This window comes from Coffea eugenioides, chromosome 6 (genome assembly GCF_003713205.1).
Source record: "Coffea eugenioides isolate CCC68of chromosome 6, Ceug_1.0, whole genome shotgun sequence".
In the NCBI taxonomy this organism is placed as follows: domain Eukaryota; kingdom Viridiplantae; phylum Streptophyta; class Magnoliopsida; order Gentianales; family Rubiaceae; genus Coffea; species Coffea eugenioides.
In genome coordinates this window covers 1306381-1430809 of record NC_040040.1, presented here as the reverse complement: position 1 = coordinate 1430809, position 124429 = coordinate 1306381, and the positions used below count along the sequence as shown (strand labels likewise).

General features: G+C 38.1%; 13 protein-coding genes across 22 annotated transcripts; 10 read left to right on the top strand and 3 right to left on the bottom strand.

The window, feature by feature from the left end:
* The first annotated feature begins 3187 nt into the window (after nucleotides 1–3187).
* LOC113776049 (U-box domain-containing protein 16) lies at nucleotides 3188–6000 on the top strand. Its single transcript, XM_027321118.1, has one exon. It carries the CDS (start codon nucleotides 3516–3518, stop codon nucleotides 5676–5678), a length of 2163 nt encoding a protein of 720 aa, XP_027176919.1. The 5' UTR covers nucleotides 3188–3515; the 3' UTR covers nucleotides 5679–6000.
* Nucleotides 6001–12333: 6333 nt separating this feature from the next.
* Nucleotides 12334–16731, top strand: LOC113776485. The gene is made up of 4 exons (XM_027321666.1): nucleotides 12334–13216; nucleotides 13308–13561; nucleotides 13716–15931; nucleotides 16020–16731. Exons 1-4 carry the CDS (start codon nucleotides 12334–12336, stop codon nucleotides 16729–16731), a joined length of 4065 nt encoding a protein of 1354 aa, XP_027177467.1.
* A 6293-nt stretch (nucleotides 16732–23024) lies between these two features.
* LOC113776309 (transcription repressor OFP3-like) lies at nucleotides 23025–24464 on the top strand. Its single transcript, XM_027321438.1, has one exon. The coding sequence runs from the start codon at nucleotides 23025–23027 to the stop codon at nucleotides 24414–24416; it is 1392 nt and encodes a 463-aa protein (XP_027177239.1). The 3' UTR covers nucleotides 24417–24464.
* An 8789-nt stretch (nucleotides 24465–33253) lies between these two features.
* Nucleotides 33254–46880, bottom strand: LOC113775737. Its single transcript, XM_027320731.1, has 14 exons — nucleotides 46300–46880; nucleotides 43610–43795; nucleotides 43187–43279; nucleotides 42447–42629; nucleotides 42251–42353; nucleotides 41987–42172; nucleotides 41301–41800; nucleotides 36560–36598; nucleotides 35972–36237; nucleotides 35335–35558; nucleotides 35082–35239; nucleotides 34596–34920; nucleotides 34045–34380; nucleotides 33254–33853 (listed from the first exon to the last, which is right to left on the bottom strand). The coding sequence occupies exons 1-14, from the start codon at nucleotides 46582–46584 to the stop codon at nucleotides 33384–33386; spliced, it is 3354 nt and encodes a 1117-aa protein (XP_027176532.1). The 5' UTR covers nucleotides 46585–46880; the 3' UTR covers nucleotides 33254–33383.
* Nucleotides 46881–49203: 2323 nt separating this feature from the next.
* LOC113776115 lies at nucleotides 49204–54875 on the top strand. The gene is made up of 10 exons (XM_027321195.1): nucleotides 49204–49405; nucleotides 49543–49605; nucleotides 49851–49906; nucleotides 50737–50830; nucleotides 50996–51056; nucleotides 52271–52352; nucleotides 53064–53119; nucleotides 54053–54116; nucleotides 54267–54341; nucleotides 54457–54875. Exons 1-9 carry the CDS (start codon nucleotides 49271–49273, stop codon nucleotides 54328–54330), a joined length of 675 nt encoding a protein of 224 aa, XP_027176996.1. The 5' UTR covers nucleotides 49204–49270; the 3' UTR covers nucleotides 54331–54341; nucleotides 54457–54875.
* Nucleotides 54876–57608: 2733 nt separating this feature from the next.
* Nucleotides 57609–67717, top strand: LOC113776483 (protein DETOXIFICATION 53). Its single transcript, XM_027321664.1, has 2 exons — nucleotides 57609–57623; nucleotides 66323–67717. Exons 1-2 carry the CDS (start codon nucleotides 57609–57611, stop codon nucleotides 67715–67717), a joined length of 1410 nt encoding a protein of 469 aa, XP_027177465.1.
* Nucleotides 67718–77514: 9797 nt separating this feature from the next.
* LOC113775940 (serine/threonine-protein kinase STY13) lies at nucleotides 77515–82518 on the top strand. Of its 4 annotated transcripts, none has more exons than XM_027320997.1 (6): nucleotides 77515–78769; nucleotides 79304–79436; nucleotides 79685–79880; nucleotides 80407–80531; nucleotides 80948–81106; nucleotides 82060–82518. In XM_027320997.1, the coding sequence occupies exons 1-6, from the start codon at nucleotides 78552–78554 to the stop codon at nucleotides 82291–82293; spliced, it is 1065 nt and encodes a 354-aa protein (XP_027176798.1). In that variant the 5' UTR covers nucleotides 77515–78551; the 3' UTR covers nucleotides 82294–82518. The 4 variants fall into 4 exon arrangements, with proteins under 4 accessions (XP_027176798.1, XP_027176801.1, XP_027176799.1 ...); XM_027321000.1 differs by having other exon boundaries at nucleotides 77516–78769; nucleotides 80948–81001; XM_027320998.1 differs by having other exon boundaries at nucleotides 77516–78769; nucleotides 80948–81001; nucleotides 82003–82518.
* A 1611-nt stretch (nucleotides 82519–84129) lies between these two features.
* On the top strand, nucleotides 84130–89592 carry LOC113776214 (MACPF domain-containing protein CAD1-like). 2 transcript variants are annotated; one of them, XM_027321322.1, is made up of 8 exons: nucleotides 84130–84394; nucleotides 84720–85099; nucleotides 86202–86440; nucleotides 86540–86735; nucleotides 86899–86982; nucleotides 87642–87825; nucleotides 87947–88110; nucleotides 88557–89592. In XM_027321322.1, the coding sequence occupies exons 2-8, from the start codon at nucleotides 84842–84844 to the stop codon at nucleotides 89184–89186; spliced, it is 1755 nt and encodes a 584-aa protein (XP_027177123.1). In that variant the 5' UTR covers nucleotides 84130–84394; nucleotides 84720–84841; the 3' UTR covers nucleotides 89187–89592. The 2 variants fall into 2 exon arrangements, with proteins under 2 accessions (XP_027177123.1, XP_027177122.1); XM_027321321.1 differs by having other exon boundaries at nucleotides 84642–85099.
* Nucleotides 89593–90243: 651 nt separating this feature from the next.
* LOC113775514 lies at nucleotides 90244–91436 on the top strand. The gene is made up of 2 exons (XM_027320423.1): nucleotides 90244–90662; nucleotides 90860–91436. Exons 1-2 carry the CDS (start codon nucleotides 90312–90314, stop codon nucleotides 91238–91240), a joined length of 732 nt encoding a protein of 243 aa, XP_027176224.1. The 5' UTR covers nucleotides 90244–90311; the 3' UTR covers nucleotides 91241–91436.
* An 11082-nt stretch (nucleotides 91437–102518) lies between these two features.
* Nucleotides 102519–103383, bottom strand: LOC113776480. The gene is made up of 2 exons (XM_027321659.1): nucleotides 102862–103383; nucleotides 102519–102779 (listed from the first exon to the last, which is right to left on the bottom strand). Exons 1-2 carry the CDS (start codon nucleotides 103096–103098, stop codon nucleotides 102519–102521), a joined length of 498 nt encoding a protein of 165 aa, XP_027177460.1. The 5' UTR covers nucleotides 103099–103383.
* Nucleotides 103384–105013: 1630 nt separating this feature from the next.
* On the top strand, nucleotides 105014–109287 carry LOC113776468 (probable serine/threonine-protein kinase PBL11). Its single transcript, XM_027321642.1, has 5 exons — nucleotides 105014–105260; nucleotides 106117–106801; nucleotides 107160–107417; nucleotides 107796–107915; nucleotides 108475–109287. Exons 2-5 carry the CDS (start codon nucleotides 106148–106150, stop codon nucleotides 109102–109104), a joined length of 1662 nt encoding a protein of 553 aa, XP_027177443.1. The 5' UTR covers nucleotides 105014–105260; nucleotides 106117–106147; the 3' UTR covers nucleotides 109105–109287.
* Nucleotides 109288–109703: 416 nt separating this feature from the next.
* On the bottom strand, nucleotides 109704–117748 carry LOC113774725 (B3 domain-containing transcription repressor VAL2-like). 5 transcript variants are annotated; one of them, XM_027319336.1, is made up of 14 exons: nucleotides 117178–117747; nucleotides 116734–117020; nucleotides 115760–115841; nucleotides 115511–115612; nucleotides 114730–114822; nucleotides 114161–114351; nucleotides 113921–114017; nucleotides 113578–113752; nucleotides 113063–113130; nucleotides 112499–112945; nucleotides 112346–112395; nucleotides 111126–111239; nucleotides 110929–110996; nucleotides 109704–110839 (listed from the first exon to the last, which is right to left on the bottom strand). In XM_027319336.1, exons 2-14 carry the CDS (start codon nucleotides 116853–116855, stop codon nucleotides 110049–110051), a joined length of 2400 nt encoding a protein of 799 aa, XP_027175137.1. In that variant the 5' UTR covers nucleotides 116856–117020; nucleotides 117178–117747; the 3' UTR covers nucleotides 109704–110048. The 5 variants fall into 5 exon arrangements, with proteins under 5 accessions (XP_027175137.1, XP_027175132.1, XP_027175134.1 ...); XM_027319331.1 differs by having other exon boundaries at nucleotides 114161–114822; nucleotides 117178–117748; XM_027319333.1 differs by having other exon boundaries at nucleotides 112499–112921; nucleotides 114161–114822; nucleotides 117178–117748.
* A 1346-nt stretch (nucleotides 117749–119094) lies between these two features.
* Nucleotides 119095–124031, top strand: LOC113772788 (elongation factor P). Of its 2 annotated transcripts, none has more exons than XM_027317266.1 (7): nucleotides 119095–119406; nucleotides 119529–119606; nucleotides 120479–120585; nucleotides 121566–121643; nucleotides 121755–121856; nucleotides 121959–122040; nucleotides 123305–124031. In XM_027317266.1, exons 1-7 carry the CDS (start codon nucleotides 119265–119267, stop codon nucleotides 123421–123423), a joined length of 708 nt encoding a protein of 235 aa, XP_027173067.1. In that variant the 5' UTR covers nucleotides 119095–119264; the 3' UTR covers nucleotides 123424–124031. The 2 variants fall into 2 exon arrangements, with proteins under 2 accessions (XP_027173067.1, XP_027173068.1); XM_027317267.1 differs by having other exon boundaries at nucleotides 119096–119397; nucleotides 123305–124030.
* The last annotated feature ends 398 nt before the right edge of the window (nucleotides 124032–124429 follow it).

Below are 124429 nucleotides of genomic sequence, written 5' to 3'. Positions count from 1 at the left end.
ATGGTTTGGTAGTGATACTGGGTTATTTGTTTTTTTAATTATTGTTGATTCATTCTTGATTTTGATGCAAAGAAAAGAGCTACAAAAAAATTAGATGATGTTAAAAATTGTCAATAAAATTATAAACACATCCTTTGCATAAACATGGCAATAAGAGAGTTTTTATTAAAATATTAAGGTTAGTATTCTCATTTTAAATGGGCAAGGGAGGTAGGTGTAATTTTTGAAACTTTAGAGGAGCCAAGTGAAATTATTAGAAACTTTAGGGAAGGCTTATGAAGTTATCCCTTTAAAAAAAAAAAGCAGCACAATTCCAAATGTATGGATAAGTGTGTTTTTTCTCTTCCTAGCACCCAAATTATTAACCACAAATAAAAAGAAAGGTGCAAGAACAAGGCGATAATGAGATGAAGAAGACGACCACAATGACGAGGGATGGTGGTCCAATGGCTCGGATTATCTCATTAGGCCCAATTCAAAGCATTCCGGAGGAGTCCATACAAGATAGGTCACTTTGTTCTTTGGAAGCGAAGTCAGTACAAACGACTCATAGAAAACTGAAAAACAAAATGATGTTGTTATTCACGAGCCCATTAGAAGCCCAATAGAAGCACTGTATCATATTCATGGATAGGGTAACAAAGAAGTTGCTTAGATCTCCCAGAGCCTTCTTCTTCCTTCCGGTCTACTCTTTTTAATTTATTGTGCAAGACCAAAAATGTGTTCAGCCCGCGGTAGGGGGGAGACATTGGTGGCAGATATTTGGGCGATGGACCAGATTTGTAGGAGTTGGTGACCCAGACCATGAATATCACACAGTCGTGCTTTGTTGGGCTCCAACCGGCTCTGTAATATGTATTCGTTGATTATCTCTTTTTTTTTTATTGGTTTAATTGAAGTATAAATATTACCTACACTGATAGTGTATACACTGTCATCACCGTTAGATTCATGACACATATATGTATAAAATTTGAATTTCAACAAATTCAAATATTGTATAATTATCATTAATGCAAAACTGATAGTGCATTTATACTGAAATATTAATCCTTAACTGAAAAGTTGCTAACGTAAATCAAGTTGTTTAAAATCACCCACCGGCATTCAAAATGAGCTCTAAATGCGTACAAAGACCGTAAAACTTATCCGATTAAAACTGACGTGGCACATACATGACGAAACTTTTGGAGTTGAGGACACGTATCATTTCCGTAGTGAGATGATAAATATTTTCCTTTTATTTATTGTTTTCCACTGGGTCTCTCTCAGCATATGCCAGTTGTGAATTATTAAAATTAACTTTCCATTTCATTCTATGTACTAATTAAATTCACATACAACTTTTCTAATTATATTGCGTGCGCGCGCCCACAGATTCGTCTGTCTATCTAGGAAATTTTTTTTTTATAAAAAAAAAAACCAGAAAAAACAAAAAGGAAGAAGCGCTACAGTACTTGGTGGCTGCGTCGGTATTAGGAGTGGAAATTACCTAAAATTAGGCACTTCTCTATAATAATAATAATAATAAATTGGGGGTGTTAGTGACAGGAGGAGAAGAAGAGTGGGGATGGATGGATGGATGGATGGATGGAGGCAGAGAGGGAAGAAAGAAAGAATTACGTGTCATGTAATCCACTCCAGCCCAATTATGGACGTGGTTGGTTACAACAAACTTGAACCAAATCAAAGTCAATTTGGTTTTCGTCGCACACAGTACGTACTATTACTATACTTGTTTTATCAATTAAGTGGAGTATTTTTTTTTTTTTTGAAAAGTATATATATATTATATATAAAAACTTATGATCTTGTATCATTCATCATTATTTTCATTACCTTGTTTGTTATCATGTATCATGTCGGACTATCTAATTGACCGAAATATTTATTTTTTGATTTTGTTCGGAGTGCGGTCCGCAAAACTGAAGGCCTATGTTTGGATTGCTGTTTCCGTTCGAAAAAATTACGTCATTTTCCGTGATCACATTTTCCTATTACCTTTTTTTTCACATACATCAAATCGCTACAGTATTTTTTTCATGAAAAATCATAAAAAATACAATCCAAACACAACCTAATATTGTAAGTACTACGCATTTTTCCAGAGAGAAAATTTGAATGATGATTGGCTCTTTGCGTGTTCTTGTTTCGTCTCTTTACACAAGTCCAAACGCTAACTCTGTATGGAGCTTTGACCAACACACGGCCGGCCTTGCAAAAAAAGAAGCCATATATGTTACTTAACCCAACACAAGCAAAGCAGCACTATAAATTTAAAAAAAAAAGTACTCCTAAAAAAGCCCGAAGGGACGAAAATTAAAAGTTTTCCATTGGTGTGTACGGAATGGACATTCACGCTGTCCTATCTTAAAACCCATAAATAATAAATATATATATATATATGATGATGATGAGTGGATGAGCATATCTCGTGAAAACGATAAAAGAGTAGTACTAGTAGTTTTATTAATTACTAGACAGTAAAAGAAAAAAGAACAAAGCTGAGATGAGATGGCTGCTGAGTTGATCATATATATACTAGTACTAATAAGTTTTGTTTTATTAGAAGAACAAAGCTAAGTTTTTCTTTTTAAAGAAAAAAAAAAACAAATATCGATCATATAATCCCCAGCCCACAACACAATTCAAATCGTCGTATGTCCAGAACCATCATCATGTGACTCTGTCGGCTCACCAGCCGCCGAAAGCTGACTGTTAAAACAGTATCCAATCCTCTTACTTATACGCGGCTGCATACTTTTCTAGTCTCGTTCTCGCCTGCTTTTGAATTTCTCAACAAAAATATAACTACTCAGTTGCCCAATTCATTAAACTCTCTGATAGTTGCCCAACTATATTATTATTATATCTTTTTAACACAACACAACACAATTGACAATACCCCCTTCCAACCAATCACTCACTCACTACCATCTGGTAAAAAACTGTTGAATAAATACTCTTTAGTTGCTACTACTATCTGGTAAAAATTGCAAGAGGACTCCGTGTATTTATATATATCTATTATATCTATATATACTAGGAAAGTTAAATTATTTACTTATGTCAAACAATTCGTTTGGCAAGTCAATTACTTAACCCAAAAAAAAAAAAGAAAAGGAAGGGCAGCAAGTTGAACGCAGTTGGTCCCCATTGGATAGGATAGGAGGCAGACTAGTATACAACTCATTTGATTCCCCTCCGTTTCCGTGGGCTTTCCCTTCCCTTTCCGCAGTCTTCTTCACATACGAATTAGTAGTAGTGAGAAAAAAGAAGGCCAATCAACCAAAAAAAAAAAAATTTCTTTCGTCAATTATTAGCTTCTACCACGATTCTTTTTTTTTGTTTTCAATTAGTCTCCCAAATTACTCGTACTAATCTACTTCCCATCTTCCATTTCATCATCATCTACTTCTTCTGCAATCTTGGCATGCACGAGTCTGCGCCCCATCACCACCGGCATAGTTATTAATCCTGACTGTCTGTCTTTGTCGTTATTCAACAATTTACCGATGGCAGTGTCGCCGGACGTATTCCCGCCAAGAAAACGGCGGCACCCAGCCCCCCCTCCGAGTTTCTGCTCATCAGATAAGAAGCTGCTCCTCCAATCTCTGCTGCTCGTATCCCAGGAAATCTGCTCCTTACGCCCCCTTGGATCCCTGCTAAAGCGAAACACGTCATCCATCATCAGAAAATCCAGGCTGCTCTCCATTGTGTTCGAGGAGCTTCTCCGCCTCACTGTTTTCCCACCCGCTGCACTCGTTTGTTTGGAAGAGTTGTACATACTTCTTACAAGAATCAAAGCCTTGGTGGAGGACTCAACTAGTACCATTAATGATGATGACGATGACGATGACGATGACGATCATCATCATCATGACAATAATATTCCTGCTAGCAGCAGCAAGATGTGGCTCCTCTTACAGCACGAATCCATCTCAAATTCTTTCCACGACCTCAACCTCGATCTCTTCACCATTTTAGACATTTTCCCCGCTCAAGAATTGGATTTATGTCAAGACGTCCGAGAATTATTGGCCCTCCTCACGAAACACTGCTTCGCTGAAAACGAGCGAGCCTACCCTGCAGACTCCCCCGACGCCCTTCTCCGAATTCAACTCCTTGACATGTTAGACAGCATTCACCGAGAAATCATCCCCGACCCTTCCCACCTCGCCCACATCTTCCGCAGCTTGGGTCTAGCCGATTCCACCAGCTGCCGGGACGAAATCGAGAGCCTCCAACGACAACACCACCTGCTCCAGCTACAGGCCGACCGCGCCAAATCCGCAGCCGACATCACCGCATTGATTGGGCTTGTCCGCTATGCCAAATGCGTACTCTACGGAGCTTCCGCCACCCCTGGCCGCAGCCCTAGGGCCACGCCGCCAAGCCACGACGACCTCAACATCCCGCCCGACTTCCGCTGCCCCATTTCTCTAGATTTGATGCGAGACCCTGTGGTGGTGTCCACGGGACAAACTTACGACCGCACCTCCATCGTCGCCTGGATGGAATCCGGTCATAACACGTGTCCCAAGACTGGTCAAAGCCTGGCCCACGCGGACGTGATTCCCAACCGGGCGCTCCAAAACTTGATTGCCGCGTGGTGCCGCGAGCAGAGGATTCCTTTCCTCCCAACCGGTGCCAATCCCAACGAGTCGTCGTCGTCTTCTTCGTGTGGCGGAGCTCCGGCTGCTCTCAACAAGACGGCCCTGGAGGCCACCAAGATGACGGTGACGTTTCTCCTAAGCGAGTTGACGGCGTCGCAGGAGGCTGAGATGGCGAACCGCGTGGTCCACGAGCTCCGCGTCCTTGCCAAGGCCGATTCGGACAGCCGCGCCTGCATCGCTGAGGCCGGAGCCCTGCCATTGCTCCTCAAGTTTTTAGGTTCTGAGCAGCCCAGCCTGCAGGTCAACGCCGTCACGACGATTCTGAATCTCTCCATCCTGGAGGCGAACAAGACGAGGATCATGGAGACCGAGGGAGTGCTGAACGGCGTGATTGAGGTGTTGAGGTCGGGTGCCACGTGGGAAGCGAAAGGGAACGCGGCGGCCACTATTTTTAGTTTGACGGGAGTGCACGCCTACCGAAAGAGGTTGGGAAGGAAGGCGCGGGTGGTGAAGGCATTGGTTGACTTGGCGCGGGATGGGCCCGGGGGATGCAAGAGGGACGCCATGGTCGCAATCTTGAATTTAGCCTGGGACCGGGAGGCTGTTGGGAAGTTGATTGAGGCCCGGGTGGTGGACATGGTGAGGGAAGTCATGGGTGAGCTACCGGAAGAGGCAGTGACCGTCCTGGAAGCGGTGGTGAGGAGGGGGGGGTTGACGGCAGTTGCGGCAGCTTATCATGTGGTGGAACAATTGGCGGGAGTGCTGAGGGAGGGGAGCGATACTGCCAGAGAGAGCGCGGCGGCAACACTGGCGAACATGTGCAGGAAAGGAGGATCGGAGATGGTGGGGGCACTAGCAGCAGTAGCGGGAGTGGAGAGGGTAATCTGGGAAGTAATGGGGATGGGAACGGGAAGAGGTAGGAGGAAGGCTGCAACTTTGCTGAGGATTCTTAGGAGATGGGCAGCCGGATTGGATGAAGCTGACGAAACATCGTCGACTAGTTACTCAGCTGTGAATATCTCCCCTTCTTCTTCAACCAGAGGGATAGTGTTGCCGGGCTAACACGCCCACCGTTGAATCACTAAACCAATAGTCCTGTCCCAGTGTCCTGTTCTTATCCACCCATCCCAATGTAAAATTGTCTTTTTCTTGATTTCATACATACATTCTTTTGTTCAAAGACAAATTCAATCCATATTTGTCACTACTTTTTTCGTTTGAGAAAGGCAGCCAATCATCACAGGGGACTTTCGGGAGCAATTAATCCTCGTTGTTGGGTTCATTATTTCGTCCTGTGTTATTGTATCATTAACCAACATGATTGTACTCTATAAATATGGTCTTTCAAAATCGAAGACCAACTAGTTGGTTTTATGTTTTTCAATTCTGATTCCAGAAAGTCATCTGCTTATATATATATGGGTAAAAATTCGGGATAGTTCTCAAACTTTCAATTTTGTGCATTTTTAGTCCTTCAACTAATAAGTGCGTAAATATAGTTCTCCAATTAATAAAAATGTGCAGTTGTAGTTCTTCCGTCCCATTTGACCGTTAAGACGGACGAAAATACATCACGAACTGCTCACATGACATTTACTGAGGTAATCTCGTCAGCAAAATAGAGGGACTTTCCTCAAATCTCCTCCTTCTTTTTCTTCACTCCAATCGGGAAAGAAGCTTTGAGGACTGGTAGCAACAGATTGAGAGGCCCTCAATTGAGCTGAAAATGATAAGATTCAACACTCCAACTCTCCCCATGTGCCCTTGCAGTATGTCCACGAAGATGGTGACTTCGAGTCGGGTTTGTTTGGATTGGGCTTTATTTTCTCAAATTTATTTGCTTACATCATCATTACAATTTCCAATACACCTTTTTACCTTCCCAATTACCTTTTTATCTCACATACATCACATCACAAAAAGTGCTACAGTAAAAATATCTCTAATAATTCACAATCCAAATAGAATCATTGTTTGACTGTGAATGCAAAAATAGATGTTCAGATAGCGATATGACGCGGTTTGCTATTATTTGAAATATTATTTGGAATAATTATCATAGCACTTTTTGTGATTTGATATATGTGAGATAAAAGGTAGTTGGGAATATAAAAAAGTGGATTGAAAAATGTGTTTATGATGCAAGCGAAATATTATTTGAGATAAATTTGCAATCCAAACACACTAGAAGGCTAAAGTGATTTGTTTATTTTGCAATGGCATGCGAACTGAAATCGGGTTAGCTTATATGAACTTTGGATATTATATCTTGATTTTGCAGGCGATATGCTGAAGCTTTTGGATGTTTCCTCTGAGGACTATGTCTTGCTGATTACGTGTACAGCCACCTCTTGGATAACATCGTTTAAAGGTCTCCATTCTGCTTTTATTTTCGTTTTTGTTAAAAGAGAAACTTGTGGATTAGATTTTCGTTTTTGTTTGCTCATAGTAAAATTAGAAGCCTGCTAATATAATATTGCCTTAGATATACAACCTAAAATTTTAATCATAATTCGTATAATGTTCTCCTAAGGTTTGTACAGTTTGGCAACGCACGAACTTGATTGCATGGCTAAAAATTATTTTTCAGATTATAGAGTTCACCTCAGTCTTGGTGACTGTTAGTAGTGAAGCTGCAAAAAAGGAATTTGTTCGACTTGGTGTTGTGAAGAGAATTGTAGAATTATTTCTTGTGTAAGTATGCTATGTCTTTCTACCTTATCTAAGTAAGTCTGCTTTGTACCAACAGATCTTGGTTTGTTGGAGAATAAAATGAGCTACTGAGACTTGGGATAACCTTCAACTTTGTTGAAAAATTTTGCAGAACTTTGTACGGTTTAAGTGCACGTATCATATACTAACTGGGGGTTGAAGTAGATGCCCATCCTCCTAATTTTCCACTCCATCGTTCCTCTGGGCAGACATCAGCACCTCACCGATCTTCTTCCCTGCTGCAATCTCTTGACCGAAGGAGTATTCTAGGGTTTTGTAGAGGCTGGTGAAGAAGAAATTCAAAGTGCATCCGACATTTGAAGTTTTTGAGGGGCTTTCTTGCTCTTTGTACCGTACTGACGAGATTACCCTCAATAAATATCATGTGAGTTGTCCATGATGTGTTTTCTGTCCATTTTAACAGTCAAATTGGACAGAAGGACTACGACTACACATTTTTATTAATTAGAGCACTATATTTACGCACTTATTAGTTGGAGGATTAAAAACACGCAAAGTTGAAAGTTTGAGGACCACTGCGATTTTTTGCCATATATATATATGTATATATTTTACTACAGCCTGTTAAGGTCTCTTCAATTTTGCTTCATAGAGGGAACGCGGTGTTATTCATTTGTCTGCTACGATCGTAGGAGTAACCTTTTTCTGAATAAGCTCTTAATCCTAATCATGATGATCGAATGCAAGGCTTTTTGTCTGTGGAAACTGGAAAGATACATGCAAGTGCTCAAATCGAGGGAGGTCTCATCCCCTTCCATCATGAGAAAACCCTGCGGGGCCTCTAGGCAGGGTGTTTTGTCTCTTGAACCAAATTTGGAGCTCATATCAAATTCTGTTCACCATTTCTTCAAAACGCGTATATAAAGCTGGATAACCAACCAACAGAGCTTTAAAGCATACATGAGTGTAGGTTAAATGATCAAATCTCGTGACTTGCATTTTAAAAAAATTTAGGTTTTTCCAAAAAGTTTGTCAGCGGGTGCTTATGCACAAATATGGGTCGGTGGCGATTTAGTTTTCTCTAAATTTTCCTTGAACCTTTTTAGGTTAGGTCAGTGGTGGTTTAGTCCCCTCCGAGTTCTTCTTGGACCTTTTTTGGTCCTCCTCCCCTATATATAGGAGTAGGTCTAGAATAGATTCTATCGTGTAGGTCTAGAATAGATTCTATCGTGTTTAGAAAAAAAAAAGTATATAAAGCTGGATAAACTTTTTATGTAATTTAATGATCAATTTTTAATCGTATAGGTATTTATTATTTATAAACAATTTTTTTAAAAAAAATTCTCACAAGCATGAAAGTATTATTTTGCATAACCAAACAAAAAACATTGAAATATATTAGATGTTCCCTTGTAATGATATGTACTTGGGCCAGAAGACCCTTAAAATTACCAGACCGCATCACAAACAAAACAATTATATTTCCACACTGTTGGTACTACCACAAGTACATTCCAACTTGTTGATTGGAAGATATCATCCTGCTAGAGGCGCAAACGATTCTAATTAAATTAAAGTATCAAATATTATAGTGCTTAAACATTTTTGTTAACAAAGTTTAAAATTGTGTTTAGATTTGATTTGTTTATTTATCGAGCTGAGCTCTGACAAACTTTACTTTTATGGAGCCGAACTCAAGTAGTTTGAAATTTTTACATATAAATTTCAAATTTGATACTAATTGAACCAAGCTTAAACTGAGTTTAAAATTTTATTAAACATAAATTATTTTTCGTAAGGACGAGCGCGCTCTTACGAAGCAAAATATTAATTTAGAGTACGTAATAGTTTGATTTATTTATCCCGTACAAAGAGTGGGCATGTTGGTTGAGCCCAGGATGAAAAGCCCAAAGTCCACACGACCACAAGACATGGAAATAACCATCATTCTTTGGATTTTTACAGTTGTATTTCATTATCAGTCCAGAAACATGTGGCTCAATTCTTTCGCCTGCTCTTATGAAGGAAGGAGTTATCTACCTATATAGTAAAAGCGCGAATGGGGTTGTCAAGTGTGGTGGTTTTGTGCTGACGTGGCTCGCTTTTATTGGCTGAAATTTGGTCGTCAATCGCGTGGGGCTTGTGTGCTCTTGCTGGGAAGTGTAATTCTTCTTCTCTTGCTTTTGTTTGTCCGAGAGAAGAAGAAGAAGGACCTTCGGTTTTTTGGCTGAGATTTGGTCGTCAATCGCGTGGGCTTGTGTGCTCTTGCTGGGAAGTGTAATTCTTGTTGTCTTGCTTTTGTCCGAGAGAGAAGCAGAAGGACCTTCGGTTTTGACAATATATATAAACGTTGCCAGCTGAGTGAGATTGGCGCCTGCTGATGGTTTGATTGATGATGATAGCTGTTTGGTGATGGGCTCAATGTGGTTGGTGTGCTTTGACGATACTGCCCTTCTTTTAAAATCAGATTCACCGTTACATCTGACTGAGTTTCTTCCTTCTTCCTTCTCTCTGCGCTTTGGTCAGAGAAAACTTCAGCTCTGCTCTATAGAGCTGCCGAAAAAACACTTTTCCCTCTTTTCTTTCTTCTTTGATGATTGACAAGACTAGGAGCTCTTTGTTTGTCCGATGTATGCAGGGGTTTCTAACCTCCTAATTTGGCCTTTTCCAGCGCTCGTCATCATGCACCGCGGTAATTGTGCCTCATTTCCATTGCTCTTTTTTCCTTGCCCTTCAGCTGCTTTCTTCTTCATTCTGAGCTATTGTCTTCTTTCTTTCCCCCGCTTTTCCAAGCCTTTCTGAGAGCTGCTGTCTTGCTGCCTTCTTGCATAAGGTTTATTTTTGTTGTTATTATTTAATTTTAGCTCCTTCTGAAACCCTTGTCTGCATTGTTGTGGTTATTTGTTTTTTTTAGCGGCTAAATTTTATGCTCTCTTGAGTTGTTACTGTTTAGTTGCCTCTTTGATTTGCTTTTCATCTCATTTTACTTCTTCCCTTTTCACTCATTCGCCCTAATTTAATTTGGTTTTTTCTGCCAGAACCTTTTCCCCTGCTTTTCCCGTGTTCCCCCTGTGAACAATTCTTGCATTGCTGTGCTTTCTTCACGTTTTGTCCTGCTACTCTTACTGCGTGCAAGTTATCCTTCCCCGCCTTCTACCTATTTTGAACCTCTTAGTAAGCATTTCTTATATTATACGCCATATATTTTCAGACAGCATTCTGAAGCGTACCCCTCCCTCTCTTACAGGAGGGATCTATTTTGTGAGAAATGCTTGTAAGGATTACTGTTTCAGAAATACTTATTAAGAGGTTATCTTCCCCCCCCTTCAGAAATGCTTGCAAAAATAAACCTGCCATCCATCTTATTAAGAGGTTTCAGAATTGCCTGCAAGAAATGCTTGTTCTACCGCATTTTACTCTTTGGAATTGTATCTTCTTACCCTTTTTTCCTCTTGTTGGTTTATTGGATGCTGAAGCAGGTTCTGGCCTCTTCTTTGTTGCTCTGCTGTTGGCTGATAGAGGCTTAAGGTTAAGGTGACATTACTTATCCTCCCTTTCGTATGTGCTTTTACCTTGCTCCTGTCCAATAATTATTTGTTACGTGGTTTTATTGGTTCACTTTTAAATGTTACCAGCTTGGCTCGAACTTTTATCTGCTTTTCCTTATGTGCTCTGTTCCATGCTCCTGTCCGAGGCCTGTGCTTTAACTTTGCTTCACTCTTATCCTTTTAAATAATAATAATACTTACTGAATTCCATGGTTCTGTGTAAGGACTGCACTTATCTTTCTTTTTTTATGTCTGCTGAGTTTCATTCTCCTGTGTGAGAGCTGCACTTTAGCTTTTCTTCCTCTGTTTTTATGCGTCGATCTTGGTTGAGCTTTGCCCTGCTTCTTACTTATTTAGTTACCGCTGTGGTCATGTATTAGACGTGTACGTTTGGCTTTCTTTTCGCCTACTCAAGTGTGTACCAATCAGATGGATAGGAATGCTATCCGCCGCAAAAAATATGCAGAAATACCGCCTCTGAAGAAAGCGGAGCTTCTGCGCTCTCGAAGGCAAGCTCGGGCCTCCAAGAAAGCTGGAAAAACTCCAGCTCCTCGTGTTCGCAAGGTCCCATTAGGATATGTGCAAACTGGTGTGTCATTCCCAAATGCTCATCATATGCCATGTCATAGTGAGGATCCTACGGCTGCTCATTCTCAGCCATTGGGAAATACACATGTTGTGTTTCCAGCTGATGATGACTTTGCGATTAGAGAGGGATTAGATTTCATGTCGTGTCAGCCATCTGGTTCATTTACTGGTCATCCTATCCCCGCCTTTGGAACAAAACTCAGTGATGAACCAGGTAGAGGAAAACATAAGCTCGTATTCTCCCTTCCGCCTGAAAATGAACAATCTGTTAACCTTTCACATCCTGAAATTATGCTAGGCTTATTTCCTTTGGATTCATCTCTTAAGAACTCTGAACGATCGATTCCAAAAGAAAATGCTTCTGCGCATCATTCTTTCCCTGCTGAAATCCCAGATTCTCCTTTAGAACAGCCTTGCGAAGGTACTGTCTTGCCTTACCATATACGCTGTGTTTGCAAACCTCCTGGTCTGTTTCGGCCAGGCTATAAATACTCAATAAACAACTTTATATCCTGGCCTTCCGGGAGCCTTCTTCCTTTGTTAGCCGGTGTTCCTTTAAGGGAATTGGAACTCTTTTGCCTACCTTATTCGGTTGTGCAATTCGCAGACAACTTTCCTGCTCACACAGAGGAGGTGTCCAGGTGTGAGCCGACATCTGGTCACTTGAAGAAAAAAACCAGAGAAGTAGCTCATTCTTCTGATCCATCTATTGTTCGCTCCCGTTACAAAAAACGCAGCACCCCTGAATCTGTAAACAACCGCAGCTCAGGTTTGGATTTGCTCCTGATTCTCTTTAACCGTTTGTTGCCTTCCATCCTGATTTATCCAGCTCACCAGTCATAATTAATAAACTCGTTTGTACGCGCAATAAAACTGCAGCGAAAAAACGAACTCGTGCACGTTCAACCATGTCTCGTCTTGGCAATATTCCCGATGCATCTCTGGTTCTACCTCGTGTTCCTGATTGTCAGCATTGTGGAGCGAAAAGGTTCCATTTGGAACCTCCTTCCTTTTGCTGTTCAGGAGGAGAGATTTCTATCGTTGCTCCTCCAATGCCTTACGATTTGAAACGTTTATTCATTGGCAACGATGAAGAGAGTGCTCACTTTAGGACCATTGTTCGCACTTATAACAACAACCTTGGCTTTACATCTTTTGCTGCAAAGTATGACTCTGAATTAACAAAGAACACAAAAGGTGTCTATACCTTCCGTGTTCAAGGTCAGGTTTACCACTTTCTTGATGGTCTTGTTCACTTAGGTGATCGACCATCTGGAATCCAATTATATTTTTTTCACACTGCTGAGGAATTAACAAAGAGGCTTGGTAACTCAGATAAACTACGCGAAAGCACTTTAAAACTGCTTATGCGCATCCTTTCTGACAATCCTTATGCTCGGTTCTTTAAAGGCCTTAGGGATGTTCCACACCTTGACAGCCTGAACATTATCCTTAATTGTTATCCTTCACTTGACCAGCGAGTATATAACCTTCCCTCAGCCTCGCAAGTAGCAGCTATATGGACTGAAAGTGAAGATCAGTCGTCCGATAGGCGCGCTCATATTCAGGTTTATTCTCGCTCGGCTGGTAGCCATAGGATTCAACATTACTATGGCTGTTACGACCCTTTACAGTACCCTCTCCTTTTCCCTCGTGGTGAGTGTGGCTGGCACCATGGAATTAAAAGGCTTTGCAAGAGGCAAAGAGGAGGGGACGCTTGTGAGAATGATATTAACATTGATCCAACTTCAGTTAGCTCCTCATCGGAGTTAATCGATTTAGAACAAAGAGGCGAGCACATTTCTCTCTTCTTATAAACTGCTGAACCTACCCATTGCGTTCCATTATTTAACCATGTACAACATCTTTTCCTTCTTTATAGCTGCTGACCGAGGAAAAACAGAGGAAGGTACTGTATCTGCTAGGGAGTACTACTGTTATAGGTTCCAAATAAGGGACATGATGAGTCAATGCTGTTACACACTCTTAGGCTTACAGCAGTTTTCAGTTGATGCTTATGTCAAGATTGAAACATGTAGGCTTGACTTTCATAGGCATCGACAAAACAATATACGTTCCGAAATTCTGCAAGGAGTTCTGGACAGTGTTTCTGTTGGCCAGACTGCTGCTTCTAAGGTTGGTCGTAAGGTCATTCTTCCAGCTTTCCTTTATAGGTGGTCCGAGGGATATGAGGCGTCGTTACCTAGATGCGATGGCCCTCGTGCAAAAATATGGAAAACCAGACATTTTTCTTACAATGACGTGTAATCCAGCATGGAAAGAAATTCAGGAAAATTTGAAATACCATGAAAAACCTCAGGATCGGCCAGACCTTCTCGCTAGAGTTTTTAGAGCCAAGTTTGAAATGCTTAAAGCAGAAATTCTCAATAAGCAGATCTTCGGCGAGGTTTCAGCGTGTGTTTACGTGATTGAGTTTCAGAAACGCGGCTTTCCTCATGCCCATTTATTATTGATCTTAAAACCTGGTCATAAGCTGCTTAATCCAGAGTCGTACGACAAAGTAGTTTGTGCTGAGTTGCCCGACAAAGATAGATATCCTCACTTGTATTCTCTTGTTGTGAAACATATGATCCATGGTCCTTGCGGAGCCATGGATACATCTTGTCCTTGTATGAGAGATGGAACCTGCAAAAATCGCTATCCAAAGAGCTTTTGTTCTCAGACGACTCATGGTGAGGATACCTATCCGTGTTATAGGAGAAGGGATGATGGCAAAAGAGTGAAGGTTCGTAGATTTACTCTTGATAATAGGTGGGTTGTGCCTTACAACCCTTACCTGCTTGCTTTATTTGATTGCCACATCAATGTCGAAATTTGTTCTACTCTTAAGCTCGTGAAGTACTTGTATAAGTATGTTTTCAAAGGACACGATCAAGTGAGCTTTAAGATTATTTCCTGTGCATCAGCGGATGATATTGATGAAATAAAAGACTTCCAGAAAGGTAGATGGGTTTCACCCCCAGAAGCTTTTTGGCGCATTTATGAATTTAAGTTGAGCGAAATGACCCCGGCAGTTTACACCCTTCAGATTCACCTTCCAGATCAGCAATTCATTTCCTTTGACAAGAACTCTGACTTGCTGCAATTACTGAGTAAAATTGACTTTTCAAAGACAATGTTAACTCAGTTTTTTCGCATGAACAGAACCAATCCTAAAGCACAGAATCTGAAATGCTTGTACAGAAATTTTCCTGAGCATTTTGTTTGGTCTGGTAAATATAAAGAGTGGACTGAAAGAAAGCGTCGAAAGGTGATCGGTCGCATGGTCACTGTTAGTCCAAAGGAAGGAGAAAGATATTATTTGAGGTTGCTTTTGACACACATTGCTGGCCCGACCTCTTTTGAAGACCTTTTGACTGTTAATGCACAGAGATTAGGTTCTTTTAGAGAAGCTGCTTTAGCTCTTGGCCTTCTACAATCCGATGCTTATATAGAGGAGACACTTCAGGAAGCGATAGCATTTCAAATGCCGTCTTCATTGAGGCTGTTGTTTGCCACTCTCCTTGTGTACTGTTCTCCAACAAATCCTAAATCGCTTTGGGAAAAATTTGAACATGAGCTTTCTGCTGACTATCATCACCAGCAGCCACTCCATGGCTTTTCTTCAGCTGAAATTAGGCGGAAAGTTTTGCAAGCTATTAACAGTTCACTTGAACAAATGGGGAAAAGCATTACTGATTTCCACTTCGTCTCTGACGATTTTACATGCAATTATGCTGAACGGTTAACAAAGGAGATTGAAAGTGAGAAAAGCTTAGCAGTGACACCTGAGGATCTGCTTTTGCCTCAGATGCTAAATTCTGAGCAAAAACATGCCTATGATCTAATCCTAGCAGCATGTTTTTCCTTAGACGGCCAGGCTTTTTTCGTTGATGGCCCCGGCGGCACCGGTAAAACGTTCCTGTATCGGTCGCTTCTCGCGACCTTACGGTCGCAGAACCATATTGCAATTGCAGTGGCAACATCTGGAATTGCAGCATCGATCCTTCCTGGTGGAAGGACAGCTCACTCGAGATTCAAGATACCACTTGATTTCTCAAAAAGTAAGAGTTGCCAGCTTAGTAAACAAAGTTCTACTGCAAAACTCATTTCAGAATCTAAGCTTATTTTGTGGGATGAGGCTTCAATGGCTAAGCGGGACACTATTGAAGCCTTCGACGAATTGCTGAAGGATTTAATGGACTCAGATTTACCTTTTGGAGGAAAGGTAATAGTTTTTGGAGGAGATTTTCGACAGACCCTGCCTGTGATTGAACAAGCAACTAAACAAGTTCTCATCCAGTCGACCTTTCCCATGTCTCCTCTGTGGCCTAAACTGCATAAAATCCGACTCGCACAAAATATGCGAGCTATGTTTGATCCTGAATTTTCGCGATTCCTTCTAAGAGTAGGAGAGGGAAGAGAGCCTGTTGATGATGAGGGTGAAATAACTTTATCATCAGATATAGTTATTCCTTATTACGATAAAGAGAAGTCCTTAAACAGGTTAGCTAAGTACATACAATCAAATTTAGTTTTTGTTTAGCAGCTATTCCTCCTGCTTCCCATTATCAATGCAGCTTCTTTTACACAGGTTACTAGAAAGTGTCTTTCCAGATTTGAACACCTATTCACAAGATCCTTATAACCTAATAAATAGGTGCATCCTTGCGCCTAAAAATAGCTCAGTCGATGAGCTCAATGAAATAATGATTAGGAGATTTCCTGGAAGCCTTCAAACTTATATTAGCTCCGACAAGACTGTTGATCAGCGGCACCAAGGTGATTACGAAGACTTCCTCAATTCTCAAAATCCTAAAGGTCTTCCTCCTCATAAGTTGCTGTTGAAGGAAAACTGTCCGCTGATGCTTCTAAGAAATCTAAATCCAGCTGAAGGCCTTTGCAATGGCACAAGGTTAATATGTAGGGAACTTGGCCAGCACACAATTTCTGCTGAAATTGTTTTTGGCCATCATCGAGGAAAAAGAGTTTTCATTCCAAGGATACCTCTTCAAACGCCTGACAATGACAAGAATGGGATTCCATTCATAAGAACACAATTTCCTGTCCGCCTTTGCTTCGCTTTAACTATCAATAAATCGCAGGGCCAAACTCTTGACTACGTCGGCATCTATCTACGGGAACCAGTTTTTTCTCATGGCCAGCTGTATGTTGCTCTGTCCAGAGCTAAGACCGCTGCCAAAGTTAAAGTTCTTCTTGTTCCTGGAACATTTGATGACACAAAAGTAGATTGCAAAACACGAAATGTTGTCTTTGATGAAATTTTTAGATTAGCTCAAGCCTAAACCATTTTCTGCTTGGCTTATCCTAAAGTAAGCTCGCCATACATATTTTTCAGTGTTGGATTACTGTGTTTTTTTTATCTTTTAGTTCCTGTTCATATATCCATCAACCTGTGTTTTTGTAGGATGGCTAACTTGCTGCCGATGCGAGATATCATACCTCACATGAAAAATTGGAGCTGCATCATCACTGTTCAAGAAAAGCAACAGATCACAAGCTCAATGGGAACGCCAACAAGAAAGCAGAAATTTGTTTTCTACGATTCAGAGGTTAGTTGAAGCCACTCCTCAAGTTTAGATTCTAGCATTTAAGTACACTATTGTTTTGATTTCTATATGCTGCATTAACTTCACCTCTTTACATAGGGATCAAGAGTCGAAGGAATCATCTTCAATGATGACATTCCTAGAATGAGCAGCATTTTGCAGGTCTATAAAAAATATAAAATATCCAATGCTGAGGTCAGAACCATACCACCAAAGTTCCAGACATCTGAGCTCACCGTTCAATGGGTTATCAGCACCAAGACTGTCATTGACGAAATTGCTGATGATGATGAAGTCATGCTTGTAAAATTCTGGTATTCAAAGTTTACTGACTTAGTTCAATACATGGATGACAGAACTAAATCAGTGGGTAAGTCTTTCAATGATTTACTCTTAATATGTTTACATTCTGGCCAAAGTTTTTCATAATCCCATTTTCTGTATTGTTCATAGACGTGCTGGGAGTTGTGATTAGTGCGCTTGAGAAAAAAACTGTTACCAAAAACTCAAAGCAATCAGATGTTCAGAAATTTGTTCTTCTTAATGAACAGTAAGAGCTTCAATTCTCAGTTTATGCAAAACTTCACACTACCTTTATTTCTTTTTCTCTGCAACCATTTTTTTCGGTTTGTAACTGTTACCTCTTATCACGAGCACAGATCACAGACGGTGCTCCTCTCTCTATGGGATAGTTTTCTGGCTAATGAAGGACAGGAAATACTATCTAAACTTCACAGCTATCCTGTCATCATTGCTCGCAGAGTTAGAGTGAACAACTATAATGGTCTGTTCCAGTTTTAGCTTTTAACGTTTTTACTGTTTAGCTTTTTCTACCTGCCTGCAACACCTGTAAAGAAATGTGTACTTTACTTTCACCATACAGGAGTCGCACTTGGTACTTGGTTTGATTCAGCGATTCTTGTTGATCCACCTATACAAGAGGCAAGAGAACTCAAGAACTGGTGCGATATATTTCAAATCATCGACCTCTATACAGTTTAGCTTAAATTCTGTCCCCACTTTCAGGCTTAATACTTTTTATGTCTCCTTTCACCCAGGGCATTGAGGAACACTAAGTTGCTTAAAGAAGCTGCCGAAAAAAAGGACTATATTAAATACAATCCACAGCTGTCATTAAAATCAGATCAGAAAACTACCTGGATTTGTAACATAACTTCGTCACAAAAGGTTTGGGACTCAAACATGTTGCCCTGTTTTCATTCTCTTTTCATGTGCAATCATCTTTTTTTACTCATGCTTGCTCGTCTTTAAGACTATATGGGTGAAGGCACAGTTCTCTTTTGAGCATATCTTCCAGAAATATTGGTACATGAGCTGTAAGAACTGTTGCCGAGCTACAGCGGCAGCCTATCAAGTTGAGTTTACCTGTAACTCGTGCAAAGAGAAACATCCTGCAGTACCTAGGTGCTAAAAAATATACCTGTAATATATTGGTTTGTATTTGCTTCTATCTAATGCTGTTTCACATAAAAAATATGAATTCCTGCATATTGCGTCCCTATTTTTAGATGCCACTTTGATGTTGATTTGATCGATAGCACCGGCGTGATACCAGCTTCAATATTTGGCGAATTAGCAGAGAACTTACTGACGTTTAGTGCGCTGGAAGCAATGCAACACTTTAATGAGGTTCTTGCTCCCTAAATCTTGATGATAGAGGTATTCTATACTTTTTATTCTTACTTTTCGTTCCCTTAACAGAATGTTGCACTTCCCCTCGAGTTTGTCCACAAGGAGCTCAGTTCAAAGACGTTTCTGCTTCACATCAAACCTGTGCAAACGCAGCTGGCAGACGCAAGGCAGCGCTACACAATTATATACTACTCTGAAGTCAATGATGATGCCGATTCTGCGCAGTTAACAAGTGAAACGAAAGATGCACCTCCTTTTCCTAGCAAAGAATCTGACACTATACAGCTCGGGACTCCAGGTAACTCACAAGCACTACACAATTTAGCTTCCTGCATTTATATTTTACTTCAACTGAATCATGTGACATATCAAACAAATATGGTCGCAGGAGAGAGTAGCGCTCGTTCAAAAGTTTGTGTTCGCCTATCTGAAAGGTTTGATGAACCACAGAGCACTCAAGCTGAAGAAGATGAAAATGCAGAATGCAGCTCTAGCAAAAAGCAAAGAATCAATTGACTTGTTACTGTTGCCCCTTTTGTCGACCAAATCTCTGCTTTCTATGTCTGCCATGCTATCCTATATTTTTGCAGGATTGCTTTTGTGTTCCTCAAAGAGTCATTGATGTATTAGTCGAAGCTGTCTTTTGTTGACGAATGCCCCTTAAACTGCTTTTGATGTTAAACCTTTTACGTTAGCTGATAATCTGCAATCAGCCCCAGCTATGTATTATGAATTGATGTTTTACAGCTGTTATGTACTGGTCACAGGGTCCTTTGAATTCACTTTCTACTCTATTTAGCTTATTAACTGACCTTGTGGTGAATGTACTATCTGTTATTCGCCAGCTTTTACTGAATGCTTTTATCAAAGCTATTCAAATTTTCTCCTTCACATAAATCTCTTATTAAATATCGCACCCACTATTGTCAGCTCCACTCACTCTGCTCAGCAGCTCAGACTTAGTATATCTATTAGCCTTAAATTGTGTAGTTGTGCAGCCTTCAGTTCTTTTGCAGAAACTCTACTTTTTTCGTCACCATAACTGTGTTATACAATAGATATTACCCTGCTCTGCATTCACTTCTTAGCTGTGACCTTACCAGTCACTTCTTTTAATATTACCCTGTTCTACTTCTTTGATGTGACGAAACATTGAACCACTCAGCTCTGAGATGAACTACAGCAAGCCTGACCATAAACAAATTTACTAAAAAACTCTGTTACCCATTCATTGTTTATATATAGCTACTTCTTGAATGGCTCATACATCCCAAGCAAACCACTTCAAGTTAACCTTTCTACTTGCTTCCCTCAGATTATCCCTAAGGTTCACTTGTTCCCTTTGCCTTCATATGCCTGCATCTTTGCCACTTTTTTTTTAATTAGCTTCCCCGGTCACATCAATGGCAGAAGGTCCATCTACCTACGGACTAACAAATAACAGCTCAATGGCCTGTTGTTTTCTACTGAAATGCAATCATAGAGGAGAGGTCTAATTTTCTTCTATGCAATAGAAATTACTTGTTACCAATGTGCAGTGTAGATATATATGTTCATTTGACATTTCCTATTTTTATCTCCTAAAACGCAGATTCTACCTGCTCGATTCAAGGAATTACTTACTCAGCTACAGCATAATACAATTATTCTCAGGCACGGAACTTATAAATGGCCTGTTGTAGTCGGTGATCGTTCATTTCAAGAAGGTTGGGATGAATATTACCATGAAAATATTGCAAACAAACATGATATGTTGCTTCTACGACATACCGGCGATCTCATCTTTGATGTCATACACTTTTCCGAGCTGCAAGAACAGGTTTACCTATCTTGGACAGTCCCATTACCAAATTTATTGCAGGCTGTTCGTGCTCATGCACAAGGTCAGTTTATACTAACCTTTATATCATGCAGTTAGTTGTAGTAAAATCTTCTCTAATTTATTATCTGCTAAATAACTTCAGATAGTGCCGCTTCTATAAAAATTCAGCAGTTAGTGGCTTCATCAATGAACCCAAATTTAACCCAAAATCTCGTTGATTCGGTTTGCTTCTATCAAACCTTCAATACAGCAACCCCAAACACATTGGTAACCTATCCATACACTGTTTCTTTTTCCATCTCTTACTGCATTACTTTAAACCAAAGCTATATATTATGTTCTCGGATCTGACTTTCATTCTTTTTGTATCAGATAATTCCAAGATTCGTCGATCGCTTTGTTAATGAACAAAGAACTCCAACACTTCTTATTAGGACTGGAGAGAAAATTACATCGATAGGTGTAAAAGGGAAAAAGCTAAAAACAAATTGGAGAAGCTTCGTTCTTCAACATCAGTTACAGCACAATGAAGTCCTTGTCTTCATTCCAGAATCATCAACTACCTTCACGCTTGCAGTCTTTGACGATAATGGAGTCGAGAGAGTCTTTCCATGGTCTTGCACCTTCAAAATTTATTCTAATTGTCCTGCTTGTACCTAACTTCTGCAATATGTTTTCTCTGTAACCGAAGTTCCCTGTTACCTTCAACCTCTCCATCGCATATGTTTCAGTTTTTTATTTCGTTGAACCGCATTCTTCATAACTACTAAATATAACTGCATTGCAATAAAATTAAACATGTAGCAAATATATTATGAATGCCAAACATCTATTATGAGCTTCAATTTTATTCACCAAAATTGTTTTCTTTTCAATCTTTTCCTTAATGCCGTGTTGAATGCAAACCTTTATTCACTCACATTTTCCTGCAACCTCGTTTATTTAAAAATTTAATCATTTCATAACCAAAAAACTTAAATACACCCCATGCGATTTGTGATATCTTCACTTGAAAATTGGGCATTTTCTGGGCAACATGAAACCAACACCGCACATCGCGCGGTGAACCCCTCCTAGTCTATAAAAAGCTGCTGAAGTGCTAAAAAAGAGTTACTGGTTTCGCAAGGGAAAATGCGCTAGGTTGGATACGGGCATTCCTGCATTTCTTCCCAGTAGAGTCAGTAATTTTATCATGGATTAACGTCACAAGTAACCTACTAACCAAACAAGGCAAAAATAATAATAATTATAAAAAAAAAAATCCTTTTAATCCAGAGCTTTTCTGGAGTAGCAAAACCTGTCCTAATTAACGCTGCTGCGGCGGAGCGTATATCAGTGACAAATGAGAAAGTGGTTTGTTAGGGGCTTCAAACTGAGAGTTGTCGGCCTAATTCTGAGGCATTTCTTCAAAATGCAGACTGGGGAGATTGCCTTCGTTTGTCTCCAAAATTCGAGAGCCACGTGATAGAATGTGCAGTCATACGAAGGCGGTGTGATATGGGTAGCACTGAACATCAACCATCTGTCACCCTTCGGATTCAGGTATGCAACTGTACAATTAATATTATTCAGGTGTTGATTTCGTAGGGCTCGTTTCAATCAGCAAACTGTTAACAACTTCTTTCTCCTGTTGCAGATGGTAGGTCTTGTGCTCCTCCCATCTGCATTGCATTTGATCCTATGGCTATGATTGAACGAAAACTGGATTAAGTGGTTGATTTTTTATCTGTTATCACGAGGAAAAATGTAAGAGCTGCTACATTTTTGAGTTTGTTTTAAGAAAGACTTCTGATGTCAGTGTTGCTGGACCAAATCAGTGGTTGGTTATGCGAAAACTGAGTGAAATCATCGGACAAATAGTATGTGGATAGGAGGAAAATATAAAAAGGAGCGGATTCTATGCCTATAAAGTCCACCTACACAAACCAAACCTAAATGATGACCCAGTTTCTTGATTTTAGAAATTCTCATATTTCAATCAATGGGGGGTTTTGCAGGTGTAATCGTCCATAAATAAGAGGTGGAAAATTTCCATGCGTGGTGAGGACGGGAACTGAATAGGAAGATCATCTCCTACGGTCGAACCAATTAGGAGATGATCAATGGATTCTTTCATCCTTCCCGACAGTCGAATTGTATCTGAAGAAATATTCCTATCTTGCTTCCAGAAGATACTAGTAATTAATACTTTGTTAACTTTTTGTTATGGTTATATCAAAAGCAACAATCAAGAATAATGCAACTCCATTTCTCTGTTGCATGCGCTTTTGGACATAGTTTTCCTCCTCGGTGGCCCCCGTCTGTTTCTTTCTTTCTTTCTTTCTTTTTTAACTGAACGTCCCACCATTTCTATTTAAGTAATTATCGTTCCTACGCCCACCGCCAGCTCCCTCCCAAAGGCCTGAAAGTCTGTAACTAATCTATTACGCTCCATAAAAATAAGGAGGAGCAAAGTCATCTACCTTTTGTGCTCTTTCAAAATACTACTAGCAAAGGGCATACGCTACTGACGGGAGAGAGAGACAGAGTAGAGAGAGGAGGTAGCTTTGTGGTAATGGGCAATTACCGGTTTAGGCTGTCAGATATGATGCCAAATGCCTGGCTTTACAAGCTCAGAGAAATGAGTAAATCTAGAAACCAGAAAATGATACGCCCCACCAGTAAGAAACTGCATCAGACATCATCATCATCATCATCATTGGCCTCATCATTATCATCATCCAACATTGCAGCACCAGGCCTGTCATCCCAAACAGCAGGGCCTCCGCAGCATCCCCACCTCTCCTCTCAAAGAAAATCCTATTACTTTACCAGAGATCTATGCACTCCACCACCACCACCTGATGATCATGATCACGGATTCTACGACCAACATGACGACCACGTTACTAGAAGCTCACCACCGAGAAAATCATCCAGAGAAAAGCGTACCACCACAAGCAGAAACAGAGCAATATCATCATCCAATGACACTACTAGTCCCAGTCCCCGGCCGGCGAGGTCCTCCGTCGTCCCTGCGGAATGCAGCTGCAGGGCCACCATCCCATCGGTCTGCACGACTGAGCCCGATTCAACAACCCCTGAAGAGTACCCGAATCCTCCCCCCGATTGTCCCTCCTCCGATGATCAATCGCTTGAATTTTGCTCTACCCGCGGCACCCCTGCCGAAACAACTGTCCAGGGCATGGTCTCAGGGTCAGTTTCTGGTCGGTGCAAATCAGTCGAAAACAGGGCTGCTCTCTTGAACCAACCAGAATTGATCAAAAATGTTAGTGAGCCTTGTTCGGCTGCTAAGCTCGGGGGTTTCAGCATTGAAGTCTCTGAAATACTCGATCTCCCTCCAATTATGACCAATAAGCCACCCTGCAGCAACATCAGCAAGGAGAGAGAAGAAGGGGATTATGAGCCAAGCTGCAGGCTGAGGGGAAGTGAGTACGGGTCTTTGTCCGTCAAAGTGGCCAAGGATGACATTCTTAGGAGTAGGAGTAATAATGCTCGTCCTTTCAAAGACCACAAGAAGACTGGTTGTCCTGCTCCTCCGGCGGCAACAGTTTCGGTGAGTTCGTCATCGCCGGGGGCCGGGGGTCTCAAGCTCAGAACAAACTCTCCCAGAATTGCAAACATGAGGATTCAATTTCAAGCCCGCAAAAGCTTGTCATCGTCGCCGTCGTCTTCTTCTTCTAGGAGTAGGAGCAGGAGCAGGAGGAGGAGGAGGAGGAGCGTGTCGGAGAGCTTCGCGGTCGTGAAGTCATCCAAGGATCCCCAGAGTGATTTCAGGGAGTCAATGATGGAAATGATTGTGGAGAACAACATTTGCGCATCCAAAGACTTGGAAGATCTTCTGGCCTGCTATCTGTCCTTGAACTCAGACCAGTATCACGACTTGATCATCAGGGTCTTCAAGCAAATTTGGTTTGATATTGTGGGTCTTCATCACCCCAACTGATTCCCCCCACTCATCCCTTTTCATTTCCTCTGAATTTCTATTCTTCTTTGACCGTCAGTGTGGCTTTTTGGACATTGCTACTACACTGGAGTGTAATACTAATGCCTGGCTAAGCTAGACGATGACCGTCAGATGGTACAGTGCCTGGCTAAGCTAGACGATGACTAGTTGTGTCGTGTGTAGTAAATTGATCCCACGGTCCTCATCTTCTTCGCTCGTCTGCAAGTGTACTTGAGAGTTACCATAACTTTACATCGAATTTTTTTTTTCCCTTTCTTTTCCGGTATCTCTGAATTTCCGTCATCAAACAGCCTAATTTAATTTTCCAAAAAAAGAAAAGCCCAATTTAAGACAACAAATTCAGGTTTGCGGCAATTCATCATATCATACTCTCCACAACACTATTCTGCCCGTTACAATCACCTACTCCAAAGTCTACTATTAATTACAAATGAACTCCATTCTGGCTTCAAGGATTATGGTGACGATGACTCTTTATTAGAAGAGTTCCCCCAACCCACAAAAATGTTTTTAGAGTTATATTTTGTCAGCTACCTTACCTTTACCTCAAGGCATTCACTACACTCCAGAATTACGGAATGCACTTAGTTTGCTCGCATCATTACGCACTGGACACTCAACTGACTAGTACTATGATGTATACGATACCTCGACCGTATTTCATCATAAGTATAGATAGGCTTACAAGAAGGTACTTGTAATCATGACAAGACCAGCTAAGGAAATGAAACTAGAAGTTTATGAAAGAAATTACCCGTAACCGTCAGTAGCATTTCTTCTTCAAATTTCCATACGTTTTGGCGTGAAATTTTATCACTTAAAAAGGTTTTGTCAATGAATTTAGAGCATATATACATATGATCATGTGCTGCTTTCAAAGTTGGAGGGGAAACAAGAAAGTTGTGTTAATTAATTTCCCTCATTTGAAGCTCAGACTCAGATCTGTTCTAAAACTTGTATGCGGCTGAAAATTTTCAACATTTTTAAGCGGACGAGTATAATGTCTCATCACCAAGCTCTAACAATTCAAACAATTTGGACAAGAGCGCACGAGAGATTCCCAAATCCCTCCAGGCCCCAATGTTATGAAGCTCAAGAAAGACTATGCAGCCAACAACATAAAAGGCTACCGGCCTGATAGTGATACACCTAAGATTACATGAACGCTTAAAATTAAACTACGTAGGGCCCTCAGACAACCCTTTATATGTTGGAATGCCGATGACCATTAATTAACTTCTTTGTTTTACAAAATCCCTCAGCTTGACGAGCACGTTGCGCCCCTCCTGGGCAGCTCGTTTGGTCACGACAGCCTCTTGGAAGTTGTTGTCCAATTCTTCCACCAGAGATCGAGTATCAGGGTTACTATGTTCCGAGGGAAGGGGCCTCTCCTCCCGGGCCGGAGTGGGATTAGTCGGGTCCCGTAAGGATTGACCTGAACACCCGCTCCGTCAGAAAAAAAAAGAAAAGACGAGTACGTTGCACTTGCACGTCCATGTCCAACAAAGCTCTATGCTATCTAAATTCCTTTGTAACTGATCGTTCTTACACCAACCGCAAAGAAATGGAGGGAAAAAAGAAAAGAAAAGAAAAGAAAAGAAAAGAAGAAGAAGAAGATAGAGAGTCAGAGAGAGCAAGAAGATGAAGAAAAGGAAGGTGTTTTTTTTGGTGGGGGAGAGAAGGAAGGTGGAACAAAAAGTCTGAGAACAGTACATTATGTGCATGCAAAGTTGATTTGAAACGAAAAAAAAAAAAAAAAAAAACCGCAGTCGTCAAGTTATAATTAACTCAAGTAATTGGATACAGTGCATTTTCTGAGACATAAGAGGTGAAGTTTCTGATTTTTGTGATTGGCTTCCTAACAAACAGCGAAAGTATTTGTTTGGCCAAAGAAGCTTTCAGAATTTCCGAGCTTGTTTAAAGTTGATATATAGGTGATTGTCAAAGCAAAAGTTGCTTAGGAGATTAATTGTTGCCAAGCATTTTTCTGAAATCCGAAGAGATATTGAATAAGAGGTTAGGAAGTTATGTGTCTGAAACTTTCGAAATCACCCCACCTGTAGATACGCATTACCGTGGATTAATGCATTTAACATATGATGGGTACTATCGCAAGTAAATATGCTGACACTTTTCAATGTACAACACAAATTTCACGAGTCAGTTTTCGCTTCATGGATGTACTTAATTAGCTTCGGGATCAATGTAGTTACTAATCAAGTAGGGTATTCTTCCTAGTAGCACCGGAAATCAGGTGACTAGATGAGCATATAGCATCTCAAAAAATTTTCCCCCTCACAAAGTTCATATCCAATTGCCTCCATCGTTGAAAAAGCAAGCACCCGGCGTAGCATCTGTCCTCTCTTTTATGGACAAAAAGATACGTGCATGATTGTATTATGTGATAAAACTGCTGAATAGTAATTGGATAAATTAGCATATGTTTCTTGAATTGCTGAGTGACTGGTAAGTACTATGTATACGATACGACAATAGATCAGCATATAATATAGTAAATTAGTGCTCCATAATTACAAGAACATTTCTCAGGTAACGTGGTTCTGCAGATGTTGACCTTCCGTCCTTTGGATTCGTGTAAAATACAGTACATGCGGAATCTCTCTATTCTGTGACTTGCATAAATAAAAGTCAGGTCACTCTCCTGTAGTTCAAAAATATTCACAAAATCCCGTCGTAATTTTCAGCTAATGTGACTTAAGAAGAAGTGGGGATTAGATTTATTTGCAAAAACATGCTTACTTCGGTAAGACAATGTACTGGAACAAGAAGAAGTGGCAGGAGATGAGTGATACAGGGGGGTTGTTGTGGTGGTGGAAATGAGAATGGTGAAGAAAAATGGTAGTAGAAGACGAAAATGAGCGTACATATTTTTTGGGCTTACAAAATTAGGATTGAGGTAGAGAAGAATTGAGAGAATGACATGTGGATTAGTGAGTAATTAATAATTACACATCATAGTGAATAAAAAGAAAAATACAAGGTTTCTCAACAATTAAGCAACTCTCACCTTTCTTTTTTTAAAAAAAAAAAAAAATTTACTATTTTGTTTTTGGGGGGAGAACTGAGAAGGAAACCTCCAATCCATTAGGGGTATTTTGTCTTCGTACTCCCGACATAGATCCTACCAATCAGGCATATTGACGACTCTCGAGATTCAGTCCGACAAAACAGCTTAGTTATTTATTTATTTTTGTATCTTTAAAGTGTGTCGTACACGTTTGTGGAAAATCCTTCAACTTCTTTTTCTTGACACATTTTTAGTTCCATAACTCAAGCACAACCCTCATTTTTTTCTAAAATCTTAAAATCACATGTACAGATTTCAAATTTCAATTTTATTAAATTCACCCTAAGTCTTAAAAGGAAAATCCTCGCAGTCAGTCTGGCGTAATATTTCATGCGATCGATCATTGCAAGCGCAAAGGTGCGGCTAGAATTGAATTCCTACCACAACTACTACTATATGAGGCGAGTGTCGGCCAATCCTCCTCCTGTGCAAATTAATTATAGAAGAGCAATACAAGTACGCAATGGAATGGATTGACGATGATATATCATCTGTAAAATTATACTATGACCTAAATCATAACTTGAATTATATGGCCATTGGCATCCAAAACCCTCACCATACATATATACGTATGATGCCAATGGCCAGGAAGTGGGGGAGTAGCAGTACTCGTGTTCATGTATTATTGGGGACGTCAACGCACGGCCACTGCCCCGCATACAGCAACTGCAGGAGCCGACAAAGACGCAGACAGAAGAAGAAGATCTTCAAGAATCCACGTGCACAGTACAAAGTAGATGATGAACAGCGTACCATCCAGTCCACACGTGTGATGAAATTTAACGTAGTTGGCTTGTCTGTCTGTGTCCGTCCATTCGTCTTCTTCTTGCATACTATGATAGTATTATTTACTCCATCTAGAGTCTAGACTAGACGAAGACAAATTAAAGCTAGGTATCTATAGGCACCAGAGGATCACTCTTTGCCGCATGTAAACCGGTGGCCAAAGGACTCCTCGAGACCACTGCTCATATGACTCCTATCCTAAAGGCAAGTGTCATGACCCCCAAGTGTACTGTAATTTACATAATGGGTGGGCAATCATACGATAAAAAAAAAAAAAGAAAAAAGGAAGAGCTTTTGAAAGTCAGTACTTGATAATAATAATTGGTGGTTAATGAAAGCTTATGAAATTCATCATAAACTTAGCTGATGAGACAAGAAAGACATATCTTTCACTTAGATTTTACGGAGCAGAGGGCGAGGAAATTGGCGATCGCAATCTTGCCATACGTTTCGTCATATTAGACTTGAAGGCGACCGCCCAACAATATAAAAACCTATTATTGCAACTGACGGCTTCTTGTTATCTTTTAAATAAAGTTCATGTCATCCAATTCATATATAGAAGTAGGGATAATTGCAGAAACCTCCCCTGAGATTTCTGACATTTGCACTGACCTCCCCTATCAATTTTGAAATTGCATTAACCTCCCCTAGAAAAAGTTGGAACTAATTTAAAAGGTAAAAGTGTGTGAAATTACTAGAGTACCCCTATTGGATTTGACTTTACCCGATGAAAGGCTTGAGTACTTTCATCAAAACCAACGTTTAATTTGTTAAACAAATTAAACTAATCAAACTATTTCTGCATAGTTAAATTAATTAACTAATTATCTAATTAACTAATTTCTATTTTATCTAATTAACTAATTATCTAATTATCTAGTTAATTAGTTAATTAATTAATTAGTTAATTAGTTAATAGTTAATTAGATAATTAGTTAATAGTTAATTAGCTTAACTATTAACTAATTAGATAATTAGTTAAGCAATTGTCAAGCAAATAATAATTGTCAAGCAAGATGAGGGCAAAATTGGAAGAAATGTTTTATCTCACTTCTACAAATAATTTTTTAATGGGACATCAAGCTGTCAGGGAGGTTTCTGCAACGAATTGTTACTGTTCAGGGGAGGTGAATGCAATTTCTAAACCTAGAGGGGAGGTCAGTGCAAATGTCAGAAATCTCAGGGGAGGTTTCTGCAATTATCCCATAGAAGTAAGTATCAGCTAGCAAATACTACTAGTACTTTTTTCCTTTTCTTCTTCTTCTTCTTTTTCTTTTTTTTAAAATTTTTTTTTAAAAAAAAAAAATTTTGTTCTCCTTTCATTTTTCATTTGAAGAGCTGAAAAAATATAATTGTCGTGGTGCGCTTTTTCTCCTGTCTAAACCTGATGTATGTCTTTTTCTGGAATCTGTTATTTAATCTTCAAGTGAGCAAATGCAAGTCATTTACTAGAAAAAAGAAAAATAAATATTTTTTTTTAAAAAAAAAGAGTATCATTAAATTGGTAGTAGATGTTTTTCTCATGTGACATTCCGGCGGTGCGTGCATCATTGATAGATAGATTCTCTTAAGAGTTGGATTAAACAACAAATCTATATGTTCTGAATTAAGTAGATAATCAGGGGAGAAATTTTCGTAATGCGGCCATCATTTCAATCAATTCAAACACAAGCAATAATATATAAGTCACGTCTTTACATCTGGAAGACGGTAGCTAGAGAGGCCCATCATCCAATAGAAGCCCGTTTAGATTTCTCATGTCATGGCCCCACCGGAGCTACAATACAACTTCCAGGCGCGTGAACATTTTTTGTAAATTTTCCAGCGTTTTTCTTAATTAGAGAGACATAACCAGGAAGAGAAAATTGAGACAATGAGACTTCAATTAAATTCACCTTCCAAGACGATAAACTTAAGGTCTAACCTCTAGCTCTTGGGTGACATTGGATTCTTAAACTTGTTGTAACTTGGAAAAGAAAATTAAGATTAAGTGTGTCTTGCAAATGAAACAAGCCTAAAATTTAATTACAAGTTTCCTGTTAGTAATTACTTCTTTAAAATTTAGTCGAGTGCCAATATAGCCGCTTTCCCAACCCTTAAATTTATCAGTCTTATCTGATTTGAAAACCATTTTCTAAGTTATAGTTTTTTTTAAAAAATTTTTTTTGGGTCCCAGAATATTATTGTTTGTCTCAATTATGTAGTTAAGGCTTAAACTAGACAGCAAATACTGGATTAATTGTGTCTCTTGGTTCTTGAAAAAATAAAAGTATTGTTGGGATATCAAGTGTGAATCAATATCCCACATCGGAAAGAGATGAGTACAATGAGAAACATATAAGTGGGAATGATCCATAGATCCAATGCCTTAAGGTTTTGGGTTGGATGTGGTGTCAAACCCATGGTTGTGATTCCCATTCTAGCTCATGTTTAAATTCTCCCTGAGTTTGGCTCTCTCAGATCCCAACAAGTGGTATCAGAGTTTCATATTGCGAAACTGGGCAATAGAGCAAAGTTCATGGTTGGATCCTAGTTAACTATTGAGATTAAGTGGATTGGTAGCTGTTACTAATTGAACGATTTAATGAGTGGTATCCTTATTTCAATGGCTTAGCAAAAAGCATTGATGGTGAAGGATAAGAAATCGAAAAGTATGGAAATACTTGACGGTGAATCTAAGCAGGTGATTCAAGGGTCAAGGAAAAGGTGGAATCCAATGCTGATTTTGGACGTGAATCGGTGGAGAATTTCTCACACCTCCAACGGTTGATACTTCATCCCGGTGGAGTCTTGGAAACCACATGTGGCGAGACAGTCCTAAGGATGGGAAGAAGTATGGTGATTTTACCACTTGGTTGCCTCAATGGTTAGGGTTAGAGCTCATAGAAGGGGATACCGGATTACAAGTGGTGGTGAGAAAAAATCCTGTAAAGAGAGACGGTGAATTGAGGCACCTTCTCGCGAGTCAATAGGAGGTTAGATTCGGGGCAACTATACATGTTCATTTGCCGATTGAATCAATTTGGTGTCAGGACTGTATTGATTCGGATGTGTAGTTTGGTACCATATTATTTGGTAGTTGAAGGCAAATGGTTGCTAAAAGAAATTTTAGCCAATGTGGAGATTTGTTAGGAAATTGGCTTAATTTCTTTTAGTTAAGTTTCTTATTTGGTGTGGAAAGTAACTAATTTCCTAATTGGTTTTAGTTACTTGAAGTAGTAGTCAAGTAAATCCCTATTTAGCTAGATACTATTTTCTACTCTATATGAGTTTAGGAAATAGTATTGGTTTCCAATTACTATTTGATTTTTTGACAGTAATGTTCTCTATAAATAGGTGGGTTGACATATTACAAGATACACACAAAGGGACACATAAGGAGACACAAGGGGCACCATGTAGTCTTATACATGGGGTGTGAGAGAGGGTTCTTGGGAGATGAGAGACAGTATACAAAAGTTGGACTTGGGTTCAAGTTGTATTCTTGTATAGGATTTTCCTCTCATAATAAAGAACATGTTTTCTCTCCGTGGATGTAGACTCAATGGTGGAGTCGAACCACGTTAAATATTGTGTGTCGTCTATCTTTCATGCTTGTGGTTTGTTCCTCATTAAATTGTTGTGTACTTGATATTTTAATAGTTATTTATTCCGCGCTTGGATCCTAACAAGTGGTATCAAAACCGATGGTTCGGCTGGGCAGTGACTCCAGGGTAAAAAATCAATGGGAGTGGTAAGGCGTGGCTTGAAAAAGAGCGGGGGAAAAAAAAATCATGCAGACCTGCAGTGAGGCAAGGGCATGTGGGCTCTTGAGCAAGAATCGTACACTCCAAATTGAAGTGGGCTTGATGGAGTGGATGGGTTAGGGAGAGAGGTCCGATGTGGAAGAGATTCACAATTGAGGGGGAGATTGTTGGGATATCAAGTGTGAATCAATATCCCACATCGGAAAGAGATGAGTAGAATGAGGAACATATAAGTGGGAATGATTCATAGATCCAATGCCTTAAGGTTTTGGGTTGGATGTGGTGTCAAACCCATGATTGTTGTTCCCATTCTAGTTCATGTTTAAATTTTCCCCGAGTTTGGCTCTCTCAGAGCCCAACAAGTATCAGAACTATTTTTTTTTCTTGGCTGTTGTTTTATTTCCAAAGAAACAAATATATGATAGAACTCGAAGTTACTTGAACAAGAAGTTAATAAAAAAAAAAAAAGAAGAAGAAGGAAAGAAATATTACTACTAATTACCTGAAAGTCTGGAATTTTTCTTCATTCATGAAAAATACTTTCTGGAATTATCAGAGTGGCACCACTACTACTAAACCAACTCATCGTGATCACCATTTTGCCCAGTCAAGACTTCTTCTCAAATGTCGAAAACCCGCTCGTAGTCCATTGCTGGGCCTATTCCTTAATTAGACGAGGGGGTAGCCCCCATGCATGCATGCCTGCCTGCCTGGAGGCAATCATTTGCTTGACACAGATTAATTGCAGACTACAATTGCTTGTGGTGGTGGTGTCCGTTCCGTTCCTCCTCCAGCTGCTAATAACAAGGCACTTTTGTGCTGGATCAAGAATTGTACTTGTTATTAGACCTTTCTCCTGTCTTCCTTTAAAAGCGAAAATCAAGGGCTATTCAAGACTCGCATTGCTGCCTTCGTACGTTACTCTTTTTTCTTTTTTTTTTTTGGTCCTCCGTCACTTTCCTTTTTTCGATCAAACCTAATTCAGTGTTTAAAATTTTTGGGCTATGAAGAGTAACAAAATCTGTAACTTTAAAAAATTGTATTGTCTGGGGTGTTACTAACTTACTACTATAACTCATCAGATTGAATACTAGTATGTATGTAACTGTAGAGAATAATTAGGAATTTATGAACGCTTGTATCAGAGCTTCATATCAAACCAAAACATCCGTTTATGTTTGGACACTCCCATCCATTACTGATACACATCAAAAGAAAATAAAGTCGTAAAAAAGATTGGACACCTCCTCGAAATTACAGTTACTGAGGGGTCCTCTAAACAGGCACTTACGTACGGGTAATCAGTAATGGAATGGAACCCTACCATTCAAATCCTTGCTTTGAAACATTTCTAACATATCTCCCATCACCACTCTTTACTGATGCATTTCCGGGAAAGAAGTCATAACCACCCGGCTCATGGTACCCAATATTCTCAACAGCTCCAACAGTTTTGAACAATCGCCTTCTGTTGATCTCCTCCACGAGGGATCGGTGCAGCAATTGGCTCCGAATATCTACTAGCGATCGAACCCTTGGCATCCCTAGATTGCGATCATCATCGGTGCAATATTTGCTCATGTTGTTTTGATCAGGACAGAACCTTGTTGTCCATTTGCTGCTGCCAGTAGTAGTAGTAGTAGTGCCCATGAATATTTGTGGCTCTCCAATTTTGGAACTGAATGTGGAACCATTCATTTCGCGGTCTGAGAAATAATACAAGTTGGAGAGTTTGTTCGAGTTGAAAGAGCTTTGAGAACTACTGGCATCATCATAGTTACTCAAGTCCTCTGCACCCACAGGGCCACATACATTGCAGTTACTATCGATGAAATGAATTTGGAGGATAACATTAATACATATAAGAATAATAATAATAGTGATCATGAAGATTTTCAACATTTATATATATATATATATATATATATATATGTATGCATGTATGCATGTATGTATGTACATAGACACACACACACATTACCTTGAATCCAGTCAGGGAGGCCAGAAGGGAAAAGACCAGGGAGAGATGCCTGGGAGGAAGAATGTTGGGAGGAAAGAGAATAAAATGGTGGGAGCGTGCTGTGGTGGTCGTCGTCATCCTCTTGGTCATATCTGAAAGAATGCTGCCGCTGCTGATGGAAACCCCGTGGGCATCCCTTCCAGGACGGAATCAAAGCGGAGATCTCCTCGTCAATCATCTCAGCAATCTCAATTGGTTTCCAATCTGTTATCTCTAATTCCTTTACCATCTCTCCTGCTACATCCATTGCCGTGTCGCTGGAAATATCGAATGGGAAGTATATGTTTCTAGCTTGACCTACGTCAGACATTGGACATCTCCAGCATTCTTAGAATGTCGCAAGAATTAAATCATAAATACATATATGCTTCAATTTTCTAAAGCTTCTAACCACATGATTCAGCCCCCATTAAAAATGTTTTTTTTCTCTTATTCCTATGCCTGCTGATGAATCTCAAGTAGTACGTCAATTTGAAGGCGAGAAATGAAAGCGGGATTGAGTGATTGATTACCATCCTTGTCAGAGATTTGTACTTTGAGAAAGATGCTGTCATCTTTTGGGTTCAAGGTCCCAGTAATCGTCATGTTGGTGCTCCTTTTCTGATCACAAAAAGTCGATGGCATTTGCAGCACCACTTCTCGTCTGCGTGGACTACAGGGCATCAAACACGGTATTCCTGTGATCTCCAGCAGCTCGTCTTCTCGATCATAAGCAAGAAATGGATCTCTCAAGAGTTCAAGTGCAGATGGCCTTTTGGAAGCCGTCTCCAAGCATTTCCCTATGAACCTCCGGGCTTCGGGATCATGAATCCGGTAGAATGCACCTGGAAGCTTTCCCTTTTAAATTTGGATCGTTCGTGTTAAAAGGTAAAGACAGCGAGCACGTTAACGAGGGTCAGATTCGGTTTCCAGTGATCAGCTTATTAATTACTATAATGGGATGCGGTACGGGAAAAACACGAACATATTAATTCTTGTGGAGCCAATCCAAAACTTACCGAAGTGACTTTCTTATATATTTGAGCTGGATTGGAGCACTCGCTGTAGGGATACTCAGAAGTGAGCATCTCCAACATGCACATCCCAAACGAGTAGACGTCCACTAGCTCGTCGTAATCTTCTTCGTATAATTCAGGTGCCATGAACTCGGGTGTACCTGATCATCACACGCATTTATATACATATATGGCGTTTTGATAATCACCAGGTTTAGTATACTATTATCAAAGAGGAGATTAAAGAAAATTTTGCCTATGACGCTGTGCGCGTGATGGGAGCCTCGAAGTATGGCTGCCAACCCAAGATCACCAATCTTGACCTGGCCAAGATGGCCGTTGACGAAGATGTTGTCGCATTTGAGATCTCTATGGATCACCGGGGGATCATGACCATGCAGATAAGCAAGGCCTTCCAGGATTTGGCGACCCCAGTTCTTTACTGCTTGCATGTTTACTCGCTTGTGCTTGTGTCTGTACCTGTACAAAATTAATATCAACCCCCAGATCGATCCAATTAAGTCGGTTCTTTTAAGTGTACGGACTGCTACCAGTAGACATAATTGGAACTGAAGATAATGAAATATAGCTGCCCCAAAATTTGACCAATTCCAAAGTTACAATCTCAGAATCAGCCTATTAATTTGAAGTACTAGATAGAGCAGATTTGATACAAGTACTAGAGCAGATTTGAAGTACATATTTTAACAAAACAACACCAGTATAGATAGAGAAATATATATATATATATATATACATGTATACAATTTTGTTGGCCAGATTTTGATTGGGAAAATATGAAGAATAAATTGAAGCCAGCAAGTTAACCAAGGAGGAAATAGAATTTAATTAGGTTTAGGTGGGGTGGAGTGGAGGAGAGGAAATTAAATTACTCTCTGAGGGAGCCAGAGGTAAACATTTCGGTGATGAAGTTGAAAGTTCTGCGGTGAACATCGATCCAAGAAGCGTGGAATCGCATGATGGAAGGGTGATCCAGATTCTTGAGGAGGTGTACTTCGGAATAAAGCCGCTGCAGCTCTTGAGGTGACCTGAAGACGTCGTTGAGCTTCACCTGGTTCCAAGCCACCTCCATTCCCAGGGCCTCATCGAATGCTCTGTACACCGTTTTCATGGCTCCTTTACCCAGAATTTCTCTAAACTGCATGCCAATCATACATCCAACAAACATCAATTTATCCATCTAATTAGCAATCAATTATGCCATCTATCACTACTGGCGGCCTCGGCCTCGCTAATAATCCGGGCATACTTTCATATATACATAGGAAATTCTTTGGAAACTGTAAAAGCATGCATGGGGCATGTACGTATGTGCTGCTGCTAATAAAGTGGAAGAAATGAATGATACCCTTCCAATTCAGATTCCAGTGTGCAAGTAAGAAGCATCAGCATTCACCAGAGCAAAAATTAAAACGAAAGCGCTTAAATAGTGACCATGGAACTGAAATCAGATTACTTACGCGACCATATCGTCCGGTGCCGGATGGATCCACTTCTGCGTACGCGGCAGGCGACTGGGCATCAAGAATTGGTGGTTCCACCAACCGTGACTTGAGCATGGTTATTAGACTAGATAACAGTACAAAGGATCAATCTTCTAATGTTATTGGGAATCTGTACGTATAGTAGGTTGCAATCTAGAGTACGTCGTAATTTGAAATATTGACAGATGCTTTGCCTTTTTTTTGTTTTTTTGGGAAAAGAAAGGCAGGCGGGTGCTAGATGATCCGTGGTTTTCCTTCGTGATTTTCATAAGAGAAGACGCCAAACAGCAGCCAAAACAGCCTGGAGTAATCAATTCTCAGCATAATCCAAGCCATACCTACCACTCGATCTCGTGAAAACTCGTATTCCTGACAGAACATTTGCCCGCTGGCTTGCCTTCTGGGGAGCGAGATACGTGTATATCTAAGAAATAATCAGAAAGTTCAAAAGAAAAGGAGGGGCAATGATCAGCTGAGTGCAACACACTGTTACAGGTGGGATCGAACGCAACGGGGGGTCCGGACAGGGAGAACAGATGTTACTAGTATGTTGGTGCACTAGCAATAATAATTAGTTGGACGATGGATGCCTTCTCGATCGATCTCTTGAGCAGTTGAGTATACCTCCCGGCGCCGCCGGTCTTGAAAATCTTGATTGTAGAAGTAGACTTTAAGAATGGATAGAGTACTTGTAGGTGGATGTTTGTTAAACAGATCGACAAGAGGAGAGACTGAAAGCTCAATTTCGCTTAAAAACTGAAATGATCGGCAGTGGAGCTTTGGCAAGAAAAAGGGCTAGTATTATTATTATCACTAGTTCTGAATTTGAAAAATCTGTGGCCACGTTTTGGTAGCACCATTTGTGGTTTTGGGTAGCAGAGCAGTTCGGGGGACCGAGATGATCGCCTAAAGCTCAAGAAAGAATCTAAGTAACAGGAGGCAAAGTTAATGGGAGGCCCGAGACGACGAAGAGTTCTGTTTATCTTTTTTTTTTTTTTTTTTCAATCAGGCTGCGGATGGTCTCAGCTGGTCGATCTATATAACTCAAGAGACTTGCACTTGGAGTGGTAGAAACTATTTTTGCCACCATCATCATCTATCCGCCATCATGCGTTGGACTTTTTTGATAGTAGTAGAAGTACTGCTAACGCCAATATCCTTCTCTTTTCAATTTGGGCTCTGAATGTGACTTTATAGTTTTATACTTGTACAACTACCGGCTACCGCACACCCACAACTCGTTCGACTTGGTTTGAAAACTCCATTTATATTTCCTAAACACCCAAGATGGTCAACTGGGCATTAGAACACGTCTCGCGAGCTCGTCTTCTCAATCAAGCTAAAGGATAATAGAGGAGATGCATTTTATAATCTGAAGTTCCTGCGGCCGCTGGACGCTGCCTGTTGGCTTAATTCCATCTCTCAGGTGGAGTTAGTATCATTTACTTGAATGAATTAGATCATTAGTTACCCTTTGGGTTATTAGTACGGGCTGAATTAGAGGCCTCAGCTAATTAACTAACAGCAGTTTGGCTAATGGGTGGCTATTGGGCATTCAATTAGATGAGATAATTAAGAAGGGGCGCTGGGGTTCATGTGTTAGTTTTTCAGAAAAGCTTTGTTAATTCAGGAAAGCGTCATAATTCAAGGAAAGTCCAGGATCCAGTTATTTAGAAAGAAATGTTTTGTTAACTAAGAAAAATATAAGTCTGTGAGTTCGTGTGTTCATTTTGCAGAAAAGTTTTGCCGCCGTCGGAAAAATTCACTAACTAAAAAGTGTTATCAAAACCCTGCAATTATATAATCAATTATAAAAAATGCCATGGCCTACGCTTGGATGGTGCTGTTTTTAATAAGTCGTTGGCTTCTAATCTAATGACGACCGCACGCTCCCTTAGGCCTCAACCACTTCAGATTAATTTTTAATGATGGAGTATCATCAAGTCGTTTACTTGAAAGGATGTAGTCTCCATCTGGGCATCCATTGAAGGTTAATTGCTTGAAAGGAAGGATGGTCAGATTTTGACCGGGAAAATATGAAGGATGAGGACGACCATTTCGGTTATGTCGAGAAAATTTCTCCGACGACGCACGTTAAACTGGCATCCATGAATATGATCATCCACCTACAAAAGCAAAATAACTGACGTCTTAATTAATTACAACAAGAATCGGTTGATCTTGTTTCTTGTTGGTCGGTAGTGAATTCTAACAACTTTTAGTATTCATGACTGAAGCCAAGTTCATACCAATAATCCCACTGAATTAAGATCAGTTTAAATATCAATTAATGTGTTTTTTCATATTCTTAGGACGTTTGGTAAAATTGAAAATTAAAATCTGAAATTTAAGTAATAGGGTCTTTAATTTGCTGAAATTAATGTTAAATCTAATCACTTTTTTAAGCAGGAAAGGGTGGGAGTCTTAGTTTGCTAAAATTCAATTACTTGGATTCAAGTTAAATCTTATTGGTTTTTTTATTTTTAAGCAGGGAGGGAGCGGTGGAATGCTATGGTACGGAGGAAGGGGGAATATGAATCCAAAATCTCTAAATTTTGAGGCTTCAATTTTAGCCATTAAACCAAAAACTCTTCACCAATATTATTAATAACCAACTTATTTCAACCTCCAATCAAAATACTTCATTGTCCCCAAATCATTGTCGCCACCTGACTTAACTAATACGAACATTAGTTAGGTAATGGTGATCCTTGATTTTTGACTCACAAACCCTCTCATCTTTTCTCTTCTCCCCTTGTAAGCTTGGAGAGTCTCCATTTAGATTTAAAAAAAAATACTTTATTCATGTACATTATATTGCTAATATTAATATTATGTTTTACTATTGTATTTCAAGTATTACTACTTAAGAAATTTGTAGTAAAACAAAAATTTTGTTTTACTACAAACATGCAGCAGAAAATCAGTACTTACCTTTTTGATGTGCTCAACCAAAGGGAAAATATAAAATGAGCTTTAAGAGGTAGAGATGTCTTGCAGTTTCTAAATATTTCTGCCATTCCCAACTAGAAAATATGGAACTAAAACCTCGTTATGACGTCATATTTCACGATGTCAAACGTCATGATTAGTCACAAAAGAGCCAAAGCTGTGCTGGGCGAAAACAAAACCTGAATCAAAAGTATAGTTGGATGAAATAATTCTCAGAATCTACAAACCACCTTTTAAGAAAATTGACTTTCTAAATCACCCCCCAAATAGCAACTAGCCACAGATGCTGCATAGCTCGGGCTCCTCTAATAATTTATCCTTACTGTGGTAACAATTTGACCCCATTCAGACGGACAACGGTGGAAAATCATCCTCATCCTTCAATTGGTATGATAACTCGACTGAAACCCTACAAGTCCAACAACAGGAGATTTTTCAATAATTCCAGCAATGTCCACAAACCTGTGAAACCAGTAAAATAGGAGATTTCTCGTACCTATCACGCTCTGTCTGTAACACAGGTTTCAACTTGCGCATCTCCTTAGTTGGTGATAGAGGGCCGGAATTTTCTGATGAACTAAGACATCTCTGTTGGTGATGCCCGCTTCTGTCCAGCTGATGCACTTCAACTGGTACATGCCCAACTGACCCAATTTCGAAACCACCCTCAGATTGCATGATTAGACCATTAACATTAAGATGTCCTTTTCCGCGAGGGGAATACGACTGATGAATATTTGAAGGCCCAACCTTGGCACCACTTTGGTCAACTGAGACTGGATTTTTTGAAAGATCACGACTACTTTGATCAACCATATTAGTCTCCATAAACATCAGGTTCCTCCCATTGTTGCACGGGGACCTTGGCAATGCCTGATTCCTTCCTTTCCCTGCCAAAGGCCTATAACCTTGAGGGAGTCGATTCTGCAGAGATTGCAAATGGAATCCTTTATTGGACACTGAAAATCACCACTGAGAATGACAAAAAAGAAATGGGTACGGTGATATTGAATTGCTCCTGCTGAGGACTTCAAGCTTACAGATTATGATAATTTAAGTCAGCAAACAAATTTCAAATGCCAAATGCACCAGCAGTAAAATACAGACATACCATATTCGGAAAGTATGTTCCGGTTCCTCGTGGTTTTGGCATGTCTTCCAAGCCAAAAGCCATACCAGGAGTCAAGAGCGGATTTACTGTGCAGAATGGAGGATTTAGGATAACACCATTCACGCTCTTATGAGAGAAACTATTCTGCTTGAATTGTGAAGGGTGCTGGACAGCATCCCATGAATTATTCCACTGAAATATAGAGGGCGGTGGTGGGGACACAGTTAGAGCTGGTGTACTCGAAGCATATTCATAACACCAACGTCCATAATGCAAACAGTTCAAGTGACTGTCCAAATCCCCATTAAGTTCTGACAAAGAGCTAAAAGATTCAGCAATACTCGCACTTTCTGAGGCCAAATCCCTTGTAACATGTTGCAAATTTTCAGGACTCAGAGCCTCTTTTGATGCTAGATGGATAGTAGCTGGATCCTCATCTACACTGACAATGAAATTTTCTTCTAGGCCACACTGATTATTAGCTCCATCAGGTCCGTGTGATACTCCAGGGCAAGCCTTATTTTTACAGTTTTCTATCTTTTCCCAATCTGAACTTCCATTTCCCCTTCCCCCATTAGTCAATATGGAGCTAGAACAAAAAAGACGAGGTGAATGACGAGGTGTACCCGCTGGAGACACACTCTTCCGATCAATTAGCTCAGAAATTTGAGGTAAAGTATTTGAAACTTTGAGGCAATCAACTCTATAGGTAGCAAGGTCCTTTGCATCCCCCGAGATTCGGTGATCCAGAGCATTCCCAACTGCAGGAGAGTCGCAAAAGTTGGAGGGAAGTACTTCAATGATGCCCTCTTCCTCTCCATTTTCTCTGCCACACGTGGTCTCCAGCCCAGATAACTTCAGGCCATTGACTCTGTCATGACATGATCCATTTGTATCTGATGTAGGTTTCACAATAACCCTCTCCACTGCACATGGATCATTCTCTGAAATGGATAATGTGCTACTATAACCGTTATACCTATAATTACAACGAGGACCTTGAACATCAGGTCTCTCTCCACTTCCATGTCTATCCAAAGTGTTGAAGAAAAATTTACAAAGCCCTTCAGCAATGTCATCTTCTGGTTGCAGAAGTATTCGCCCAAGTTTCCTAGCTCCATAAGTGAAAGCACTCCGTATCCGGTAGAAATTTCCTATATGAAGCAGGTAATTAGTTGGTTTCTACACAAAGAACCAAATAATTATCAAGGTATTCCTGTAAAATCTCAACCCAATGTTATTAATCAACTAGAATGGTAGCATTAATGTTTCCCGACAAGTAGACGTAAAAAGCCTATACATCTGTGTCATGATAAGAGTAACTAATAATGGCTTTATACCTTTGCTGACACTTCTACCAAGATTATTGTTTTCCTTAAGGGGGTCAACAATATTAAGATGCTTTGGTTGAAATACACGTAAATTTGAGTCAGCTCCTCTTGAAGGTACTGAGAACATATCAGTACAGTATCTAAGAAAATCACTGCTGAGAAGTAAATCACAGCCACCATTTTCTGGTGCTTCCACTGAAAAGAGAAACAACCCACTTTGGTTAAACAGAGAAAAACAATACAGAGCAGCCAATAACAAATGTGATTGCTTACCTACGAGTTCTGGCAATGAGGATAAGCGGACAGGACCGGCCAAACTGATGCAATAATTTTCCCAATCAAACTTGCTAAAGTAGTCCAAGAACTTGAATAAAACCTAGAAAATCAGCAGTCCCAAATTCCAACATGAGGTTAATTTGATGTCAAACATAATCTTAACCACCATTTAACAGCATAAAGGAGCACTCACTGCTAAGGGACCATTAAATGTTGAATGGAAGAGATGGAAGATATACAAGACCAGCGTCTCCAAAGCATATGTGGAAATCAAGCCATGATGAGCACCAAGAATCCGACTTTCATAATAGCACCATGCTTTTATTAGTATAATGCTACGTTTAAAGAGATGCTCTTTGCCAATAACTGAATCAACCTAAGGAAGAAATAGACATAAAATTAAAATATAAAAAGCAACATTCGAACCTGTAAGTTGCAAAAAAAAAAAAAAGTTCATCATAAGAAGGGAATTAAAAGAATATCATCTAATATTTTAGATCAAGTATTCATTGAGATCTCATGGAAGCCAAATATTTCTGAAACCAAGTAGTATCATCATAGGCCTTGAACTGTGAAATGATCTTTCCACAATATCTCTTGGATTTTTTATAAAGTTTAATAACATTATCAAGTTAGCCTATCTTCCTTTCCCAAAACTAAAAATCACAGGACTTGTAATATGACAACATATAAAACATTTAAATTAAATCTTTAGAGAATTAAACATTCATAAAAATCATTCCCCAAGTTCAAATGCTTTGCACAAATTCCTAATGCTCCATCCACTTCCCTTTAAATTACCACATTAATTAAAGAACCCCCAGTACACAGGTTTATCAAGTAGATTCTTTCAAGAATAAAGTAATCAATATTGGAAGGTAACAATTCAATGATTATCCCACTGGAAACAAATGAGTTTAAAGAGAAATTCACCAGCTCAAGAAAGCACAAGGTACAAAGGCCGCCAATTTGATTAAAGGAAATATCAACTACAATATTCTGCACAATGCATTTTACAAGCTTAACCTGCCACAAGAAAAGGAAAGCATTAATAACACACCAGATTAGTACACACTGTTCAAACCTAAGCAGTTAAAACTTTCAAAAGGTTTGCTGCTGAGGATAGAGACAACTTTAAAATATGATTTTCTTGTGAAATTTCTTCTTCAAGGTAAAACTTCCAAAGCTTTTAATGGTAAATAACTTTCAAAGCTTTTACTTATTCACCCAAAAAGTCGTGCTAAAAACAAGTCATAAAAAGTAAGTAGAGGTCAAGCTAAAACTTTTTCACACATAAACTATTATCACACATCATACCAAGAAAATATCATGAAATCGACAAAGAAAGGTGTTAACCTCAGCACGAATAAGTTGGATGTCCTTCACTACAAAATCTGCAGACTTATTTTGATCTTCTCCTTCAAGAACGGAGACCATATCATCAACCAAAATATCATCAGCATTTGTACCACCAAATGCAGTTAAATCAATATCTCCATCAGGAAGATAAGTTTTTAATGGTACAGACCCATAAGGAAATACCTACGCAAAGTTCATATAAGAAATATTAAGAAAAGAATTGCACCACTAAAATGAGGGTAAGAATTGCAGCCAGCATGGCAACATGAAAAAAATGAAAAGATCTGATTTCAATCAATAAAACAACCGCGTCCCACGATATGAACATTTAAGTATAATAGCAGTAATAGCAGTGGTCATCCAATAAATTACTCTTCAGAAAGGGAAATGAAAATACTCACCAATTTAAATTCTTCTAGACAAACTGTGCTACTCATGTTTTACTTCTATCATAAAAAAGATTGAACCTAATTGAGTCAATCAACAAAGCAATTGAACTCGAGATCAACTGTAAATATTTGAGCTTGTAATCTACTTGAGCTCAACTAGAGCCCAATATTTCAAGCTCAGCTCTAGCCCAGTTAGGGGAAATAAAGCTCTTGGCATAAACTCGAAACCTAACTTGACTATCCTGCACATCATCCAGTGCCTTGATTTTAACTCCTAAGGCAGTATGAGGTCAGAACTGCTACTTATATTCATTTGAAAAATTAAATAAACAAAAAAGACAAAAAACAATTAAAAGAAAAACAAGGCTGACCAAAAAAAATGAAGTTTACTATATCAGGTCATATTAGTAAACCAATAGCACATGAGGCATCAAATTTTAAGCATTGTGCTTCATGATCAGTCTCCCATAAATAGTTGGAGTGAGCTTTCTCACTATATAATCACTGAAGGACCAAGGAGGATGGAGCAAAAGGAATAACAATAAAACCTATAGAATTTCCGGCAGTAAATTGGCATCTCATAGCAATGTAATGCTGATTTATAACTCAGACAAACAGTGTCTCCCCTTTAGTTTTTTTTAAGCTCTATAAATTCACAATTCTTATCTTTAGCACCATTTGGCCACCCAACCATTTCAAGCGTCATAATAGAAAGGCCACAAACATTGGGCATAAGTGTAGTTTAATGAGGCAACAATGACATGCATGAGAATCTCAATGCAGCACAAGCTGAGAGGACTGTCCCACCAGTACAAGTGAAAAAATTATATACTAGAATATATATAAAGATTTCGAAGTTGAAAATGCTACATTGCAACAACACATATAGTTAAAACAAGAAAGGGTACATGCCACAATTCAGGGCCAGTTATGGTCAAAACAGCATAATTCAGGGCCAGTTGAATGTCCATGGGCCTATAAATGAAATCCTTGAACAATATTATGTCATACACTTTTCTTTAAAATGCATATTCAAATAAAAGATGTAATTTGACAATTGATAAATGAGAAATCTTCACAAAGCATAACTTCCAGCAAATCGTGTACGCATCTAAGAGATTACTATAGCTCATCTATTCATCCTGCTGTAAGCCAAATACAAGAGAAAACTGCATTCTATCCAATGTAAACTACTTCTCTCGAGGATGTATCATTTGTCAGGACTGTGATTTAAAAGACTTCTATCATTACCAAAAGCAAGGTCAAACATTCTCAAAGTGGCGCAACGTGCGGTAGGTTGTCAGCTTCAGACGAAAAACAGAAAAGCTCTCTACCGAGAATGACCCAAAAAATTCTTAACCTTTTCTTCCCATTCACCGACCATTCCTAGCAGTTAGCTTTTTTGCAAGCTCATTGAACTACGGTCTCAATTCTAGTATTTGAGTAATTGCCTTGACTATCAAAATTTTAAATGCGAGGGTTAAAATAGAAATAAAGGATATAACTGCAAAGTTTTAAAATTTCTTGGTTCAAGAAAGCTTTGAAGTGTACCAGGCAAATGTCCTTCTCAAGTACATAGGAATAAGGTTGGTGTGCCAGAAACATACCTTTTGCATGATTTTGCCCAATGATGAAACCCCAAAAAAAAAAAAGAGAGTGATATACGATAATTAATATGAAAACTCAAGAATCTAACGAGCACAGGTACTCAGGAGACTATGTGCACATGAAGAGATAGTGGCCTTAATGAGCTGGAGAAAGATGTAACCAGAAGGGGAAAAAGGTCATATGTGAAGGCATCCAGCAAAGTGTTCTATTCTCCTCTCGCCAATGAAACATTTAAGAATGAGATATACTGGTCAGAGAAAATTAAAAAAAGCCAGGTAATTCAAAGTGGCATTCAAGTTTAGTCTCAATGTTGACACCACAAGGTGGACATTTAAAATCATGACTCAAAAGCAGTAGCTCTCCACATAGGAAAACCTTGGTTACAGGGAGAGTAATGCCTGCCCATCAGTCCCTTCACGCAGCAATGGATGCAACAAAAACCAGGATAACTACCCAACTTACTACCAATTCAATTTCCAACCCTTTCACAGGAAAATTAATTATCCCGCGTGTCAGGTCAAGAAACTAACTTCTGAACAATAGCTGGAAGATAAAAGAACCAAAGATATTCACCATTAAGTAAAATGCACATAGTTGATCTTAACATATTCAAGATTGTCCTAAAACAATGACTAGGGGAAAAAAGGAGGAGAAAATAAAAGAACAAAAGAAGAAAATTAATAAACTGACCTCACAACCAAGACATTTTCTAATCAAGCTCTGAACATAATCTATGACCTCTCTCCTTCTCTCCTCGGAGACGGCAGTGGGCTGAACCTTAGAGATAATGTTTTGGGTGGCTTTCTCAGCTCTGACCCAACGCCTCGCAGAAATGGACAAGGGGTTCGGATCGGACGATGGTATAATTGATGTCGACGGCGAGGGCACCGGTCTCTCTTCCTCTTCCCCTCCTCCGGCTGCTGCTGTTGATGATGATGATCCGCCGCCAGTAGGTGGCCGCCGAAGATCGCCCATCAAATTACTATTATTGGATTGCACTTAATTTGGAATCGAACCCAAAATATGGTAGTTACTAGTATTGCACTTTACTCTATAATTAAACCCAAAATACACTAGTATGTGAAATATCAGAAGATCAAAATTAACAACAATAATCAGACTTGATCCAACATGGGTTTGCTCAAACGGGGTGGGTATTGAAAAAAAACTAAAATCAAGCCTAAGCCAAGTGAGAAAAAGGAAAACTTTAAACAAAAAAAAAGGGCAAAAAAAATAACAGAGGGCGAAAAAAAGAGAGATAGTATGCCAACTTTTGTGCCTGTCTATCTGCTCGTTTTTTGTTGTTTGATGGAAGTTTTTTTTTTCTTTTTTCACTTGACCCTAAGGAAAAAAATGTTTTGAGGGAAGTGAACAAACATCCAAAGTAGAACAATAGATGAGAGGTTTTTTTTTTTTTAAAGCATAAGTGAAAGATCTCAAAATTCAAGAGTTCTCACTTATATTCCTTTTTACCGTGCCATCCAACCCATCATTCCCCCAAGTAGGATATTTTTTTTTGTGCCAAAATTGAATATACTTACTAGCAGAATAGATTTGTTTTAAAAGTAATGTTCGAACAATGGTGGTCGGTTCTCTTTATGTGGTACCCTATGTTTTTGAGATTTTTTCAAAAATTATATTATAGTATTGTATCTCAAAAATTTTTCACCGTTATTATATCTTGGCATGATTTTAAAATTTAAAATTTTATTATGATAATTTTTTTAAAAATTTGTTGAATTCCCCTACCACAACCACTCACTATCTCCTTTATCGATCGTACCATGTCTTCTTCTTTTTTTCCCCTCTTCCTCCCATTCTTTCTCTTCCTTTTCCTCTTTCTCTTTCTCTCCTCCTCTCCCTTCCCTTCTCTTCTGCCACAACCACCCACCGCTATCAAATGAGGGAAGTAAGATGAAAAGAGATGAGGGAGGGAGGAGAGGATGAAAAGAGAGGAGAAAGGGGGGATACAATGGTTAGGGAAGGAATAAAGGAAAAGGGTAGTAGTAGTAGGTAGTAGGTGGTGGAAGAAAAAATAGATAGTAGAGTCTTTTTTTTTTTGGTAATTTTGTTAGGTGTATTTGAGATTATATTTGGAATGTTTTTAATGTGTTTTTAGAGTATATTACTGCAATACGGTACATTAAAAACTATATTTGAAAAAAAACTCGTAAGCCAAACAAACTTTTGTTTTAGCAAAGTTAATAGCTTGATTGGCACTCAAGTTTTTTGTCGTGTTTTTAATAGATGAGTTTTTTTTTTTTTTACAATTTTGTTTACCGTAACTCTCTAAAAATATTTCAAAATTTCCAATATACACATTCTATAATATCAAAAAACACATAAGTTTTTCTTTCTTTTTCTTTTTTTTTTCTTCCTCCTTCCCTACCACTATTGGTTGGCATTTTGCCCGTGTTGGCACCCTCTTTTTTTTTTGCTTTCCTTTTCTCTTCTTGCTCCTCCTCCTCCGTCTCCTTCTACTTCTACAGGGATGGGGAAGGGAGAAAGGGATGAAGGAAGAGAGAGAAAAAAGAGGGTCGATGGTAGGGAGGAATGAACGAGGAAAAGAGAAAGAAGAAGAAAGAAAAAAAAAGAAGAAAATTTTTTAGCAAACCTTACGCAAAAAGTTTTTCTATAATTTCTATCATAAGCTCTGATTTATTTATTTATTATTATTATTATGACAAAAATTCTTAGCGGCCATTAAATTATTGTTCATGTTGATTTTTGACTATCAAACAATTTTTCATCACAAATTAGCTACTAATTTAACTAACTAGCACACTCGTGGCCATTTCATCGATTATTACAATTTCATAAAGGACGAAGGAGGAGAGAGAAAAAAAATGGTTGATGGTAGGGAGGAAGTAAGGAGGAAGAGAGAAAGAAAAAGAAATTTTTTAGCAAACCTTACCCAAAAATTTTTTCCATAATTCCTATCATAAGCTCTGATTTATTTATTAATTATTATTATTATTATGACAAAAATGTTAGCGGCCATTAAATTATTATTTGTGTCGATTTTTGACCATCAAACAATTTTTCGTTACAGATTAATTACTAAATTAACTAACTAGCATATTCATGGCCATTTCATCAATTGTTGCTCTTAATTTTCAAAATAATCAAAACATTGTTTTGATAAAAAAAATACCCATGGTGAACAAATATACCCTTATATTTTGACATATGTTCTAATTATTTTGTAGATTAAGAGCACTAATTAAAGAAATGATCACGGGTGTGCTGTTTAGTTAATTTAGTGATTAATTTGTGATGAAAAATTGTTTGATAATTAAAAGTCAATGCAAACATTAATTTAATGACCGTTGAAAATTTTCACCTTTATTATTATTATTATTTAAGGTATATAAAAGAATTCGAATTCAAGATTTGTTATTTGTACTCCCTTTCCGTGGAAGCACTCAATACATCCGTTTCCTCTAAGTTCTGGTTAACAAAGAGCGGGTTGGATGGAATTTTATTTTTAAAAAAGGACAAAATAGTAATTTTAGATAAGAAATAATATAGTAGTTGTGTACTGGATTGTCTAGTGGCTTAATCCCCACTCTTGACTTACCCATGGATCCTATTGCCGTTTTAATAATTCTTCCTCCTCCTTATCGAGTCATCTTCGTTCCCAGGACAGAGCAACAGATAAATGGAAAAGCGCGGGCAAAAGGCGAAGCAAGTTGTTAGCTTATTGGTAGTGATATCTTGGGTCGGATCATGGCGGGCTCTTGCTTACAGACCCGGCGACATCGTTCCCATGAGCCGCAGGGGCCAATATCATTCCGTCCGTACACTACTTTCACCTCATTCAATAGTCCAGTCCTGTCTCAGATTGGCCAATTTCATTGCAGTAATTATTTTTCTTGAATTTTCTTACTTATTTTGTTTTTCTGGGACTCGGCTTGGGGGCTAAAATTGCAGTCGAGGAGCGTATGGTATGATATGATAGGCCGCCACTGTCCAACCTTTGCGGTCAACCGTGAGGTAATTTTTTGTTCCACGAATTCCCTCTGTTTTTTGTTTTTGTTTGCCCTCTCATGGTTTGATTTGAGCTTAAATAAAGGTTTCTTTGATTTTTGCCGTCTTCTTTATCCTTCTCTAACCCTCGATCCAATACGGGGAAAAGAAAACAGATTTATTGTTATTTATATGAAGTTGCGAGGTATTTGGTTGAAATTGCATATCTGATTTACGTTTTCCTTGTTTTTTGTTGTTCGCGTTGGGTGTAGGCGTTGATACCGATACCAAAACCCACTGGTTATACTGGAGCGGATCCCCACAAAATGTATGTAATGTACTGAAGATGCCACTCTCTGCTTCTTTTCGCACCTAACAATTACTCTCTTCCTCGTCTTACTTTGTTCTTTATAGTCCTTTTAACTGGAGATAGCTGTCAGGAGCAGGGTCTGAACTCTGGTTTAATATATCGTCTTGAACTGTTGAGTGACTGCTTTGGCAATTTATGCTTGGATTTGTTGATACTAGTATCTCTCCTTTTGTTTGGAGGTTTGGTTCATGTAGAGTTCAAAAGTCATTTTTTGGAAGTTACTGATGATTTGTTAGGGGTTAGTTACCATCATCTAACTTGCTACTTCTTTGCTTTCGCTCTCTGGAAAATGCCCCTGTTTCTTCTTGTTTAAAGATCTAATCAGAATTCATACAGCAACGCCATATGCATTTTACGTGCTCTCTCCCATGGATCCAACCTTCGTTCAGTCACTCCTAACAGTTTCCTGATTTTAGTTACATTTAAAATACTTTCACATAATGAAATTTTCAAGGAAATTATGTGAATTTGCGTTGTATTCATTTTGCTTAAATATTCTTCTTTGGTGAGAAGGCAATCTTTTTGTTTTATGTGTTAGTTACAAATTAATTTTCTTGTCCTTTTGAGTCTTGCTTCAGTTATATATGCTACTTTCTCTTTGAGGGACTTCTTCACATGTTGTTATTTTTTTTTTTCCAAACGGCTTCACATGTTGTTAGACCTGTTCATATCATGATCTTTAGTTATTACATTGCAAGTAATTCGCCCTTTCTTATGTTGTATTAGAAAAAGAAAAAGAAAAATGGTGAATAAGTCTTTACTTTTGTTAAGAACAATTTTACATGCAGATCATTTCAAGTTGGGAGGGAAAAATTTTACATCCCATGGCTTTTTTTGATCAATCGAAAGTCTTCTGAGGTTCCAATGATAGATATGCATTTGGTAAGGTCTTGCTTCTTTTGGAATCTTACATTTTTGGATGTTCACTAAGCCCATTGTTGTGAAATGTGAATGGTGGTTCGTGTAGCTTCGATCACTTCTTAAGTTTGCAAAGAACTTACTGCAGAAATCATTCATGTGATAGAGGTACTCTTTCATGTCATACAGAGGTATGCAGGGAGCGACTTGCTTGGTGTAACTGCCAAAATTATTGATATGCCTCACAGATGTACGTTATTCTTTCCCTCTCTCTCTCTCTCTCTCTCTCTTGAGTGGGTGGTTGTTATTTGACTGCGATTTTTTATGTTAAGCTACTATTTCACTAACTGTTACACAGGTTATTTTCTTTGAGTATTTCTACAATCTTCATCTCCCTTAAAGTCTATAACTTGGAATCTTGATTTGGAGGTTCATAAGCATGCATTCAACTAGTTTAACAAAATTATTTGAGTAGCTGTAATTTTTTTTTTTTGGGTTCCTTACTTGATCTACTTGGCTGCTGCATAAATGCGACTTTTCTTTTTCACTGGTAGCTTTCAGAAATTTTTTAAATTCGTGATCTGGCAAGAGTTTTGAGTCCACCTTGAGACCTCAACAATTTTCAGTTTATTATAATGAAATTTTCTTGAACGAAGATTAATTTCTGCAATGGATATGCATGAAAACCTCAAGTTGTACCTCCTACCAGCTTAATGATTTTTAGGTCGAATCTCTGAGGTTAGTAGAAGGTACGACTGGAGTTTGTAATGCATAACGACAAGTTATAGGGTAACCTCTCCAATTTCTTTAAGGTACTGTATCATGAAAATGGTCGAATGCAGATGCTTCTAGTTTCAAACTAGAGTTCCCATGATCCACACAGGCGACACTTTGGTCAACAGAATACCACTGAATTTTTCATCTGCTCGTGTTGGAGTTAATGTTGGTCTCTTTTCCTGTTTATGTCTTCTTGGATAAAATGCTGTCAAGCTGAGGATTGATATTGTCTGAAAGTTTTTGTGAGTTTTTAGTCTAATCCTTTTGCACTATTGGGTGCATGGTACTTTTATCATTTCCTCTGTTTTGTTTTTTCGCTGCACTAGGATGAAGAGAGAAATTGGTTTAGCATAGTTGGTTTTCGACTTGTCCAAAAGAACCTAACAGGGAAGGTTATGTAGGGCATATTTGTTTTGGCTATAAATGAGCTCTGTCATTGGTTCTTTTCTTTTTATGTATCCCTTCTTTCTTGTTTTCCTTCATAGCCTGTACCTAAAGCATGTTTGGTCTCTTTTTTTTTTTGCCAAAAATTTGTCAAGTGGTTCTAAGTTAAAATGAGAATTGTGTTCATGCTGAAGTTCAGCTGGAGTTGTGTGTTAACTTCTTATTTCATCAAGGCCCTTTGCAAACCACTGATTTAAATGTTGCTGGATCTGATTGAAATAATTTCTGTTTGGTATTGGACAGATATTGAATTTCATCCCGACATTAGGAAACAATTCTGGGATAAAGATCATTGGCCAAAGCATGTCCTTGTCAGATATACATGGTTAGTGTGGATTTTAACAAGTCTTCATTTGACTCATTGGTATTCAATGTGGCGCTAAGCCTGTCTTTTATAGTTTGAGGAGATTGTATGAAGGTTATAATTTTTTGGGTAGAAAATGTTTATTTCTCTGCAAGAAATCGTGCAGTCCACGGCTTACTGTCTGACTCGTTGCTTCGTGATCTGGGCATCTGAGACTTATATTCTCCCCTGTGCAATCTTTTCTTTTCTTCTTTTTCTTTTATTTTTTGGATAGGAGTTTTAGCACAATAACGTGCAATTCAGTTCTGTGGCTTGTAAATCAGTTCTGATCAAGGGTAGGAGTCCAATTTCAGATATGTGCTGCATGGATCATAGGCCATGTGGACATTAAAATCATTAGAAGAATGCAGAAACTGGTCATCTTAGCAGGATTAGTATGATGTAATTACTCTGCAACTCCATTACTACCTCCTGTATAATGTCACTGTGTGGAAAGGAGAACTTAGGCTATTTGTGCGCTTTGTACGCTAAAATGTATACACGAGTTTTCCTGATAAAAATAAAAATTGTATTCTTCAACAATTTTATTAGGAACTAATAAATGCAGCTTAGCGTATTCGTTTCGAAACTTGAACTCTGATGTTAGTAGACTTGTTGATCTCTACTTAGAGTTTATGTTTGGCTTATGCAATGAAGTATTGTTTATTTATTGATCTGGTCCTCTGTAATTAGGGAAGAGCAATCAGAGATAGATGTAGCTTCCGGATTCTACGTTCTCTTTGGATCAGGTAAAGACATGTATGTTTGACTTGATTCATGAAATACATAAAACTAGTCAAATTGATATTTCATCTTTAATAGGAACTTAGTTAATGAAGCATTGCAAATTGCATTGAAGATTGTTTGCTATTACATACAGCTAATTCTGGCTTGCTTTTGAGCTAATAACTACTTTTTGAAAAGTCAAGAAGTTTTTTTCTACCTTCGCTTTAGCTTTATTTAAGAAGAGAAAAGCTATATCAGAAAACTGCCATTAGTAACATTCTTGCAGTAACTGTTTTGCTTTTCTAAACTAGTAAGATGTGTTTGCGATTGTTTGAGTAACTTTTCCATTTTTCAGTTTAGCAGATTTGTAAGTGTTAAAGCAAACAGATCAGGCTTTGACGTTACTCCATGATTTCAAGTTCACTCTATTTATGCCAATTACTCATACTATTGATGTAGGTGCCCTCGACTTGTTTGCAAATTTAGAAAAGTTGATTGAGGAAAAGGAACAAAATAGGAGATGAAAGTAAAAGATAGAAGAAAAGTTAGAAGTTGGTTGCTTATTAACATTAGTGGGTGCTTCTATATGGGGTGGTACCATTTTATCCTTTGTTGTGAGGGAAGTTACTCATTTTACCATTTTCAGGCTTTATTAAGTTGTAAGATACTGAATGTCTTTATAGATCTTTTGCTTATTTTTTTCCTCTGCCACCCCACTTCTCTTTTCCCCATGGTTTATCTTACTGTTTGTGCTAAATCATTTTCCCTTTTATGAACAAAGTTATGTTGAAAGAAGCAAATACTTGATGGTTATAAGAGTTTTAATGAGAAGAACTGCATCTTTGGGGACCATAAGTATGTCTGGTTGAATGGTTTGGTTACTTTGATATCTATAATATGCCTACTTGGCTTTTGTAATAGTTTGACAATTTTGCTCCCTTACCTTGTATAAGCAGGACTTATGTTGTCACTCATTCTCGCAATCTACATTTTGCAATCATCTCGTGATAAATTGGCACGGTATTGTTTCTCTCCCAGTCATAGAACGCATTTCATCATATGTGCTAATTATATATATCCAGTGCATAGCGTTGATATTGAATTTAATAAGAATGCTTTGCATCTTTTCTATGATTATCAAAATTAACTGGGAGTTGCTGGTAATGTCAGATTTGTGAAGGAGACTGTTGCAGACAGTAGCATGCCTGCAGGAGTAGTTGCGAAAGTTGAATGATCTATTTGGAGGTTCTGAGTTCCGTCCATTTTGGCAAACAGTTTTGGGCTTTGAAGTTCATATGAATGGTTTGCTTCTGTCCCTTTGGTTATTGAACTAACTGGGAGAGTTTATTGGTAATGTCAGATTTGTGAGGGAGGCTGTTGCAGACTGGAGCATATGGCTGCAGCAGGGGGAGTGGCAAGAGTTGAATGATCTGATTGGAGGTTCTGAGGTCCATCCATTCTTGTAACGTTCCCAAGAGAATCGTGAGGTTGTACGAGTTTGGAGGGAAAATTAGGGTTTTCAGTTTTTTTTTTTTCCCCCTGCTTGGGATTTTACAACTGATGCAACAAGAAATGTGTTTAACTGCAGTCTCGTATTTCTTTTTTGTTTTTGTTTTTTTTCCCCGTTATGTCCAGGACTGGGGTAAGTTAAACTTGGAAGTCAAGAGCAGGTCATAATTAAAGAGGCAGAGAATGAGCAGTGAGCATGTTATGGACCATACGCTTATGCACTTTAAATAGCCGGTGGTAGTATTGTGCAGGAGGTAAAAGGTTGCTGCTGCTGCTGCTTCTTCTTCTACAGTTTTTATTATTATTATCATCCTTTTTGGTCCGGTCCAAAAAGAGACTGCAAACCCTACCTACGAGGGGGAAGAGGAAAGTGGAGGGTTTGAGAGTCGGAATTAAGAACTTAGTTAGGGTCGCTTTTCTTTTGGCAGTCACTTGTTTTTACAGTTTTACTGCAATATAAAACTCCCTGCAGTGCTTTTTAATAACGTGGATGTGGATCGTGTTTTTTGGTCCCCACAAACCACCACAAGACAAATTGCTGGAGAGGTAAACCGGCGGTGGAATTATTAGAAATACGCATTAAAGGAGGTGGTGGTGGGAGTATTTTACGATTGAATTGATGTCGGACGGTGAGGAATGTTTTTGTCAGTGGCCAAAACTAAAGGATACGAGTCGAGTCGGGGCCGAGAGGGAGACAAAGTCAAAGACAAAATAAGCCGTTTGGCTATAAAGATTTCAAGAGCTTGCCCATAAGGCTCAAAACTCTGATGTTGGTGGAGATTGGAGATACTGTTCGAGATATTTCGAGATTCTTTGCTCAGCTCGTTTCGTTAGTGTCTCCTGTCAATCAAAAGGTTAACATGTCCTCCGAGCCAACTCAACTAATCATTTGGCGGCCGTATGGATCCGGAACAGCCTTTTGTCTACGTAGGATTAGAGGATGCCACGGGAACAGCCTTTTTCATGGAACAAAGAAACTCCAATTGGTTTGTCTTCTATAGTTGCGCCAGGCAGTAAACGTTTCTCGCATCCTGCCGCGTATGCCGACTCTTAATGTGTGCGTGGTGGTGGAGCTTGGGATGATAACTCGCGGAGCTGATGTGGCAGGAGGTAGGGCGAGTGGGGGCAGTTTTCTCCTCTCCCTAATAAAAAATCAGGCGGGGCGGTATGTAGGTGGTAGTAGTCCATAAATATAATACTACGTTAGAGAGGGCTAGATTTAGTAGTGGTCCAAGAGCTTCCCAGGGAGGACGGAAGCAAAAAGTCTTTGATATGCTTTTAAGAAAAAGGAAGGCTTTTAAAAGTACTGTAAGGAAGATTTTAAATTTTTTAACGATATCGAGACAAAAGTATGTTTGCATAATTCAAAGCTTTCATCTTTTCTTTTCGTGGATGATTATTTAATCATATATATATATATATATAATAAAGTCGTATTTTCATTCTTATCTTTTTATTTTGTCTCTTTCCTACGTGGCTGAATGACAGGACAAGTAGAAGTAGGTGCAACGCGCTTTATGAATTAACCCATTAATACCTTCCCGCTATTCCATCCCTCTTTTTTCTCTTACCTTTACAATTCTAGATAATCCTTCCATAATTATCTCTTCCATTCTTTCACTTTTTTTTTCCTTAACCCTAATCGTCAAGCCTAAATTTTTCGGAAATTAGTATAAATAATTTTAAATTATGTTTTTAACTCTTTCTCATTTTCAACTCAAAAGTTTGAAATATCAATTCAAATATCAGATTATCGCTATCGCAAATACTCTACATTTTTACTCATATATATGGTTCTTGATCTATTACTCATCACTTTATCAAGTAGTGAAAATGTTTACACTTTTTCACCAATTTTTTTGGTAAGTTTTTTTTTTTACTTCAATGTAAGGACCGAATTTGAAACTTCGTTTTTATTCTCTTCAATGCAAGAACCGCATTTGGACTTTGTTTATGTTCGCTGTATGTGGTCTGTAATTTCCTACACCTTCTTCATAGTTAGGTCATTGAATTTAAATTTTCTAAGTCTTCAAAAGTTACAGTTTGGTTTTTATTTCTGGCAAGGTTTTTATAATTAATTTGTTATTTCAATTTATGAATTCACTCTTCGATTCAAGTAGAACATATATTGCTTTTTGGTTAGTGATTTAAAAGTGGCATTTTAAACTATGTGTTTTCACACGATTTTTTAATTGCCTTTGACAATTTATTAATTGTCTTCAACAATGTCCTAATTTTTTTTTATTTTCTAGGTTTCCAGGGTTAAAAAAAATTTGTGCAGTTTGCAATGATTTTTTTAGACTTTGGTAGAAAGTTTCTAAAGAACAAAAAGGTGTCACTGATTACATAAATGGCAAGGCATCAAGTTCATTGTCAAACAGCAGTTCACGTCATGCAATATACATTAGACTATTTAGAATTTTTATGTTTTTGACTTAAGAGCAAAATACATCTTATGTTTTCGTTTTGCTTCTATTAGCCGTGAACAGATTTAGAAGGTTGTTGTGTTCCTATGACTTGATTGATTCTGAATTCTGATCTTTTATTAATACTTCATTTGGTTTCTTTTCTTTTCACATTAACCTTTAAGCCATTTATAGTAAGTACCAAAATTGATGTTTTGGTAACGGGTTGGCCATTCTTTTGTTTACAGAAGATCAGTCAAGATTTGATCTTGCCTATTTTCAAGTTTTTCATACCGTCGAATGTTTTTTTTTCATTTTTGAATTATTAACCACTGAATTAGATGTTTAAATTTACATTATAAGACTATTTTTAAATAACAATGTATTTAAGAAATGTTATAATAGATTATACAATAAATTTGTATTTTATGTAAATATTTTTATGAACTACACTAAATAATTTATTATTTTTAAATAATTCTCGTTCAACGAATGGGTACAGAACTAGTTATTATTAGGAAGCTAAAGTACCGTTTAAAGTTGGCTTTGGTACATATATCTACCTACTAGATAAGAGAACAACTCAAGTTCTTATTGAATGCCAAGTGTTAAGGTATTATTGGAGGAAGCAATTTTCATTTCTTTATTTTGTTCATTAAAGAGTGAAAAATGTCTATTTGGGACTTGGTATCCAAATTGTAAGTATCAATAGTTCCATACTATTTGGGGCTAATTGGTAATAACAGCTTAATTATTTTCCTTTCTTTCTTTTGTTTGTATTTTTATTGGTGGCAAAGGTCAGTTGGGTCCTTCCATGAAAACTACCTATCAAAATAGTAACTAACTATTCAGGGTCATTTTTGTACATTTGAAATTATTCCTTTATAATTTTGTGATCAAATGCAAATAGTTGTATACTGTTTGTGGGCTCCATTCATCACATGGGCTCTTTTCTGATTAACTAGATAAAAGAGTGAGTCTAATTAGTGTAAGTCATATTAGGCCGGTAAATTAGTGAAACATCCAAATTTGCAAGAGGTTAGTCTAGCACTTAACCCTAATGAATTTTTGTCTTAAACATTTTTAGTCATTCTTTAGGTTCAAGAGTCAAGACCCGAAAGCTTTCTCGGTTCTCATATTTCTTTCGCTGACATAGCTGACTATCAGCCTGCAAAATCCTTACTTTTCTACCAATTACCTTAACAACTAATTGTACTTCCTTCGATTGCAGCTATAAAAATCTTCCATATGCACGTAAAATTTTCTTTTTTCCCAAAAATCTGCTCACTTTAGGGATGAATGTTGTACCAATTCAATCATTTTTGTACTAGCTTTGAATTTAACAGTGAAATTCTTCTATTTCCTGAAGTGATGTTTGCTTTTATAAAATAATTTTTTAATCATGTATGGTACAGCTTCTAAAACCCACCATTTACACAAAAAAGGAAACAACAAAGCCTTCTTATGTCATTTTCTCAGTTTCGCCAATATTGAAGAGAGTAGAGAAAACATAGGTACGATTGTTCTCTTCCCTCCTTCTACTCGTAGTTATATTTTTTTACTTGGAATCATTTTCCCTTTTGTCAAAAAGGCGCCCCTGTTGTTCTTATAAATCACCATCAATGATTTAAATTTTCTCTAATTTTTAGATTTGTCTGCATCAAGGTAGAGATTTAAGTTTCAAAGTGATTTAACAAGGTTTGTCTTATTGCATTAAATTTAAGTACTATTATATGTATGATTTTATGCCTGAAAGAATAAGTGAGATGGTAGCTTTTTGGATTAGGTTATATCTATCTTTTAGATCAAGGATAACACTTACAATTCTTTTCTATACCTGATAGGAAAAAACTCATGCTTATCACTTTGTACAATGAATTTGAACATGATGAAGGAAGCAAAATAGCAAACATGATTAACACTGCCCCCTAATCATAGTTATGCACGTCAAAGTAACTACATGCAATAGTAAAACTTTCTCTATGCATTATAATTGTTTACTAATAGACTTCTAAATGCTTCACATATTCTCTTACTAAAAATTTTCATGATATCTGTAGTTCTATCTTACTAAAAATTTTCATGATTTATGCAGTTTTGTTATTCACTACAAGATAGTCGTCTGATATTCTAATAAATCCTCTACTGCCAGGTGAACTCTTTTTGAGGCAATGGTAAATTTAATCTTCTTTTTACTTTTGACTATAAAATATTAATGCACTCCCATGGTGATTTCTCTATCTATATTCTGACTATAATCATTCAGGTGTACTTTGAACAAGAAAGAAATCAAGAATTTGCTTGTATATGTACAAGCAGAAGACTGAAAAGAAGCCATGGCTTTCTAGAAAGTCCATCTCGGAATGAAAATTTACCAGCAAAAACACCATGCAAACATCCAACAGAGACTACTCAGCAGTCTACTAAAGAAACAGCTCAATAGAACACTCCACCTAGCAATATCCAAGATAGTCCAGCAAAGAAAGTTAAAGCCAAGCAGGTCTGAAATTGCCTAATTTTGTACTTTTGTTAAGTCTTTTGTTAACTAGCTGAATGACTGCCTCCATTGCTTAGACAATCTTTTTTGAATTATGTTACGATCCGTTATTCTTTTCACTCAAGAAATAATAGATCCCAATATAACTATTAATAGTTTAGTTAGCAATGCAACACTTCCGTAAGCAATGAATCTTACTTAGAGCTGCTACTATGTAGTGGCTAGCACTGAAGTACATGTCCTGCTAAAACATGAATGGCTTGGTTAATGTAATCTATGGTTGTGATTTGCATATGATTTACCCTTTGAACTGACAAATACATTATGAAGTTTGAGCAAATTATCCTCATTATTACAGCAGATACAAACAACAAAAGAGTTAAATAGACAGCCAAAAATTTTTTGGCCCACAATTTAGTTATTGATTGATTACAGGGCAGGCCGGTGCTTGGCACGGCCAGACCCATACTAGTTATTATTACATGATAGATGGAGGTGAGAAGCGAAGGCGGCACAAGTCAAAGACTGAAAGGAGAAAGTAGCCACAGGCAGGCACGCAACGTAAGAGCGTAGTAATGGCAATGCGAAATTGGGTAAAAGGTACGGACGTACTAGTAAGTGTTCACCGTTTTGCTTGCAGCGCCCGGCTGGAGCGGGGCGAGGCGAGGCGGACTCTGCCCAAAATCCAATCAAAAATAAAAGTTACTACTGTCTTCTTGGTGGGTTGTTTTGTAATCCAATAGTCTACTGCTGTGTTGTTAATTGCTAAGCAAGTATATCATTTTCACATTGAGATGGGACGGTGAAACGGAAAAGGAGGCGAAAAGATCCGATCAGGGAGGTGTGTCTGTGTGTGTGTATATATAATATGTATAATTAATTAATTATGTGCAGTCCGTAATAGATCTGAAAAGACCCACCACAAACAAAAACCTTTTGGCAACTTGCCTTTCTTTACCTCCTTCAAGGCTTCAACACCACCACCAGTGCGAGTGCGAGTGCGAGGGAGGGAGAAGGTGGTGGCCCAAACGCCCAACTTGCCTTTCTTTTCCTCTTTTCTTATTCTGTTTTACCAAACGTTTGGACACATACGTCGAAACGCTCTATATATATTAATACTACAAATTATTTTGTTTTTATTGGCTCACCCTTCAGTTTTACTCGAATAAATAAAAGCCAAAAATCTTGCAGATGCAATGAAATTTTTTCGGTTTCCCGACTTCTTGGGGCTTCTTGGGGTATGGAATGGAACTTCCAAGTTATTTTCTCTGCGAAACCCAAATAAATGAACAAATAGTAGTAAATTGTGAGGGCTCTTCTTAGCTACTCGATCGCAACATGCATGCATGTCTCAGTTGATGCTGCAAGCAATTAAACTCCTTCCATTTTGTTGCTTAAATTCAATGAATCTTGTGAACCCCTCTCTCTCTCTCTCTCTCTCTCTATATATATATATATATATATATATAGCGGTAGCCAGCCAGCATTCTTCTAAGTTTTTAATCCTCACCAGCACCCATATCGCAGAGGCCGTAAGCCACCATGTCATTCGTGTTCTTTGTTAACCTGGTCTTAATGCAAAATCCCTTCTCTCCCTCACCACCCAAAAAGAGGCGGAATGGAATTTTGGGGGGGATCCTGTCATGTGGACTACAACAGAGAGGATTGTCTTCTTCACCAAAAGTAGCGGTGTCCGAGTTGTTGTCCTCTTTACACACACAGGATTATCTTCGCATCCATTGGCTACTTACTTAATTAAGCAGCTAATTCTACTTGAACGAAAGAAATACGATCGAAGAGGTCAAGAGTCAAAACCTAAAGCCACACTCTTCTCCAATATTCCAAGTTGGCAACCTTTTTATTATGAAGCAAATATTACTATCTAATAGCATTGACATTTAGACAAGACGTTCAAAATTTTTTTTTTTTTTGCTCTTTTTTCAGGCACGATATGAATGATTTTCAATATGAAAGTGGAGCCCTAGGCAGATAGCCAATAATTAAGGTCACAAAGCACATTCTGCCTCTGTCCCGACTCTTGAATAGCATAAGCTTTTGAAATTTCACTTGCCGTTCCTCTTTCCCGTCTCAATCACTTCTTTAATCTGTACTTTAAAAGTTTTTTGCCTTTAAATTTTTATTTTTATTTTTTGGCTTTTTCCTCTTAATTTTCGTTTTCTAGCTATTACTTTACTCTCGATCGCTTGTCCCGTTGGTGGAGTTCGAAACATATGATTTGTTTGGATTGTGAATTATTAGAGATATTTTTACTGTAACACTTTTGTGATGTGATGTATGTGAGATAAAAAGATAATTGAAAAGATAAAAAGTGTGTTAGAAATTATAATGATGATGTAAGTAAATATATTTTGACAAATAAACCGCAATCCAAACAAACCTATAGACTTGCTAGATCGATGATTATTATTTGTCAGTGAACTTCTAGTAACTATTTCCTTTGGAAACTGGAAAATCAACGAAGCCGGGTCCGCTCATAACATTTAACTACACGTGATATGGAAAGGTAATATTATTGCCACTTGATTTGGTATATTAATATTTAGCAAGTACAGCGCAGTACTAGGTAATTTCTTTCTGGTATTATATATATATATATATATGTATATATATGTATACATATATATATATGTATATATATGTATACATATATATATATAGACACACACACACATACAGACCCGCATGGGACACATTACCACCTCCAAATTAAAGACCACAGTTTGAATATGATTGTCCGCACCAAATATATTCCTTCCCTCAAATTAATTAAGAAGCCCAAGAAAGAAACTCTGCCAAAGAAAAGACCTGCAGCAGGAAGTGATACAAATGAAAAGAACGTCGTTGATAGGATAGGATAGGATCAGTGAGTGAACTCTTCAAACCAAGCAACCAACTTCCCCAGTACCCCTTTTCATTACATTAAACTCAAACACAACAATAATTGTGCACACCAAAAGTGGAACAGCTACAGCAGGTGTGTGTTACAAAGTTTGAAATCTACTACTAGCAGCAAATTAATGTGTGTATACATGCGCAAGTGTACGTATATGATTTGCCAAAGGGGCTTTGGCACTTAAAAAAAAAAAATTAATTAATGGCAGCAATGGATGCTGAACAAAAGCGCTCATATCATATGCATTGTTAGTGGGCTATACGCAGCTTAACTTTTGCATATTTAGTCGTACGACCTCTCTATTTGCAGGAATTATTTATATAATTAGTTTACCATTCATTCATTATATGTATTTTTGGTCCCTGACGTGACAAAGTACAACTCACAATTTTCAATTCGGTTTTTGAGCTAAAAGAATTAAGTGGCCACTGCCCACCCTAGCTCTGTGAGTGTAGGATTAATTAAAGAGTACATATAAATCTGGCATGTGTACGCGCATTCCCAATCTTTGCTGTTCCTTAGCTTGTCCCAAAACAAAACACCATGGTTTTCTTTTGGTCGTTCCTCTAGACCGGTAACTTCCAATGCCGTGGGCCGAGGAGGTCGGAAAACAAACCTAGCTCCAACTCACTCTACCCTCCCTTCACACCGGTTATGACCGGACGTACGCACGCAGCTTTGAAGATACTACCATTCTATGTATATACTATATAAGGTTAGCAGCCCCATTGCCATTGCCATTCATTCATTCCGCACTTTCCCATCTTCCTCTACTCGATCGTATATTATGGTACTAATACATATACTCCCTATCAATTGCATGTATACTCCAACCAAGTTATATATGTTTTACTTAATGTAGAAAGATTGCTGCACGCGTAAAATTTAAAGCAGAATTAATTAAGCTAGATTAAAACTCGTAAGCAATAATTTTTTATTGGATTTGTTTAGTTTCTTGGGTCCATCTACTATATGCCTGCTACTCCCCGTTGTCGTTCAGTTCCTAGTACTTGAATCAAACTTCTCATCATGTGCTGCTATCTGCTACATTCTCCCTTTGTTTGTAGCTCCTCATTGTTTTGTTCGTCGCTTCCTCTCTCATGCCGACACGTGCGCTGTGGATGAACTTCGAGGTTTTGAAGGCGTTAACAGCACCATGACAAGCAACCAAGGTAGCCAAGAAGAAATTAGAGACAATGGAAGAGCAAGAGAGAGCAGAGCTTGTGGCTGCCAATTTCTCCAGAGAATATCGGTGAAAGAGGTAAGCCATCCTGACATCACACCATCACTCTCCCTGTATGCTATATATCCGCGCTTCCGCCACCCCATTTCTTTCTCCTCCCCAACTAGCCCGCTAAAGATTACATAGAGATTGGATCACTACTCACTAGTCAAAAGAAAACGGTCCTCTAGGCGCTGGCTAGCAGCAGGAGCAAGCATGCAGATCAGAGGATCAGTTTAATATTATAAGTTTGATTGATGACACCATTTCTTCTTCTTTTTTCTTTTTTTTTGGGTTTCTGACGCTACTGTTGAGGATGCATGAGTAGTTCTAACTTCTAAGCTGGTGTGTGGTGTAAATTGGGTTTGGTCGCCTTTTTTTTTTTTTTTTAAAGGAAAGTTTTGAATTTAGTATCTCTTACTTACTTACTGATAATCCTTCCTATCTTACAACTCAACCCTACTTTTCCTTCCTTACCAATCTTTTAGCTTTTTTCGAGTAATTAATTAATTAAAAGAATGAATAGCCCAGTGTGGTCCATATACTTTCATGTGCACAAGCTAGCTATTTACGAGGTTCATGCTCCCCCAGCAGAAGAAGTACGTAGTTGATCGTTAGAAAAAGACCACTCCACGGAATCAAGCATTTTGGTAAAAGAAGGGCATGTCATATTATAAGTAGTAGTAGTAGTAGTAGTAGTGATTAACATGATTAGTGGCATAAACAAGCAACATTAGCTTAGCGTATCCCAAGCCTAGAAATTAAAAAGCAGACCCTTCCCGATAGACCGGGAAAACATCTACTTTTATGCGATGGTTTGGAATGTATTAGTAGCAGTAAGTCATGGTGGTACTACTCTAGCAGCTACATATATAAATATATATCAGAATTAAAGGGGCCGGGGCACTTAGAAGTTAGAATCTGGCTGGCTCCCCCACAACACATGTGCGTGCAAAGTGCAAACATGCACATTCTTATCTCACTGAGCAAAAATTAACATGCACGTAATAAAATTTGTGAAGAATTGATTGTTTTGTTCCCCTACTCCCTTACTCATGATCATGATGGGTGATGGGAGGGGAGGGCCAAGTCGTGAGAGAAGCCGGAAGCCCTTTCTTTTGGACTAATTTTACCACACACTGTTTAATTACTTTGTAATTAATATCTCTGCCTCGCTTAATTTTCTTGCTTTCAACTTGGAATATAAAGCTGCTGCCGTGACTTAATTGGTGAGTGGGTGATCTGGCATTCCTTTTGCCAAGATCGGGCGGCAGAACAATTTGGGTCTTAAAATAACCTGTTATTGCCTGCCTGCCTACCAACCAACCCTTGCGGGTCCTTTTTTTTTTTTTTTTCTTTCTTTTCGTACTACTATCCTTTCTTTCCCATTAACATGCTAAGTTTATGTTTATGATAGTAACCCATATGAATGAGTGTATGTGTTCCGAGTTGAAATCACATCACATAATAATTTTGGTCCTGCGTGCTTTCCCTGAGACAGGAAAATTAGATGTATGTACCCATTCATTCATGGCAAATTTCAATACCAGCGACCTGAGAAAAACAGTCCGCCACCTACTAATTAACTGCCACTTACTAGCTGGAGAAAAGGACGGTCAACTCTCCACGGTGAAGCATGCATGCATGCATATTGCATAATGCATAGGATAGTGGAAATTTGGAGCAGGCGTCTGTAGTTGTAGTTTGTTTGTTTGCTCGTGAGTCGTGACCCCCACTCCTCCCCAACACAGGAAAAAAGGAATATTCAAACTACAATACAATACGTTGTTAAATAAATAATTTTGACCGTCCTGTCCTGTCCTCGATGAAATTTTGCCCTGTTTTTTCGTTCGTTCGTTCGTATTCGTATGTTTTGCAGCAGCTGCCACTAAAACCAGCTGTCTCCGTGGTGGCCACCAAAAATCTCAAATCTGTCTTTGTAGTAGAAAAAATCATCATGCTCAGGTGAGAGAGATCACCAACTTCATAGCTTACCAAGCCAAAAACATTTGCTTTGCTCCAGGGGACTGTCACGTCATATATTAGTTTTATTTTTGTGAAATGAAATGAACATGCTTTGATTATGGATTTGGACCAGCATCAAAGCAATGGGAACATCCTGATCGATCCTCATCTCTGATCTACAGTTTTGTTCATCCAAAGTGCAAATCGATCACGTGTCATTACTTTGATTATCATTATCTTTAAAGCTGAGGGTGGGGAAGGGATTAATTGGACACTGTGAAAATTTGCAGGATGGCAGATGTGTATGTGTGTGCAGGCACGTGAAAATGTGCATCCATCCCACTCTACTCTTACTGTGACCCAACTACTACTGCTACTCTTGCACGCCTTCATCAGCTAGCCCATAATCTCAATTATATTATTATTGTTTCTGCCCGTTGTTTTTTCTTTTTCGCTGTTGGTTATGTAGTAGTATTTTCTATCGAACGACTGATTTACTACTGTTTATTTACTAGCATCGCGTAGTGAGTACGTAGTAATAATAATTTAGATCCGTTGGGGTTTATTAATTACATCATGATGATGATGTAATTAAAGATGACATCATTATTGTCTGAATGATCCATTTAGGGAGTAGCATTAATATATTACGCGTATGAGATTTTTTTTTTTTAGTGTTTGTTTTGAAAAATAAATTGTACGTACGTAATTTAGGTGTGGGAAGAGCTCTTCTCCCTGATGAAGATTGCATTGCCAGTGGCGCTGACGACGTTGCTGGTATTTTCCAAGGGTATCATATCCATGCTCTTCTTGGGCCGCATGGGCAAGACTGAACTTGCCGGAGGCTCCCTCGCCATCGGCTTCGCCAACGTCACCGGCTTCTCCGTCATGAAAGGCCTCTGCATGGGGATGGAACCCATCTGCTCCCAAGCCTACGGCGCCAAGCGATTGTCCGTCCTCTCCCACACCTACATCAAAACCTTCCTCCTCCTCTTCTTCGCCTCCATTCCCATCACCTTTCTCTGGCTCAACGTCGAACCTGTCCTCCTCCGCCTCGGCCAGGACCGCGTCATCTTGCGAGTTGCCAAGGCTTACCTCGTCTACTCCATCCCCGAGTTGATTGCCCACGCTCACATCACCCCCTTGCGCTCCTTCTTGAGGACCCAGGGCCTCAACTCCCCCGCCACCGTTGTCGCCACTTGCTCCACCCTCCTCCACCTCCCCATCACCTACCTCCTTGTATCCCACCTCAACCTCCGGGTCAAGGGCCTTGCCTTGGCTTCCGTCTTCTACACCCTCAACATGAATATCGGCTTGCTCCTCTATCTCGTTTTCTCCAAAGTCGCCATCAAGCCCTGGGTCGGGGCAACCCTCTTCTCCGTCCTCCAAGGCTGGGGGCCCTTGCTCAGCCTCGCCATCCCCAGCCTCTTCTCCGTGTGCTTGGAGTGGTGGTGGTACGAGATCATCCTTTTTATGAGCGGCCTGTTGAGCAACCCGGAGGCCTGCGTCGCCGCCATGGGCATCCTCATCCAGACCACCGGTACCATCTACGTCTTCCCCTTTTCCCTCGGCTTGAGCATCTCCCAGCGCGTCGGCCACGAACTGGGGGCCGGTCAGCCCGCCAGAGCCAGATTTGCCTCCCTCCTCGGTCTCTGCGTCGGACTCGCTTATGGGACGTTAGCCTTCGGCTTGAGTGTGGCCCTGAGGTCTGTTTGGGGAAAGCTGTACACCAGCGACCCCCAGGTTCTGGGCTTAATTGCTGGTGTCCTCCCCATTTTGGGGTTGGCTGAGGTGGGCAATTCTTCTCAGACCGCTGCCTGCGGTGCCCTCACTGGCTCTGCACGCCCTAGGGTCGGCGTCCGCATAAACCTTGCCGCCTTTTACCTGGTGGGGATACCCTGCTCGGTAGTATTTGCATTCAAGCTCAACATAGGTTTCCGGGGGCTGTGGCTGGGTCTGATTGCATCCCAGGCTGCATGCTTGAGCCTCATGGTTTACACCTTGGTCCAAACTGACTGGAAGCACCAGGCCAAGAGGGCTGAGCAGTTGACGCTAGCCGCCCACGGGGACAACGATGATGGGGACGGAGGATCCAACCTTATTCCTTGATACCTTTCCTCTCCAGTATCCGGAATTTTTATTTATTTTTTTTAAAAAAAAAGAACGCTAATTCCCGTTTTGATACAAATTAACCAATAGTACAGCCCAGCCATTCTTAGGAGCACTTGATCCATCGGTTGAAGATATTATTAATGGTTGCGTATTAACCATATATGTACAAAAGTTGGTCCATTTTTTGTCCAAACAAATTTGCGGGTCTGACCACATTCCATCTTAGGAGCGGGGAAATTGCTTGGAGGGTTGCAGAAGTTAGAAATGATCGTGATCGTTACTTATTTGGGAGTAGATTTCATCGCTCATTCGTTAACTTCAATATTCAATTCAGTGTTAGGGGACAGAATTTTTTTTCCTAACCAGCTGGCAGATTGTATATTAATCGCCTTCCCATTCATTAATTCAAAACAGATTCCAACATTTCTTTTCTTGCACACTCTTTTTTAATTTATTTATATATATATATAACAAGTCAATGTATATATGTTAGTAGGAGTTCTGCCTTGAATGCATACATACATACTTAGGGTTTCATGAATATCCAATGATACTACGTGCATAGCCAAGATAAGTCGATTATTATTTTCCTTTTCAAACGTCATAGTTTATACTGCATTCTAACTTTCAATTGGCAACTCTGCTATAATAATATCATTTTGTGCGCTTTTTTTTTTTTATAAAGATAAATCGATTGTTTGACCAGGGGAACTTTTTTGGGAATGGGGCTGTGTAGGGTAGGCTGCCCCTGTGTTCTTTCTTCTTTCTTTATCTCTTTCCTCCTTGATCAATGCAAGAAGTAATTAACTTCAACAGGAAAATCGGGTTCGTTCTCAAATAAACTCATCTTTGGAGCGTCTGAACATGTATATCTTCTTTGTTTTATTACCCAGATTCGTCGCCTCCTAATCATTAAAGAAGCTAGTCATTGAAAACTGCATGATTTTGTTGTTTGATTTTTTGGCTATTAGAATTTCGTGGACTTATGTTTCAGTTTATGGGGTTAATTCCACTTTGTCCCCCCAAACTTTGGACGATTATCCACTTAAGTCCCTAAACTTCAAAATGGGACACTTAAGTCCCTAAACTTATAAATACCTCCCACTTAAGTCCCTGAACTTATAAAATGGGACACACTTTGACCACCAATGGCATTCAGGATTTGTTAACAATTTTCCTTAAGTGGGAGGTATTTATAAGTTTAGGGACTTAAGTGTCCCATTTTGAAGTTTAGGGACTTAAGTGGATAATCGTCCAAAGTTTGGGGGGACAAAGTGGAATTAACCCCAGTTTATGTATGTTGAAATTCGAGAACGAACACGCATACCAAACAAAAATAAGTGTAAAGAGTTAGCATTCTTTTTGTGTACTCGTAATGAGAATATGTGTGCACATAGTTTGTTATAAGCAGCCTGATGCATATGATCTAACTATGTATAAAGTCTTAGCCATGAGTTTGGTGTTAAAATTTTTGTCATCATTTTTACCTCAATTTTACCCTTGCATGAAGAGCACCGTACAACCATCTCATACTCTATACTCCCCACTTTTACATGACTTTTGCTATAACTGTTGCTACTATATATATAGTGCATGTGCTCACTCCTTCAGATTTTATATATCCAAGACTTGCTGCCATCTTCAATCAAATGGCCAGGAAAGAAGAAAATCATCAACAACCTATTAATCGCAACTACTTATACGCGTACTTCACTTAATCATTAACTGTCTTCTTTTTTTTTTTACTAACCATTAACTTCTACCATTTTTATTATACAAAAGTTTTACTGTAATTTTCTTTTGAATATGCACATCATAGGTGTGTTTTTTTACACTAGGATTAATAACGAGTGCATGTATGTACATGGCAAACTTCTATTTTGATAAGATTCCATCTTGCACGTATGGCATATATTTAGAAGAGCCCGTGTGCAGATTTTGATACCGCAAGCATGAAAATATAAACCCTACTCTCCAATCTTCCAACTTAATATGAAAATAAAAGAAACCAATTTTATGATATATCAACGATTCTTAGCCTTATAAAGTGATCAAATTGTCCCAATTATCCAATATGCTATATTTCCAGGCAGTCGTAACTTCTAAATCGACAAAGCGGCCCCAAGACTCGAGTGAAGGGCAGTGACGAGGTGAATTCTGGTCAAATGAATCGAGTCGAGAGCGCACGAGTTCGCCTGTCAAAAATCAGGTAGGCGGGGTCTTGTCCTCCGATCTCACTCTAATGCTTAAGTTAGTTATGGTTCACGGGTTTAATATGCAAGTTAGATTACGTACTTCATTTGGAAGTATTAGATAAATATTCATAATACTCATATCTAGGGAAGAAATGATGAGATCTACCTTCTACCTGATATCAGCCTTAGAGCAACAGTGTCAGGTGTACGTCTAATCAGTAGAGTGACTAGCATTCAAATCACTCTATCAATCATGAATCATGCAAATAGTTGAGATGTTGGTAGTCCTGAGTAAGGGAAAAAATGAGGTAGGACGCCTTTTCAGTATCACCTTATTGATCACTCCATCATCTGAAGATGTCCGAGACGAGATGTCTATTGTCGACAAGGAGTGAACGGACTAATGAAGGGCCGATATCCACAGGTGGAATGGATAAAATTGAACTAGGATCAAGAAGGCCCGCGAGGACGCTTTTGCATTCCATAGAAGAAGCATGAGGGCCCCGATATATGCAACACGTATCCTAATCCTAATGAAAGTTGGAGTCGGGATCCCGGGACCATAATTTTGCGTTTGAGAAAATTAAAGAGAGGAGAGTGGAGAGGAACGTGAAGTTGGATCACAGTGTTAAAATATTAGCACGAGTATACTTAATTTTTGATATAGTGCAGTCGGAGTTTGGGTCTGACTCAGCTTATACCTTTTGAAATATTATCGTAGCCATAAGAAAAAAAAAACCATGGAATCGGTTAATCACTTCTCTTCCTAAATCCACTTTTCAACAAGGGACATGGGAAAAAAAAAAAAAAAGGAAAACGATGATGGTGGACACGTTTTTTCCGTCGCTAGATAGTCACCATCAAAGGTAGGTTTGAATTTTTATGCGGATGTTGCCGACATGGATTCCATCAGACGGAGCCCTCAAAACTGGCTTTAATATCAGCACATGTATTTTGAGATTTTGCTACTTGATTCAATTCGCATGACAATTTCAGTATGATTCAAATGTATTGATGAGCGTTTACTAAATCTAATACGGTATGGTGACATCACAATTCCTAGGGTAACCAATCAAATGCTTCGAATAGACGTATGACCGACTAAATTGATATGATTAATAACAACGAACGAAAGTAATGGTGTCCAAACAAATATGAAGGACTAAGGAACGGGAATTGCATTATAATTCTTGGTATGGTTAATGTTGGAGCAGCGTAGTGCATGCGGTGTTGATGCCACGCAAATTCGTCCTTTAACCATTACAATACATGTACGTAATTTTTTGGTCCGTAGTGTTTTTAAAAGTGTTTTTTAAAAACTTTACTGTTCGTTTGTATTTGAAAATTTTGAACGGTAGATGATTCATTTGGATTAGATATTTTTGAAATGTATTTTAGGCTTTTTTAAAAATTAAAATTTTATTGAAATATTTTTAGAATTTATTAAAAATTTCTTACCATCACCAATTGGTATGGCCATTACTGTCTTTCTCTCTTTCCTCCTCTCTTCTCATCGGACAACCCCAAACAGGGAGGAGGAAAAGGTGGGTTGCTGGGGAACAGGGAAGGAGGGGAAAGAAGGCAAGGGGAGAAGGAAGAAAGGAAAAGAGGAGGAGGAATGAGAAAGAGGTAGGGAAAGGAGATAGGAGGAGGGGGGGAAGGGGTGGTAATTAATGCGATAGAGGAGAGATAATGGCAGTAATAGGTGGTTGTGAGTAGTGGGTGGTAAGTAGGAGAAGGAAGAGATAGTATTTTTTTATTTATTCATTTATTTTTTGGTATTTTTGTTATGTGTATTTAAAATTGTGTGTATTTGAAGTATTTTTAGAGTTAAAACTAGTTTTTGGAAAACTGGGCAATCCAAGCAGTTATTATAATCGCCTCAAAATAAAAAATACCAGTCAATTTGCGCTTCAGGTGGAAAATAGCTAAATAAGAAAGGGTAACATTATATGAATTCACTTTTTTCTAGCTCAACATTCCATGTTGATGCAACATTTATCCAATAACTATATCACGTGATTTTTGAAAAGACAAACAAATATTTTTCATAATTCTCAAAATATCAATGTCTTTCTTATTAGAAAAATGGGCATTATAAAATTCAAGCAATGTCTTCCCTATTAGAAGTTAGGACTACAAACGAATCGAATCTGTTAGACTCGATTCAAAGTTTTGGGTTCGAACTTGAATTCCATACGAACATAAGATTTAAACTTGAATTTGGTTCGATTTAACATTCAATACATTTGAGTTCCATCAGAAACTCAAATTTTTGTTTTAATTTTTAATTTTTAATATTATTTTATCAATAATACACATACAATATCTATAAAATAAAATAATAAATGTATAATTACTTATAAAATATTTATAAATATATTAAATATAAAATATAAAAATTATTCGAACCTAATAGAGTCGAATATGTATGAATTTGAATTCGATTCGATATTTTAATTAAATTCTAATACCAATTCAAATTCGAGTTCTAGCTTGTTCAAAGTCAAACTTGAATCGAATTTTTAAGGAATCAAACCCAAAATGTTTGTCAAGGCTTGATTCTTTGATAGCTTTATTTCCTATAACATTTAGAATTGGATAACATCATAAGATAATGCGGGAAACTAGTATCACAACACCAAAATATACGATAGGATGATAATTTTTTTTTTTTAAAAAAAAAGGTGAAACCTAACGACTTATCCGCATAATATGAAATTTACTGTTAGTCACCTTTTAAAACTTAGAAGGAATGTCTCCACTTTTTCAAGAAATTTTGGAGGCAATGCAAGCAGTATTTGTTAAAGAAGCAACAGTTCCTTTTTTTTTTTCAGAGAAACGGCGAGGTGGTTTAGATAATGTAGACGTACTTAAAAATGAAATATAAGAAGAAGCACCAATTTCATACTTCATAGTCAAGGAAACTTTTATGAGCTCGTAAGTTGCTCTTCAACTTTCAAGGTCTCGTCAGGGCCGAAGCATACATGCACTTATTAATTTCTAGTGCCTTTTTCTTTTATATGAACGGATCACATTCACTCCTCTTTTTTAATCTTTTTTCCGCTTTTGTTCTGTAATGTGGGTGGTTTTAATTATGAGGTAAAGTGGTTAAGTTATCTGAGTGGCTGCCCATCTGATAAAGCATCTTACTTTGGCACTTGATTGTTTCCAAAGGCAAATGCAATAATCAATTCATAGTGTTTGGATTGTTACTTTTTAAACTAATATTTTTGTAGTCTGTTATTATCATGTTTTCCTTTTTTTGTTAAATTTTTAACTATCTTTTTAATAAAATTAAAAATTTTATCGAATTATCTTCAATCCAGAGAACCATTGTACTGTCGTTTCTAATTTTCGTTAAGCAATGGGAACCAAATTATTTTTAGTGCTCCTGCATTTTTTGTTTTTACACATTTACTGTTGGAATTACACTAATCAGCAACGCTGCATGTACTCAGTTCGGCAAGATGGATCCGGATTGGCAAATGAATTTGTCTTTTCATACCATTATGATGAGTAAAAATACAAAGCTGTGCCTAGCGCATTTTTGTCATGTCCTCCTGTCAACCCGGGTTTCAACCTCTTCTGGAACATCTGTCTGTCGTACAAGCGTTGCTTAGTGCGTCTTACCTCTTTATGTGATTGACGGACTATTGCACGAGTCGAAATTTACCCAATGTGCACTTTTAGATAGCAGCCAGTTATTGCACGAGATGGAATTTACTCAATGTGCACTTTCGAGTAACAGATGCAGATTCTCTTATCAATAAAAAAATATATTTATATATAAAGCAATGAGCTATCGAATCACTTGGTTCGTTGACTGGTCTCTGAGTTAAATTACTACTTATTTGGTCATAGCCAATTCAAAGGAAGATTAAAGAACTTTGTAATACGAAGATTGAATTCAGTAATCCAATTTAGCAGCCTGTGTAACAATTGCATAAATCATACCTGCCTGTATTAAAGGAGACAACTTATACATTGTATTCTAGTAGGTCTATGTACCAAAATTCAGAGTTGCTTCCAAAAAAAAAAGTACCATGGTTTAAGAGAGATTTATAGATGACACGCCACGTTCCTTCACGCTTTATATATATATATATATATATATATATATATATATATATATATGGGCTACTCCCACGTTTACTCTCAAAATTATACCAATTGTCCTTAGTATTTTGCTTATGTTAAATTTTAGTACCTCAAAATTGAAATAATCAATTTTAGTTCCTAACATATAGATGGATCATTTCTAGTCTTTCATCACCCTTCCAGTCAAATTTTTGCCAGAATAAATTACGGACACATTAGTGACCAATTTTGACGGACAAATTTAAAATTTTACTTATTACATTAGTTCAAATATAAAGGTGCAATGGCTAAATCTTTCCCCCTCTTTTACCCATCCATCATCCCCTCTCTCTTTCTTCCTCTCCCTTTTTCCATCTCCTCCACTTTCCCTATTTTTTCTTCCCTTTCTTCTCCCTCTTCCCCCCCTATCATCATTCCCCACTATCCTCTCACTTTTTTAACTCTCTTCCCTTCCACCATTACCAACAACTTTTTACTATCCATCGTCATCATCACTATACTCTCCTAAGACTCCTATCACTACCACCACTTCCTTCTTTTCTCCTCTCATTCCTCTTCCTCCTCTTATGCCTCTTCCTTCTCTTCTCTCTCCTCTTTCTTCGTCCCTTTCCTCCCCTTTTCTCCTTTTTCTTCCTTGCATATAAAAGTGTTTATCAGTCGGTAATCAGTAAAAAAAAAATCAATTTTGTTAACAGGGTCAAAATCTAAGTATTATCCAAATTTTTATTTGATAATTGAATTTTGATCGAATAGCCAGTATTTCGGTAAAATATCCATAATTTTAGATTGATTTTTTAATCTAAATTAGTTAAGTATATTTAATATGAAATTAACAATATTAAAGTTATTAATATGTTAATTAATACATTTTTAAGGTCACATATTTGTTTATAAGTATAAATTATAACTTATATCATTATTGACTAGTACATTAATATACAATACGATATATTAGTAGGTATGATATTTATAAAATATTTAATTAAAATATGAAATTTGATAATTTGATCAATAATCAGGAATTTGAGAATCAAATTTTAATATTTATTCCCAATTTGTTTTACCAAATTTTAAGATTGGATATTAATCCATTTTCCTAAATTTCATTTTACCAATATCCGATTTTTGATCTAAATTAGATTGATCAATATTCAATTTTTTTTTCCAAAGTGTGAACACTCCTACTTACACATGCCTCTCGACCCCCTTCCTCTAGGACTAGATTCGGTCGCAACTTGGCTAGGTAGAGGAAAGGAATGGAAATAAGGAAGATAAGGGAAGGGGAGATGGAAAGAATGAATGAAAATGAGGAAAGAATAGGAAGATAGAGAGGGTGAGGAAGAAAAGGATGGTGGTGGAAGAAAAAAAATGAGTAATATGGATTTAAGTTTGCGAAATTATGGTTTATAAGAAGAATCATTAGGAGAAATGGTGCAGTAAATGAGAAATTAGGTCAATATTAAGCGAGTAGCCAAATTTACCTTTCAACTACGTGATAGGTGACAAGAAATAAAAAAATGAGTGCTTTCTATATGTTAGAAATTAAAATCAATTATTTTAATTTTTTTTTTCAACACAGAGGTATCCCAGTCATTATCGGACTAATCCCTTGGGCTGTACATAGCCCCCCGCCCAAGGATGTACAGCAATTTCGGGCAGCAAAATTTGAACTGGTGACCTACAAGATATTACCGCGTGTGATCATCAGCTAAGCTTCCTGCGGGGCGATTATTTTAATTTTGAGAGACTAAAATTTGGCATGTACAATACGTAGGAGACGGTTGGCGCGATTTTTCCAATTTGGAAATCTGCAATCGGCTCAAGATGATAAGTGAAAGGTATGGCTCAACCAGACGGTCAGCGGTGGATTGTTTTGCGGATAATGGTGAAATAAATATAGAGAGAGAGTATAAACTATCCTTATCATACTAATACATGACAAGAGTCAAATCAAAACACCTACCTATTAGAATGCACAAACAAAATATTCAATATGAGCATAATGATGTATTAATATTAAATTTCTATATACTGATAATATGTGTACACTCTCAAACTTGGGCATATATTTTATGTACAAAATTTAGATTTTAAATTCAAGTTAAAATTAATTATCATGCATCAAAATCCAATATTTTATACTTTAGAAAATCTTCTTATTACAACGGCGGTATCAATATGAGCAGGTAACAATTCATTAACATTTCAACCTAACTCTTAATCACAGAAGTAACTAAGCTTATATTTAGTAAGAGTTTAACCTAGAGTCTAAGTTAAACAGGTTTAACATGACCTGAATATAAGTAGGTCACTATTGGATTGACCTGTTAACGGCAAAATGTAAACGGATTGGATTGGGGTTGACACGATAACTGAATAGTACATCTTCTCTCAAGCTTGTTAATTTTTTCTTACGATTTGTTATTATGACATTCATGCCTGGTTATGCATGGAAGTATGAAACTTTTAAATTTGTTTTATGTCTTCAAAAAATTTGAAAACTCTTAAATTATGTGTTTTATCATGTACTATTTTATACTAGATTTTTCTTTCAATTAAAACTTGGCGTTGAAATTTTGGAACTGCTTTTACGTTTTAAAATTTGAAGACTTTATTATATGTTTCTTGGCAATAAAATCTCTTTAATAACAAGATTAAATAGGTTAGGGCGTGTTTCAGACGGATTTATTTGACAAGGATTATTGTCGTTCAAAATGCTTAATAGGTTAAAGTAAACGGACTTGGTTTGTATTAATCTGTTAACAAGCTGTTTATGACACGAAAGTTTAGCAAGTCTGGTTTGAGTTAAAATTTTTTGACAAAAATGACACAATTTAACTCGGCTTCACCCGACTCATTGCCACTCTAAGCTAAGCTGGTGTAGTTGCTCGGACGACGTGCGCTAAACCTACTACTACATGGATTATATTTAGTCGGGGAGTCTTTTTTTTTTTTTTTAGTCGGGGAGTCAAACATGGAGAGAGTGGAAGGCGAGGGACGGGAGGGGCTTTGGCTTTGCTAGCTGCGCGGTATTTTTAGTCCACTTGTAGTGCCGGCCCTCCGCTATAAAACTGGTCTTCTTCTTCTTGGATAGCACACCGCTGGCAACCAGAGTAGCAGTAGTCGTAACACCGCAATCCACGTGTCCTAAAACCATTGGGAGCACGCCGACGTCAGCACCTCGTTCCATTTCGTTCCAGTCCCTCTCTATTTTCTATGCCACCCCCCCAGTATTGACTAACTGACTATTGAGTATAGTATACGACTGGTAAGGAAAGGGCTGGAAAATCATTACTCCCCGCTCCTCTCAGCCCAACAACACCCGAATCCATCGGGGCCGCCGGTGGGGTGGTGGATTTCTTCTCGTAACTCTCTCTCTCTCTCTCTGTCGGTTTTGTTAAAAATTAAAAATTTTAAAAAGTTTTCCGGGGGGGTTTGGTGCAAGCTAACTTGTGGGTGGGTTGGGTCTTTATTCTAGGGCTTGAGATTGTCAAGAGATTTTTTTTTTTTTTTTTTGAGTCTCTACGCAGGAGCAGGAGGAGGAGGAGCTACTCTTTTATGTAAACAAAAACTACTATTGAGGATATAAATACTTTCCTATATTGGGACATATCGGCAACTGCTAAGTTTCTTTCCATCTCTCTCTCTATCTTTCTTTTCTCTCACCGTCTCTGTCTTCCTCAAAAAAAATATACACTCCCCTCACTTTCTTTGTTGCTTCGGTTTAGGGGTTTGCCCTCTCTCTCTCTCTCTGAGTGTGAAAAGAAAATTTGTGCTTACTTAATTACCACGTTTACCGGAGCTTCAAGTGCACGTTTAATTTTCTCAACCCATCAGTTTTTTTTTCCCTTACATATATCAAAACAACGGGTCATCCTATCTTCCCAGCGAAAATCTGTCGATGCTCTGATCTTCGGGTCATAAAGATTGAGCCTGCTGATCGATTTCTGGTTTTGGACTCTTGTTTCAATTTCTATAAGATTTATTTGGAAACTCAATTTTCGTTTTCGTTCCCTCCTGCTAGTTGAATGGTAGTCTGTTGAAGAGTGTAAAATCTGTCTCATGCTAGTCATATACTGACTGCTATTTAAAATATATATTAAAAAAAAAACTACTATCTTCTACTGAAGCAATATAACAGTTCTTCTGTTTATACTAGACGATGTATTGCTCAAACCACATAAAGGGTGCAATTCTATTGTATGCGTCGGTCCCTTCTTTTGTTTGTCCTTGATCAGGGCTTGATAAACCACTGACCCAAAAAAAAAAAAATTTAATTACTGCTAGACACAATTGGTTAGATGATGATTGCGGATATGTGTCCTCGAGGACTGGCTGCAACAGAATTTAGTTACAGGATACATTGGGGTGATTTTTAACTTCAGTTTGGGGAGAAATGGTCGTTTGGTAGGAGGGGGGAAAACAGTGGTGATTGTAATAATTTGGGATAAGGTAGGCTGGTCTGAGCGTTTTTGGATGTGAGGCTCTTTTAGCATGAAGCACTCGGGGATTAGCTGAGTGATTGTTTTGCAACCATGAGTTGCAGTGACAAGTATAACAGAGGAGAACAGAGGGACTGCGAAACACCAGTTGTCGGTTGTGAATCAGATGAGGGTGCCTCCAGGAATGGATCAACAACAACCGCAACCTCCCCACATTTTTGTATTGATCAAAAAGTTCTCGTTGACCCTAAACAGCTCTTTATTGGATCAAAGATTGGTGAGGGAGCTCATGGAAAAGTTTACCAAGGGAGGTATGCCTAATCTACTCAAACTTGCAGCTTCTTGATGAATTTAGTTATTTTTTGCTTCACATTCACTATTGAGAAAGTTCGTTTATGTCTAACTCATTCGAAAGAATTTGGATATCCTGCCATTCGATGCTTGTCTTGCTGTATGCCTCTCTTTCTTTATCTGTGAGCTCATCATGTTGCATTTTGTGCACTATCTATGATATTAAGGTGGGAGCAATTTTCTTCTGCTCGTCAGGGTGCAATTACTTCATGATTTTTAGTGTTTGGAGAATTCAGTAGCATTCTCGCGACCAAATGTTTGAACTCTTATAGGAGGATACTGCTTTATTGGTTCCTAGTTAGATTTATGTCATAGTCAAGGGGAACTAATAGTCAAGGAAAACTCAGACATGCATTTCAGTAAAACTGGTTGTGCCCTTCCAGAAAAGTGGTTACCGTTTCAAATCCTGGGAGCTTGCCAATCAGATTAAGGAATTTGCTTTTTGATGTGTGCATTTGTCTTGGTTGTTTTGAAAATCTGCTACATTCACGCAGGTATGGAGATCGAATTGTTGCCATAAAGGTCCTCAATCATGGCAACAATTCTGAAGAAAGGACTGCACTTGAAGGTCGTTTTGCCCGAGAAGTGACAATGATGTCAAGAGTTAAGCATGAAAATCTTGTGAAGGTGAGTACTTTGGTTATTGCATTTTAATTTTGAATGCTTAAGAGCCACCAAGCTGGTTCCATCGAATTGAGTTTTTTAGCCAGTCTTTGTGCTGTTAGTTGGTTTTCTTAACGAGTGTTGCTCTTATGTAGTATCTGTAATTGTTGAGATTTCAGTCTATTATGTAACTTGTAAGCACAGATTCATGTCAATTTCCACTTCTATGAATTCGTATCTAGTTACCGTTTAACATTTATTTGCCTTTGCAGTTTATTGGAGCGTGTAAAGATCCCTTGATGGTGTTAGTTACAGAGCTATTACCAGGCATGTCACTTCGAAAGTATTTGGTCAGCATCCGTCCAAAGCAGTTGGATCTTCATGTGGCACTAAATTATGCCCTTGACATTGCTCGAGCTATGGATTGTTTACATGCTAATGGGATTATCCATAGAGATCTTAAACCTGGTATCTCATGGCTTGCTGATCTGTACAAGACTTTTGTTTCTATTGTAACCACTTGTTGTCATGTGAATAAATTTTATAAATAATACCTCTTCTTGTTCCTTTAAGTGCACCCGCATATTGGGGGCAAATTCTTTGTCGAATGGTGTCTCTACTTGATATCTAAATGACTCTTAAGACATTGAACATGATTTCCTAAATGGGGGCAAATGCTTTGTCTAATGGTGTCTCTACTTGATATCTAAATAACTCTTTAAGACAGTGAACATGATTTCTTTCATTTCCCCTTTCACGTCCGTTGTTTAGGTATTTATGTTGAGGGCTTGCTATCTAAATGAAGAGTGCCAATCTAGGACTTGCATAATGTGGTTCTTGAATTGAGTCCGGTTTAAGCTGGTACTTTGCTTTTATGTGATGAGATCAGACTGTTTGCGGACCCTTTTTTCTGGTTTGCACTGGCAATCTTTTGGTGTAGCTTTTATTTCTGCTTTTACCAATGATGAATATATTAGGGAAATTATATATGCAGATAATTTGTTGCTTACGGCCAATCAGCAGTCTGTGAAGCTAGCAGATTTTGGCCTTGCAAGGGAAGAATCTGTAACCGAAATGATGACTGCAGAAACAGGGACATATCGTTGGATGGCCCCTGAGGTTTGTTCAACTTTTTTTCGCTTTAGTTTGCCCTTTATCTGAGGACAAGTTATCTGGAGCTTCCAAATTGATCCAATGAAGAAGATTATTTCGTTCTTTTAGTTATTTCACATCTCTCTCAACTATTGGTATGACAATGAGGAGCCCTAACAGGTCTTTTTTCTCTGTTGACCACTTTTATCATGATCTTCAACGGCCTTATTGTGGGCCTTCTGCTAGCTTTGCAAATAAATGATTTTATTCTCTCTTTCATTTCTTCCTCTTTTATTTTTTATTTTTATTTTTTAAAAATTTTTGGGTGCTGTTCTTTGTTACTGATCGGTATGAGAGGTGCATGTATATGCTTGCAACATGTTTGACTTTTTGCATTCCATTGTCAAGTGCTTTTCTTCAACCATCTAAACTTCTTGTTGCAGTTGTACAGCACTGTTACCCTGCGTCAGGGAGAGAAGAAGCATTACAATAATAAGGTAGATGTTTACAGTTTTGGGATTGTTTTTTGGGAACTACTGACGAACCGTATGCCGTTTGAAGGAATGTCAAATTTGCAGGCTGCTTATGCTGCTGCTTTTAAGGTGCATTAACTATCGATGGTCTTTGTGTTCAATTCTTACTGTTTCTTATTTTTCTGGATTAACTTTCCTACGGATAATGAAGTACTACTTTTTCCTGAATTCATTTCTAAAATGTTTGTCAAGGAAACTTGTCGTGTTTCAATCAATCTATACAATTTTCTTGTCAAAGCCACTTTTGTATACTTTGTTGGTATGCTGTTGTTGATTCTTTGGTTGAGTCAGCATTCAATGCTCTTGTGAGTGGGTCATACCTGGGTAATGCATCTTACTAGTAACTGATCCAGGTATGCTTGCCAATTAATGAGTTCATTGGTTTGTTGAAAGTTTCACCACCTTTTGCCATGCGCTCTGTTCATTTTACAACTGACTTATTGGTTATAGCAGTTCTATGAGCAAGCATTTGCTTTTAAGACATTGGAGCTTTTTACTTGATACATGTGGTATGATCATTTCTGATGTGTATATGTGGACCATGTTTGTCTTGCTACGTTGTTAAATGGCCAATTTTCTGCAACCTAATTAGCTTGAAAGTTTACTGGAATTTGTGAGTCTTGTTGGTGTGATTCAGCTGATTCAAATGGTCTCCCCTCCACATGGCATGATGCTGCAACTTATGCAAGCTAAGCCACCACAAATTTTGTTTTCATGACAAAACATGTCAGTCTCTTGTATGGTTCAGAAAATTACGTGATCGTGGTGTGCAAACCTATTGCGATACCATGTAAGTTGCAGTTTTGGTTCGACTCAGTGCCACCCTTGGAACATTTTATGTATTTTAAAGCATCCAATCAGTTTTAGGTTGTTTGCATGTGTTCGCTGTTTTCTCGTCTTGGTGAAAGAAATCACCGTGTTACATTAGTGTCTGATATTCATCATGTATTGCATTGAACATGCAGCAAGAGAGGCCTTCCATTCCAGAAGACATTTCCCCTGATCTCGCTTTCATTATGCAGTCATGCTGGGTTGAGGATCCCAATCTGCGACCTAGCTTCAGCCAAATCATCAGGATGCTGAACGAATTTCTCTTTGCACTGCCGCCACCAGAACCATCTTTGCAGGAAGCCCGGTCCAATGAAGCAACAGTTACAAGTAATGGCAGTATTGCAGAACTTTCTGCGCGAGCTAGAGGGAAATTTGCCTTTCTGCGTCAGCTCTTTGCTGCAAAGAAGGCAAGAAACTCACAGTAACCGAGTGATTGCCTAGATGCTTTTTGACCTGTTTCGACAATGGAAAAGAAAGCAAGCCTTGCAGGTTTTTGAAGCAGAAGTAGAATCGTTATGCAGTCTTGATTCATTAGAAGGACAAGTTTGAAAAGTATCTAATACAATCTGTAATTATCTGCAAACTTGTTGAGGAAAAATATATATAGATGAATGACTATTTCTAAGCTCAGGCCACTTGATTCCACTTGAGCGGTGCTGTTGTTTGAAAATGCTTGCTGGCCAAATTAGTACTGATGCACGGCGGTTATGTGGCTGGTTGATGGGGAAATGTTCCGGCTTTCTTTGGGGGTGGGGGGTTATATGATCTTGCTAGTGTTACTACACGGTATAAAAGGGGCCTTATTGTATAAACTCCTAAGATTATCCTCCCTGTTCGATAAAATTGGCGGAAGAAAAGTCAAAAACCAAAAATGTTGAAGTTGGAGTTGAGTCCTCTGCTGATTGTTAAGGGCCTGAATTGACGCCCAGGCGGAGGGGAAAGCAGAACAAACCCCAAGCCCAAGCAAGCTGACAACAAAGGAAAAAGAAAGCTTTTGAATCTCATCTTCATGGTAGTTTAAAAAATGCCCGTCTTCCTCTTTTTGTCTAAATGAAATTTCTTTTAAAATTTTAAGGTCAATCGTTTAGGCACTTATTCCATTTGTTGTTCATGAGCACCGTAAGAATATTTTAAAATTTTAAGGTCACAGTAGGAAATGTAAGAGAGAATATTTATGTAAAATAGGGAAAATGACAGGTTGCAATTTGGTCGGAAAACAACTTTGGCTAAGAGACTGTGTGTCGAGGGAATAGGTTGTGGGGGAAAATAGAAGGAATGGGGAAAGAGGGGAAACAGGTGTCTTGTGTGGTTGATGAAGAAAAAAAGTACTGATGCGTGAGTATTTTGGTGTGTCTTATTAGGAATGGTGTTTGAATTATATAATATATTAGTATAATTAATATTCATATATTATATATTTATATATAATATTTGTATAATTAAATTTAATTAAATATATAATTTTTAATTTAATTAGTTACAAAGTTATAATAATGATATTATTAGTTATATGTATTATATAATGTATATTAGTATATGTAATATAATTGATATTATCAATTATCCTAATAATTATACATGTTTACTAATAGAAATTATTAATTAGTTATACTAAATTTACTAATACATTTAATTAGTAAAAATTTCTTATATCCCATTTCGAAAAAACTAACGAACCAAACATCAACTATAGTAATTATGCAAAATCAATCAATACTTATTACAATTGAATTAAATATAATTTGTTTCAATATTATAAATATTAGATTTTAGGTTTGACTCAAATCTCTTTTATCGGTTATTAATAAAGATGTCTAAGATTGCTTCTATTTTATTTTTTTACGGATCGAATTATTCTATGCACAATATTATGAGATATTGACCTATAATAGATAAATAAAATTCAACTTGAAATTATCTGTATAAGTAATCATACATAAAATTTTCTTATGATCCCATAGTACCTTCTCTTTTTTTTTTATGGATGGGAATTAAAAATTAACTCGGTACCGAAAATAAATAACACATTAGACTAAACTCTTTTTAATACCTTTTTTATGTTGCAAAAATAATACTTCTTAAACAATTGTTAGATTTTAATTTTTATGTTGCAAAAATAATTTTTTGTTATCGTTATGCTTTAAAAGTTAAAACGCACGGGTCAAAATACCAGTATTTTAGTACTTGAGAATATGTAAAGACACACGTACATAGTGGTAGATAACAACCTAAAACTGAGAGGGGTGAGTCAAAGCCCAGCCCAAAGGTGTCAGTGAGTCAGTCAGTCAGATAGGTGAAGAAGACGACCAGCGACAAGAAGAAGAAGAAGAAGAACAAGGATCGTTGATCAGGGAGAATTTTGTTGGTTTGCCTGGGGTGTGTCTCTGCATTTCACCCCAAAGTTAGCCAGCCGGTAGGGGTCGATACGGACACTCGGAGAAAGTTCTATGACCAGAGGATTATACAGTATTGATGATCGGATGATGATGCTTTAGACCTTTTTTCCGGCCTCAAAAATCTTTCTTGGTAATAACTCCTCTTAGTCCAATACTATTTAGAACCCCAAAAATATGTGTATGTATAAAAAGAGAGCTTTCTGCTTGTAGTACGCAAGGGCAAGGCTGGTTGATTTTGTCTGATCCATTAAGTTTATATGTAAACTTTCCCTTAAATTCTTGATTACACTCCATTACTTTCTCTGGGTTCCTTACACTTGCGCTCTTGTCTTCAATCAAATAAATAATAATAATAACAAAATAAATAAATCTTTCAGGTGGTGATTCAACTGCAAATTATTAGATGCACTTTGGGCTTTGGACTGGATACTCTTTTTAACTTTTTTGGTGGGTAGGTCGTGGGGTTGACCTGGTACGGATTGGATTGTGTTGGAGCTCTCTACTGCTCTCTGAGAGACGACTCTAGCCTCTAGGGGGCGGAGCGGTGCGGAGCTCTTTCTTGGGTGATGAAATTGAAATGGAGGAAAATGCAGCAGCTTTGCATACTGCTATCAGTGCCGTGCATGCCTTGGGCAGGGGCTTTGATGTCAACTTTGATACCAGATTGCTTTACTGCAAGGGAGTTTCAGGCGCCACTGTAGTGGAGATCGACGAGGGCAATACCAGGGATCTCTGTTTGTATGATAACTTAGTTGTCCCCAGTGTTTCCAGGGATATCAAGACCTTTTCTGAGCCTGCTGCCCGTCATGCCTCTGGTGTTTGCACTTATGATGAGGTAACTACTACTACCACCACCACCCCTCCTGCTCATCAATCATCATGCTTCTCTATTTTCCAATTCTTACTCCCCTTCGCTGCTCCTATCGAGGAGAGTACTACAGTAGTTGTATTATTTTTGTATTTCAGGTAACCGTCTGACTTTTGCCTTGCGCCCCCATATCTCGAATGTCGCCTTCTGCTCTTACTTTTCATTTGACTCCACAATAATTATTGAATAACCTTCACTATTGCTTATACGCTTACTTCTCTATTAGAACAGAGCTCAATGGTGAAACTACCAGATTCTGCGTGGATAATCCTCTTTTCTTTTCTTTCACTCAAACCTGTTCTGCAGCATCAATCTATGATTAAATGGCCTTGCTATGATCCAATTGGTTGCACGTGTTTTGCTTTTCAAGTATATATGCTTCATTAGATTTCTGTCTTCAAGTCATCAAGAGAAAATGAAAAAACGGAAAATGCTCTTCTTTTGATTAATATGATTGTTCAGAACTTGTTCTAGGATATCTATGCCTCTATTTGCCTCAGTTTAATTTGAGTTATGTGTTCCCCTGTAATCTGACGAAAGCCGCCTTATCCTATGTTTTCTCCACTTGGAGAATCTCTATGTTAGATGTCAATGATATGGTCCTGCATTAAGCAATTGTCTGTGAGACTTTGAAGCATCACTAGGTTTCAAACATTTATTTCATTGTTTTGGAAATCAGAAGCATCTTCATGATGTCTCAGCATGTAGGCACCTAGTTTGTTTCATAGAACAACCTTTTTCAATTTTAATTGCCATAGGTTGCTAGTTGTCGCAATCCTCTTGTCTATCATATCTGCAAACTTTAATGGAAGAAATCATGAAGACAATGACAGGAATAGAAATCAGTGAATGTATTCCGAGTTGTTTTCAAACTACATTATTAGTTTTTCTGCCAGTCTACACCATTTGCTTTGGCATTTCCTTCCTTTATAGGGGACTGAATGTGGATCTACTATGTACATGAGTTAAATATGTAATTTTGTATGTGCTTATCTTCATGGATCTGGGGGTCGATGGCACTTATGGTGGCTCTAATCTTCTAATGCATGTAAAGTGTAAGTGATTGCAGATGGTGGAGTATTTTAATAGAAGGGCAAATTTATTTGGACATTCTCCTCTTGGAAGCTTCAATGCCGCATTTAGCTATACTGGGTCTAAGCACATAGATGCTGCTACTACAAAGACCCTTTCCATAGATGGATTCTTCATTCCTCTTGCAAAGCTTGAACTCCGGAAATCTTCCATGGTATTGCAACAAAATGCTAGAAGAGCAATACCAACGTTATGGGATCCACCAGCCTTGGCTAGGTAGGAAATATTGTGCTGTTTATAATTGATGGAATTTCTTTTTTCTTTTTCCTGGGTTTGTAATGTTGTCTTACATTTTTCCATCTATGTATCTGCCAGCTTCATTGAAAACTTTGGGACCCATGTTATTACATCTGTAACTATTGGAGGGAAAGATGTTATATATGTGAAACAACATGACTCGTCATCTTTGTCGACCATGGAAATAAAAAGTTACGTCCAAGACATTGGAAATCAAAGGTTCTCGAGTGCAGAAAGTCTAACGAGTTCAGGTTTATTGAAATACAAGGATAAGGCTAGTTCCAGTATATATCTTTCTTTGTAGTAATTTTTCAACTTTTCCAATTTTTCGATCTTATTTTTAGGCTTTATGTTTTTGTTTTCGAAGCCTGGTTTCTGATTTCTTAAAAGATTGAAAAGTATATTCCATCTTATTACCTTCCCGCTCAATTCTGCAGGGACATGATCCTTCTTTATTCAACAGCCAAGGGATATATCCACAACCAAGTATTACACCTATTCTTGCAGGCAATGGAAAAGAGGTATGCAGCATATCTCATGAAACAGTGGTTGCAATAGTGAAGCAATTGCTGCTTCCCTTCTCTTTGGAATTATGTATTTTGACACTTCCACTATGTTGCATCTGCCAATTGCCTGAAATGAAGAAATTAGCTACATTATCAAAGTCCAAGTCTTCTACAATCACTTTTTAATTGCTAATAGTAATTTGTAGCAAGGAAAGCCTTGACAATCCAATCTTCTCATATTGCATCTAGATTGTCACATGCTTGCTAATTCAGCATAATCATGAGCAGTCTTAGGAAGTTTAACACCTTCATGCTATCTGTATCTGTATGGTCAATGATGTTGTTGGGGATGAACTGGTAGACCTTCAAGGCGGTGAGTATATTTGATGAAAAGAGGTGATAATTATGCATATTGAGGTCTGTAGCTATTATATGACTAAATCAACTTTAGTTCGTCTAAGTGTAATTAATGATGCATGGACAAATTTGCTTCTGAAAGATGGCAAAATAAGAATTCATTGTGTGGGGGGAGGGAGGGAGGGAGGCAGAGAGAGAGAATTTTCTTTTGTTGAATCTGCATTATTTCCTTATTTTGATTGCAAATTACATATTGTGTGGCCTCTAAAATGATTAACAATGGTTAACATCAAAATTTTCAAATATATTTGATGCAGGATGTTACAGTCATCTTCAGACGAAGGGGAGGGGATGATCTTGAACAAAGTCATACTCAATGGGCAAGAACAGTTCAATCCTCTCCAGATGTTATTGAGATGCAGTTTTATCCAATTTCACTCCTTCTTGATGGGGTTAGAGGAAAGGAGCATTTAACACGAGCTATAGATCTCTACCTGGACCGTAAGGCATTTTACCTTTTAAAGTTTTTGCTCCTCATGTGCTGGAACAGCTGTCAGAAACTGTTGCTAGCAAGTGATTTCTTGTTATAGCTAATGATTACAGTTTTGGCTATTGTATGCAGACAAACCTCAGATTGAAGAGCTGAGATATTTTCTAGAGTTTCAGGTCCCTCGAACATGGGCCCCTCTGCAGGACAGGCTTCCAGGTCAATCAAGAAAGGAACCTGTTTGCCCATCTCTGCAGTTTAGCATGATGGGGCAAAAGCTTTATGTCAGCCCGGAGCAAGTACGTGAGCATGTCCGATGTAAAACTTAAAACTATTATGGAGTGACTTGGTGTGAGAAAAAGTTCAGCTAGCTTCTAGTTCTGATGCCGACTAATTTGCAAAGTTTTACCTCTCTATATCAATTTAAATAAGATGTTTTGAAAGTTTCAAAATCTGTTTGAAAAGCAGCCAGGACAGATATTACTGCTTATGCTTATGCCACAACTGGTCAACTTATCATAGTGGTTTTCACAATATTCAATAAGACTCTGTAATCTTTTCCAGGTGACTTAACTTTTCCTCCCCCTTACATCTAGAGAAGGAACTTAAAAATGGAACAGAACATCTATTAAACACTACAAATTGCAATCTGCAATATAATAGTTATGGTTTGTTGACTACTGCTAGTGCCTTTTTGATGTACCCTTAGATCCCCAGTGATGTATCTTAGATAAACGTAATGCAGGTATCAGTGGGACGCAAGCCTGTGACAGGCATGCGGCTTCATCTGGAAGGATCCAAGCAGAATCGTCTGTGTATTAACCTTCAACATCTGGCATCTCTTCCTAAGATCCTCCAGCCATACTGGGAGTCACACGTGGCAATTGGCGCTCCAAAGTGGCAGGGTCCTGAAGAACAAGATAGTAGATGGTTTGAGCCTGTGAAGTGGAAGAACTTTTCGCATGTGAGCACTGCACCAGTAGAGAGCCCTGAAACGTTCATAGGTGATTTCTCAGGCGTGTATGTAGTCACTGGAGCACAGCTTGGGGTGTGGGATTTTGGTTCACGGAATGTGTTGCATATGAAGCTTTTATATTCACGGCTTCCGGGATGCACCGTACGAAGATCATTATGGGATCATGCCCCAAATGAAAAATTGAGGAAGCAGGTTGCGACAGGAAGTAACAGCAGTGATTTGACTTCAGGTTCAGGGGAGAAGTTAGCAGGCAACAAGTTGGCAAAATTTGTGGACACAACAGAGATGTGCAAGGGACCAGAAGATCCTCCAGGTCATTGGCTGGTTACAGGAGGAAAGCTTGGGGTAGAGAAAGGGAGAGTTGTGTTGAGGCTAAAATATTCTTTGCTGAATTATTGAGCCACCCTTCTTCAGAGGTCAACTTTACGCAGCAATTTTCATTAGATGGTTTTGCATTGTGTACACGGTTCGCGGTCATCTTGCAAGGGAACTTGCTTCGTGACATGATGCAACAGAGAGATTTTTCCTCCTGGGGTTGTCCTGTGTTGTGTAAGTTGATTTCGCAATTTTGCACCAGCTTCCTATCTTGTGAGTCATCCCCATGCGAGCTCTGTAGCTAGTATTAATTGTAATTTGTCCAGTTAGTCTACCTTACTTGGTCACCCTCAAAAGGTAAACTCGTGGGGACGTGGGAGTTCACGGCCTCTCCAGACAGGAGGTCTCCCATATCTGGACGGTTTTGTTAATTCTGTACTACTACTCGTTAGTGATACAACCTGGAAAAAGTATGTTGTTTCTGTTTGAACAGTTGGGAAGGTTTTACGAGGTAGAGGAAGCAGAAGGTTGTTCAAATGCTTGTAACGCATAAAACCAGCAGTTGAGATCCTCTATGTCACTATTCGGTGTCAAATTCAATACCAATCCCACTTATCACGTCATGGTAGAAGAAATTTAAATAAATAGCACATGATAAATTAAATAAACAGGATACTTGGCATAAATATAGAAGTGTCATTGAATTGTCACTGAAAAAGTGGCACTGAGGATCCCGTGTGAAAAATCAGAGCGTGTGTGTCATTCAAATGTTTGTGTACCAGAGGCAAACGTGCACGTACCACCAAATTGTATATCATTACTAGTCAATTCGTCGAAACTGCTTTCAGCAGAAACTTGATCCTTTTGTTGAGCCCAGATGTCTAAACCTATTAAAACAACAAAGGCCTTCGCTCCAGAGAGAAAAACGTCGTAGGAGGGACAGTGAGGGGGCTTTTAACCATGGTAGCGACTCCTCAAAATTTCCTTGGTTACTAATTGTTTTTCTTTGGACCAGCTAAGACTAACGGGCAACAAAGAATTAGGAGGCCAGCAAGAAGTGCGAATTGGGCCACGTTAAGTCGGGCCTATAAACAAATACTTGGTATGGTTGAGTTTCATTTGCAGAGGTACAAGAACTTAAACGAGACCGACGCAAGATTATTGTTGTTATTATTATTAGGAGCCGTTATCAGAGTGGGGCAGACTAGGATGAAGAAGATGAAGCAGAAGCAGCAAGCATGGAAAGTGGAAATAGAAGCCAAGAAGGCCGATGGCTTGGCTTTCGGGCTCAAGGCAACCAAGGCCTTGCCGCCACCGGCGACTGCTGCTGCTCGCAAGTTGTTCCGATTTTCACTGCGCCTGAAGCTTTCCTCAGTCGTCATCCATGTCAAATCTAAACACAAACCTTCAGTCTGGCCCAACCCCCTCAAATTCTTCAAATCTAAATTTGCGCCAAAGTTTAGCGACAAATTTCGCGGAAGAACCATTCCTGCTGCTGCTGCTAAGACAACTCTCAACATCCCTCCTCCACCAAGATGGAAGGCGATGACTATCATCAAGGTATTTGCTACTACTTTTTTTTTAGCTTCAGTTCAATTGGCCAGCCTTGACTTGATTAGTTAATTATCGCGGTCACTCAGAAAAAAAAAAAAAGAACCGGACAAATTATCGTTCTTCTGTTGGATTAAAAAAAACCAAAGAAAAAAAAAGTTATAGAATGCTCCCTCTGATTCATTAAATACAACTAAAAAATGTAGGGATGGGATTGTTGTGGTGGTGGTAGCTCTTCCGCATCGCTTCAAAATCTTTACCTCTTGCGGCAATCGATATCCCAGAAAGATCAAAATGGGATAGTACTACAACTAGCAGTTAATGTTTCGGGGTGGACAGGGCCTATCAGATACGTTGCTTCTTCAGTATTCGAGAATGATGCGGGTTTTGGCAGAAAACTGAGCATCATACTGGTGTTGTTGCTGCTGGTTACGGTGTTTATTAGTCCCTCCCTCCGTTGTGCATCCTCTCTCTCTGTTGGTGGTGCGTTCGGGATCCTTCAAAGCCTAGGCATTAGAATAAAGTCTTTCCAGCTGAACGTGCGTTCATTTGCGGTTGAGAATTCAGATGGGTTGATTTTCCGTTAATTAAGCACCAGGATACTTATAAATTATTTTGACAAGATAAAAGGAGTGTGACAAGTTTAACAGCATGTTTTGGCTCCGTTTGGGTAGAGTGATTCGTTTTATGCTTCTGTAATAGCTGCCGTGCTGTGTAAAAGGAAATTTTACTTTTTCTACCGCTTGAAGGATTATTTGAGGAGGTTCCTCTGTTTTGGTTCCATTGCTTTAGGAGTTGAGATTATTTAATTTAGTGCTCTGCTCTACAATATTGGACACTTTCTTGTCGTTGGGGTGTCGGTAAGAAGATGAAATTTAAAGAAATATGCGCATACGAGGAGGGAAAGTGAGAGAGTATTATGTTACAGATTATAATATAAAAAAAGATTCTATGACATTTTTCCCAATATGTATTCCTCGATTATGATATTAATCTACACAGTATATGAGTATTTAAAATTATTATATGGTTTAATAACGAATTGATTCAAGTAGGGTTTTATATATACTAGCTGTCGAGGCACACTTGATGCGTATGCAACTAATGGAGAAAATTTACACCAATATGCATTAAATAATTTAGATGAGTTAATACCAATATGTGTTATTTGGGATAAAAAGTTAATTGATTGGAAAAGAATCTATATATCTATGTCTATATATCTATGATCCTAATGAAATATTTTAAAAAGGTTCAGCAAGTTCACTTCCAAGAAATACAAGTCTCGCTGAACATTTTTTTATAATACGCACTCTGCATGATTCAATAGAATTAATTAAGCCACCAATATTAATTTTCATACTAAAAGTTGATTGGTGTAAAAAATGTTCGCACCTTTGTACAAGATTATCAAATCCAATGCATAATGTTTGTAAGTATTTCATTTTGAAATCAAATAAAACATGCAATTACATTTATTTCTATCCATATATCATTCATTTTTTAATATAAATTTTTATTATTATTTTAATATCCATCTTCTGCAAAAACGCAATTCTTGAATGATCTATAGATTTTGTCATACTTTGAACTATTGTTAGACAAATCTTAAATTTTAATTATGTTGATATAATTTTTTTAACTTTTTTCAAATTATATTGGTATAATCTTTTAATTTCTTTCAATAACGTAAGCACTGTGCGTAGTACTGGTATCCACACTAGTCTATATCTATATAAATTTGAGAAGGGATTTTTAGGAACAAGCCTCCACGTATCTTCCCGCTACCAATTCCATTTTCCTATCATTTCACATTTAATTTAATTTATAAAATATATTCCTCTCAACTTCCACATCTACTATTCACATTTGAAATTATTGGTTACTTTTTAAAATCATTTCATTTCAAATTGTTGGTTAACATGCATGTTATCCAATTTGAATTTCAACCCATCACGTTTCCAATTGTCTTGCATTATTTATGATTCTACTCCAATTCAAACTTCTATAAGACCATAACAAGAGATAACAAATATAACATCCTTTCATGCTTTCTTATTAATTTAAATAAGTAAGATTATTTACACTCCATTTTTGTTATTCACACTTCAATAATCATTTTGATCATATAATTTTCATTAATTAGACTATATGATAAAAAAATGGTGGAATTGCAAATAATAAAAAATGGAGTGCAAATAACATTTTCTTAAGTAAGGAGTGGCTTCCATGCCTTTCTAATTTAAAAAAGTAGTGACTCCGGTTATATAGGAATTTGGTTTGAAGTTTATTAGTGGGAGGGTAAATAAAAAGAAAACATTGCCAAACTTAGTAAAAGTAAAAAAGTAAATGATAATATTTTATCTTTTAACTTGGTAATCCTAAGTAAAGGGCAAAATTAAATAGAAAACAAAAAGGAAATAATGTCGTGGATTTAAAAAATCAAGAATGATACCATTCATGAAATCCAAATTATGAAATCACTAAATAAAAAACAAAGTACTACTAGCCTTTTAACGTGAATTTTTTTTTTTTTTTTGAAATATTCATTTTTGATAAAAAAAAATATGATAATAACAACACCAATTCTACCTAAAATATTTTTAAAAAAAAGTAACATTATAGTTTAAGAGAAAGATATAGAACATTCAACCCTAAAATACTACTTAATTTGTATATATCTTGCCCAAATTTGACATTAGATTTGAATAAGAGTGCAAAACCCAAATACTAAGGATAACTTTTGGTATCATTAATTATTTTATGTATTTGTTATTGTTGTCTTCATATGTAAATATGTATTTGCTATGTTAAATATGTGTATATGTATATTGATTGTAGTACTTGAGGATATTATATATATTATCAATTTTTCATTTCCATTTTTAGATACTAATAATTGCAACCATTGTAATTAATTTTCAATTTTATATTTTTATTATGATAGGTAAAGTTAAATATTGGGTAGCAGGGATATGAATTTAGAGGTTAGGTATAGGGGGAGGAGGGAGGGAAGAAAATGGTTAGGAGTTAAAAAGTAACAGGAAATGTTGAAGAAGAAATATGGGTTACAAGGATGGGCGGAGAATGGAGAGAAGAAAAAAGGAGATTGCAGGGATATGACAAATATGACAATAAAAAAAATAATAGAGAGAGTGGTACCATGATAGAATATATGAAAGTCGTAGGAGGTATCTGATGACTAACTGGCGTATAAGAGAAGAGGAAAATGATGGTGATTTTTAATAATTTTGACAACTCTAAAGTATATTACTAAGATTTTTTTTAAAAATATATGTTAAAGTTTATGAAATGCTAATCTAAATGTAGTCAACAATTTTAGGGCACAAGATAGGAGGAAGATTTTTTTCTAAAAATGGAAGAAAATAAATTGGTTATAATTTATTTTTTTTATATTATAAGTTTTGATATATGGGTATAACATAATATGTTTTGTCGGATATTGATAAATTGACTTTTTAGAAAACTCTTCTCACCTTACCACCCAACCTAGCTCTCTCATTAAATGCGTTAATAATTCTTTTATCATGTAAATCATTATAGATTAAATTTTTTTCCAAAATATTAAGCATACACTTCCTTAAAATTTTTAGTCTATATATATATTTATTATTTTGTACCACAATATATAAATATATACAATATTATTTTGATTTGAAATATAACCCCGTGCATAGCACGGGTCAAAATACTAGTAAGCATAAATTTGAAAACACACAAATTTAATATCAAGTTAACTATTTACATAGACTTTATTATTATTGTAAATACATGGCAGTTGGGGGGCCCGAAAGAGAGGTCCGTAGTGTCGTGATTGAGCTAAAGAAAGCGGCGAGGCTCGTTAACATGGAGTGGAGGCTCCTTGAAAGCCCAGGAGTTGTGGTAGCTGGTAAGTTGGGGGACCCGAGTGGGGCCCCTGCTCAAGGGAAAAGCGAGCCAAGCCCAAGCGTGGATTGTGATAGTGGAAGCGCGCGGTGGACAATCGGACGGACCAGGGTGAGAGTCAAAGCCGTCCATTCCCTTTTTTTTTTTTTTTTTTGGGTTGCGTAACCATTAACCAACTAGTACTTCTTCCAATGATTTTCCTACTTTGACTGCCGTTGTCACTTGAATGAATTCTTAGGCCCTTTTCGTTGAATTGAATCTCCAAAGTTATTTGTTTTTTGTCCTTCCGAATTTACTAAAATACCCCTCGCCGTTTCTCATCTCTGCCCTCTCTGGCTGGTTTGCCCTACTTTATGGCAAATCTAATATTATTGTTATAATTTTATTGACCCCAAATTAAAAAAAAAAAATTTACTGTTATCATTCGTACAAGATAGTCATTGCCCTAAAAATTTATCCAAAAATACACACATGGGACAAAAATCCCAAAATATTTAAAACGCTTACATTATGTGTGTTTTGGACAAGAAACTATTTGAAATCATTAGTGTAATATTTTTTACAATATGATATATGTGAAACAAAAAAATAATTGAGAAGGTAAAAATATGTATTAGAAAGTCCATTATAATGCAAGTAAATTAGCTATTTTCTCAATCGACCTCAATCTCCCTTTCTGTACTCCATACCCTATCTTCTGCTCCCCCTCCCCTTCTCTTTTCCCATGAAATTTCCTTTTCCATTGCCTATTCTCTCTCTTCTTCTTATTTTTTCCATCACCACTTCTTTCCTCCTTCTTTTCTATCTCCTCTTATCCTCTTTTATCCTAGTTTGCTATGAGAATAGATCATCATTGACTTGGCCATGCAACCCGATTGTGAAGGATAAGAGCAATGGGTGAAGTAAAAATAAAGGGTAGGAGAAGAGGTGGGAAAACAAGGGAAGGGATGGAAGGGTGCGAATGGAACAATCAAGGGAAAAGAGAGATGGCAAGGTATTAGAAGTCCGTTTGGATTCACTTGTTTTTCAAAAATTAATTTTTTAAATACAATATTATAGTTATATATGAATAAAACAACTCCAAAACACCTCATTCATACAATATATAAAAAAACAACTCACAAATATACAAAAAAAATTAAAGAAAATAAATTCTATAACATCTTTCACCTATTATCACCATTCACCGCCAGTCCCACCCATCACTGCTACAACCCCCTCCTTCTTCTTTTCTCCTCTCTCTCATTCATCATCTTCTATTCCCCTTCCCTTTCTCTTCCATGCCACCCCCGTCCCTCCCTTTTCTCCCTCCCTTGATTTGGCTTCAACTAGATGGTGATAGGGAAGAGGGTAGGAAAGGGGCCAGATTGGGGTATGTTGACCTTGGTCGATCAATCCTTGGTTTTGATGATTAACAAACTAAAATGTAGATTTGGGCTAATGTTTTTATGTGAGCAATTTGTTAGAACAGATTCTTGTGGCACAAAAGAAGAAGCAAAAACAGGGCACTCATGTGGGACGTCCGAAAGGAAGCTATCGGACGTCCGAAAGGATGAAGAACATCAAGAAGGAAACTCTGTCGGACGCTCGTGAGGAAGCATCGGACGTCCGGAAGGATCGGACGCACGCATCGGACGCACATCGATCGCATCGGACGTCCGAGAAATTTCGCAAAGATTTGATGACTCTCTGACGACGTTCGGACGCATGGTTCGGACGTCCGACAGGTGGTTTGGACGCAGGGTTCGGACGTTCGACAGGTGGTTCGGACGTCCGACAGGCCAACGGCTAGTTTTGACAGCATTTAATATTTGACCGTTGGAGAGCCTTTTGGAGCCATTTCTCACCTTCTATAAACACCCCAAAGCACAAGAAGACAAAAGACTTTTGCCAACACAAAATACAAGCTTACAAGTGAGATTTTTGAGTAGAAAGATTCTTTGTTGGTTGTATAAGGGGTTGGGGAAGTTGGGTTGTGAGGTTGCTCAAGTGAAGGTTATTCTCTAGGAGGAGTAAAACCTTGGTGAAGGTGAACCTATCACTTGAAGTGGTAAAACCTTGGTGAAGGTTGCCTCATTTGTATAAAATAGTTCTTAATTGGGTGAGTGATCTTTCAAGTGTAGGCTGTTGAGGGTTAACTAGAATTGTTGTAAAACTCCTTGGCTCAACCAAAGTGTGTTTGGGGTGAGGAAGGAGTGAGCCTTCACTTGTACATCTTGGTTAGCATCGCCATCTATTGAAGAGGCTATTGGATTGATATTTGGTTTGCATTTCTTATCTTTTCTCTTTAATTAAGTTTTCTTTATTGTGCTTAAATTTGATATATCTTTGTGCATCATTGTGAAATTGTTTGTACTCATTGGATTGCACCGGGCACTTACAGGGTAATTTGCTAATTTGTTATTAAACTCAAATGAAGATTTGTTAAAAACCTCACTTGGTTTAGGGTTTAGGGAAATACAGCAAAAGTGAGACTGGAAGATGGAACTAAATTTGTAACTACCGGTGAAAATGAGAGGACATTAGAAAGGCTTAATCACGTATTGTTCCCTTGTAATTAAATGTTAGTAGTAAATTCCCTCTATATTCATAAAATCTACAAATTACTATGTGATGATAATAGTGTAATGTATTTGGATAATAAAATGATGGGTTAATTCCACTTTGTCCCCTCAAACTTTGGACGATTACCCACTTCAGTCCCTAAACTTCAAAATGGGATACTTAAGTCCCTAAACTTATAAAATGGGACACTTAAATCCCTAAACCCTTATAAAATGGGACACTTCGACCACCAACGGCATTCAGAATTTGTTAACAATTTTCCTTAAGTGAGAGGTATTTATAAGTTTAGGAACTTAAGTGTCCCATTTTGAAGTTTAGGGACTGAAGTGGGTAATCGTCCAAAGTTTGAGGGGACAAAGTGGTATTAACCCTAAAATGATAATTATGTCTTTATTGTTAGAAGGGAAAATCGCCAATTTAGTCCCTAAACTTTTTTTTTCCGTCAATTTAGTCCCTATATATTATTTCTAGCCAATTGGATCCCTAAACCTATATATCGGTTCCAATCAAGGATCTTTGCAGCGGCGCCACCGTATAATTTCCATTAGGTTCATAATCGTGCAATACAAAAGGGGCATTTTAGGGAATTCCATTCTGGCGCCTTTTCCAATTAAAAAGTAAACGAAACAAGTCTGCGATAAATACACACCCAAAAATCCAAAATGAAAACAAAAAATGTCTTGGACAAAATCCAGGGCTTGAGTCGATGATCTGCTAAATAAAATCAAAGCAAATCGTGTTAAATAAGGAATCGGAGGGCATAAGAAAGCAAATGATGGAGGCAGTGGGGGACAATATGCAGGAAAGGAGCAATGTTGAGGAGAGGAAGTCAAGAAAAGCAAGTAAGTTTAAGGACTATAATGCTGTCTGTTTTGTTAAGTTAATAGCATAATCATGGTTGGTGGGGTTATCTTATGTTAACTAGCAAACATTTTACTGCAACTGATGGTCGGGAATTTGTTTAGGTTATTTTTTTTGTCGTTGTTTGTAGAGATGGGTTCATGTGGTCCCTATCCCTTAAGTTTAATGTGTAATGTTGCTTTCATGTTGTGAAAAAGGTAGACAATGGTACCCTAAATCATGTGCTTGTAAACTACTAGATTGTGGTGTAAATTAATTTAATTTGTTTGAAAATGAAACAGGTGCTGAGTCGGCTGAGTTTACTCTGTATGTCTACTATGGTGGGGCATATTTTGAAAAACCAGAAACAAAATATTTGGGTGGTAGCATGGAGCTTTTTGAGGGGGTTTTGGCCGAAAAAATTAATATGGCTGCTGTCAGAGGTTTTGGCTACTTACTTGGGTGTCATGCAGATGCTAACTATAGGTATAGAATCCCAACTGAAAATGGTGGGTTGAGACTTAGGCAGATAGATGGTGAAGATGATGTAATAGACATGGTTGCCATAGGTAAACAAACTGGAAAAGTTGAAGTTTATGTTGTATATGACTTTCATATTAGATCCATAGATCTTGGTTTGAAGAACTCCTCACCTGTTGAAAGTGAAACTAAGAAGGAAAATGAGGATTTATGGAATGTGGACATCACATTTGATGACTTCATTGGGAATGAAGAACTTCCAGTTCATGTTCCCGTCCAAGAATTGAACAATGGTAAACGGAGAGGTCCTGAAACTGAAGAAGAGGATGGTGCTGAGGCTAAAAATGAGGCAGAATCTGAGTCAGGTGATGATGGTGAAGGATTTTATGATAGTGACTACGATTTTAGTAAAGATGAGGATGACATAATATTTAATCATTGTAGTACTACTGTTGACAATGCAATTGATGGCCAGAATGTCATATGTAATGTTGGTGTTGGAGGGAAAGCTGGTATACCAAATGCTGAAGAGAAGAAAGTACCAGTACAATCACATAGGCAAGAACAAGCAAAAGTAAAAGAAAGTCTTGCTGCTGACTTGCATTTTGATGTTTATGACGGGGACCAAATTCCTGTCCAAGAGGAATCAGATTCCATAAACACAGAGGAGTTACACAGTTGCCATGATTCCTCAGATGAAAACACTTCAAGAAGTAAGCCGAAATATGTGAGATTTAGGCCAGAAGTTGACATGCAGAAACCTAAATTGTTTGTTGGTTTACTGTTTGACACAAAGATGCTCTTTAAGAGAGCTGTTGAATTATATTCTGTGCAGTGGGGTAAGGAGCATACTTGGGAGAAAAATGACCATAAAAGAATCAGGGCAAAATGCAAGAATAAACAATGCATGTGGTTTACTTATGCTGCAAAAGAACCAGATTCTGATGCATTCGTAATTAGAACAATGGGACCACAACATCAGTGTGGTAGAACTTTCCATCACAAACATGCGAACTCTGGTTTTTTGGCTAGATATTACATGGAGTTTTTGCGCATGAATAGAAAAGTTACAGTTGGTGCATTTAAAGAGAAGGTGCATAAGGAGTTGAATGTGAATATCACAAAGGATCAAGTTTACAAGACCTTTGCAAAAGCCAAAATCCTGATTCAAGGGAAGTATCAGCAACAATACACAAGGATTTCGGACTACTGTGAGGAATTATTGAACTCAAATCCAGGTTCCACAGTGCATGTCGAGACAGAGGTTGATGAGGATAGTGGAAAAGAAAGATTCCAGAGGTTGTATATTTGTTTTGCAGCCTTGAAAAAAGGTTTTAAGGAAGGTTGCCGCCCTATACTTGGTGTTGATGGCTGCCACCTATGAGGACCACACCCGGGAGTACTCTTGACTGCTGTAGGTCTTGATGCTAATGATTGCATCTATCCTATTGCCTATGCAATTGTGGAGACTGAAAACAAGATGTCTTGGAAATGGTTCATCGAGTTCTTAAAGTTTGATCTTAAAATCCATGACCAGAAAAGATGGACATTTATTAGTGACAGGCAAAAGGTGAACATTTATGTTTTCTAATAATACTACTGTTGCAAAAAAATGTGAGTTTATACTAATTTGTGAACTTTTTTTTTTTGTAATTTCAACATCAGGGATTGGGTTCTGCAATCCAAGAAATTCTTCCAGGAGTGGAGCACAGACATTGCGTTAGACATCTACGCAACAATTTTAAGAAGCACCATCCTGGTGAAACTATTAAGGGAATGTTTTGGACATGTGCAAGGAGCTCATATGTTAATAAGTTTGAAGCTGAAATGGAGGGATTGAGGCAATATGATGAGAGTGCATACCAATGGCTGGTTGATAACACATCACCCAACCATTGGTCAAGGTCATATTTTAGGACTACTTGCAAGTGTGACATACTTCTTAATAATGTATGTGAGAGCTTTAATTCTGTGATATTAGAGGCAAGAGAAAAGCTCATCCTTGGTATGTTAGAAAATATTAGGATATACCTGATGGAAAGATTGAGAACAAAAAGAGAGTGGATGAGAAAAAGAAATGATGTTATCTGTCCAAAAATTCAAAAAAAACTTGAAAAGATTAAGGAGGACTCTAGATCAAGTATTGCTAGGTGGTCTGATGAATCCAGATTTGAGGTGACACCTATTTATGGGAGTACATTTGTTGTTGATTTAAAGGCAATGACTTGTACATGCAGAAAGTGGGAGTTGACTGGTTTACCTTGCTCTCATGCTGTTGGTTGCATTGCATTGACTGGAGCTGCACCAGAAAGTCTAGTGCACCAATGTTATTCTAGAGATGCTTATCTGAAAGCTTATGAGCCAGCTATTGGTCCAATTAATGGACCTAATAACTGGAAGAGATCTAAAAACGTCCCTATGTGTGCACCAAAGAAGTTGAAGCTGCCTGGAAGGCCTAAAAAGGCAAGAAGGAGAGAATCTGATGAGCCAAGGCCTGATTCTAGAGGTTGTACAAAGCTATCCAGGAAGGGTGTCACACGGATGACTTGCTCAAAGTGTCATCAGAAGGGTCACACTAAAAGAAAATGCCAACTGAATGTTAAAGGAGATAACAGCAGTGAAAGAAGACCACCTTTGAACATTAACAAGTGCTCAAAGTGTAAGGTGCTTGGTCACAATGCTAGAACCTGCCCAATGGTTGCCAAAGGAGAAGAAGATATTGATCATGTTTCTGGTATGGATCAAGACGATGCTGATCATGTTTCTGGTATGGTTCAAGAAGATGTTGATCATGTTTCTGGTATAGTTCAAGAAGATGATAATCATATTTCTGGTATGGTGCAAGAAGATGCTGATCATGTTTCTGGTAAGGTTCAAGTGTAATGAAGTTCATTCAGTTCTTTCTTTTCTTGGATTAGTAATACTTTTGTTGTTGTTTATTTGGTTTTGGTTATTTAATGAAGTGCAAGCTACTGAAATTGCTGAAGAAATTGATGTACAACTCAGTGCACCGACTAAAAGCTCACAGAGGCCAAAGAAAAGGACTATGTGTTGTTATTTTTGTCATATTCCAGGCCAGAGCAAACGTACTTGCACTTGTAGTCAAGCACAATCTTGGCGAAAAAGGATGGCTGTTGTGAGTAGAAGAAAACTCAGAGTGAGTTTTTTACTTACTATTGTTACTATTGTTGTGAGTAGAAGGATGGTTGTTTCAGTGTTACTATTGTTCTTGTGTTTCTCACTAGACATGCATTTATAGGCTCATAGGATACTTGATGAGCAAGATGACCAGTGAAGAAGAATGGAATTGATGTCTGCTGACGTAGTTGCAAGCTGGAGATGTTCTACTTTGTTTGCTGCTGAAGATATATAGATGGAAAGCTGTCTTTTGTCCAATTTTGTATCCATCTGAAAGCTTTTGTACTAGCTTTCTTTTGTCCACTTTTGTATCTACTCTGGTTTTGTGGTCCTTAATCAACAACCGAACCTAGTTCTTTTGGCTGGTAGGACTTGGATTACTTTTGAGAATTGTACAGCTGAAATCAGTTATATACTTTTGGGAAATTGATTACTTTTGCTAGAAATTGATATATCAGTTGTTGATTATATATTGCATTGTTCCAATTGAAGATGTTCGTATTAGCCGATGACTATATATTGCATTCATTCAAGCAATGGTCATCACTTCTGCAATATTTTTAAGTTGATGAATATATATTGCATTCATTCAAGCAATGGTCATCACTTCTGCAATTTTTTTAAGCTGATGACTATATATTGCATTCATTCAAGCAATGGTCATCACTTATGCAATTCACTCAAGTTGATGACTACATATGACTCGACTGAGCAACAATTTTTTAATGGCCATCACTTCTGCAATTCTTCCACTTCAGTCAACATTGTCAGCATAACATTGAACTTGTCACAGAAACTTACATGAGCAATCCAGATGCAAAACAGAGTAATAACAAATCCAGAAGCAAAACAGAGTCAAACATAGATGAAAACTCAATTGTATTTACTTCATTTTAAAGTACAGATGAACCATACAATTCCATACATTCTTCAAAACTACTGCAACATCTTCAATTCCAGCAAACCTTGTTTCTTCCTTTCCTTGCCTCCAAGTACAAAAACAAGTAAAACGCCAAAACAGATACAAATTATAAACAATATTTTCACTTTTGCCTTCAACTTGTTCATTTCAATCAATAATGCTGCGTTTTCTCTCTCAACACTTCTCAGGTCCCTTAAAAGTGCACCCATTATATTTTTCATCTTTTGGGGTATGGGTGGATCATACCACAAAAAAAATCTGCAAGCACCACGTTTCTGCATTTACCACCATTTCATAGTTAAAAGACAAGAAATATTTTAACAAATTCTAAACTTTATGCACATACAAAAAAATTACCCCATAATTTCTGCAACCATGAAACCTTCTTGATGGATTTGCCTCTGTCCAAGCAGTCACAATTCGGCATTGTTCTTGGCAATAGCATCGCACGATGTTGTCTCCACTGTAGTATTTCTCGTTTCCTTCATAAATCGAGTTTCCTGTTTCTGAACCATTTGATCCTTTGACGGTGTTAATAAATTGATCACTGGCTGAGCTTGAGGATGCTTTGTCCCAATTCTTTCTCGAATGCATTGAATTACAGTGCTTTTTCTACGCGGGTCTGCAAAAATTGGACAGCTCTCTTTGGTGCAAGAGAGGTAGTACCTAGATTTGGGCTTTACATCGATTTACTTTTTAATTGGAAAAGGCGCCAGAATGGAATTCCCTAAAATGCCCCTTTTGTATTGCACGATTATGAACCTAATGGAAATTATACGGTGGCGCCGCTGCAAAGATCCTTGATTGGAACCGATATATAGGTTTAGGGATCCAATTGGCTAGAAATAATATATAGGGACTAAATTGACGGAAAAAAAAAGTTTAGGGACTAAATTGGCGATTTTCCCTTGTTAGAATATAGTCAAATGATCATTCAAAATTTTCTTTTTCTTCTTCTTGTTTTCTTTCTTATTGTTTAAATTTCCTTTTATTCTTTCTCAATTCCTACTATAAAGTTCTGATTCTGATAACAATGTGCTAAAAAATTTCTTATGGAAAAATTTAATTATCATAAGAAATTTAATTCCTGGTATGCATTTATTGATATTCGATGTAAAAAATAGGAATAATGACACTTTGCCCTTCTCAATAACAAAAGATAAGTACTTTATCCAACTAGGAATATTTTGTTTGGTGTTTTATCAAAGAGAAAATGACGTGACAAGGGTTTCGTTTGAAAACAAAAGAAAAAAGAAAAAGAAGCAAAATGACTGAATTATGTTTGTCGACAAGTCTACCTTTTTTTTCATTGATAACCAACATCATTTATTTCCCAAGTATAAAGGAACATAGATTTTTTTTTTTTCAGAACAAAAGATCAACAATATCACAAATAAATAAATAAAAGAAGTTGAACAGTCAGAAATGTTCATAAGTCCGGTACTCGGCCCACGAAGCAAAATTTATTTAGATGAATATATAAGATGATGGTTATGCGATAATTATTAGTTTTAATGATGACCAAATAATGAAGTTATAGATTTTTAGTTAGTTTTTAATTATGCATTATTAAAATTATTTTTTAGAGAATATACTGACTATTCGACCATGTGGGCATCGTGATTTTGTGTCGAACTACAAGAATCGAATCAGTTCTCACAATTTTGGTGCGGGGGTCGGGCACCTGACTCGTAAACACTCCAAACTGTTCTGCTATTTTTTGTTTACTTCTTGTGATATTGTTGATCCTTTGTTCAAAAGAAAGTCTATATTTCTTTATAGATGGGAAATGTATTACTATTAGTTATCAATGGCAGAAAGGGTAGACTAGTTAACAAACCAAACTATTTGTTACGTCTTTTTTTTTTTTATTTTTAAAGTCTGATAAAATACCAAATGAAATATTTCTAATTGAATTTGTTTGGATTGAGCATTATTTACCCAGTTTTATTTGCTTACATCATCATTACAATTTCCAATACACCTTTTTATCTTCCCAATTACCTTTTTATCTCACATACATCACATCATAAAAAATGCTACAGTAAAAATATCTCAAATAATCCCAAATAACTTACAATCCAAACAAACCTAGGAGGCCCCCCGGGCGCCGGGGGGAGTGAAGAAGCTTCAGATAAATATTTTACTTATATTAGCAGCATAATACGGTCTCGTAGGCACCAATATTTTTACTTAGTTTTACAACGTTATTATTATTTTTTTATGAAATAACTAATTCATTTTTTTCTTATAAATATAAAAAAAAATTCGAAAGAAAGATGTTGTTGAAAGAGATGCCAAAAATGGTGAATTGAGGGGGAAGGGTTAGTGTGTCACTGTGCTGGGGCGGGTGGTCCCACCCTGGGGGCTTGGTTGGTTTGACCACTGCCGCTTTGCCCACAATTCCTACGACTCTCTCTCTCTCTCTCATAACTTCGCCAACCTTTTGCTTTATCAGCAAAAAAAAAAAAAAAAAGAAAAAGAAAAATCGCTTTGTTCCTTTCCTCATCCTACACCAGCACTAGCAGACTAGTCTAGTTAGTATTTCATTGAGATAGAGAAATTTTGCTCCCCACCCAAAAAATTCCAAAATCAAAGCCCTCGAAATTTATCATCAAGATTGGATTTTTTCTCCTTTCTTTCACAAATCGGGAGGTTTGAGATTAGAAAATGGAGATCTAGTCTACTTCGGTTCAAACTGTCCTCAAAGATCAGCTCAATTTTTGGAGGAAGGGATCATTTGTCTCCACCCCAAGGTTTGCTTTGGATATGCTATCTACTAGTACTACTTACTTGTATCTATTTCTTCCCTCATTTGTTTGGATTCTTTCTTGTCTTTTTTTTTTTTTTTGGGTTCTCTTGAATTTTTGGGCACTTGGATTCATGTCTGCTCTCGCTATGCTAGCCCCTTAGGAAAGCCGCAATTTTCACCCAGGAGATAACAAAAATAGCAGTAATACTATGACTCTGTTCTTTTTCTCTATTATCCACCCATCTTTTCGCTTTCCTAGATTGAAATTTTAGTCATTGAAATGCTACTATATTGTTTAACTGCCTGCTTGTTTGTTGGAATACTATTACTCTTTCCCTGCCAAGGTTGTTTTTTGGACTTTCTGAATCCGGGGGTTCTCTCTCTGTCTCTCTTTTATTTGTATATGTTGCCATCTGAATCTGGGGATCATCGGTTTATAACTGGTAGTAGCCTACCGAACGAGTACATCCCGTTACCTCCGTGTATGCCTATTTGTACAAATTATGTTGAACTGAATTTTAGGACGATCACGCATCTGAAAACCAGTGGTGACATTTTTTAAGCGGGAAACACTCACTATTCCATTTGCTTCAACATATCGTAGTCCTCTCTGGTTTATCACATTCTTCTTTTTTCTTCACTTCCTTATCCCTTTTTATGGGAAGGACATGGTGAATTCCTAATCTGAACACCATCTTTGTTTGCCTAATTATTCTTTGCATTTTGCCCCCATGCAAGTGCCATTCGGCTGTGGATATCCATTCTCTTAGTAATTTGATATGATTGTAACAGACATACAGAGCCATGTGGCATAGTATTGTGCCTTAATCGTATCTATCGGTTCATTTGGCTGGAAACAGATAAAACCTGGATTAGTTCTTTCTCCGCAACATGGGTTGTTTCACAGTTCTGAAGAGCAAAAAGAAAAAGATGGAGCAGATCAATTACTCCATCAAATCCATCCATTCTCAGGAACATTCACCTACGACTTTGCCTGAACCGCAAAAGCATACGAGGTCATTGCAATCTGCACCTCCAAGTTTCAGAACTAGAGTAAAACCTGTCCAATCCAATACCAAGCAAACCAACAGTAGGATGCGAGCTTTATCTGCCCCTTCAAGCCTTGTTGTGGCTGAAGATACCCTGATATCAAATGAATGTGAAGAAGTAGATGAATCCAAGAGTCGCGTTGGATCTAAGAAAGAATACCAGCCAGCAAGTCCTCAACCTCTTCCTCTTCCGTCACCTCAGATTGCTGTAGCTTTGAAAACTATGGCAAGCTTTAAAGGGGGAAATGCCAGTGGTCCTCTAAATGCCTCTGGACCCTTGCCTTTGCCCCCAACTCCACCTCCAACAATGTCCCCTTCAGGACCCCTAAGAAATTTTTCGTACAAAGAATTAGCTGTTGCTTGCCATAATTTCTCTCCTGAGTTATGCATGTCAGAAGGGCTTTCTTCAGTGATCTACAGAGCCTCTTTTGGGGAAGAGGCTACTGCCTCCAAAAAGCTTGAAGCCACAATCACCCGCCTTCACCCCTCTAATCAGGTAGTACATGGTTGTTCATCTCTTCTTTGTTTTTTCCTTTTCCATGGTCATAGCTGATTTTTACTTTACATTATGCTTCTGGTTCAAAATCAGTTCTTTGGTTCCCCACTTAAGTTTGTTGACATGCTTTTATTGGAGGGCTGCTCCACAGTCGTAAGTCCAGTGAATACCTAACCAAGTGATCGTCAAGTGTATGCATGTACACTTGATATGTGACATTTAGTTTGGCAAAACAGCTCTTTTAGCTTTTTTTTTTGGTTGGGGGGGGGGAGGTTGTTGGAGGGGGGGATATTATGAATTTCAATACACCTTCACTGTCAGCTTTTGCATAACTTCAATATCAAAATTGGTTTTCCAGGGCTTAAAGGAATTTGTCAATGAGGTGAATACTCTTACCTCTTTGCAACACCCCTATCTTTGTAAGCTGCTTGGTTATCATGCGCGTGAAGGATCAGAACACAGGATGTTGGTTTATGAAAGACTTTTCCATGGAAGCTTGGACCGGCTTTTACATGGGAGATCAGATGGTCCTCCGATTGACTGGAATGCCAGGATGAAAGTTGCTTTATGTGCTGCACAAGGTCTCACATTCTTGCATGAAGAAGGGCCTTTCCAGGTACCGAAAATTTATGTCAGAAGAAGACATAGGAACCAGGAAATTTGGCACTAAAAGGAACTTTTTTCTTAAGCTTCTGGTGTTAATATAAGTATATAACTTCAGTTTTAAGTGTCATACTATATCCTTCTATCGGTCTTAGAAGTATCCTAATTTAAGTTTAAATATTGGATTAATCTACTATACACTAACAGTGTATACACTTTCATTATTGGATGCATGACACGTAATCTGAATTTGAATTTGAAATTCAAATTTTGCATGTGTGTCGTGCATCCAAACATGATAGTGTATATAAGATTAACTCTTAAATATTTATCCCTGTCATGATATGCAGTAATTAATTCTGTTTACTTCATGCCTTCCTTTAATTGGCAGGCTATGTTCCATGAATTTTCAACTGCCAATGTACAGATTGACAAGGATTTTAGTGCAAAGTTGTCAGGATATGGGTGCATTAGCCACATCCCTGAGACAGACATCTCAAGTAGTAATTCAGTAAGCAATGCTATTCTTCATGCTAATGGTTTCTTTTTGTCATTTCTTCCCTGTTCATCTTCTCCCTGTCCACTTTTTACTTTTTTCTTTTTTTTTTTTTAAATAAATATTGGACTTCCCAATTTTTGTTTTGTTCGAATGGTTAAATTGGACGAGTTTGATTTAAGTCATCTTATTAAAGATAGACAAGCTGTATTGAATATTCAAGTTCTAGTTGTTCCCATATTGGTTTGGGTATAGTTTTTTGAAACTAGTAGTAAGGAAAATAAATTGCTACTGAAGATAGAAAAATCAAATCAAAATTCAGGGAAAACTCCCAAAGTTTGGTGGGCATGACATGGTGAGTTACTAAAGAATACTTTAACTTTATGATATTGACCTCAAAAGGTGAATGTTTTGTTAAATTGATTTATGCTTTTGCAAGGTTATATTATCCAGAATTCTAACTCAGCGGTGAACATATTTGATTCATTTTTGGTTTCATTTGTTTGGAACTCCTTGCTTGTGGTCTTTACCAATTCTAGACTGTTAATTTTGGCCTCATTATCCATCCACTCAGGCACTGGCAAATCTTTCACTGGAGACACTAGAGAGGGGGCTGCTGACTCCTAAGAGCAACGTTTGGAGTTTTGGGATTTTGCTGCTTGAATTGCTTACAGGAAGAAAAAACCTCGACAGTCGTCGTCCAAAGGAGGAAAGAAACTTAGTAAAATGGAGTAGGCCTTTCCTAGCTGATGATTGCAGACTCTCACTGATCATGGACCCTCATCTCAAAGGTCGGTTCCCATCCAAAGCTGTAAGGACTGTGGCTGATATTGCTCAAAAATGTCTTCAGAAGGATCCATCTGTGAGGCCCACCATGAGGATTGTTGTGGAGCATCTCAAGACTATTCAAGATATGAAACATACTTCTAGGTTTCCATTGCAAGAGCCTGGGGCAGTTAGTGGAAAACACATATCTAGATCACCTAGCCTTAATGGAATCGTTATGCCGGTGCCCAGGTCAACTTCTTATCCATCTCCCCCAGCAACCAGGCCATCAATTTCGCTGACTACGCCAATTGTGTTGCCTTCATCTCTTCTTCCGCGAACTTGTTCCTCCGCTCTCTCCTTGGATGAAGTTGATCAGCAGGAACGCCAGAAGTCATCATCCTCAACTGTTCCAAGGTCCAGCGTGGAAGGATTTTGAATGTTAATAGAGAGCATTTTTTTTTTTCATTTTTTAGGTATATGAGTAGTAGTTTACAAGATATATAGAAGATAAAAGATGTGTCTGCTCTTCTTCCCGTTCCTCCAGAACATGAGGTGGGGGGATGATTTTTTGTAGATAAAAAAATGTCTTGTTATAATGGCATTCTCTTCCTTTGCGGTATTTGTTGTGACCAAGATGCAAATGACTTATCCCACATTGCTTCATTCCATTTCCTTTGCGGTGACTCAAGACTGCCCCATCAGCTTAGTTGAAAATTTTCAGGTGGATGTTACAGGAAAATGATACCTAGTGAAAATATAATACAAACTACAGGGTTCAAGATTTCTACTTCCAGGACTTTTTCCAGCCCATACTCTGTATGTGCACCCAAGCATGGAGATACACGTATACTGTAAAACGACGAGCTTGATTCAATGTTTGTGTTTCACATTATAAGAGCTACAGCAATATAACCAATCAGAATTTGGTGGTAACTAGGAAAACTGAAACAACGGCAGTCCACACTGACAGAACAATGAAATAAATTTCATTGTTCAATTGTACGACTGTAGATGTCATCAGCTCAGCGTTCTCACTTTTGGCTCGATGAATTATTTATTTTTCAATAAATAAAAGCACAAATTGTTCAAAGTTTTATATCCCGCATCCAGCACTCTTCATGATTTCTTTCATGAGTTGATGCGAATCTAAAATGCACATCTATGATATACAGAAACAAGCACCATAATTAAAGCATCTTCAGCTAAAATGCTCAAACACAAAACAAACTATGCTACCATCAACTAGTTGCTAGGTACAAACTTTGAGGATATCTTTTTCTCATTTGTTTCTTTCTTCTTTTTTGATTTTTTTCTGTTTCAGAACCTTTCAGAAGCCAGACAGCTTAGGCGATGGGTCAAAAGGTACAAATATGAAAAATATCATGAAGGATCATTTCCAGCTTGATCTGTTTCTGAAAGTTCCTCTTTTACTTCTTGCTCCTGTATCTCGTGAGAAAGACACTGGTCCTCATCAAATTGTACCTCACTCTCTCTAGTAACTTGTGGGAGGAGCACATTAGACCCTGAACTCACTCGTTGATCAGAAACCAAGCTTGTAAGACCATTCTGCTTTAGATAGGTTTGCAAAGGTAGACTGGCTTCTTGGAGAAGACTCACCATGCTGACACGGGATGAACTCTGCTGCAAATTTTCACGGTCTGGATGACAATTCAAGTCTAATTGCTCTTTTCCAATTTCCTCAAGTTTTTCTGACTGCTTGTTGCTTTGGCTTAGAAATTCAGATTCGCTCCCTAGTCTCTTGTGATTCTCCAGAGAATCATGTGGTATAACCAGTTGTTGGTAGCTCTCAACTTCTGCTTCTTCCTTGGAAACCCAATCAAACTTGTTCCTTTGTGCGATTTCTGCTTCTCGTTCTGATTGACGCTTCTTTTTGCGCATCATTAGGGTCTTAAAGCGTCGCTTTACAGTCATGCAGACATTGCATGTACATGTGGGCTTGTGTTTACCCTTGCCACTAGGAGGCTGAATGCAGACAATGCAAGAGCAGCCAGGACGATGCCTGGGGTGCTTTGTAGTTGTTGCAATTGATGCAGCAGACGTCCCACTTGTATCACCACGAACAGCCTTAGAATTTCCCAAACCATCTGGATCAGAGGATTCATGCTCATGGGCTGACTTAAGGCCTGACGCAATTTTCTGCTTTTTGTGTTCTATAAAATAGGAGATGAGCACAATAAGTCTCTCAACAATCCTATACATAATACATTTAAGTAGACTACATCTCAGAGAGAGAATTCACCCTTGCTCATTTTCAGAAGACTCTCAAGCTCATGGGGACTCAGGTCCTCTGGTCCAGAACATGATGGCCTGTTAAATTGAAGAGAAGATTAATGTTTACTCAAAAAAAAGCTTTTGAGAACCTCCCCTTCCCACTCATAAGGCTTGAAGTCCCCCTTCAAGAGAGAGAGAAAGGAATTGTATTCGAAAAACAAAAACCTGCTTAGAGCCCAGGTGTGTTCCTGACATGTCCACTTAGGAGGGAGAAGAACATTAACTGGCAGCCTTCTCCATTTTAAGCAACTATCACATTGAGCCCATTGCTCCTGCTCCCTAGATTGATACAATAACCCAGAGGATCAGCATTCCTATCTAATAAAGCCATGGATGCAACTTCTATTGAATATGACATCGAGAGAACTAATTGGTAGTGCAAGCTCGCAGGCACACCTGCATATTTTTTTTATGAAAAAGATAATGAAGAAGTGACTCCTTTATCATTTCTGCATGGCAAAGCATGATAGCAGATGCAATTAACACCATGGTCCAGCACTAAACTTATCTCTGGTTTATTGTGTCTGAAAAAATTGCCAGTAAAGCATAAGATCAACACCAGCTACCACTCCTTTTTGCCTATTTTTACTACTAAGATAATTTACAAGCGATGTTATACTTCTATCAGATGGTTGCACGAGCAAGAGCTGAAGAAGAAAAACGGATGCACATGTATATGGTTGCTTGTCTGTGCCTTAAATATGCACCATTTGCGTTCGTCCACATATTTATGCACATGCACGCAAGTCTACATCTATTTTTGTGTATATATAGAAAGACACACACAAGAAGAGAAAATGATCTGGTGTATACAATCTTAACAAGCTACAGTTGTAATATCGTCTTTCCAAATTGCCCTATCTCAAAAGTATGCGTGTATCTGTGTGTACGTGTCCATGCATATATGAGTGTACATGTGTGTATACATCTATAAATCTGTTGATATACAGAGAGAGACACACACACACAAGAAGATCATGATCTTAATGCGTATAATCCTAACAAGCTACCGATATAATATCAATTTTGTCTTTCCAAACTTTTTTAAAACGATATTATATATGTGTATATATATGCAAGTCTATTTGTGTAAAAAAGCACACAAGAAAAATAATTTTCTTACCCTGTATAAAACTTAAAAAAATCCTACTCTAAAAGTGAGATATGACTTATAAGACAGAGACAAACTAAATGATGGCCCATCTCCTTGATTTAGGGATTTCCACGTTTGTATCTATCGCTTAGACATCATGTGATTTTCAGTCGTTTTTGGTAGGTGAACTCAAAACTTAATAAGCTAACGGTGTGATATCAAATATTGTTTCTAAATTGCCCTATTTCTTCACTAAAGAAGTTAAAATTCAAGTACAAAAAAATTTTCATACCCTGATTGGCGCATGGTGAAAATGCTCTTCTTCCCAAAAACTGGTGGTTGCTGTCACGCAAGAAACAGGAAAAAAAAAAAAGATCACCAACCGGTCATTTTTAAGACCAGAACTAAGAGCAGAACACAGTAGGCATTCTCAAAGAGTTCTTACATCATATTCTTCAAATTCATGATCCTCAATTGCAACAGTGCTTGGCTTAACACACGGTGGAGGGCAGAGCATGTCCTGTAACTCTTCCCATGAAAGTTTCAGCTCAAAAGCATCTTGGCTATCAATGAGCAATCTCTTGCTTTTTGACCCAATATTCCGACTTCTTTTGCGCTCTGGAACTAACATGGATGATGGAAATATGCCATCCAGAGTCTTTTCACCATTCATCTCAGCTATGTGCCAGCCAAACTCCACAGCACTGAAATGTTTTGACAATGCACTCAGAGGAAAAACCCCGCTTCCTTTAACCGAGTCAAGAAGGGCAGACTGACTGTTAGCTGAATGTAGATTATCAGCACCAGGCAAAAAGAATGGTTCACTTGAAAAAGAGCCCTTCGGGATGCTAGACAGATGTTTATTATCCTGTGAAGGGAAATCCGAACATGTCTGTTACCTAACCAATTGAAGCTTGTTATATATATGTCTATATATATATATATAATATGTATGTATGTATGTATGTATCTGCATGGAATTGGCTTATCTATTCAAAGAACTTACTACCTGCATAAGTGAAGCCTTCCTGAAACCCATTAAAAGTTTTCCTTCAGGATCCATGCGACTGAAGGTCACTGAAAGGAAGATGATCCAAAGAGATGAGAAGAATGGAGCACAAAAACTTGCTTAAAGTTGATCTTTTTCTCAGAATAACACTCTAAAATTCATATTAAGAATAGAGATTCTGTAAAAACATCTTGCAAACTTTCTGATCTGATACAGATGTACCAAATAACTATATCAAAAATTAAATTGTTCTAACAAGCAAATAACTGGAATAAGCTCAAATTTTCATTCACTTAGAAAGTCATAGAAGTTTTTTTAAAACATTAAATCAAGCTCAGCAATCATATGCTTGTGGGTGACTAGAAATGATAGCATGCATCCTATGCTATGAGAAATAACTGGAATCTCAGTGCATTATCTGCAGGACTTAAAAATGATACAGAGGTCCTGTAACTCTAAAATTTCTGCAACAGGCTTGTTTAACACCTACAGAGGAAAAGGTGCAGTTAAAATACCAGTATCTCCAGCTTGTAATTGCATTGACTGTATGCAAGGGGTTACACCTTCTAAGACATACATTCTGCTGTTATTATTTGGCCAAAATCTGAATTGAAACACCCATTCTTTGCCTTGAACATCCTGAATCCTCAAAGGAAGGCCTTCTGGTTGAGAGATTGGTGGAAAATATGCCTAAAAGTGAAATTCTTTTTACCCATGAGACAGATAAAACACATATAACCATGATGCCAGAGGCAAATAGAAAAGTAGACAACATTAGAAACTAAACTAAATTCTGATGTTCATCAGTGTGCAAAACAGGTACAAGATTCAGAATAAGGACAGCAACGGCATTCGTACTTCAGCACATGCTTTTGGAAGAACCAATCGACCAATTCGACCAGCATCGCTGGCGCTCAAAACCTTTTCAAACAAAGGAACGACAGTGGAATTCGAGCTGACATATACCCTGTCAAGGAAATATTGCCCTAGGACAGGGTGAAGATTATTCTTAGCAGTCAACATAGAATTTACTTGTCACCATCTCTTAATGGAATCTAAGCTACAACCAAGAAAAAGGAATAATCTAATCATGGATACTCTCCAGATATTTGCCGCAGCTCCTGGTCTGTTATCCTGGGCCAATAACGAGGAAGCAACTGGTTCTTAATTCTTCCTTCAACAGGTGGTCTTGCCACCCTTAACTGGGTAAGTGAGCTAACATTTGCCTCCAAGCCTGCAGCCATAATAGATTTTACAGGTTTGGGCAAGAGATGGCGAGATCTAGACCCCTGCAAAAAGGAAGAACTCTTCTTGTTTAGTGGCCTTTCTTCAGCAACCACTGCAGGTAAAAAAATTTTATCTCCTGATGTTGCTGGAGGTGATATAGTTAAATTTGTTTGAACTGATGAACCGTGAGTATCTTTAATCGGCATATATTCCTTATATTCATTTAATTGGGCATTTTGAGCTGCTTCAACTGATGTCTGATTTAAAACTGACAAAAAGGGGCTTCCAAATTCTCCTGATGTAAGAAAATTTTCTTTCATTTTCCTCTGCCCAAGAGACTCAATCCTATCATCTGTCTGAGACAGAAACAACTGTGATTGGTCACTACTGCCTGCATCATCACCGAACTGAACAAGCTTCATCTTGTCAGTAATACCAACATTTGACTGACTGCCCACAGTAGTGAATTGCTTTCCCCCGCCATCATCTGCTGAGAATACTCTGCAATCTTTATTTTTTTCACCAGTCAAATTCTGCATTAACATTCAGAGTCAACTTATCACTTCAATTCTGAAGAAAGCATCACAGACTCCAACTTAAAGGATAATAATGAATGAAAAGAAGGAAAGTAGCTGACTAAGCTCAAAATCCCTTGACAAATTCAATAATGTAACCGATAGAAAAAGTTGTGCCATTAGAAATTGACTGTTTTAGAAGTAATGCTTCTGAAATAATCGAATCTTGCCCATAACCATAACTAAGAGTCATGCGATGGGTTTTCAGCGTAAAACACCCAAATTTCTTCCTGGCCCTAAAGTCATTTTATTAGATCCTCTAAGCCCTTGAATCAAGACTAGAGATTTTAGAGATGGAGACAGACACCAACTATTATTCCAATTTCATGGAATTCGCCTTGAAAAGCTTGACCGTCTGAATTAGAGATTCTCAACAAAGTTGGGTGCTCCCCCTACCCTTGATTATCCTGAATCTCTGCAATGGTTGGCATCTTGCTATACTCGATGATCCCATCCACCAGGATGTATTTCCAATTCAAGTACAAGAATTATAACGTAGAAAAGTGGGGAAGGAAACACAGGTGTGCAGAAATCAAAATATAGAAAAAACAGGGGGGAAATGCAGGTATGGAAAACCCAAAATCCTAAAGCCCCTATTTGGTGTAACATCTGAGTTCAACTATGAATGTGCATCGGTTGATCTTACAGAGCAAATTCCATGACTTTCCGAGCAGCTAATACAATTTACACCACCACTGTCAAGTAGCTCGAGCCAAGAGCTAGACGCAACGCATCCACAATGAAGACGCTGCCATTGTTGAAACCAGTTACTTTTTGTGGCATAGTTTTACAGAGAAAACATTGTTCTAGGGGAGGCAGAGTTAATCAACCAATTACTTTTTGCAGCATAATGTTACAACATGCAGGCTAAAAAGAATATATTCAACCAGCTCACCTTACCACACGTTGTGCATTCCCTCCAACCAGAGTCGTTTGAGTGGAACTTGTCGCAGAAGACTAATTGTTCATAAGCAATGCTGCAGTCAATCCAGATGCTTATGTCATGTCTTTTCTAGTGTATACTTATCAGCCCAAAATGTAGGAAAGTCAAAGAAAACTAAAATGTGTAAACTAAAACATCATCCTAAGATAAAGATACCCATTGTGTCAAATGCCAAAGGCATTTGAATTCTATATAAGAGGTAGAAAAAACTTTTGACTGGTCAAAATGCAAGATATGGTTGACTAAAAAACTGAAACTTGAGTCTGGTCTGGTCTGGGCACATGGATTACAAGTTTTGTAAACTAATATCTTCTTTTCTCAGGCACCCAAAACTCCTTTTGGGCAAAGTTAGTTGGGTTATCAAAGCAACAAAAATAAAGGACACATAGACAAACCGCACAGACTCAGGTCCAAGGTTGAACCCGGTAGTAGTGTTGGTGTAATAGACTCAGAAAGTGAATCATCAAAATTTGGGGACAGCCACAAATTAATTTTTAAAATTTTTTTCAGCAGGGGAAGGGTGAGATTGAAGAAGCTGGGAAGGGGAAGGGGAGATTTGAACCCAGGACTTCTAAACCCATAGTCCTCAACCTCACCCAGAAATTATTCTTCTGCCAAAAGGATGGTAGCCTTATAGAACAAACCACTGAAATCTACAAGGTCGAAATTCAACCAATCACAAAGGAAGAGCCGGTTATTCAAAGTGCCCAAAATCAACTGCAGAAAAACCAACTATCCACAGTAGATGAGATTAGTATTCATTGTATACAACTGTACATAAGGGGGTTCTGGACTGTCTTTTAGTAAAGGAAACACAATTTGCACATCTTTACTCATGCCTAAAATACGACTGCAGTTTGGCTGGCACAAGAGAGAATTGTAGAAGAGTGTTTAGAACAAAAGTTGTAAGGAAAAGGATTACCTACCCGCAATGGTGACAGAGAGTGGCGAAGCCACCGGATCGTAAAGGCCAACCCCTTTTGAGATCAATTGAAGACGAGGATGAGGACGAAGTGCACTGCTGGTTCATGCATACCTTGGAATCCATTGCTCCACGAGTCTTCCTTCACACCACCTCCTCAATACTACTACTACTACTACTACTACTACTGGGGGTAATACATATAAGATTGTCCCAAAACAACACAAACGATTGAAACCATCTAATAGCAGTAGCAGCAGTAGTTGAGCAGTGGAAACAACCGTATATGTTCTGTTGGTAGGCAAGGTAGTATGTATGAGTAATATCCCTATCCCCTCAAACCCAATGAATCATAACAAAGCCAAAATCTTGAATTTAATTACTGCCAGTACTAAGTAGTAATGAAAACGGAAAAATAAAAATAAAAATAAAAATAAAAGGGAGATACGTCAAACAAAAGATATGCAGACTCCTCAAACAGCGGCCCCTTGGGGATTCTTGGCTCAGTAAGTCAGTAGTCTAGTAGTAGCGTCTGCTCCAAAGACTTTTCTAAGGCGCGGAGCAGCAGAGGAGCTGAGCAGAGCAGGGGGGGGCTGCTGATTTACGAGAGGTAGGGAACTCCACACACTACCCACTACCCTTTGGGTTTAGCAGGGAATTGGATGAGAAAAGGTATTTATTTATTTATTTTAGTCTAAAATATGTCAACTGTAACAATTTCTTGAAACAAAACTAGTGCAATGATCTCGCATGGCACTAAAGCAAAAGCAGAGAGAGAGAGAGAGAGGAGTAGTAGTTGCTTCAAGAATCCGCCAGTGGACGGGGGAAGGATACAGGTCGCCCACCTTTCTTTTTCAGCAGTGTTCGGTATTTTCTTTCTTTTTCTTAATCATGACATCTTCCATTTCATTCCTTCCCGAGAGCCTTAGCTTGCAAACCACTTTTACGTACTGCCACTGGGCTACTATCGTCTGTATCTAACTCCATATGTATCTTCCTGGGCTTCTTTGGTCGGATGGCCAGGACCCAGGAGCGGGGAGGAGAGGATGCATTTTTATTACAAGGAGAAAAATCTAGATCGCTACTAATGCTTTGCCCGCAAAAATTGGTGAACCTTCAAAATTTTATTAAGAAGATAATAATATCTTTTTTACCATAAATTATTACCGGCAGTTAATATGTTTGGTGGTTTTTATTGTGGTAAATTAGGATGATGAAGAGTCCTTAGAATGACATTTACCTTTCTTGGGGTTCAACTAAACTACCAATCAGCCCCGCGTGAATGGTCCAATAGGGTTGCAAACAAGTCGAGCCGAGTCGAGTTTTGAACTAATCGAGCCGAGTCTCGACTAAATTTTACCAAACTCGAGCTCGACGAGCCGGCAATTTTCAAGCTCGAGCTCGACTCGAATCAAGTCGAGCCGAGCTCGAACTCGAACTCGAACTCGAAAAAAATAAAAAATAATTATTTTATTTTTAAAAAAATAAATAAAATAATATTTTTTTCTTAATAAAGAATAAAATATTAAGGATATATACGTAATTTTACTATGAAAATAAAAAATAAAAAATAAAAAAATATAATATACGTAATTTTATTATTAAATAAAAAAAATATATATATACTCAAGCTCGCGACGAGCTTAATATTCTGAGCTCGAGTTCGAGCTCGAGCTCGACTCGATTCGTTTGCAACCCTAGGTCCAACGGTAGCGTCTCTTACCGGTGACCCTTGAGATCCCAAGTTCGAGTCTCTGCTCCGCTGGATTCTTCCGCGCATTTAATGTGTTCGAGCCGGGTTTGGGCGCCGGACCCGGGTCGCAGGGAATTAGTCGGGTCCCGTAAGGATTGACCCGGACACCCTTGTGTCGAAAAAAAAATAATAAAAATAAACTACCAATCAACACTAGAGGTTAGGCCAAGTTATTATATTCACCCCTATTGTTAGTAACGGCATCTAAAGTTTACCGTTAAATTTCATAAATTGACAAAATAGTACCTCTTCGTCCAAATGGTGCTATGTTCCCAAATATAAAGGCCAAAAGGTGATGGTTTTCAAGCTTCTTCTCAAAAGGTGAAATATATGTTCAGCAAATGCATTGTGCATTTCGGATAGGAGATTATTTGGATTAAAATTTTTTTTTAAAAAAAAAAATAACACAACACCTTTTTTATATGATATATATAAAATAAAAATAAAAATTTAAAAAATATGTTGACAGGCAAACAAATAAATCAATTTATGTATTTGCTAAATACACGGCTTTTTCGTCTTTTTGCAAACAACACACAAAACAGGGTGGAAAGGAGTGTCCGTGTCGGAGTGCGTGTGGATGGACATCCCCTCCCCAATTGAGGCAAAAAGAAGAGGCAGTATTGTGTGCGGGGGCACATTTGGCTGCTCCTTGATCCTTTTATCTCTGGTGAGAGACGCTGCTGAGACTGGTCTGGTCTGGTCTGCTCCCCAGACTCATAAATTTGGCGGGGGGAAGATCAAGAAAAGCACAAAGGTACCGGCTCCCAGCTCCTGAACCCATGGCGGGAATCACCAATTTCAAGCTCACTTCGTGCCCTTGCCTCCGTCCATCTCCAGCCTCTTCCCCATCAAACCCATTCCTTTTCTCAATGCGGCCTTTTCCGCTCTCCTCCCGTCGGCCAAGGTTCCCAAGTACTACTAGTAACTCTTTTTCCATTACCATTCTTTTTTCTCCGTTATTCGCTACATATGCCAGGCTTGTTTTCCTTTCTATACAGAAAACCGGAGAGAATTATTTTTTCCCCCTTCTTTCTTCTCCGCAGAAATCTTTGCATTTTCTAGCAATGATATCAAAGTGGGCTCCAATATTGAGGTAGATGGCTCGCCTTGGAGAGTCATAGGTAACTCAGTAGCCTTTCTTCCTCTTACTCCTTGTCTTTTTTTGTTTTCATTTTGTCTTGTTCTTCGCTGCTTGTTCTTGCAGTCGCCATTCCCAATGAGCGTAGTTGTGATTGTAAAACCTAAAATTGAGTGCTTTCTTTATTTGCCTGGGCTAATGTCTTACAGCACCTGTGATCTGTGTATGCTGCTTCAGATACTTAGGCTGTGCTTAGGACTAACATGTTGCTTGCTATTCATGCGAACGTATTTTATTTTACTGATTTTGCCACTGGAAACTCTGTCAACTTTTTCTTTTTTAGTGGATACGTGAACAATCGACACATTCAAGTTTATCTATCATTTTTGTTTGCTATCATTTTTAGTGGATAAAAAAAAAAAAAGTGTAGTCATCCAGCATTTAGTAGAAGAGTAGGAAAGTGGCACTTTTCTTCATGGCACATCCATGGACATATAAGCATTAGATGGTGATGTTAGGGCGAATGGTTGTCAGAAGATTGGATCGGTCAATTCATTTTGTGGATCGGTGAACTCATTTTGTGGAGCGTTATGTAGGACATAAATGCTAATGCAATGGTACTTGTAGGGGAAATTCTCACTTTCAGTTCCAATGCAAGTTTTTCAAAATCCGCCTTTGTCACTTGGAATCTCTTTCAAATTGTACAGCATCCTCAGTTACAGAGGGAAATTGTTTTACTAGCTGAAGACTGGGACATCATTGGGATTTTGACTCGTAGCTTTGGTCTCATGTGGTTTTAGTGTAAACAACTTGAAATTCTAAAAAATGATCATTTCCATATACATAGCTTGTCATCCTTCCATTCCGTTTTCCCATGTTAATTTTAACATTTTCTTAATTTTCTCCCTTCTTTAGAGTTCCTCCATGTGAAACCTGGAAAAGGAGCTGCATATGTAAGGACCACACTGCGGAATTATGTAACAGGAAACACGGTAGAGAAAACTTTTCGAGCTGGTAGCAAGGTAGTATTTTGATAACTGGCTTGTTTTTGTGCCTCTAATATGGTGTGTTACATTGTACCAATAAAGGAGTGAAGCTTTTGGTTCATCGCTGGCATGGTTACTGATCCACGTTATTTAACTCTCTCCTGTAGATATTTCCATCTTAGTTTACCACAACTGGGTTGATTTGGCCTTGTAAGACAGTTGGAAGAAAATATCTTACTTTAATGGTCCGTTTGATTCAATGTAAAATATTTTCAACGGAAAATGTCTTCCATGAAAAATTTTATCGAGGAAAATAATTACCTTCTCCATGTTTTTTCTGGTGTTTGGGAGGAGATGGAGACTACAAATCTTTAGTGAGCTATTGCACAAATGGTGGGTTTTGTTCTGAATCTTAAGGTTGGTGGGGGAGCTTGAATGGATAGTCTTACGACTTACGAGGCGGACATGGAAAATAACTTCAGTTCATTTATATGGGAAGTCATTTTACACCATCTGATGTAAACTATTTTCGGTAGGAAAAAATTTTCCCAAAGCGATAACCCAACCAAACAATAGAAAATCAGGAAAACATTTTCTGGAAAATATTTTCCTTCCAAACAAACAGACCCTAAGATTTTGTTATCCTCTTGGAAATTTAGAACAGGATTCCTTATGATGTTACAAGGCTGCGTGCATTACAGTTTTTGAAAATTAGCATAAATTATATCAAGATGATGACCAAATGCGTCTTCTTTGAGAAGGTCAACTTTGGTAAAGCTTTAAGTTTGTTTAGGCAAGTAGGGTTCTTACTTCACTTAGTAATGGCAAGTAATATCTAAACAAGTATAGATTGCCCATGTTATTGACTGCACTAGCTACTTCATTCATAAAGTGCCAATTCTGAACACTTTTTGGTTTTGGTTTTAATGTTGACACTGACAAATTTCACAAGTTTCTTCTAACATATTTCTTCTTGATTTGTTTGTACATTCCTTAACACAAAACTGTTACGACAGATAGAAGAGGCAGACATATTTAAGGAAACGAAGCAATTCACTTACAAGGATGGTTCTCAATTTGTGTTCATGGACCTGGTACTGTTTTACTTGTTTTCCTAGTTTGTTCAACAGATAGTTGTCATAAGCATAAGATTCATATTCCTCTACTACAACTAAGGAATGAAGTTTTGTTCAACTATATTGCAGACCACATATGAAGAATTTCGTCTCAATGAGGCTGATGTTGGAGATAAAATGAAATGGCTGAAAGAAGGCATGGACTGTAATCTGCTATTTTGGAAGGGAAAAGTAATTTGGACACTTGATATCACAAGTTACTATCTTATTTGTGAAATGGAAATTCTTGTCATCATTGCTAGCCAGCTGGTTAATGTTGCTCTTTTTAATTAGGTCATTGATTTTGAACTTCCCATCACAGTGAAGTTGACTGTGGTTGATGTTGATCCTGGTGTGAGAGGTGACACGGCTCAAGGTAATGGTAGTTACTTCTTTTCTTGGTTAATTTGTTCCTTTATCGAAGTAATAAATAAGCTGATGATAGTAGAAAAGGCATAATTGATCCCTAGGGTGATAACATACAAATATTGTTAGCGTTTGGTGATCAGGTGGGCAGAAGGATAGAAAAATTAGATTTAAGAAATTACTTGGCTGATCCCTCACATTTGGATTAAATCTAATTTCAGGCCTCAGATTTTTTTTTCTCAAGAGATGAAAGATTTGACATTTCTTGAATTGCTAATCATGTTGCACACAGCCTCAAAGTGTTTGGGCGGATGATTTTGTCATTCGCATGTCTTACTATTGGGGACATTTAAGGAATGTTCTTTGTAAAGGTTTAACCACTTATTCATAACCCTCTCCTGCTTCATCCATGACTATTCTCTCCCTTCTTCCTCTTGTTTTTACTTTCATTCCTCCCCTTTAACATCCAACACAGTACCTGCTCTGGTATTCATGGGCATTGTAGGAGACTGGGAGAGGGTGGTTTTCAGCAGTGGAAGCAACAAGTGGATGAAGAGTAGAAATGCTTTGCATTATACATACATGGTTTTGTTTTTTATTTCTTATTTTTATTGCATTCTATGCCAAGACTTAATGCACCGGATACTGGCTTTTAAGATAACATGCTCCATCCAAAAACCTAATGTTGAAGTGCAAAGTGCTGATGAGCTCGATCGAAACAACTCTAGACAAAATTTATTGCCTCCTCTGAATGTAAAATGTTGTACTGAGGCTGAATCAGCATTTGAGGGAGTGGTTGTCTAATTTTGTACATCCTCAGTGAGAGATAATAAAAACAGAACTCAACTTTGAGGTTGGCTTGATTGAGGCAGAACCTGCCATTTACTGATTCAGAACCAATTCTCCCTGGTTGGTTCAGAAACGGCATATGAAAGGGTGGAAAATTAATTTTCAGTCGCCATTTGATGTTACAGAGCTTCCCATCCAATAGGGAGAACAAACCTTTCCCCACTCAGGCACTGTAAGCTTCTAAAATAGATTGTAAATACAGAGATATCCTGGTTCTCGGGTTATATGGTCTCTAGTGAATTTGTTATATTGTCAAATGTCAAGAGTTAATGAATAAGCACAAGTTAAGATTTTGTAGTTAGAAGATGCATGCTTAATCTGTGGGAGTGATTAGTTTCACTTGTGTTTGTATTTGGAGGTGGATTACTTTTTTCATTTATTTCTTGTTCTTGTTTGTGCAATTGTAATCTGGAGCGGTCTGGCAGGTGGGTCAAAACCAGCAACTCTTGACACTGGTGCTGTTGTCAGTGTTCCCTTGTTCATTGAGAGGGGCGAGGAAATTTTGGTGGATACGAGAACCGGGCAGTACATGGGTCGTGCGTAGGTTGTTATGAGATCGTTCTCGTAATAGGCTAGAATTTTGGTTTATGTTTCTTCTCCGGCTTTGACTTCCCCTTTTGGATTTGAGGAGAGCGAACATGCCCGTTTGGGCTTCCTCTGTTTGTGATTTTTCTATGATTGGTAAAGCTGTCTCTGATGCAACAAGCGTTTGATGTTGCGAAGCCTCCTAAAGGATAAGACGCTGGTAGTAGTTTTTCAGGTATTAAATCATGAGTTGTGTTACTGCAAGACTGTTTGTAACTCAGAACTTGGCCATATTCAGTGCAGTTTCTTTTTTTATACAAAATCCTCGAAAAGAGGTGACCTCTGATTTTCATTCTGAATCGATGAGTTGAGACGACCGAGCGCTTGCTGCTGACATTTTTATGGAAATTTGTTTCTGTGGATGAGAAGCGCCAGGCCTGTGGCTCGGTTCCACTCGAATTACAGAAGCAGCTCTAGCCGCTTTCTCCGTGGCACCACCCCTCTGTTGAAGCGCTGATCCATACACATTTACAAGCACCAACTAACATTTCAACTCAGCAATCAATCAGAGTGTCAAATAAAACATGTATGTAGAAGACAAAATGGGAATACACATGTTTTTGTGTGTGTATATATATATATATATATATTTCATTTTCTTTTTTGTCGGAAAAAGAGAGATTCAGACCATGTCATTTTTACCTTGCTACTTTAACAAGGCTCAGTTCTTGTTGTTAATAGTTTTCATATTTATAATGATGATACTCATGTTCTAAAGTAATTTCCCATAATAGATAGATTTTCACATGAATTTCATACGGGGAAAAAAATTACTAATAAAACAGTCCAGTAGTAGTAAATGTTTTGTTGGGCTCTGCTTTGCCCTTTTTAGGTAGGTAGAGAGATTGTTGAGTGAAGGAGGCGAATGGGTGAGAAGCAGATATGCAGGAATGATGGGTTCATCAAAGATCAAACCCCCCGCATAGATCTACTGAATGCCGCCTTCCACAGGTGCCTGCGGTGGT

Excerpts from the sequence above, each read along its gene's own strand:
- LOC113776309 (XM_027321438.1), top strand. The coding sequence starts at position 23,025 with ATGGGCAATTACCGGTTTAGGCTGTCAGATATGATGCCAAATGCCTGG.
- LOC113775737 (XM_027320731.1), bottom strand. The coding sequence starts at position 46,584 with ATGGGCGATCTTCGGCGGCCACCTACTGGCGGCGGATCATCATCATCA. Across the intron at positions 41,801-41,986 it reads TGGTAGAAGTGTCAGCAAAG|GAAATTTCTACCGGATACGG; the intron begins GTATAAAGCCAT and ends TGCTTCATATAG. Across the intron at positions 36,599-41,300 it reads TACCTCAAATTTCTGAGCTA|GCAGAAGTGGATCCATCCGG; the intron begins ATTGATCGGAAG and ends CCTGCCGCGTAC.
- LOC113776115 (XM_027321195.1), top strand. The coding sequence starts at position 49,271 with ATGGAAAAGCGCGGGCAAAAGGCGAAGCAAGTTGTTAGCTTATTGGTA. Across the intron at positions 51,057-52,270 it reads TATTGATATGCCTCACAGAT|ATATTGAATTTCATCCCGAC; the intron begins GTACGTTATTCT and ends GGTATTGGACAG. Across the intron at positions 53,120-54,052 it reads CTACGTTCTCTTTGGATCAG|GACTTATGTTGTCACTCATT; the intron begins GTAAAGACATGT and ends TTGTATAAGCAG.
- LOC113776468 (XM_027321642.1), top strand. The coding sequence starts at position 106,148 with ATGGGTTGTTTCACAGTTCTGAAGAGCAAAAAGAAAAAGATGGAGCAG. Across the intron at positions 106,802-107,159 it reads GCCTTCACCCCTCTAATCAG|GGCTTAAAGGAATTTGTCAA; the intron begins GTAGTACATGGT and ends TTGGTTTTCCAG. Across the intron at positions 107,418-107,795 it reads ATGAAGAAGGGCCTTTCCAG|GCTATGTTCCATGAATTTTC; the intron begins GTACCGAAAATT and ends TTTAATTGGCAG.
- LOC113774725 (XM_027319331.1), bottom strand. The coding sequence starts at position 116,855 with ATGGATTCCAAGGTATGCATGAACCAGCAGTGCACTTCGTCCTCATCC. Across the intron at positions 113,753-113,920 it reads TTCCAAAAGCATGTGCTGAA|GCATATTTTCCACCAATCTC; the intron begins GTACGAATGCCG and ends TTTCACTTTTAG. Across the intron at positions 110,840-110,928 it reads TCTTCTGAAAATGAGCAAGG|AACACAAAAAGCAGAAAATT; the intron begins GTGAATTCTCTC and ends CCTATTTTATAG.
- LOC113776214 (XM_027321322.1), top strand. The coding sequence starts at position 84,842 with ATGGAGGAAAATGCAGCAGCTTTGCATACTGCTATCAGTGCCGTGCAT. Across the intron at positions 86,983-87,641 it reads TTGCAGGCAATGGAAAAGAG|GATGTTACAGTCATCTTCAG; the intron begins GTATGCAGCATA and ends TATTTGATGCAG. Across the intron at positions 87,826-87,946 it reads TATAGATCTCTACCTGGACC|ACAAACCTCAGATTGAAGAG; the intron begins GTAAGGCATTTT and ends TATTGTATGCAG.
- LOC113772788 (XM_027317266.1), top strand. The coding sequence starts at position 119,265 with ATGGCGGGAATCACCAATTTCAAGCTCACTTCGTGCCCTTGCCTCCGT. Across the intron at positions 119,407-119,528 it reads AAGGTTCCCAAGTACTACTA|AAATCTTTGCATTTTCTAGC; the intron begins GTAACTCTTTTT and ends TCTTCTCCGCAG. Across the intron at positions 122,041-123,304 it reads GAGAGGTGACACGGCTCAAG|GTGGGTCAAAACCAGCAACT; the intron begins GTAATGGTAGTT and ends GCGGTCTGGCAG.
- LOC113775940 (XM_027320996.1), top strand. The coding sequence starts at position 78,552 with ATGAGTTGCAGTGACAAGTATAACAGAGGAGAACAGAGGGACTGCGAA. Across the intron at positions 80,532-80,947 it reads ATCGTTGGATGGCCCCTGAG|TTGTACAGCACTGTTACCCT; the intron begins GTTTGTTCAACT and ends TTCTTGTTGCAG. Across the intron at positions 81,107-82,002 it reads CTTATGCTGCTGCTTTTAAG|CAAGAGAGGCCTTCCATTCC; the intron begins GTGCATTAACTA and ends TTGAACATGCAG.
- LOC113776480 (XM_027321659.1), bottom strand. The coding sequence starts at position 103,098 with ATGCATTCGAGAAAGAATTGGGACAAAGCATCCTCAAGCTCAGCCAGT. Across the intron at positions 102,780-102,861 it reads ATGGTTGCAGAAATTATGGG|AAACGTGGTGCTTGCAGATT; the intron begins GTAATTTTTTTG and ends TGGTAAATGCAG.
- LOC113776485 (XM_027321666.1), top strand. The coding sequence starts at position 12,334 with ATGTCTCGTCTTGGCAATATTCCCGATGCATCTCTGGTTCTACCTCGT. Across the intron at positions 13,562-13,715 it reads GCCAGACTGCTGCTTCTAAG|GAAAATTTGAAATACCATGA; the intron begins GTTGGTCGTAAG and ends AAAGAAATTCAG. Across the intron at positions 15,932-16,019 it reads AAAGAGAAGTCCTTAAACAG|GTTACTAGAAAGTGTCTTTC; the intron begins GTTAGCTAAGTA and ends TCTTTTACACAG.
- LOC113775514 (XM_027320423.1), top strand. The coding sequence starts at position 90,312 with ATGAAGAAGATGAAGCAGAAGCAGCAAGCATGGAAAGTGGAAATAGAA. Across the intron at positions 90,663-90,859 it reads AGGCGATGACTATCATCAAG|GGATGGGATTGTTGTGGTGG; the intron begins GTATTTGCTACT and ends TAAAAAATGTAG.
- LOC113776049 (XM_027321118.1), top strand. The coding sequence starts at position 3,516 with ATGGCAGTGTCGCCGGACGTATTCCCGCCAAGAAAACGGCGGCACCCA.